Source organism: Ixodes scapularis, unplaced genomic scaffold, assembly GCF_016920785.2.
Source record: "Ixodes scapularis isolate PalLabHiFi unplaced genomic scaffold, ASM1692078v2 PGA_scaffold4__175_contigs__length_147842914, whole genome shotgun sequence".
Taxonomy (NCBI): domain Eukaryota; kingdom Metazoa; phylum Arthropoda; class Arachnida; order Ixodida; family Ixodidae; genus Ixodes; species Ixodes scapularis.
The window spans coordinates 138,617,288-138,761,466 of NW_024609879.1; the positions used below are offsets into that span (position 1 = coordinate 138,617,288).

Genomic DNA, 144,179 nt, shown 5'->3' on the forward strand with positions numbered 1-144,179 from the left:
GAGTTGGGCTAACTTTGCAATTACTTGATTTAGGAAAACCTGCTCACTGCATATGATTAATGAGAGAAATTATCTGCTTTCAAAAGGTGGGGGTCGCCTCTTGTAAAGTAAGAAGCTGTCACGGCGTTATGATCTATCGCGCCTCCAATATTTATATTATATTCCCGTCGAAGCCACCAGCAATGTACGTCTACATTGCTCAGGTTGACCGGCCACAAAAAAATACCCCTTTTCTCTGTTCACGATTCGAAGTCAAGTTCAATGCATAGAAGTTCTGCGTGAATCTCCGATGAAGACCCTCTTCAGTTTGTCCGCAATCGTCTACATGCTACCGGCTAGAACCATTTGGCTAAGTTTAAGTAGTAGCTCTCTGTCTGTCAAATATATTTTTATTCAACGGCTCATTTAATAGCTAGTCAACTAAGCTTATATTTCAACCCGAATAATACTCTAATATCGCTTTAGTTGGACGTGGTACGTAATATAAAACATAACCCGCTCGTCAAAATGTTTTCTTGATTGCTACTAAAACCTGAATCCGAATACGAGTATTAGCTGCTTAGTGGGGCGCCCGCGGGTTAACATGCTCCTTGGCTCAAGAAGCGCTTGCTTAATTTTCGTAATTTTCCTGCAGCCTGTGTTGTTGACCGAGCAGACGACTGGAAAACGCGGACACTCACAAAAGCTCGATTTCGCAGACAGATAAGTCGGATGGTCGAGGCATGCGAGTTAGCTGAAAATTACTCTCGGTAAAACAATTCTGAAGTCACCGCTGCTTTCCTTAGATTATCAAAACTGGTTAGCGTCTATTACCATCTCTCCAGAGCCCATAGTTTCGGTTTTGAGTGAAATCTCCGAAACGAAAGTTTGACATGAAAGGACAAAAGACACCGGGAAAACAAAACTATGCTCTTTAAGTTTATGTGCACCGGCTACACTTAACCGTCTCAGTTCAAATACCCATAAAATCGGGCATTAAATAAAAGAAAATCTGTTAAATTGAATGCGTCACTCTTTCAGGCGGCCCGGCCGAGCCGACGCGACCTGGACTCAGCCGCCATGTTTGTTTGGTGGTGGCGCCCCCTATAGATCGCTGGAGTCGCGAATATGTCCCACATTTTAGCTCTGTGAATCTGGTTTCGGAGGAGCAAGGAGGGGGAGAAAAAGTGGGAAGGAAGAGAGGGTATCGTAGGAGAGTGGTGAGGGGTGGGGAGAGAGAAAGAGGGGGTACGTATTAACAGAAGGTGGGGAGGCAGGGCAAATGAGGGAAGAGAGTCAGATGGTGGGACACTCTAGAGGGGGAAATGGGGAGAGAAAGGGAGGGGGAAGTGAGGTGGAGGGTTGGGGAGAGGGAACGGGTGTCTCACGTGACGTACATGTTTCCGACAAAAAGCGGAAACTGGATTGTTTATTTCAAGACAACTATCTAAATTTAGGGATGAAACTGAATTTACGTATAGGTCACGTGACTTCAATTCCTCGTGAAAATTATTGGAAATTGCACGAACGAACGGACGACCGGATGATAAAATACTAGGGTTCATAGTTCCGTTAAAAAATAATTTCATGCTTGAATATCGCGCTGTTCTGAAATTACGGCTCGCGAAGTTGTTGAATGATTATTCGCCTTTGAATGAGTCTCAGTCACATAAAATTGAAAAAATGGCTGTCGCACTAACCGGTGGGCAGATCCTATAAAAGTAGCTTGTGCTTGAGTAATGTTTTATACTCAATTCTACGCTTCATTGCATACAAAAGACATTCGACTGAAATTGGTTTCTATACGTGCACTAACTCACGCTTTTCGAAGTCTAATTTAGTGCATGGTGCTAAGTGGTGCCGCATAAATTTCAATGATGTGTAAGAACTAAGGATTCATTAAATTAACTCCTCAAGTAAGCCGTCCAGATGCACTTTATAACTATTTGTTCTGCTGCAGGCTGGCCGCCAATAAAAAATATTGGCGGCCAGCCTACAGCAGAACAAATGAAGGTCCTCTTCAGATGATCATGTCATCTAGTTGCGACTGATACAATTATCCGAATAAACCACTGCTTGGGCACACACGCTGAGCATGTTTCGGAAGCAAAAGCTGCATCAGTGTTCGACGTGAATGCAGCTCAGCTCGTGTCAAGAATTTTGCTTCAATGTGTTTGGCACAGGACTTATTGTTCCATGAATGTTTTCTTTCTTCCTTCTTAGGACTCGGGAGAAGAAAGCTTGTGTATCCACGTTTGATAGAGTCTCGAAATTATGGCAATCAGCTAACGTTGTTTATCAATGGAGACATTACTCTATCACTGGAACCAGCCGATATCTTTCCGGAGAAGTTTTTGTTCCGGTATGACGAAAACGGGAACCCGGTGAAACAATATGTGAGTGTTTTTTTTTTTTTTCATCTTGCAGCATAAAGTCTAAAGAAGCCGGAAGAACACAGAGTTGAATCAAGTTTTCTTCCCCGTTTCAGATGAATGGAACGGAGCTTAACAAAATGGTATATCATGACACGGATCAAAGGGCGGCCGTATCTGTCGAAAGAGATAATGGACTCCGCGTGGTAAGGACCAATAATTCCTTCGAATATTTTCAAAGTGCATTCGTGAAACGTCGCGACATGGAATTAAGCTGAGCGTTACCATCCTCTAAGACGAGATGCAGAAAGCGCCAAAAATGCAGAAAGTTATTTTACAAAATTGCTACTTACTTTTATAGAATAGTGAATGAAAGTAAGACAGCAAGTGTACCTAAATACATAGATATAGAAAAAAAAAACTTCTGGTATATAATCCTTGCGAACCTAAGCAATAAAAAAATGTGGTGTCCTCTTTTCTTTTGCAAATATATATATATATATATATATATATATATATATATATATATATATATATATATATATACATAACTGAGAAGAAAAGAAAACCCTTTGTGAAAATAGCACCAACGTACGGATTATTCTTCGACGTTTCGGCCGGAGTCCGGCCTTTGACATCATGCCCCGTCGTGTATATATATATATATATATATATATATATCTCGCTGCGGGAGTCTCAGTTCATAGGCTAAACGGGCAACTCCGAATTCAATTCTCCGTTCTCCACACGACCTCGTCTCCTTCTCCTTTTCTTCCTTTTACTTGTCCGTTACACTCGCCCCTCCCTGTTTAAAAGTCCGTCCTGGACGATGCTAAGATAGCCACCACGTGTGACATAAAGTTTCAGATGGCTTTAATGGGCTGTCAAAGTGCGGCGTCGCCCACGCTGAGGCAGGGTGTCAAGGTGTTCGAGACGGTATGTTACGGGTCCAAGTTGCCTCCTGATCTTAAAAGGTCCACAGTACCTCGGCAAACGCTTTTCCGAGCGCTGTGAACATCTTAGGTTCCTTCGAAGAAGCACCACATCACCTGGTGAAAACGACGGCAATGAGGTGTCTCTGTTGTGACGTTCAGCCAACTTTGATTGGTTATTTAGAATTGCCAGCCGAGCCAGTTTTCTGACTTCACTTAGTCGTTCAGCGAAGTTCTCTTCATACTCTCGCGCCCGACGGGTCCATGCAGCGCCCATCGATGATTCCTGCGGAAGCGTCGGGAGTCTTCCGCAAACAAGCTCAAATGGAGATTTGGCGGTAACTTCGTGTTGTGAAGTGTTCAAAGCGAACGCCGCTGTATCAATGAACGTGTCCCAGTTCTTGGGAGATTTATTGACGAACGCAGCTAATATGTCTCCAACGCTGCGGTTGGTACGTCCTACTAGGCCATTCGTTTGAGGATGGTAGGGTGAAGCGTCCGCATGCTCAATTCCGTAATCTCGCAAAGCACAACTGAAAGTACGGGACATAAATGACGTTCCCCTGTCAAATATTATTCGGCGGGGTGTACCATGCCTAAATACAAGGTGTTTGTTGACAAAGGCGACGAGATGCACAGCTGAAGTATCGGGGACCGCCTCCACTTCAACCCACTTCGACAGGTAGTCCGTTGCGACAATGACGTACTTGTCTCCATCATCAGATCTTGAAAACGGCCCCAAGTGATCAATTCCAACTACCTCAAACGGGCTGCCTGGAGGTGGTACTTGCTGTTGCCCGGTCTTCGCCGGGTGCGGTGGTGTTTTCCGCAGTTGGCCTGTTGCGCAAGACGCGACGCACTGTCGGACATCCGTCCTGAGGTGCGGCCACCAAAATCTCTTGGCGACTTTGTCGAGCGTCCGGTGTTGCCCGAGATGACCCGCAGTTGGAGCATCATGGCACATCTCAAGAATGTTCCGACGGATTTTGGGGGGAACTACGGGGAGCCAAGCTCCTGAGGGATGTGCTCGATGACACAGCAGACCGTCCCGAAGCTGGTAGTACGTTCGTAGACGCCATAAGTGACGTTCTGAAAGTTGCGGTCTCCCGTTCACTTCGTCAGAAAGCAACAGGATTATGTTGAATGTGTCACATTCCTCTGCTTGCGCTGACTGCAAATCTAAGAGTGCGAGTACAGGAGCAACTCTGGGGTCTTCGATGGGGTGCCATGAGAGGAAGTCGGCGTCTTGGTGCTGTTTCCCACTTCTATGAACGATCGAGAAGTCCAACTCTTGCAGTTTCATTGCCCACCGAGTCAATTTCGGATTTAGATCGTTTTTTGACTGAAGCCAACGGAGAGCAGAGTTATCTGTCACGACTGTAAAATGCTTTCCGCAGATGTATGGACGGAACTTTTCCACTGCCAAAACAACAGCAAGGCACACGAGTTCTGAAGAATGACATTGACTTTCTGGTTCGCTGAGTTTGCGGCTTGCGTATATGACGGGATGTTCTACTCCTGCATTGTCTCTCTGGAGAAGAACAGCGCCAAGCCCTTCGCCACTGGCATCACTGTGAATGAACGTCGGTGCTTCTTCTGAAAATTTAGCCGGGGTTGGTGGTTCAAGAAGTGCTCTTTTCATATCAGCAAAAGAAGCTTGTTCTTTTGCGCACCAACGCCACTTAGTGTCTTTTTTAAGAAGCTCAGTCGGTGGAGCAGCTCTGAGAGAGAAGTTTCTTACAAATCGACGAAAATAGGACGCAAAGCCTAAAAAGCTTTTCAACTTCTTCGCGGTAGTGGGCTCAGGAATAATGGCTAGCGCTGCCAGCGTGGTTGGATCCGGGCAAATACCCTCTTTGTTGACAACATGCCCTAGGTAAATGACTGTGTCGCATCCGAAGAAGCATTTCAATCGTTTCAGACGGAGATGTGCATTGGTGAGGGCATTCAGCACTAGACGCAGACGGTGCTGGTGTTCTTCAAAGGTGTCAGCGTATACGATGACATCATCAAGATAAACTAACGCCATCGTTCACTTCAGGTGTCCAAGCACCCTATCCATGAGGCGTTGGAAGGTCGCAGGTGCTTTGAAAAGTCCGAATGGAAGACGGTTAAACTGAAACAATCCGTCAGGAGTCACAAAGGCAGTTTTTTTCGGAATCTTTTGGCTCCAGCTCCACTTGCCAATATCTGGACACGAGTTCCAGAGTACTAAAGTAGCTGGCACCATGAAGGCGATCAAGGGCGTCATCAAGTCGTGGCAAAGGATACACGCCTGGTTTTGTTATGTTGTTAAGTTTCCGGTAGTCCACGCAGAATCTTGTAGAACCGTCTTTTTTCCTAACCAGGAGAACTGGTGACGACCAAGGACTGTTGGAGCTAGTTATAATGTCCCTTTGAAGCATGTCGTCTAACTGGTGGTTTATATCCTCCCGTTCTCTCATCGAAACACGTCTTGGATTGTGATGTACTGGAGCGTGATCACCAGTATTGATGGTGTGGCACACAAGTGGTGTGCACCCTAGCTCTTCTGGTGTATTAGCAATGCACTGCCGAAAGTCTAAGAGCAGCTCTTGTATCTGTGCCTTTTGTTGTTCTGTTAAGTTGTGGCCGAAATTAAATTCCGACTTCGGAAGGTCACTGGCTTTTTCAAGGCAATCTTGCGGGACAGACATCGTTGGTGCCGCACTAATTGTTGCTACAGTGGCATGTGAGAGGGCAAATGTCACAGGTCCAAAGTCTTCACCGGAGTTTAGGAGCAGGTCACCATTCGTCAGGTTTAAAACTGGAAGCATCAAACTCCCCTTCTCGCAGAAAACAATGCGGCGAGGTACAGCAAACTCCATCCCAAAACAAGATTGTAGCAGTGATTCAACTAGGATATCCCTTGACGTCACTGAACCTGGAATTATTGCTGTAGCCCAAACTGCAGATAACAAGGTACAACAATATGCGATGCTGCGACCATACGGAAGACTTTCTGTGGTTTTCGATTGACCATCGGTGCCATTATTGTAGACACAAATGTCGTAGCAGTTGCGCCGGTAGAACACACTTGGGCTGCGGCGGTCTTCGTCAGGTTTTTCAAGCTGGACCACGCTAGGACAAATCCATCGAATAAGCTCTCAAAATTCCAGGAAGTTGCTTCTTTGCTTCCCCCGCTATCTTCTTGGGGCAACTCGGTCGCAGGGCAACTGGACTGACTGCCAGTACTGAAAGTTGGTACGGCTGACAAACAATGTTCACCTCCTCGAAGCGATATAGAGAGCTGGACGTTTGAACACCAGTCACGGCCGAGTATCATTGACCATTGTAACTTCCGCACAATTACAAAAGGGAGGTTGACTGTTGTTCCTAAGGTTTCTACAGTCAACGAGATCTGTCCTTCTTGTTCGATTGTAGAACCGTCGGCTGATATAAGGCAGACGGTACCAGGAAGTGTTTTGGGCGTGGTATACTTCGCTGACTGCAGTAATGCATAATCAATTAGACTTACTGCAGCTCCGTTGTCCACGATAGTATTCACATGTTGTCCCAACTCATGAAGATGAACTGAAAGACATGGCGTTGGTGAGGTGCGCAGTGGCGTTGTCACCAGAGGAACATGATGCACTACATGAGACTCAACCTTGCCAGGCTCACTGTCATTTGAAACGTTTGGCGTTAGTATAGGTTGCGTTTTGTACGGGGCCAAGTGATTTTGGGCAGGATCGAGCTAAGTGCCCAATGTCACCACACGTGAAGCAACGACGTTCACTTAAACGTACCGGAGAAGATCGATGAGCCACCCGCGAAAGCTGGGTTTCAGATGTTGACACCATGTTCATTGCTTTGTTGGCTGCTTGAACTTCGAGTGCGCAAACCAGTGCTGCACGAGTCGTGGTTGGGTGGGCGAGTCGCACAAGAAGCTGGATGTCGGTGTCTTCGATTGCTTCAATGAAAGCAGTGGTTGCTATCTGCTCCACGTCGACTTCCGTACATCCGACGAGCGCTCTTCTCGCCATCCTCTGGATTACGTCAGCTAGCTCCTGGAGTGTGTCCATGCCTTGGCGGTGGTGCTTTAAAGCAGTCAGATGAAATTGCTGGAGATGTTCATCACCAAAGCGGGACTTTAGAGCTTCTATGAGTAGTTGATATGAGGAACGACTTGTGGCAGACATGCTCTCCAAACATTCAGCAGCGTTCTCCCTCAACTGAGCCACCATTGCACGAGCTCTGGACGTTGAGTCGAACCCGTAAACCTCTGCAACCGTTTCGAATAGGATGATGAAGGCTTGTCAAGACGACTGCCCATCGAATGTCGGCAGCTTGAGTGGCAGTCCGTGGTGCACAGGCAGTCGAATTCGAGATTCCACGGACGAAAGGCCATATTTGAGGCGTTGCCCTACATCGGCAACCTGACGTTCGACCGCAGTTTCCAGCAGAGACAGACCGGTTGCGAGGCAATCGTCGAGGGTTCCAAGCGGGTTCACAATGTCCGTAGCACTCCTTTCGGTGAGCAGATTAGCTAACCGCTCCGTGATTTGCATCGCCGCGGAAGTTGAGATGACACCACTTGCCTCCGATTGGGTTGCCATTTCGTAATCCCACCGCTGCCACCAAATGTTGTGGGAGTCTCAGTTTATGGGCTAAACGGGCAACCCAGAATTCAGTCCTCCGTTCTCCACACGACCTCGTCTTCTTCTTCTCTTTTTCTTCCTTTTTCTTGTCCGTTACAATATATATATATATATATATATATATATATATATATATATATATATATATATATATATATATATATATATATATATATATATATATATATATATATATAATGATAATGAGCATTTTATTTTTTCTCCGAGTATTTATAAAAATTGAAGCTTACTTTTTTTATATTTTTTCAATCTGCATAATATTTGCAGCGTTTTTGATGCTTCCGTTGCTTGTATATTATCTAAACAGTGGGCGAGTATGACAGAGTTTTAGTTTTGCCTATAGGAGCAAACGGATGCACTGTGTGTCTGTGAAAGTCTTGCATGCTCCACGTTCGGCAAGCGCCATACGCACGCCGTGCAGTGAGCTATGCTAGGGTGCCTCAAGGACCTTCTGTTTAGAGTGATTCCACCCTTTGTAGTACCGGATGCCGACAGCAGGCGCTCACGGGGAAAATACAAAGAAATCGACGAAAACAAAATGTCGCCACAGCACAGTCAGCGCCACAGACGCGTGCAGGGACACGCTCTTTCACGCGCTTCTGAACAAAAAATAAATGAAAAAGTGGGAACAAAATGGCCAGGTGTCTCCACCCTAAGCAAAGCGCACATGAAGGCACCCTAAGCTATGCGAACGCACGCTCGCTGTCGATTTTTGCGTGCGTACGTAGCGTCACTGTACGTGACCTTCTCGGTGGTCTCGCTGCGAGCTGGAGAGCGCTAGCCTTTCAAGTTGAAAACCGAGATACATACCCGTAAATTTATCTTTAAAAAATATACAAGAAAAAAAAAGGCTTATTTACAGCCTGGCCTCGAGAGAGAGATTTACAGCATTTAGGTAGCGAAGGAATTAGCGGCATCAGATTGGCCTGACCCCATTCTGGACTTGGATTGCTCGAAGCAGTTTTCGAGGACGCATTTAGATGGCCCTGCAACTGCAGGCTTGCGTATGCAGCATCTGCGTTTGTGCTTCGCTGTACTTAAGGTACTAGCTTAAACAGTTCTGCAAGCATTCCGCTGAGAGCTTTCGTGCATTGTATACCCAATGCTGACGCAAGGGTGATTAGGCTGTTCTAAAACTACGTATTAAAATAGTTTTGATCAGCACAATGCTGACAAGGAGACTTCGAAATTACCATAAGAAAAAATTGCAATGAAAAAGCTATGTCATTGTCATAAAATGTAACTTTACGATTTTGTAGAATAGGACTTTTTACATAAAAGTAGCATCTAAAATATTCTAATTATAATGGCACACGCACAACCAAGTAAACACTCAGCAGATATTGAGTGTTAATATTGCCGGGACATTAAATTTCACTCGTCATCTACATCGCTATTACTTTCGATAATATCAGTTGATCTCATGAAGTTCCCCGAACTTCTATAGTAATGACAAGACACCATATTAACGACACCATTATTTTCATAACAGTAAGTTTAAAAAATGTCCTCTCACCAATTACCACGGCCGCTCGATTCTCCCATGCTGTCCCGTTCTGTACCCTCGAAGCTGACAACCTCCCGAGATGCGCTATTTCAGACGCTAAAAATGGTCAAACGGTCAAATCTCGGCAGCAAAAGGCAGATCGTACCAGGCTTTAAAACACTCATGAATTAAAAAAAAAAAAACTCTAATTGCGGGGCTTGAATCTCATCATTTGCCTGAATTAAACCCTTGAAAATCCCAATGTACACAGTTTCCCACCAAAAATATATTTTACACGGTTTCGTTTTCTGCAGATATTAACTACTCATCGCAGAACCCTCATTCTCTGAACAAATATAGCGGTAGCGGTAATAAAACAAGTATTAAGTTATTTAAACAATAACTTTAATATGAAACTACCGGCCGACGGAGCCCTTAAATCCATGGAGCTGAATAGCGCCAGTTACCAAGAAGGAGCTCCACTTCCCTTTTGAAGTTTTTAGACAATCATCTCTGACTTTTGAATGAGAATTCGGTTAGTTCCGAATCTTCGGCAACTGTTTTGGACCTCTTGCGCTGCAATTGGGCGGAGGCAGATCGTTCGGCAATGCGCCGTTTATTTTTCCAGTAAAATTACTATATTTTTTGTTTCATTAGGGGGGCAGTTCTGCGCTGAAAAGTTGTAGGACATTTTGTACATTAAAACCACATCAAACCTTATCATTAAATGAAACCAAAGTTAGCAGACAACAAAACTATCCTAAAATAACGCAAATAATTTGCAGGGATTTTATTGGTGAACTCTCCCCCGGCATAACATAGCTAGAACCTGAAAATAGCTGACAACTCGACGATAAAATGTGTTACTTGGAGACGCCATGACGAAGCGACTGACAAACGCCCATCAGCGCTGCCGTACTGCTCTAAAAACTGGCATTTTTCAATTACATTCGAATTCAGAGAATTAAAATCAGCATATATGTATCCGTTTCTATTGGTTTAACATGCATCATCAAACCCTTGATATAACTGAAAAAATATGCTAATTTGCTCAAAGATACATCTCTGTGTGGATTTGATAATGAAAGATATGAGAATTAGAGAATTCTTGATTCCAAATATAAAGAAAAAATTGCTTTCGAAAGTTTCAAAACAGGCCAAAATATATAAAAAAATTATAATACGTGGTTTCAGTGCTCACGTATGGCACGCTTCATTGGAGGTACCATCCTGATATTGACGTTTTTCTGTTGAGAATATTAACGCATGTATAGGTGGTTCGCCAGGTATAAAATGTATTTAAACAATCTAGTCTGAAAGATTGCAGTGAAAATGCATTTTTTTTTTAGATAAGTACAGCGATATTAGCTGTTTTAAAACAAAAAGAAAGCGCTGCAATCCCCCGGCGGCTTCTTGAAAATATTAAAAATATTTTAACAAGCCGCGCGCCAGATGCCTGCCAATTGCCCATGCCGATAAACAAAAGCATGGTTCGAAGAAAATCGAGCTCATCTTGCATTGCAGCAAGCAGTCGTTAGGCACACGTGCTTTGTGTGAAGGTCACAGTTGAATATGATTTTAATATTTAATTTGTTAAGTTGACTCTTTTGCTCTTTAATTATTGTTTCCATTTTTCTAAACAACCGGAAATTGCTCCTAAACGTCACTCTCCTATTTCAGTTATTTTTAGCTGTGTATTAAAAATGAAAGCCGTTTACAACTCCCTGTAACGCCGAATTAGAGCGCAGCTCTTGAGGAGGAGGAGCCAAGGCCACAAAGGTGACGTGACCGCCCCTGAGGTCACGTGACCCCTCCCCAAAATCACGTGGGGGTCACGTGACCTCGGGGGGGGTGGTCACGTGACCTACGGGGGTCACGTAACACACCAGGTCAGGTGACCCCCAGGGAAATTTTTCCGCTAGATTTAGCGGGGAACTTTTTTCCGCTAGATTTTGCGGGGAAATCTTTCGTCTAGATTTAGCGGGAAAATATTTCCGCTAGATTTAGCGGTGAAATTTTTCCGCCAGATTTGGAAGGACATTTTGTCTGCTAGATTTAGCGGGGAAGTTTTCCCGCTAGACTTAGCAGGAAAATATTTTTCGCTAGAATTGGTGGGAAAATTTTTCCGCTCCATTTAACGGGAAACTTTTTCCGCTACATTTAGCGGGGAAATTTACCCAGAACGCACCGCGCGGTTACGTCGACGGCGAGGGCGATGGCGACGGCGACGGCGACGGCGACGTCGACGCCGCTCAATTCAGAAACGGGCGCCTAAGAGCTGCGCTCTATAAAAAAGAAAAACTAATTCTAATAACAAAACTTTAAAGTTTTGTCGCGAGTAGATTACATTTACGGGAAAATAATGCATTAGTGCCATTCTTTGCTGGCTCAAAAGAAAAGAATAATGACACGACGACGGGCGAGATTATTCTGCTTTTTAGTCTGCCTCTCTGAGGCAACGTCTGCTTTTTATTCTGCCTCTCTGAGGCAACGTCTTACCACTGATGGCAAGCCACATTTCAATGGAGATACACTGTATGGGATAACCAGCCTCAGTCCCGTTTAGGTGTCGTAAAAACTTTTGAAACAGGCGAAAACTAGGAGAAAATGTACCAGAGTGTTTCAGCATAAAGTCGGAGATTGTGAATCCACATTGGCAGTCGAATGACCATCGGTCGTTCTCTCGCTCTCCGCTTGGTGATTAAGCGTTGACCTGTGGAAGCCGGTTCTTGTCGAGGCTGGAGAGCAAAAAGTATTTTGCACTGGATGACAACCAGTGACCGTATTAGGCGCTGTGGGTGCCTGGAGGGCACCAAAACTTTTTATATTTGTATTTGGAAGGTTTAGTTTTAGATTCGAGGACGGAAAACAATAAATTCCTAACTCCGTAAGACCAAGCGTTTTTTTTTTATGATTGGTCTGAAGGACACACCACGGGTGATTGCTGTTTACACCAGCGAGCGGCAGATGCCGATTAGATGCATTGCGTAGATCCCGTCAAATGTTTAACCACCACCAGCACGTTTGTGCCCTAACGCTTTGTTCAAAAAACAGACATGGCGTGCACACATTTTTGCCTATATAATGCATCTTCAACCTTCTTGAATGGACTGTCATGTTTAGAGGCAAAAATATGTAGCCGATAACAAAACCCATGTCTTGGCGACGTCGTCGTCGGCGTATCTGACTATAGACACCACAGCTTGTATCGCACCAAACCGAACGTGTTACAGCACTCAATAACACTTTCTTCAAATTGTGAAAATAATCTCGTGCGAAAATATGTGCCTTATTGTCGGAGCCACCACTGATTTGTTTGTCGCTCCCAGTGCAACTGCTCCCAGTGCAATTGGCATGAAACGGGCGAAGAGCACGCCACCACCATTTCAGGCTTTGGATATTTTAAGGTGTGGGGCATAGTGCGTGTTCAATAATTGTAATTGCTCAATTTTGCAAGCATTCTACGATATACGTCACCGCTTAGGAGGAAGAAAAACGTGACCGTAGGGTCGAGGGTGCAAATTATTTAGTGGTGCGTTCGCACGCTATAAAACCTTTAGCTTCACGTTTTCACCCAGTACGAAGTACGGACATCGGGGATGTCGAGCTCCCCTTATGGTGATTGTGCTTTCTTGGTTCGAAGAACTGAAACACCCCAGGCGAATATTGCAGCATCAGCATTTTAGTGAAAAAGTTTAAAAACAAACTTCAGACAATCACAGATGAATATTTCCTGACTAGGGACAACACCGTCTCAAAACTCAGCTGAAAAGTTTTTTTTTTGTTTTTTTAGCGCGTTTCTTTTTTATAGATTACAATTACTCAACCAACGCTAACACGTGAAAATAAACTTTTGCAGCCCCTAGTCTCAAGGTATTTTTTGCTTTTTTTTATTATGACCGTTCACCAGCTCGCCTGCGCAGTAATATTGATTTTAGTCATTACAACAAGGCAGTCATATGCGTATTCTTGTCAAAGAACACGCTCTGATAAAAGACAACTCACTGATAGACATAGCGACAATATGTCACTGTGAGTAATGCACGCGAAAATCATAAATGCATGCTAGATGACGCATAGGTGCATGGCGTATCGATAGTTTACATTGTAGCAACTTATAAATAACTACCAATAATTATTTGCGTCAAAACAGGAGAGGGCTTTTTTAGGGATTCGAGTTTATGTGGCTTACTTCATCACAAGGCCCAAAATAACCAAAACGCTCAGTATAGAAACACTGCTTACTAATGTTATGTTACTACTAGTTTCACAAATTACTGCCTCTCTCTTATTCACAGCATGGAATTATCGGCGAATCACTACGAATAAAACCAGTTAATATTATGGGCCGATCTAGCGCCAGACGCATTGTACACGAAATTTTTTATGCTGAGGAGCACTTTGCAAATACACGTGGTGATTGTGAGTAAATCCTTCAAAATATTTTATGTTACCGGATATGTCCGATTTTGTTTTATGTGTTCACAATTATAGGTGCAAAAAAAAAAGAATTTGAAAATATCTCTTTTTTACCTGTTTCAGCTGAGGTATTGCAGTTTTACACCGGGTGTTTCTTCTTTTTTTTTAAGATTAACATATTTGTTTTGAAAAAGCCATGAACGCTACATTTTTATGGTTTGCGCTGGAGAGTTATGTGGAGCGCACGTTTGTCTGCTTTTGTTGCAGGTGGTTGTGGTGACGTCAGAATGCGGAGCTCTAATTGGCTCTGATTGAAGAATAGTGGGCAGGCGCACCTTGGTCTGAGGTCTACTCCCTATCCTTCAATCAAAGCCAATCAGAGCTCGGTGTTCTGACGTCACAACCACAACTTGAAAAATAATCAGACGAACTTAGGCTCCGCATATGGTCAGGGAACATAATTTAGATGGCTAATCGTAACGAGCGGTCACCTAATTAAGTGACAATTGTTAATTAAATTTTTAATTTGTGAAAATAATTATATGGTTTCAATCAGAATCTTGCTGACCGCAATCGAAAACGACTAAATCAGTATTTTAGAAACATTTTGAGTGCGTGAAAAGCGCAATAGTGCGCTAAAGTTACCAGTTGTGCAGCAGGAGCAAGACTATGGGTGCGATAACGCACCCACGCGATTTTTCCGCTTCTTATCATATAGTGCCAGCCTCCTAAGCAGCCCGTTGTGAATGGGCCATCGCTGGCAAGTGCACTATGACTAATCAGATTTTCGATGGTCAAGGTTCGTCAAAGTGCTTGGCAATAACAGTGTTTGGTCGTTGTCTGGTGACCCGCTATTTACTCTAAGCCAGTCGATGCCCATTCACTTTAGGCCAGTCAATGGGCCTTCATTTTGGCCAGTCACTGGCCATTCACTTTTGACCAACCACTGGCCATTAAATTTTGGCCAGCCACTGTCCAGTCACTTTTGGTCAGCCCGTGGCCCTTCACTTTTGACCAGTCCCTGGTCATTCACGTTTCGCCAGCCACTGGCCATATAGCTGCAGTTATAAACTCTATATATAATTTATCACAGACTGACAGGAGATTTGGGCGTTTTTCAGAAGACTCTCAAGAATTTTGGGAGTTCATGTTCAAAAACTCAACCCCAGAATCTTTTACATATTAATGACAAGTAAAGCTGCTGTAAGGTTGCTCAATATTTATCTAACTTTTTGAGTACTACGTCTTACGACGCTGGTTCCGACCACCATTTCAGTCGTCCGTGGTACCACGGATGGTTCGGGGTCCCCCCCTTAAACTCCCCCCAAACTGCAGCTGTGAAAAGAAGACAAAAGAAAACTTTAGTTCAGGGGACAGTTGAACTTTTTTTTTTTCACTTTACACAAGCTCATTGGCACTAAAGGGAAAGAGAAGCCTTGAGTACCTTCAGTACGGAGCCTGAGATTGCCGGAATGTAGTGGAAGCGGATGCATCAAAATAAAACTGAAAAAAAATAACGCGACAAATTTTTAATTTGAATATTTCCATTAGATCCTGTAAATCTTAACAGTCTGAAATAACTGCTCGTGCTCATTTTTAGATAATAGAAAGAACACCTGTACATTGACTTATTCTTGGTGCTATTCCATAAAGCAAAAAAAAGTCGGTCAAAAAAGGATTTACATTTTTCTTAACGAAATCAAAGCAACTTGATTTTATTTTTTTCACTGATAATGTTGATCTTTTTTAAGATTTAACGTAAGTGGTACAGCATGCAGCAATATGAGCTGGTACAGGGAAATGCAAGCTATTACAGTAAAGATCCCAATACGGGAACCTCTGGTGCATCAAGAAGTTAAAAAGAATATTGGAATAAACGGCTGCTTTCCCTTTCTTGAATAAAGTTTAAGCAAAACAAAAGCATGAACGTAATCATTTAAATGACTAGCGGTACATAAAGTCACTTACTTAAAGGGGCACTGACACCCCAAAGGTCGTATTTATTTTTATTGTCTAAAACGATGCAAGTTGTAGTCATAGACACGCAAAAAAAACCGCATCGCGAAAAAAAATTTTCCCGCGCGCGCGCGCGCCTTTTTATTTTTGGCGTTTGATTTTCCCGCCTCTCGCCTCCTCGCTTCTTTTGATCGGTGACGTCAAGAATCAGGAAATTTAGAAGCTTTGTAGGCGACATCTCTATAACATTTAATTACGGCAATCCTAAAACATGTTTTTTAACGCAATTGCGAACGCAGTACGGCCCTTCTTTTTGAAATACCAAAAATCGGGAGTTCGTTGTGGTGCCGTCTCCTGGATTTGTATCCTCCAACGGACAACAGGCGACACCGCTCAAAACCGGTCCGCCGGCGTTCGCTTGCGCTCGCTCCTTTCCTCCTCGCTTTGGGTCGCCATGGCAACATGGGCAACAGCAGGGAGTGGTGAAAGGAAGTGGACTCTCAGGTCTCCTCAATTTTTGACGTCAAGGCACCGGCGCCGATCGCGCGGGAACTTCGAATTCGGCATTTGGAAATTGTTTTTTTACTTCACGAATACTGAATTCCCAAATCTCAAATTTTGAGGGTAATGTCCCGGCATCGTTTTCAATCGTTTCGGATAATAAAAAAAAATATGATTTTGATGTGTCAGTGCCCCTTTAAGGTCTCGCTTAACCAGGCACAGATATCCGCAGGCGGGTGGTCATTTGAAAAAGATATGCCCGCACGCAGACACGCATACCCCTATTTCTCGAATATTGTTTGTATTCCAACTATAGCGACGACTCTAGTTTTCTTCCGCATTAGTTGGCGAAGTCCAAGGCTCTACATAAGTCCACTCGTTTCTGTAGCATTGCGATGTTCTGAAGACATCGCCTTAAGACTAGAAGTTCTTCCGCAACCCCAACAAAGTCGTCGTCAAGTCAAGGTTGGCTGGCCAACATCAGCTCTTTCTGAACAATGCAACTGAATCTATCACGCACAAGTAAATGAACACACGCGATCAAACCATAAAAGGCTGGTCTGACTCACTTGCTCTAGCAAAAGTACAGCCGCGGCGTTCCCTTCGCTGACCATTGTTTGTCGAATTGAATCGCTCTCAAGCTATTACAGCATCTGGCACCCAGGCAAATCATTCGTTAACCTTAAGTGATTATCGTCTGGAAGATTGGATATTCCAAACTCATTTAAGACGTCCCGAACTGAATTAACCTAGTTAAAACATGAAGGAAACTAGTAAAACATTTACTCGCACATGTGTTTGTAAACATGCAGGAAAACAGACACAAAATATTGTTTTCAAATCTTGTAGAAGTGTATTACACACAGCATGTTATGTAGACAAGTACAAACATGCAAGCGTTAAGCGAAATATAAAGAGGTACTATCGAGCTTTTATATAGATGAGAAGATTGCAAAGCATACAGGAACCGAGGTAATTCTAGAGTATATTGTCTATTTTCCAGGCAGCTGGAAAAATAATTTCCCCAAAATTCTACCGGCAGACACCTCTCACTGGCGGTGGGCATCAGTGAATCGAACGACGTTTCATAGACAAATTGTTTTACAGAGAAATGATTAGCTTTCTTTATTTTGTAACAACTCACCCCCGATTGTCGACGATATGGCTTGTAGGGTGGGCCATGTTGGTGAACGTTTTTGTCATGGGCCGTTACAGAATGTCGCCCTCGAAGCTGTGTGGACGGGTCTGCCGGCCAATGATACACCCGCGCAAAAATGTCCCTCCAGCGTGCGATTAGCGTAGAAAGTGTCAGGGATATGTTAGTGCATGTTCATGAAACGTGTATCCACGCAACGTTGTCTATGAAACGTGTTTGCACGAAATGCCGGGAGAAAAAGAAAGTCAGTATTTTACCTGCAGTTGTCGCATGATTTCAGACAGCTAAGGGGAGGTGTGACTGGCGACAGAATTTCGTGGAAATTGTTGTCCGGGCTGCTGGGAGAATAGACACAGCATAATTCTATAGATAATCTGGACATGTTCCCGTAGAACATCGGTAACTCGTTGCCAAGAAGTAGGTTGCAGCGCACATACTCTTAGCTGACTCGAAAGATAAATTCCAAGATATACGTCGATACGGGCAGTGCGAAATAGCCACACAAACACAAACACGAGAGGGAAGGGCTTTCTGAGGGCTGTGTAGATGTAGCAAAAACTGTACCATTTTTTAAACCATGTAATCATAAATGTCACAAAAATGTTGGCAATGCGAAAGAATGAATGTCGGTCTTCGCGCCGCGACCTCTTCTGGCCCTCTCGGTACCAAGGCCGCTTCTGAGTGTCGCACACCGACTGAGCCATATTGTTAGCGCGAAGATGAGATCGGCGCTGGCTTCGTATTTTATTATCAAAGAAGAACGACGGGCACAATACTTTCCCACTTCCGGTAATATTCCAAATGAACATATTGCACGACAGTTAAGATCTCCTTTCAAATCTAACGAAAAAAAAAACAACAATAAAACGGTGATCGCTTGCTTGCGCTAACCGTGTTCGCGCGATGCCCGTACTGCAACGTTGCCAACCACTCGCTCATGATGCTTCTCTCGCTGCCCGTCCTCATGCCAAAGTTTCATCAACGCGATAAGTTTAGATTATGGGTGTCCCTGGCGCAGAACTGAAAATCAATCCTTTTGACCAGACACTTGGTGGCCATGTTTATGTCTCTGGCGGCCAAGCTGAATATCAGCCCTGGTGGCCAGACATATTGCGACCACGTTTACATCTCTGGCGGCCAAGTTAAAGTGAGCACTTCTGACCAAACATTTGCCGGCCATGTTTATGTCCCTGGCGGCCAAGCTGAAAATCGGCACTGCTGGCCAAACACTTGCCTATCGCGTTTATGTCTCCGGCGGCCAAGCTGTAAATCAGCACTGCTGGCCAGGCACTTGCCGGCAGTGTTGATGTCTCCGGCGGCCAAGCTGAAAACAGCTAGTGTGGGGCCGGAACCTTGCCGGCCTTGTTTAAATCTCCGGTGGCCAAGAACTTGTCAGTGGCCAAACTGTCCAGATACTGGCCAACCGTCGACTGATCAAAGACAACTTTTTGGTGCTGCTTGGGCTTGTACAGGCTGCACGATTATGACCTTCAGCGCACTACTACCCTTCCCACGTACTCAAAGTATTTACACAACTTATTAATTCAATTATTTTTGACGACGCTCAGAAGTTTGTAATTGAAACCACATGTCTATTTTTACTAACTAAGAAGTTAATTAACGCATTGTAATAATTTACCGACTGATCGTCACCGGTTATCCCCCATACTATGTCCCCCTGCCCGTATAGCTCACTTGCACAAAGCGCATAAGGGTAACTTTCACGGCTTGATGGGTTGCTGTGCTTTTCTTGTGTTTTATTTATGAGGTGCGCCCGCTTTCATCTTGAGCGTCCCGCCGGCTTCGGCGACGAAGCACCCACGTTGCTGTGCTTTTGGCCAATAGTAATTTAACTGCCGTTCCTCTGCCTCAGACGGTTACAGACAACGCAAGCTTCTCTCCATTGGACAGTTAATGCTTTCGCATTGAAAGGGGGGAAGAGCGAGGCCACCAATTAGAGAGGGAACCTGAATTATCATTCAGGCATTTTATATATATATATATAGGGTGGTCCAAGTCACCAGGCTCGATCTAAAGTGGACCGTAAAAATCGACGCCTGCATGTAGTATTCTGAATTTTTCGTCGAAAGTATATTTCACAGGTCGGTTTTTTTTTTTTTTGTAAAATTCAGAAACGTAGCACTCTTTCTGTAAAAAGCAAGGCGAAGAAACTTGTCAGGGTCTACGGCGGGAAGCGACGCAGATGACAGGGGTTCAGTAGCGGGGTGTGCTTGGCGTTCGTTTTGATAGATGGCGCTACCTCCTTATCGCGACCACCGTGGTTTATTAAAATAAACATAATCTTCTTGAAATGTACCTTCGGTTAAAAAATAAATGCGTACAATAAAAGCTAAACTGAAAGTAAAGAAAAAAAGAAGAAAACGCGTCTGCATAACGGCGGCGCTTTTGCTGCCAACGGATTTCGTCTGCGTGTCGTCTGCTTTCTTTCGCTAGTCGGCTGCACCTTCGGACGCTGCTCCCGACGTCATTTATAAATTCGAACGGCAAACACACCGCGCTACTAAACCCCTGTTGTCTGCGTCGCTGCCCGCCGTAGACCCTGGCAAGTTTCTTGGTCTGATTTTTTACAGAAAGAGAACTGCCCTTTGTAATTTTACAAGAAAAAAAACGACCTACGAAAAACACCTTTGACGAAAAGTTTACATTGCTACGTGCAGGCGTCGATTTTTACGGACCATTTTAGATTTAGCCTGGTAACTTGGACCACCCTATATATATATATATATACATATGCGTTATAGTTTTACGAATTCACGAACCCACCGAAAGCCAAAAAAACGGCGAATCCAGGATTTGGCTTCTGGGCCTCCCAATGTCCGTTCGGGTGTGCACACCACTCCCTTGGCTTTCTGGTGTTTCTTATCTGTCTTAATAATGCGCAAGAAGCGAAATGTATCCAATCAGAGGTGTTCTGGAAGAACACGCCGCGGCGTGGAAGGCGGTACGATGCTTGCTGGCACATGGTACGTGCTCGTTGTGCTCCAGAAATCCTCCCACTGTATGTCTCGTCACGTATGTAATATTTCTTTTGTTTATGAGCTTTAGAAACACGCCATCATCGTCATCTGTGATATTCAGGAGCCACGTTGTTTTTGTTTTTTTGTTTTTATACATCACGGGAACTTTCCGTCATCGTACTTGTTCTCAGAGGATGAAATAAACGAACATATGCAGATAAATGAACCGTACTTAATCCAAGGAACCAAAGAATCTGTATTCTTGTATTTACGTTTTTATCACTAATTATTATAAAAACACATGATTGTTGGGTTTGGGTTGTAATTTAGTTTTCAAGATATACATTCACACATATATGTATCATCCCATCGTTTGTTTTGGGATCAACATGGCAAAAAATGGATTTAGACCATGCATTTACAAAGGACACTTTTCAGAAATGTAATTCATATAGTGTCTGATATTATAAATCATTATTGATAAACACTGCGCAGATTTTGCAGTTCCACCACTTCAGCCGGCTCAATTCATCAAGGAAAGGACTGCACAAGGTAAAGTGCATGTGGCCTCTAAGATTTGAAGCCTTACTTAAAGGGATTGTCCGGTCGAAACCGGAAGTACTTAAGTTTTTGCGCTCGTTACGTCAAGGGCGCCTTCATGTAGACAAACGCCATTTTTAGAAAACATGATTGCGCTTTGAAGACAGGGACATAGAAAGAACAGGCACCACAAAGCGCTAGCGCTCTGTGATGTCTGTTCTGTGTTCTTCCTATGTCCCTGTCTTCAAAGCGCAATCATGTTTTCTAACGTACCATACCAACTTGCCCAACAATCAGCACTTGTCATTTTTATTTTGATATATGATCTCCCGTTATTAATTAAACCTTTCATGAGCGTATGTACGAAACTGCACCCCGAATTTCGCCAGTGTCACTGGCTGATATCCGCAGCTTCTGCGTGACATCACAAAACGCAAAGGTTTGTCGGATGGTCGTGATATCAAGCATTGGTCGACGGATGGCTGGTATTTTCCTTCGAATTATATAGTCTCCTAGGCTGTGCCCTACTAAAATACGGCTCTTTTAATGCAGTTCTCAAGCGTCTGCAAAAAAAGTCACACCTTTCAGCAGGATATTACTCGAAAACAGCCATAAGCTTCGAGCAAACTTATGCCGTTTCGCGCAAACACAACTGCGACGGCCACCGATCGAACCAGGAGCGCTTGCAAAGTAAAGGATGCAGATTTCGCCTCTGAAGCGGCAGCTAGGTACACGAAGCGGCATCTGGGTACACATTTCGGCGGATCCACTGGATCAGTGATGAGGCTGCGGGTCTTTCACTCAGAAGCGATGTCCACGGGTCGAGGGCAAACGGCGAATCGTTCAAATGCATGTCGTCACCTGACTTGGACGAGCTTGGTGAATCGTAGTGGGTTTACTACGGTTGATCAAATGCCACTTCATCGAAGCACGTTTTAGAGAATGGGCACGTTTTATCGAAGCGCGGTATAGAGAAAGCAGAGCCTCAGTTTAGAGAAACGCCGTTTATCGAAAAGGGGACGCTTTTTTAAAAAAGGCTTTCTTAGTTCTCGCGTGTATCATTGGTGCACGTGTTAAGCCATGCCCCCCGCTGCGCTCCCGCCACTTCGCGGCGGCAGTGTGCGGCGGCTCATTACAAAAATGTTAACTCACCTGATTTACCCGTACACGCCACTTCGCGGCGGCCCGAATTCGCTAAAAGGAGGCTCATCTCCATTTCCTCTTAATTGGGCTCTCTATAAAGTTATTCGATTAACCGGGGTCGGTAAAACGGCGTTCGCTAAAACGAGCTTCTCTGAACCGCATGCCTCCGAATCGTAGCCACGCTCTTTTTTCACATGGAAGCCAAACATAATTTGACTGCACACGTGCTAAATACAACTTGTGGCATCGTTTCCAGGTGGTGTAGGTGTTGGTTTCGGTTTCGCTGCATAATCAACTTGACTGATCCAATTTGGGGGACAAGTGGGTAGAGGTAGTGGGATATCGTTGGCAAAGCAGCGCACCTCAGCTGACGAGCCTTCTGTCCGCATAGAGCTCAACTCGTAACTCTCTTCTGTGAGATAATTGCTGCGTAAGCGGGACCCCGATCGTGAAGGGAACCCAGTCCCTACGCACGGTGACGATCCATTTTGCTCGTTACTGCACGTCTCGCGGAAAAGTGTGGAACGTCATGTCTTCGCTCGCATGTGCTGCCCGGTGGTTGTGGCACCCAACCGCACAAAAATCATCTCACCCAACCACGAAACAAGCCGAGCACAACAACAAAAATGAAGCACGCTGAGGCGTTCACTCGCAGCTAAATGACGAGACATAAATGCTCGCATTGGGTTGTGTAACGTCAGAGCTCCAATGTTGCCTCCGAAAGCAGCGTTTACGCTAGAGTGCGATTGGAGCAATATAAATTCAAGTGCTCATGCAGAGGCGCATATAAAATTCAGATATTGCACGTACGATGCGTCTCGAGGCAATAACAACGATATTCGATTGTTTTCTCAAATACTAAATTTGACCGGACAATCCCTTTAACTGGCACTGCTCCTCAGTCAATCGTTCGCTTTTTTAGAAACATAATAAAATCGATTATTTCCAATCCGCGCCAGTTCCTACTGTAGTGAGGCCTGAATTACTGATGATAATGGACACTGACCGTTACAAGAATCTTAAAGAACCCATGAAAGCGGCACTTTACGCTGGCGTACTTCTGGCTGCTGTAAGTACTTCTGCCATGCACTCTTTACCAGCGCTACGTAGGGCGGATTGTGAATGGCGAATGTTGCAATGTTTGGTTTGCGGCCAATTATTTATGCCAAGATTGTAAAAATTCAGAACTTGAGGATAAACTTTCCACCATACGTTCGAATCTAATCGTGCAATAAGTTCACTTTAATACTGACCTTACGTGCTTCTTCATAACTTTACAAGTATGGAAAATCATTTTGGTTACCATATTTCTAACACTTATGGTGCGCTTACTTCTTTACCTTTACCTGTACAGTAATCATTCTGCTTAACACTATTAAAAGGTATAAAAGTGCCAAAAACAACAAGGACGAAGACAAAGATTACTAGCGATTATGAGATACTGAGCTTGAAACATGCAAATAACGATCTATATGCTTTATACCGCCTGCCATCAACACCAACGCCAAATCAAGAAATTGAATTGATTTATTCACTAGAGTTGCATGGGCGAAGGTGAGGCCCATGCAGCTTTATTCGAATTGTGTCAAGGTGGCATTTAAGGCATCCACCGGCTTCTTACTTGACTTCTGTGGTACACAAAATAACGAAATCGGCTACATACCCAAAAATAACCCCTGTGCGTGCATCTTGTATGGCTGTCAGTGTGGCTTTTCCACATTTCGCAAGGAAAGCTTCGCATAAATGCGCGGGGGGGGGGGGGGGGGCGGCACTTGAGGGCCGATGCAAACGCAACGTTTTTGTACTTACTCGTTATCTTGTGGGGCCACTACCGTCGCTGACAGGTAGCCCAAGCAGCACGTTGTGAATGGGCCATCGCTGGCAAGTGTACTATGGCCAACCAGATTTTCGATGGCCCAGGCTTGGCCAAAGTGCTCGGCAATAGCAGTGTTTTCGTCCTCGTCTGGTGACTTGCCATTCACTTTATGCCAGTCGGTGGCCATTCACTTTAGGCCAGTGACTGGCCATTCACTTTAGGCCAGTGACTGGTTATTCACTTTAGGCCAGTGACTGGCCATTCACCTTTGTCCAGTGGCTGGCCATTCACTTTAGGCCAGAGAATGGCCATTCAGCTTTGGCCAGTCACTTTCGGCCAGCCACTGGCCATTCACGTTTGGCCAGCCACTAGCCAATGACTTCCGGCCAGTCACTGGCCAAAAGTGGCTGTAGTTATACACTTAATACATAATTTATCACAGACTGCCAGAAAATTTGGGTGTTCCTCAGAAGACTGTCAAGAGTTTCGGGAGGTCAAGTTTGAGAACTCAACCCCAGAAACTTTTACATAGTAATGACACACGAAGCTGCTGCAAGTCTGCTCAATATTTATTGGACCTTTTTGAGTACTAAGTCTTACGACGCTGGTTGCGACCACCATTCCAGTCGTCTTGGGTTCAGGGATGGTATGTTGTCCCACCATTAAGATCCCTCGGTGGTGCAGCAGTAAAAAAAAATAAAAAAGAAGTAACTTTAGGTGAAGGGACAGTGCAACAATGGAGAGTTTTAGTAGATCGTTCCGATACCTCCGATAGCCCCGATAACGATACTATGCATGCGCAAGGGAGGCGGTGGCGGAGTATCGGGTATCGTTATCGGAGTCATGGGAGCGATCTACTAAAACTCTCTACTCTTCAGTTACAATATTTTTCAGTTTACACAAGCTTACTGGCACTAATGGGAAAGAGAAGCCTTGAGTACACAGTAAAAGTTTTTACACATTTAAGGGTGTAAATCAGTTTGTCCCTGGGCTAACACCCTTATGGCGTTCAGGCAAGCACCCTTTATAAAGGGTGCTTGGCATGAAATGGGCACCTGCTGGGGTGGCCCAGTGGATGCTGGGCCACCCCAGCCAATCTGTCGCCGGGAGAGTATCATGCGACGTTTTGGTTATGTGGAGTACAAGGTCACATGACGCTCTCCCGACGCTGGATTGGCTGGTAGCGTCCGCCGCGCTCGGACGAAGGGTGAAATGAAGTATAGACCCCAGTGAACATTTCATTGGAATGTGTCCAATACACATAACAGAACTTGTAAATTGTACAAAAATCATATATGGTATTGCATATTCTTATATTATTATTACATGATTTACAGCTTATCATGTTTACTGAACACATTTACACTTTTTTCACTTAGAGGGATTGCCACGTCACCACATACGAGGCATGTGATAAAGAAATAATGAGTCACACTAAACACAACTCACTTCATGAAGTAATACAAAAGAGCTCCTTGCAGGCCACATCATAACCCCGTGGGCAATTGGGAAGTGCTACGGCACCCCCCTTTCTCGAACTAAGTGAGGAAGCAGTGGCCCCAAGCATCGCACTGCACGGCTGAACCATTGTGAACATCATGGTCTGCCACAAACGAAGCATGTAAAGCTTTCCTGTTTGGAGATCAAGTGACATGTTTTGTTTGTCTCAGGGGATTGCAGGCAACCCACGCTTCGCTTATCACTTGTCTCCTACGCGCATCTGGCTCAACTCACAAATCGCGCATTGTACCAAACGGTCCAAGAAGACGAAAAGGAAGGACTCCCCTCATTCTCGGACCCTCGTTTGTGCAACCGGAAACAGCCATTCTCCCCCTAGAAGATTAGCCCGTCGCTTAAAACTCGAACAAAAGTTGCTTTCCCCATCCCGTTGAGCCCTAAGCTGACAGTGTTGTGGAAGCTACGTGCTCCTTGGGCCAGCCCACGTGGGCCAGCCACACGCTCGTCACGCCACGGGTACTTCGAACGGCTCGGTTGTAACGCGCTGACGCTATTGACACCACCACAACGCTGCCAGCGCCACCAAGGGCAAAGCTGATAACCACGCCTGCCTTGCTACTCCACGAACGCGGGGAATCTTTTCTTTCTGCTTTTGTTTGCGCCGGATATCCCCTGACGCATCGCGCTCTCCGTTCGCTTCTCTTCGAGCGCTTGCTGGAGTGCACCGTCTGGAACGCAAAATATAGCCAGCCGTTCAAAATACAAACGTGCGATTATCATTTACGGTTATTATCCCTCATACTTGATTCCCTTCCAAACGAAACTTGAATATTTCGATTTTTGTTTCCGTACCCCTTTAAAGAACACAACTGTGATGATGATTTAATGAATGATGATGATGAAACAATTTTGACTAAAGAGAGTGACCACAAGGGTATACTGAAAGAATCACTAACAATGATGAAACCTAGAAATATATTAGTGCCTTCCCTGTGTTTTGCCATTGAGTGGAAGAAGCTTCTTGGCCTATATTTTTGTTAGAAACAGGTGTGATGCGTCCGTCTGTTTTTTTTTTTTTAATCTTGATGTTGTGCAATTTTTTATTTCCTAGGTTGAAAGCTCAAGGCATTCCCTGTTGTTTGTTCAACCACATTTACCCAAATGTTAGTAGGTTGCTTTTTTATCTTTACTGTCCTTGGGTATGTCAGGGGTTGTGAACAGTAAAACGTTGTAAGGCCCAGGAAGGAATTCCCTTTGTAAAGTGGTGGCACGCAGAAGAGGAATTGTAAAAACTGACTTCATGTCTTCTCCTGCGTTTTCTTTTTTGGGTCGCCTATTCATTTTTTGCCCATTAATACTCAGCTGTGTTTGATACTTCTCTGCGTTTGTGTCATCCTTCAGAGAACCCGTCTTTAATAAATTATGTGTTTAGCCTGTTTAGCTAGCTTGCACCCTCCTTTTTGTTTTTGACCATTAATAAATGACTGTACGATTCAACTGCAAGCACAGTGTTAATGCATAGTAATAAATAGCAGCATACTTTTATTGACTAGTGGTGATGATTTGACTAGTTAGTAGCCAATTATTGAAAAGAAATCATGAAGAATATGGGAACAGAGGATCTGAACACAACACAGCGCTGTGTTGATCTCCTCCTTCTTGTCCGTGCCATTCACATTCCATGTTTTTAATAACACATTTATTAATAATTTTCTGCTTGGTATCATCTGTATAGGGGTTCACTGGAATCTGCTATTGCATTCACTTTAGGGCAGCTCCCCCTTCCTCATGGTGCCATCGCTCAGGAAGTGCAAGGCGGGTGTCACTCTCACTCTTGTGGTTCAGTTCCCCAGGTTCCCATAGGTTTCAAGCTGCTAGCCAAACTGAGTCAGGCCTTCCAGCCCTGCAGAAAATGTCAATTCCACTCTTTTAGACGTAGACACCCACATTTTGCGTGTACGAGAAAGAAGCTCTAACAGAGAGGAAACAAAATGATTGGCCTTTTTTTAATGCATCCTTTTCTTTCGCTGAGAACATACATAAACGTTACACGCTATTGTACATTCAGTGGTGCGGCTTAATTTAGGAAGAGCACTTTTTTCATATAACTTTTATATAAAGAAAAAACTCAATAGAATGGGTCGGACATAAATGGTTGCTATGAACTGCCCTATACATTTACACATTACCTGATATCATCAAAAGAGTAGAGTAGCGTAGGGCTGCACTGCACCAATTACGTCTTTGTAACCAATTAATAGTTGGCATTTATTTGTTTATTACTATTGGCTGTTATTCTTTGAAAGAAAGAATAACCGGGCGGGTTGGTACGGTGGTAGTCTTTGAACTCCATCAAATATTCAGGTTTGACATTAGTTAAAGCGGCCCTCCGGATCGTTATGCGAAGATCTATTTATGGCGGTTAACTCAATCTACAGGCCCTAAGGATCCTAAAAATCATAAAATTACGGTCATGCGCGGCGGATTTCTCTACTAAAATTGCTATCAAAGTCCCCGGCACGCCCCCCTTTCTGAGATGACCCCGGAAAACGGGAGGGGCATCTCTTTACGCGTCAGCCAATAGCAAGCGAAGGATTCCGGCGTCACTGCGCGTCACCAACGCGGCCGACCGCCGACCCGCGGAGGAATCTCTCGAACACGCGCGGACCGTCGTCAAGGAGCCCGGACTTTGTGCTCGGCCGTCGTCGTTCGTCGCACCGCACCGTCGCATTACTACTGCAATACGCAGTCGCATTCCACAGATGACAAGGAAAAGTTTGACTCGTTGACGTGGAAGGATCGCAAAGCTGGCTTCGGAGTCGGGATCCACGGAAAGGAGGAACATGTGTCCCGCAAACGCACGCCTGCAGACGCCCCGGGAAGCAGACGAGCCGACGCGCCGACGCATCGCCCACTAGCAACAAGCTTGCGGGGAGAAAACATAGTTCGCTGGTACTGGAGCGATAATTGCGGACTATGTTTCCGGCACCACAATCAGTTTACATTTTTCTCAAACTCTAATTTACAACAAGCTTAAAAAGTGTTGCAATAATAACGTTCGCATTCACCGCGAGATGCAGCATTTCCATTGGTCAAGTTTTAGCGATGGGCAGGGAATGGGGGATCGTCTTCCAAGAGAAAATAGTCCCGATATATTTCTTCTGCCACCTGCTTAATAAACGGTTTTGTAATCTAAAACTTTGTATACATATTAACTTGCACCTACTATGCAATATAACAACATAAACAGACGATCACAGAAAGCTCCGGAGAGCCCCTTTAATTTTTTCCGCCTTTTTTCATGTTTTTGTTTTTTTCTAGCTCCTCTGATTTTTGTAAGGGCTTTCGCCACTACTAAAAAACGTGACATCTAAACTCCTTTTATTTTTTGCATCACACAATCGTAAACTTAAAAAGTATGCCGGTTCGGTAAACGCGAAGAGACCTAATTTCCGAGGGTGAAACCTCTAAAAACAACGGACAAGTAAAAGAAACAAACAACACAGGGCGTTGTTTGTCCATTGTTTTTAGCGCTTTTACCCTCGGAATAATGACGAAGCGACCGCGCGTCTCTACGCACAGGCATTAGCTTATGCAAAAAATCGTGCTGCATGCTCGCTCGATCTTTTAACGTTTTTCTCGCTCCCGCTTTATGAAACAAATCGGTGGCGAGCGGCTGTTAGGACAAGATATCAGAACTAGCATGACCTGTGATTAACACTTTGGGACGGCGACTGAATGCTTGAACTGCCGTCAGACGGCACTTGAACGCTCCGCACAAGCGTCGTCGGACGAGCGCCGCACAACGGCGCAAAGAACATGCTCAAGGTTCCGCCGCGCGGGAATCTTTCTCACACTGCGGAGCGAGCCACAGGTTTTGAAGAAGATACGCCCTTTTCAAATAACGAAATAACACAGGGCAGAAGCATAGTTAGAATCAAGCATAGCTTAGCAAGCACACGGTACACGACAAAGTTTGAAACAGCAGCCCACTTCGCAGAAACAAAAGAAAGTTGCTAACCGGCGTTTGCACGAGTCGTGCATGGGCGGTTCTGAACTTACGGGCGTTGCCAAGACGCAGCGTCTCCCAGCTCTCAGTCATCGATTGTTATTCTTGAACACTGTATTCGTAAGGAAGATATTTAAAATATCCACTAGAACGGCTAAAACGTAAAAAAGGAGATTTCCGAAGCTTCTGGAATTTCAACACCATTCAAACGAGCCCAACGGAAGCTGATTGCGATAGCGATGGTCTTGCGCAGTCTTCAAGAGTCTCTTTTCCTTTTTATTTATTGCTATTTTTTTTTAGAACTATACTAAGCAAAATAAATTATATTAGTAACAATAAGAATTTCACTAAAATAATAATGTAAAACATTACAAAAAGGGAGTAAATCTTAGGTTTTATTTAAACTTTAGATTTTTTCTTTTTTGTGTAAACCGAAACCGAAACTAACTCAAGCAACGCTTCCTTCGTCGTAATTGTTTGCGTGTGCGTGTGTGCAGGCGCGTGCGTGTGTTTGTGCGCACGCGTGTGGATGCGTCCACGTGCATGCGCGTGTGCGTTTCCGGTTGTGCGTGCGTGTGCGTCTGCGCGCGGGCGTGGGTTTGCGCGTGTGCATGCGTGTGTAGGTGCGTGCGCGCGTGTATGTGTGCGACTGCGAGCGCGCGTGTATGTGTGCGACTGCGAGCGCGCAAGCGTCTGTTTGTTCGTTCTATTGCACTGCGCCCGCAAGAACAATTGGATGTCCCTGGACACTGTTAAAACACTAACTTATTGATTATTATTATTATTATTGTTGTCGTTGTTATTGAAACATAGCCCTGAGACTTTAGACACAGGGCCCTAAACTTTTCTATAGCTGGCTGTAGCTGTATCTATAAATTTTTAAGGCCGACCATGCGAAGCTACAGGGGGTGATAGCCTCCCATTGAATTTCCCATAGACGACCATAGGCCATTTTTTTATGGGATGTCTCGGCCTGGTTTATTATGGGATTTGCCTCTTTATGTGTGTGAGTTTTTGTGCATTTCACCATATTCTCAAATGAATATTTTACTCGGGTTGACATGGTCATGAGACAGGTTCTAGCAGCATGTCATGAATATTTGTCAAACATTTTCACAATATTTTGATTTCATGTTGCCAGATATAAACTCGAGACTAACTGATTTTCTTACTGTACACTTCCATCAATCAATATTTGTAAAAAATGCTAGTATAGAGCATTTCACCCTACTTTCCGATTTCTGAGCATGGAGTGATTTGTAAGAAAATTAAATATGAACTCATATATAAAATTTTGTTTTCAAACATAAAAATTGTATGCAAAAGAGGCACTTAATTATCAGCAATTTGCATGAATTACAACTGACATTATAAGAAACTAGACTGCTAACAACTGTTGCTTTTCAAGCAGAAATCTTACCTGTACATTATGTACAGAGCCATATATAAGCTTTCCAAAACCATTTCAAATTATTTATTTAGCACCCTCTTCTACACCCTTCTCACATTCTTCACTAAATGTAGGGTGTAACACGAAACAGCACCTTTTTCGGTAAAATTATGAGGTTGTATTCCTAGTTTTAGGTTGTTAAAAAGGTGTAGCCGAGGGTGTAAGTTGCCACAACACCCATTTTACACCCTTAAAGGTGTAAAAACTTTTACTGTGACGGCCGAGCATCACTGGCGTCAATCACCACGATAGCGTCAATAGCGTCACGGCGTTGCCCACCACCCGCCAACAATCACGTTGTTAACAACAAAACCAGCGTTCTGCACATCTAGCTCGGGATGTTCATTTTCGTTTTCTTTTACGTGTGGCTCGATTTATAACATTTCCGTTGCGGTTTTAACCGCAGCTTTTAGCTTTCCTTGGCTCAGGAAATCAGTATCCTAGCACATATATGAAACATTACTGAGACTAGTTTAAGTTTAATCAATATATGAGAGACGTCTTGTTTAGGCTCTTCCACAACACAAAGTCTGAAATATCCAATCTTATCCGATTCAAGCACAAGCTGATCGGGGAGCATGGCTAGCGTGGCGGTTTACTAAGCTGAGTGCATTGAAACACCTATAGGTTTTTAAGGTAGAGAAGGGGGCTTATGGTCGGTATACAGGTACACTGGCTGGGTAACGGAGGGTGCGTCTTCCAGGAAAGGGGAGCATCTGCGCCCGATGCACCCGACTACAACTTTTTTTTCTTCGAGTGCAGTTGGGAAGTAAATATGTGGAGCGGTAACCGAAAAATCGCTGATGTGGCATTCGCACTAAGAGTGCCGCGCGGCGACAGAGCGGTATAGTTAACGCGAAGATGACGTCGGCGCTGCTTTCGTATTTTATTTTCATAGAACAACGACGGGCACAATATTTTCCCACTTCTAGTATAATGTTCCAAATGAACATATCACACGACAGTGCTAGTTAAGACAATAGCCTTTCAAGTCTAACGAAAAAAAAAACTGAATAAAACGGTGATCGTTTGCTTGCGCTAACAGTGTTCGCGCGATGCACGCACTAATATTCTGCCAACCACTCGCTCGTGATGCTTCTCTCGCTGCCCGTCGTTATAACAAAGTTTCGTCAACGCGATGAAAGTTTAGATTATGGGTGTCCCTGCGGCGAAACTGAAAATCAGCACTTTTGGCAGAACAGTTGTCGGCCATGTTTATGTCCACGGCGTCCAAGCTGAGAATCAGCACTTCTGGCCAAACACTCGCCGGCCGTGTTTATGTTTCCGGCGGCCAAGGTGGAAATCAGCACAGGTGGCCAAACACTTGCCGGCCGTGTTTATGTCTCCGGCGGCCAAGCTGAAAATCAGCACTGCTGGCCAAACACTCGCCGGCCGTGCTTATGTTTCCGGCGGCCAAGCTGAAAACCAGCACTACTGGCCAAACACTCGCCGGCCGTGTTTATGTCTCCGGCGGCCAAGCTGAAAATCAGCACTTGTGGCCAAACACTTGCCGGGCATGTCTATGTCCCCGCTGCCAAGCTCAAAATCACCACTGCTGGCCAAACACTTGCCGACCGTGTTTATGTCGCCGGCGGCCAAGCTGAAAATCACCACTGCTGGCCGAGCACTTGCCGGCCGTGTTTATGCCTCCGGCGTCCAAGCTGAAAATGAGCACTTCTGGCCAGGCGCTTGCCGGCAGTGTTTATGTCTCCGGCGGACAAGCTAAAAACAGCTAGTTTGTGGCCGGACCCTTGCCGGCCTTGTTTATGTCTCCGGTGGCCAAGCACTTAAAATGGCCAAGCTGTCCAGACACTGGCCAACCGTCGGCCGATCGAAATTCACTTTCTGGTGCTGCTTGGGAGAATATTAGGATTTCCAAGAAGGTACCTAAGCTGATTCCTCCTGCGGAGTTTTGGAATTTGGTGAGCCTTTTTTCCTCGATGGTGGATTGGAGAACACGTATGAGGCTTGCGTGCGGAATGGAGTAATCCATGTCCTCCACATTAATAGAAAAACCAGAAGCGATGAGGTGCCCTTGATCTTGAAGGAAGGATATAACATATTTCAAGCTTGCTCTGCAGAAAGGGTCTTCGATGTGTATGTTGGAAATTCGTTGGGCCAAAAAAGCCGGAGCTAGAGCAGTTTCTCGGAACGTGCATGTATTACATGTCCATCATTGTACTACCCCGCTCGCGACCTTATTGGTCAGCATCGGTGAATGTGCCACAGATATCTCGTGTCATATGAGCAGAGTTTGCAAGGAGCAGATCAGCTTACGTTTCAACGACCAATCAGTATGTCCTTCAGAAGACAAGCTGCTCAAGGTGAGGTGCGTCATCGACCTTCTGAAGGAGAGTTTCGCCAGGATCCCTATGGACCACATGCTTTCGCTGGACGAACAGACGGTGCCCTTCAAGTGTATTTCAAGCTTGAAATAATGCCTGCCAAGCAAGCCGCACAAATGGGGCTACGCGTTTTTCGCTCTAAGTGATGTAAAGGGTATCGTTCATAATGTTAAAGCGTACACCGGAAAGATTGAAAAGGCGGAAGGTCATCCGGATCCTGGTGCGAGCTCAGACATCGTACTCCGCTTATCAGACGTCATACCAGCAGGGAAACATCACCTCCTTTATTTTGACAACTGGTTTACCTCACTGCAGCTCATTGGAGAGCTTGAAAAAAGAAATATTTATTGCCTGGGCATAGTATGCCCAAACTGACTGCAAGGCTGCCCACTTCCAACGGACAAAGACATGAAGGAACGTGGCAGAGGTTCATTTATGGAAAGAGTGCGAGGTTGATGGACAAAACTTCGAGTCATGAAATGGCACGATAACCGGCCTGTCGTGTTGGTGTCATCACTTGCATCAGCACAGCCTGTTTGAACACTGCAGTGATGGGACAAGAAGACAAAGTTTCACATACTCAGGGTAATGCGTTTATTAAAACCATAATAGAAGGGCGCAGCGCAATGCAAGCTGCGTCGTGGGTTGACAGAGTCTGCGGAGGCCCCCGCTAACAGCCGTCCGCGTGAACGAAACTTGATCCGTGCGAGCGGGTCTCGGTCGGCGGTTGTACCTCGCACCAGAGTTCCTATACGCGTAGTCGCAGTATATAGCATAGCGCGCCGCCGTATATTAGCAATATACATCACAAAGAAAGAAGTTGACGTGGAATGCCCTTCCATGGTGATGGAGTACAACAAATTTATGGGCGGCGTCGACTTGCTGGATTCCCTTATCGCACTGCATCGCATTTCTCTGCGCACAAAGAAGTACTACTTGAGGCTCTTCTTCCAATATGTGGACCTGGCAACACTCAAAGCCTGGCTGCTTAATAGGCGCAACTCTGTCCAGTTCCTTGTCCCCCAAAGAAGTCAAAAGTCTCTTCTTGGTCTCAAAATGTCCGTGGCAGAACCTCTCTGCAAGCAAGGAGAATCAGCCAGCAAAAAAAAAAAAAAAGAGACCGGAGCTTAGGTTTAGTGGAAACGGCCTGGGAGAAAAAGAAGGTGGACATGCTTCGTAGCCAATCCCCCAAGAGGCAGTCCCGAAGGATGAATTGGGATTTTGGCCACTGGTGTCTAAAATAAGAGGTTCCTGCAAGATGCGTATATGCAAGGGAAGCCCGGTAGTTGTATCCCAGAAGTGTGACGTCCATCTGTGCCTCGACAAGCACAATAATTGTTTTCTTACGTTTCACACCAAGTAGATAGAAGTTGATAATATGAATCAACTGAAAAATTGTTGACCCACCTGGTTGAAGCCTTCGACTAGACAATTTCCGAAGTAGAGTCCACGCAGATTACAACTGAAAATGCAGTTGAAAATAATTTTGAGTGTTAAGATATAAAACGTTTGTTGCATTCCTGGTATGACGAATTGGTAACATTCTCAAATATTGTTTCCCTGAAGGAATTTACTACTACAATATCTCTCCATATTTATGAAAGCCCATATCCTAACCTAACCTAACCTAACCTAACTCGTCAGGACATCATTCTACAGACAAGAGCGTGGCCTTATTCAAGTGCGGCGCTTATATGCAGATAATGGCATCGCACGGAACTCGCCGATTGGTCCGCGATACAGCACGTAGTAACTTTCAATGTCACGCCATAACATTCCTTCCCCCGGACATCAGTTTCGGAAGTCCGCTGCTTGGTATCTGTCAGGTGGACGACTTGCACGAGCACTTCGTCGCACACTTGGCTGCTCCGAGGCTGGTGCCGGTTAAGGTGCTGACGTTCTTGTAGCACCAGGCGATTGGAGCGGCCGTTCCGGCGAACTAGTGGTAGGTGCCGTCGCTGGATCGGTTGCTATCGGCACTGAGGGCGCAGTGACTGGTAGGACAGGATGTTGCAGCTCGGCGGTGGGCGGAGCCACAGCGGAAGTCTGGCCCCTTGACTTGAAAAGCGAGGCCTGATGTGGTCGGCGTGTGTGAGCCTCGCGTCCCGCGCAACGTTCACTAAATAGGTCGCATCACTGACAACTTGGGTAACAACACCTTCTTCCCAAGAAACTTCCTCCCCTCGCACAGTCTTTACCAGCACAAGATCACCCACGGCAAGAGTTCGATCTGCACCTCGTGAAATATCCCTTCGCTCTTTCACCCGGTTCTGCTGATCACGCATGATTTCAACAAAACTTGGTTTGAGCAATGAAAGTTTCACTCGCGGTTGGCGTTTTAGAAACAGTTCGACTGGAGTACGACTAGTGACACTGTTGGGCGTGTTTCGATAGCTCTTAAGAATTTATTTAAACGCTCCAGCAAGGAATGTTTCACTCCAGTGATCTCTTCATCTAGTTCCTGCTTCAGCAACACCTTTTTCGTTGTCTGGACATGACGCTCTGCGCGCGTTAGAAGCAGCGTGATAGGGTGGTGTTTTCGCACGTTTAATCTTGTTAGCATTTAAAAATCTAAAAAAAAAAAAACTTCCGAAATGAACTGTGGGCCGTTATCACTAACCAGCCCTTCCGGAAACCCGTAGGCCGCAAACACACTTTGAAGTTTATCGAATCTTATGGTAGTGGTTGTGGAAGGCATCGGCCACACTTCGATCCATTTCGAAAAAGCGTCCAACAGCACTATTCGCAACTCCAACGCCCTATAGGTGGCGGGGCGGTAGTTCCAAGATGGCGGAAGAGACGGGGATAGATTCTCCAGGATATCCAGTGCGCCTGCTCGCGCTGACGCTGTTCAGCGCGCTAAAAATTCTTTATTTGTCCACAAATGTGAAGCGGTTAGGGAGGGATCATATTACAAGTGACGGAGATGCTGATGCACGTTAGGAAAACGAGCATGTTATTATTTAAAAGTTGCAGAAACCTCAAATTGCGAAGCTTTCAGATGAGCGAGCGCGTTTTAAGCACCGGCCACGTTACTGTTTGTGGCAGAATATTCTTGAGGGTGATGAAGATATGTTTGGGCTTTGCCTGGCCATTAATGCTCTAGAAAGAGAGCCGCGAACGGTGACCGTCAAGCTTCGGAAGAGCAGCTTTAACAGTATTGGTGTCTTCGCGTCCCAGCCTCACAACTCGCTGCTCACCGTCTCGGTTTTAGTGTATTGCAACACGTAAACAAATTGCTGTATGGTTATTGATAGAAAGTTTGTTACCGCAGGCTACCGTGCGGTGTAGCATTAAAACCGCAAGCTCGCGCTGCGCCTTTGAAGCTCTATTTTCAGTGCGCTCCAGGAGCGTTGCCGTGCTCATCACTCTAAAATAAGAAAAAAAATGTTGTAGTTTTTACACCCCTTGTCACATATTCGACACCTCAAAACTTCAGGTCGCCGTGCAGCCCACTGACGTCAAGCTGACGGCCCCAACGTCTACGAGAGGCTTGACGACGGCGCGATATAAGATATTAAACAGCTAAAATACGCATCAAAAAGTACCGAAAACAAAAAAGAAACACCGAGGTTCTGCAGTAGAACCAAAAAAAAAAAACCCGATTACTTTTTTTTTTTTGCGGTCATTTACACTTACTGAAGCTATTTTAATAAGTTGCACAACTCGGCTTTCAAGCCGCTCGTGAATTTGGTAGCGCCGGTTGAACGTCAGTGCGCTGTACGTCCAACTGAAGTGTAGGGGTGTCGTACGCTATGCGAAAAGTGCCTATTAACATAATCGGCGTGTTTAGGGGTTTTATTTATTGCTCTGTCAAAAATGAATATTTTAATATACCGTACATTTTTTGTACCGCGTTATTTGCAACATTGCAGTCCCTCTGGCCAAAACTGCGCGTTCTAAGCTCTCGTCACGAACGGCTGGCTAACACAGACGCACTTAAAATGCTTCGATCATTTCTTTATTTGCTTTGTAATTACCTGAAAGCAAGTACGAGTATTCTGTCTTTTTGAAGTGTTTGGAATAAACAGTCATGTTCCCTGTAACGGCCCTAAAACGCGAACCCATTCCCGATTTGTATTGCTCGACATACCGTTGCGCGACGAGTTTTCTCCTACTTATGGCAAAGAATAGACTTTTCGTAGACCCTACTATAGAGTTCTTCATCATTAGCGGGCGCATATTCCGTCACGTTGAGCACAGATTGAGCTGGGAGCCATGCGCAAGACCAGAAATCCGCAGCGTATGCGATACACGAAAAGTCCCTAATGAAATTAGACATCCCGGTCCTTCGTGCAACGCTGTTGTAAGGCCGAGCGCGAGAATTCCGTTTTTAACGCGTTGGTAACGCGTTAACCTGGTGCACTTCGCAACCCGAGTGCACCAGGTTAACGCAGCAGTAGATATCCAGTTCAGAGTCTGCATCTGAGGAGTCTACCACGTTGGCACTCTTGGGGAACGCCTTTCCATTTGGGCAGATTTTCTGTAAATGCCCCACATTGGAACAGCTACGGCAAACGGCATTTTTGTACCAGCATTCGCTTGCCGAATGTGCTCTATCGTATCCTTCACATCTCTTGTTTTGGCCGATTTTCCTAGCTTTACTTGGTTTCTTGCCCTTATCTTTAGGCCTTGACTTTATCGCATGCAGCGACGCGCCTTTGTTGCTGACTTGCAGTAACGCTGTGTCTAGCAGCGAGTTCTCAATCCTACGCAATCTTGCACGCCTTCTCGAAGGTCGGGCTTTCTTCCGCGAACAACGCTCGCTGTGTTTCTTCACGCCTTAATCCTGCCACGAGTCTGTCACGAAGAGCCTCTTGCAAGAACGGTCCGTAATCACACTTCCTTGTCAGGTGCTTTAAGGCTACAATAAAGTCTTCGACGGTCCCTTGTTCCTCTTACACCCGTCGGTTAAATTTCCATCTTTCTGCGAGAATCGAGCTTTTCAGACTGTATTGAATTTTGAGAGGCAACTTCACTACCTCGAACGACTTATCTCCTGGCACATCCGGTACAACGAGACTCTTGAGTACTTCGCACGCTTGAGCTCCGATTACGGTTAAAAACACGGCTAGCTCCTTTTCGACTTTGACATCGTTCGCGATTACAAAATGCTCAAGTCGCACTAAATATGACTCGAAGTTTTGTGCCTCCTCATCGTACTCGTCAATCCTTCCTAACCGCGCCATTTGAATCGGAAAGTGATGGTGTACTTATCGCCTGCTGTCTTCAATCCGTGACCTGACTGTAGGCGTCAATTACATCGATGTGGTAGCTTGCTGTCCGCTTGCCTGGCTCTCGGTGCTATCTGCGAGGTGCTATACTCCGTGCATTCCGTGTGCCTGCGCGGCGTTCTTGACAGCCTCGTCGCCAATGTACTAACTTGTCAGGACAGCATTCCACAGACAAGAGCGTGGCCTTATTCAAGAAGCGGCGCTTATATAGAGATAATGGTATCACACGGCACGCGCCGATTGGTTCGCGATGCAGCAGGTAGTAACTTTCTAAGTCAGGCTATAACAAACTACAGCACAAAAAAAATATCACATATACTCTTCGTTCTGGCTGCTGTCCATAGAGGGTTAAATATAGAACAAACAGACAAAATACACACTTTCTCGACTTGCTTTTCGAGTAGACAACTATCGTATCTACACTGTAACAAAAATAAAAATATAAAAAAAATGTTTTTGTTTTTTAAAATCAATTTCCAAATCGGTACTTTTTAGTTTTAGCATAACATTAACGTTAACGTACCGCAAAGGGAATTTCATACAACTGAGCGATCTTAAAATATATATAAAGACCATGTTTTGGGTTTTTTAAAGACATAAAAAATATCGACGTAATCCAAGTAAATCGCCAGTATTTAATTGTCCAAGCTCATCGACAATTAACCGAGGGGACGTATTTGACATTTTACAGAAAAAAAGCAAAACGCCTAAAGTTCTTTCGTGGCATTAGAGCCTTTTACCTGCGCTCACAGAGTGCTTGAAAAAAGTTAATATAATGTAGACTGACAATCCACGGCGGGAGATCGAGCGAAACATCCGACCCACGACGGATGTGAAAAACACTGCTTTCCGCCGCGGCCTCTTTTAAAATGTGTAACTCGAGAACGAAAAATCCGACGAACTTGCGGTTTGTGGCGACTGTGTTTTTAGAGACGACGCCATAACATATATTTTTTCGGCGAAATAAAAAATTTGGCCCTTTTTGCCGGCACGATTTTATATGAAATCACCTATATATATATATATATATGAGTTCAACAAATTTTGCAACCAAGCAGAAACACAGAGAAAACTGGTCGTCATGCTCTATGCTTTAAATAAATATAAAGGAATACGTGCTAGTTACTATACGTGCGATATGCGAAGCGAGAAAATACAATTCAACTTTTTGATTTTTCGTCACTCTTTGGAAGGTCAACATACGGTATTCATCAATGGACAACCCAAAATTGATGGCAAGGTTATGCGCTGTCGATATGTTGTCGGTGAGTAAGGAGAGCTTTCTTCTTTATATTGTACGGTTCACGAACTTTTGCCTTATATGCACTAAAGTTACCTGTAATTGTAGTATGTCTAATGTAGCGGTTGTCTCCTTCATAAATACCAGAAACCCTTTTAGTGCAGTATCTAACTTGACAAGACTGACCATGTATTGAGCTTGTAATTTTCAATAAAAGTAAATTATGACCAGATATAAGAGACGAGTTCACAAAGTAAGTACCATTCATTCGCATACAAGTCCCATGCAAGTATTTGTTGCAAAGTCGCAGATGCGCAGTTATGTTCCTTCCCATCTTGAGATAGTCATAAAAAGCCTGACTCTATTTCTTAAGATGGTCGTCAGGTTCACTGTTCGTAATCTGCTTTAAGTCGATGTAAGCAAAATGTTCCGCAGACTGTTTGAGATAGAGGTTTTTGAGTCACAAATATCGGATCACCCGTGTGATGAATTGGCAAATCAAGTAAAGTTTATAAATTTAAATTAATGAGTGGTAATTGAAGATAAATGAACTCGTACATAATACGAAAACAATAGTGGCGTTCACAACAAAAAATGGAGAGTGATTCAAATTCTAAATCCCACAAACCAAGCCCTTGAATTGTTTTGTGATAGCATCGTTACGGAAAACTACCATAGCACAAATTCTGTTCCCCATAGATGGAAAAAAATGTGATTGAACAGATCCAAGCGAAGTGCACGTTTTTTTTGTTTTTTTTTGTTTTAATTTGAAACTTTATATTGTGGAATGGAGAAAAAGGCGATTTGGGATTTAAGTTCTATTAGGACTGGTGATGCGACATTGGTCTTCCTCATCACTCCAACACCAAAACTACAATCTCTGAAAAGGAGACACGCAGTCTCGTGTTAACAGTAGGTGAGCACGCTGGGTGTTTTCGGACAGAAGAAACGTTTTGTTGATCGAAGTCAATCCTCGATACAGAAGAAACAACGCTCCCGCTTTTTGTTTTTACGAGACCAGAGAAAGTGGCGTCATACGATTCAAAACTAAAGGATCGGCAAACTGCCCGAAAGAGTTTCTCTTGTTTATGACAAGAAAACGTCTCATCCTTCATAAGTGACTTGAAAAGGTTTCACCAACGACATATTAGTGCACGTAGTGAACAAACAATAATTATTGTTTGTTTTTGCTTTTTAAACATGTCCTTATTGGTCGGTGGTTCCTTGGCTACGCTGATCTGAATGTGAATGTCTCAGATATTTTCATATACTATTCTGCAATATGACAGATTTCTAAAATGAGAGAAGATCCAATAAAATTAGATCAGGATATGCAGTATTAATATAAAGTGCGAGTAAAATAATAATGCATTAGGTTTGTTTGTAACGCGGGTCCGAGTTTGCACCCGAACCCGCCCCGTACATAAAATGCAAGAGTGTAATACTGAAATTGAAAAGTAAACTCATGTCCCTTGATCTTTTATTTGTCATCCGTGTCGCATGGTGCGAGTTGACTAAATTGGGAGCATTTTGGCAGATTCTACGATTGAAGCTCTCACTTATGTTCTTGTAATTAATATATATATATATCGATAAGAGAGCTGATATTTACTTATTCTGTGACCTCTTAATGTTATTGTTCGCTTTTTGCAAACTCTTACTCGCCGTTAACGTAATATTTAATAGTACGAAGTTTTATTTTCACCTTAATTTTTAGTTGTTAAACCTCTAGTAACATATAAACTCTCCTAATGCACCTACTTCAACAAATCGGGAAACACTAAATAGGAATTTTATACATAGTATAAAGTTTATGATGCCGTTCTCAAGCAAGTCTTATACACAATGACATTAAGGACAGAGGATACAAAAAAATACTAGACGTTTATATGATACATTTAATGATTTGCATTTTGTATTAAATTATAATACAAAAAAATGTAGTTTTCTTTTGCATTTACACACTAAGAATAAACACATTTTACATTGTGATTCATTTACTTTTTACATTGAGGCTAAATACAATTCTGGGCACTCCTCGCAATATCACTGTTTAGCATATTGAACGTAAAAACAAAACAAAAAAGACAGAAACAGGGAACTCACAAAATGAGCAGCGTGCATATTAGCTTTTACAGGGGCTTGCCGTTTATTTTCTCTTACAACATTCAGCAAGAGCGTAATTAACGCGTCACTGACGCGACATACATCGCATTAACAGACGACATGTTTGTCAAGCTTTTCCAGCTTCCAACCAGCTCCATGAAGGCTTGCACATGATGGTGCACATACCCTTGAAATACATTTGACTGATAAATGTGTGGTATTTATGCATTTAACGCGTAAATATCATAAAATTACACATTTTTATGCATCAACCTAATGCATAAATACCCAAAGGCATTTTAACTTTTAAGTGCCTGGGTAAGGCACGCATGATAAAAATAAATTATACCCGGAAAGACATACAACGCTATATTTACTTCTTGAGACTAGTTTTGAATTAGGAAACATGCGGTTACTTTGGAATCAAGGACTTAAAATAGAATATTTTTTCGGGTCAGCTCTCAACTAAAATCATGCCTCGTAACCCAAGTGCCTTGAATTATTGTTTTGTCAGGAGCAGTTACTTTTACAAAATGCGTGTTCTATCCCTGCACTTAAATATCTTTTGGGAGGTTGAGTGTGCATTTTGACGTATAGACTGAAATCCTTGCAGCAGCAGGTGTTTTCTCTTTCTTGACCTCGTGGTCAAAATGTCGCCGATGGCAAATTATAAAAAGATGTACACCAGAAAGTGAGAGAAACGTATCAATACTTTCTTATTGGTATTTTATGCCTAACTACTTCCTGATATCAAAAGTTTGAACAGCACAAAACCTGAAAAAAAAGGGCCATAAATATCTCGTTTTTAAAGGTTTTGTTCTACTACTCCTGGGCCCACCCGCCAAACTACCGGGTAAAGTTTTGAGTCCCTAATCACGCCCCAGCTTGAGGAGGAGATGCCTGCGGCTTTGGTCACAAATCTAGCTTTGAGCAGCTCGGATCAGAGCTATAGTTTGGTACCCGGCCGGCGTCGTTAAGCTAGAGGAGCACTCTACAATAGCACCATTTTGTTTCGTTTAATAAAATGATTTCTTAATACATGCGTAAACACCCCTTAAAATTTATGTTTTGACGGATTCCAAAACGGAGATCACGACTTTATATGAAGGGGCGTTTTTTAAAATAAAAAAAAGCATTCCTTTAGATTTATAAAATTGCTCATAAGCCGTCATATGAGTACGTGTCTGCCTTCCTAGACCCCTAAATATACGTTCTCATCTGATTTCTTCTACTCTCTAGAGACCACTAAAAAGGCATTTGTATAAATACGTAACTTATCAAAACACTACCTACCTCGAAGCGAGAGCTACGCTTGCTAGCCTTAGAGTGGAAGTACAAGATGAATCATCATACGATCTATACGATGCTGTTCTTCTGTTAACAAAGTAAGTGCTGTTGTTAGTTACTTAATATTTGATTATAGAGAAATTCGTGAGACGCTGCTCTCTTGGATTCCTTTAGACGCCATGAGGGTTTACGCGTCTACCAAGCGAATGTTCATTTGCTCATGCTTGCTGCATTTTGTTCAGGGTATGCTGCTTCCTAATAACTGTCAAAAAAAAACGGAATTTTTCAAATCTAGATGATTAGAAAAAGTTATAGAAGCTTTTAAAAATAGACAAAATCGATAACTTTAGTCTTCTTCAAGTTTATCTAAAGCTAGACAACGTCCCTACATTTCTTTATTTTTTATTACTTTCAACTTTCAAATGCAATGTCATTCTTGCACCCAACCTACGGAAATATGGACAAATCACCCATCTGAGAAGCAAGAAGTAAAACAGAATATAATTGAGAAAGCTAAATAATCCACCAACAACCAACAAAAGATTACGTTTAAACTGTTCGGTTTTTAAACAATGAATATTTAGCAACTATGATTAGTGCCAAAATCAAAATACTAAAGCTCCACATTCAAGCGTTAAGCGCCTGTAGGTTCATCTCGAAAACCCAGTGAACTTTGAAGACCGGAGCACGGCTACTTGATTTTGGTTCTCGCTCCACTGGGGACGGATTTTCAAGCGGCTCGAAAGGTTGCTGACAGAGTGGCCGCAGTGAAGGGCATTGGACCTTATGGCGCTCACCAACGTGATGGGAACTCGTGGCCAACAAGGGCGAGCGGCACGAAGCTCAAATGCGCCTCGTCGCTAGCCGCTCTGCCGAGCTTCCATTGGCACACTGTGTCTATAGCTGTGTTTACATGAATTCGACTTAGTCCAATCGCCTCCAATTGTCGCATTGAATGGGGTCATGTAAACGGCATAATATGGAAGCACATCGCATTCACGACACTAGACGGAGGTGGATGAAGATTGCGAATGCGCATGTAAACGGAGGTCGCATCGACTTTCGGAGCAGGGAGGATTATGGGAAGGCGCCCGCTGCGGGGGTGAGTGAACAGCTGAGAACATGGCGGAGGCCAATCTCGCCAGCGGCGGCGATGGAGAGAGTCCCGTGTGGTGGCCCGCACGTTTCGTCCTAGAAGACACGCCATCTTTTATTACCTTGCCTTCGTAAGTGAAAGGAATATACCTGAGCTGCTCGGTGAGGGCGGCCCTGAACCAAGCTTTGCGATTCACCACTTGAGCCTTGAGGAAGTCCGTAGAGACTCCGGCGCAAGCGCAAACGACTCCGAGAGCTACGAGCACTCGCAGGTACTACAGAACGAGCAGCTCCTAGCTCGGGGCAGTTCCTGATTGGGCCGGAGCCCCTGGATCTCGGGGTCCGGTCGTAGTTGGCTCGGTATGGCGAGGCGAAACGCGGCGGCGTCCGCCGAGCGGTTGGAAGCGATTTCGCCTGCCATGGTGAGCACACCAACGTAAACTCGCTTCCAGATCGGCCCGTCCCGGTGCATAAAGCGCTTGAGTTGGAATGTTTCGCGTAATGTAATTTGCACAATATCGAAGGCAGCGGGCACGATCTTTACGCTCGTCAGAAGAGCTTCCGCGCGCGAAGAGAAAGCACCCGAAAACATTGTCAGTTGCAACGGCTGGTTCCGGGGCACGCGGCTTTAACTTTGAGATGTGACAAAGCGTGGCTCCATTTTCGCTTAGGATGTGATGCCCGTCCGTGTAAACGTTGACACGTCGACTCCACTCCACTGACGATTGGAGTCGATGCATTCACGTAAAAGCCGCTTATGCTCCTGGCGAAGCGGCAGATCGTGCCCGAGTGTGAAACAAACAAGCGGACGATGGGGTTGTACTACACTTCATCACTAAATGGATTGCACCGGACGGCACAAGTAATTAGAGCAAGTTCAATGTGGCGTAAGAGTTCATGCACAAAGCAATTAAAAAAAAGTAATGTGTCCTTTTGAGAACGGGGGAGGTGCATGTGGGGCGATGCGCTAGGCACGCTCACGTGGTGCACCTAAAATGCTGGATTGCCTACAGAATGACCCGGAACGTCCGCTGCGGTCAATCGTAAAGAAAATGAAGTATAGACGCTGCTGACTGCTTCGACCACTGACTGACCTCGTTGCCTCGTTCTTGAGTTGCTTTGGTTTTGACTGAGATTTAAGCACGCGGTGACGTGCCGGTCACGACTTCGTAGTGGCGCATCGGCACGGTGGCGCAGATGTCTATAGGCCAAAGAGTTATTCGGCACCTAAAACGTGTATTTGACCTCCAGAGACTGCGTGAGCCTGACAGTCAGGGGCTTGCAGGGTGAGCTCTGGAGCTGCTAAAATGTTCAGGTTTGATTTAGGACCAGATAAATCGGTAAAATTTGACAGCACGGACTCACAGTTAAGTGCAAATTATATCAAAGATTTGGAACACATTTTTCGCGAAGTGGGTTGTTCGTGAGCATCCACGCATGCCATAAAATAGTGTTGCACATTTGTTCTGGCAAATAATGAAACATGCGCAATCGACCATTTGGGAAACCGTGCTATCTGCGAACATATTCGAAGTATATCTTCCACTTATATGTCCCTGACTTTGTGTGTGTTTTTTTTTTCAATCGACGAACAAGCAAAATATGAATGCGAATTCTATTTTCTCGTTCATATGTTATTCTAATGGAATATTGACGTCTTAAGAACGCGCGGTCAATCGGCAGTTCGACCTCAAAGGTTACATTCAGATTTTTAGTAAATGCATTTGTTTTTTCTCGTATCTACGTTTCTAGTTTATAATATTGTAAGTGACCCCTCATGTTTCACTGATACTAAGCCTCAGGGGAGAATATGCCACAGTCGATATTGGAACACCGCGTCAAGTCCGTTACTCGTGTAAGGAACGTCCCTCCAACATTTGTAACAATACTCCGTGATGCACGTTAAGAGCCCCAGACAAGGTGTCGCACTGCACTGGCAAGATTTCTCATCTACAGCGGAGCCACTAGACCCACTGACGCTGACTGACTTCCCGTTTTTTTATATATATACGCACAACATAATTGCAATTAGTTGGTACTAAAACATGCTAAATAAAAACACTTTGTTTTTGTTACTTGTGTTTTACTTTATTCGACTACCAACATGCAGCTGGCAACGGTGGGTTCTAGGAACTGTGTGTGTAGAGGACGGGCGAAATAGAGACAACCTTTTATTCTAAACATCGATATTTGGTCCAATTCACCGGAACCCAATAAAACACTACAGTGGTGTCAGAAGAGAGCTCTAATTTACCGTAATATCCGTGAACGTCGTCTACGAAAGCATCGTTGAAATAACGCCAGCATCAAGCAAAAGGGCGCTCAAGCAGGTACAGCAGGGCCACTTATTTCAGCTATTTTTGAGCTTTAACCTTCATGCACCAGTCACCGATAATATCAGCCTGTAGGGGGCGAAATCGGTAAAAACGTTGGAGGACTTAGTTTGTGGCGTACAATATCATTAAAGACGCGCTCAAGAAGGTTCTTCTTTACTACGCGAGAAAGGAAGTCCACGACATATTCCAATCACACCCCGACAAAACCTCATCGACGCCGACTTTTGGCAGCGCCATTCAAGGCGCGCTGGGAACGTCAACGTCGTAGTACGACACGGCCAATGCAAAACTGGATGCTCTCTCGGACTTGTAATCAGCACGATATTTGCAACCTTTGGATTTCCTCATGCACTCTGCATCACGAACTTTGCAAGTTTGCTCATGCAAAGCTTAAAATCAAGAGCCATATCAACATTTCAACAACGATTTCTTGTCTGCTGAAGTATGTCCTACTTCACTCACATGTCACACACCCTGAAGCAAGAACAAATGTTGAAGGACGTAAAACAGGTTTTAGAATTCTAACGGTGCTCCGACCACAACAAATTTGTACTCGCAGTACACATACACTGTAAGAACAGCGGCAACAAGCCGGAGTGGAAAGGAAGAAGCACCCAGTAATGAGGCTTGGGAGCGGACTGAGCGACTGGAGTCATCAACTTTCTAATGAGTCTTTTGTCAGACACCTAAACCATTGCTTACTTTGAACCATTCAAGAAGAAAAGGATATCTAGGGATACAAGCCCACACTGAATCGGTGTTATGCTAGCAGAGCCAGATGACACACGTATTAAAGTGATAGCATATGCGAGCAGAGCACTTATAGCTACTGAGAAGAGCTATGCGGCATACTATAGAAGATAACTGTTTTTTTACTACAACTGAAATAGTTTGAGTCTTTGAAGACAGAACCCACTACGGCGTTAAAAGGTGTCCTCCTTCGGGAAACACGACTGATTTTTTCCAGTGGTTTCCACAAAGGTCCAGTCTAACTAGCCCGTCGGTGTAATCGTGCACCAAACCAACTCCTAAAGAAGAAGGTCTGGTTTCTGGGTATGAATAATCTCATGTAGATGCTTTAAAAAGCTGTATCAAATTAAACGGGCGACCTATTTGGTTCACATACCAAAATAAGCTAAGCGCATAAAAATAGTAAAAGTAAAAAACAAGACAAGCACTGACTGAAAACGGACCTTTAATGAACATGAAGCAGGAAGTGAACAAACAACAGTTCAACAGTAAAAGAAAATGAACGAAGAGAAAAAATAAAGTATGAATAATATTTCAGTGGTCAAAATAATATAAATGAAAGGAAAAATATCTTTTAAAAATTAACTTTAAACTAAACTCGTTGAAAAAGAGCCATGGTATCAATCAAGAGTTAAAAAAGGCTAATTTATAAAAGTAGGAGGAAAGTAGCTACTGGACTTCACTTGCCAATATGCATTGTGAGAAGCAATGACGGAATAAAGACACCACTTCATCTGAACCTTGATACGAATAGAACACAGCGCAACTTTAAGGCGAATAGTAGTGCTACTGTGAAACCCTTCTTCTCAACTCGACATAAAAAAGCACCGTCCGAAGCGCCACAAGGAGCAATTCGATACTCTGACGTAACGACTTCATTGCGCCTTGCTGACAGCACATTTCCGGAAAAAGCAGATAACCTTAGTGTGTAATATAACGTTGGGAACTCTATTTGAATTAAACTGGACGATCACTGTGTGGGTGGCTTTTTTGAACGCCATTCGATACCACCAAGGGGTTGTTTATTCCGTTTCCCGAACACATCAATTTGGACAAATTGCTAGAACCGAGGTACGTCCACAGAAACACAAAAAGAAATATACCTGGCTGTTTCTGTCTGATGTCAAACCAGTTAACGCTGGGCACTGTAGGAAATGCGACAAAGTAGTTCGTCTTCAGAGTTGTATAAGCTCCATCCTTTCAAAAAGCGACGCTTCTTGGGAAACATAAAATTTTAGAAACTCATTTTAAAGATAGATATTATGCCGAAACTGTAGAAGCATGCAATGTATTTTCTGAAGCTTTTCGTTGTCAAAAAATAAAAGAATAAGAAAACCGAGGAGCAAACCAATTTGACACAACAGATGCTCCGAGTTTTCGAAAGACGGGCTCGGCTTTTGGTCATTTACAGTGTTGTTTCCCTCGTATGACAAAGTATTCCCCTTCAACGATATGGGGATGACCGCGCCGTTGTCATCAGCGAAGACGGTAATGCGAATTGAGATATTAAATGTAGGTTCAGACAGTTGCTACCATTCAGGGTGCAATGCGGTGACCGTGCCTTAAAAAAATGAATTTCCACACTTACAAGGAGGGAGGTGTTCATAAGACGGCTAAGATTGTTATCATTGAGTGTTTTCTTCGTAATCTCGGCAAAAGTTAGACAGAACACGTATTATTGAGCACGTTTGACAAAGCCACTCACGTGCTTTTCACACCTGAACTATCAGATATCTTAAGATATGTGTACGTTTTAAAGATTCATAAGTTTTTGTGTGCCTCCTTGATTCTCGAGAACGCAGGCGTCAAGATACCAGTCGTGATTCGCTCTTATCAGAGAGTGGGTGTGATAAGAAAGGATTCGACCGAGAGGCTGCATGGGAATTTGGAAGTAATATTTGAAAACGATCGTATTGGAGCATAGATACAAATACATGAAAGGATAAATCATAGAGGACGGGAATGTAAACAAAACTTCGGTTTTCGTCCCCGTCCTCTACGTTTTATCTCTTCATGTATTCGAAATTCGGAACCAAGATTGACTGGCACCGAACTTAGAAAAAGTGGGTTTGGTTCGTTGAAGTTCTCGTCTCTCGACCCAAAAATCTGTGTAGCCCATGCAACAGATGAATGCTTGGTAATGGCATATGAACTCTACGGCGAGTTATGGGAAATCAGAAGGAAGATATGATGCAGCAGGAGCTTGGACGTTTCTATATGAAAAAGATCTGTACAAAGCGTAGAAAACTCCAGTGCTACAAAGCGGAAAATCACCGCACCTCCAGAGAATCAAACAAACGTAATGCTATTTGGAAACAACAGCTCGACAAACAACTGTCCCAGCTAAGCAACGAACGTTACGTTGGACGTCCCGACGGTTTTCAGAAGTTGAGAAAGTATCGAAAAAATTAAAAAAAGCATTAGAATTTAGAAACAATCTTAAACTGATAAGAACACAAATCGGCTGCCAAGGTAACACTCCTGCACAGTGCACTTCTGGAAGCCGAATTTACAAATGAAATTCACTTTTTTGAGTAAGCGAGAGTTTCCCTATGACAATTGCAAGAAAAGCCAGATATCGAATTGCGTTGTACCTCTGACATCTAAAAAGACACTATCTTCGTGCTGGGCAAGTGTCCGATTCACATTCGCTGAATGTGAATCGGACCTCTAAATTAATTTTCTCGGATGCGAACAAAATGATGAAGACACGGAAGTCCAACCAGATGTGAACAGCTCAACGATAGATGAACTGCGCAAAACACTTTCGCACACTGCGGAATGCCACTAGCGACTCAATATATTTACATTCATATAGTGGAATCCACCGCAAAAAAACGTCCGACATTTTTTACCGAAACAAGTGTTCGAAGATTGTATTGATTCAGCACACGTTTGACTCACCAAGCAAATGATAAGAAAGTTTAGGAGAATCTTAATTTCCTTACAGAGAAATACAGCATGCTTCTTAGAATGGAAGGCGCAGCATAGTAGAGTATTCTTTTAGGGTAATTTTCGCTGTGGGCTGCAACGTGAAGAAACGAAGAATAGGAAGGTCATTTTACAGCAATGGCTGGGGAGAAACTTAAGGACTCTAAGCCTCAGCTCTGTTCTAACCTATGGCCTCAGCTGCCCGGTGCGGCGAAAAAAGGCGAAACAGTTTTGGCCTTCTCGATGTGTGGGGTGTCAAAACTGAGAAACAGGAGATTCACAAATCTGTACAAGCAGCACAACGAAGAAATGAAATGTTTGTGGCGTGAAGAAACATTTATATCAAAGCTTATTTATATATGTTGATGTAGTGTCGTCACGAAATTTATGAGCTAAATTCTTAATTTTGTTAGGAATATTAATCTCTCCTCCTCCCCGAGTTTGGTTGTTTCCCGGGGCCCTGGAGTCTCCTTTGAGTCTCAATCGGGACCGGATGACCACGGGCTCCTGTGCTGGCTTAGAGGTCTTTGCTTTCGCAGTTAGTGATGCTCGGACTGTTTCGCCTGTGCTTCGTCCTGAGCGTTTTGTCCAACGCTAACCTCCGCCTTAAACCAGCGAAGTTACATACCTCGGCCACATTGTCGGCCAAAAAAGAGGCAAGGTTCAGCGAAATTGGCTGCGTTTGCTAACATTCTTATACCTACTTCTGTGATACAGATTAAAAACTTCCTCGTTTTCGGTTCATTATTTTCGTCGATTTGTAGCGAGCTTCCTAGTCAGGCTGCTCCTCTGAATACAGACACCAAGATGGCGATGGGGAGCAAAGGAGGTCGCGTCTTTTGCTGACATATAATGGTCACCCGTGGAACCGCCTACTCAGGCTCACTTTTTCAGGTGTTCAAGCATTTCTTCACACGGATGCAAGCGGCGAAGGACTTCGCGCTGTTCTTAAAAGAGACCATTCTGGAGTGGATCATCTGGTAACCTACGTCTGCCAAAAACTCAGTGAGCCTGAAAATTGGTATCACTATTCAAAACTTGGAAGTCTCGGTGTCGGATGGGCGATGAAGTTTCGTCCGTACGCCTACGGAAGATATTCTACTGTGACCACGGACAATTTGGTCATCAGGTTAATTCAATCCAAGAGTGACCTTACAGCAAAACTTACACGACTGACCATAAAAAAAAGAATATATAGTTTCTCAGTCGTGCACCGCAGCGGAAAGCGGCATGAAAATGCTCATGCTCAATCAAAAATCCCAAAAGGAGATACCCCCGCAATTCCACGTCTTGCACTGCAAGCCCCCCAGGCGGCTCAATCAGATGACGTGGAAAAGTCGCATATGTCATTTACTTAAGGATACCATCAAAGGGTCAACTTCACCTCTGGTACGTCAAATGCGTCGTTTGCAAGCACAGTACAAGATAAGAGATGCTCTATTTTGTCATCGGTTAGGTCTTTCTTATCATTGGATGTCGGTGGCCCCTACAACAGTACGTCAAAGGATTCTGGAAATGTGTCATCGCGCTTCTACTTCAAGTCATCTGGGGTAGTAAAAGACTTGTATCATACTTTCACAGGAGATTCTAGTGGCCACGGCTCAGAAGTGATGTTTGTAAGTCATGCCTTATCATGTCAATATAAAAGATTCAATCAAATTAAGGGAAGGCACCACTATAACAAATCCATCCTCCACAAAGACCATATGTAGTTATGATACTAGACCATTTAGGACAATTTCCAAATTCACAAGTTGGCAACAAGTATATTATCGTATTCACCAACTACCTCACAAAGTGCGTCGAAGTGGAGGCTGTTACAGATATTTCACCGGTATAGCTCATCGAGTTCATAAATCGCCAGCTTCTGCTTAGGCATAGCTCGCCATGGATAGAACAATCCAACAAGAGAACATCTTATTCTTCACAAGCTTTCTAAGGTTCCCTGCGGGAGTGCGGTATTTAACGCACCTACCGCTCAGAGACGAACGGTCTTGTTGATTGTACTAACCGGACTCTGGGGAATATTCTGAGTGATAATAGATACCAGAAACACTGGGACCAATATGTTGGCATAGAAGCCTTTGAACTAAACACCTCCCGTCATGAAACAACCGGCCAATCCCTCTTTGAACTAGTTTATGGAAGGCTTCTATTGATGCCATAAAAGTCATCGATAAACGCAGCGTGCGCTCGCCGCGTCCAAGACGACACCAACCATTTCTCAATGAGACTGAAAGATGCACGATAACGAGCCCGACAGGATCTTTTACACAAGCAGTCGTTGCTTGCAGAGTGTCCCCATACAACCGCTTTAACCCAGCCGGTTGATTTAAGTGACCTTGCTTTACTTAGAATCTATTCAAGGTGTCGACGCCAGCCGACAACGCCTGGTGGCCTTGCACTACTAAGAAGACATTTCAGGTGACGACAGCGCTCTGAAAGAACTTCTACAAAAATACTGTGGACCTTTTTTAATAAGTAGACAACTTCACCCTGCAGTATGACGCCTTAAAGAACTCTCCCTGCTTTGCCAGTGCGGAAGACAAAAAATATCTTAAAGCTCACGTCAACCAGCTTAAACTTCCTGTGTCACTTCACGACTATCTCCACCTCCTTCGAGGGGCACAGACTACCGGAAGGGGCGGGGGGGGAGGAGGTGGGGGGGAAGGGCAAGGAGCTCGAGTGCAAACGGCAGCAAGAAAGACAAAGACATAGCGAGAAGAGAAAGAAGAGTATTCTTATCCGGGACTATTTTTAGGATAGGAGCACTGAGGCGACGACTTGAGTTGACTGCAACAATATGCATTTACATCAATAAAGTTAAACTATCTTGAAGCTGTCACGCTAAAGCTGCCGCTCGAGGCATCTAGATGCCAAGAGGTAAGCCTGGGCGCCAAGTCCTTACCGCGCATGGTAGAGGGCGGCCCAATCCAAACAGCAGAACGGGTCCGGGAGCCGATCCCGTTATTTTTGTAATTTCCGCAGAAAATTATAGAACTTCCGCCGGCTGAGAAGCGTCCGAAGCACACGCCCCACAGTCTTCAGTTGGTTGTACCGGCGCGTGTGCAAGACAAGTCGAAAATACAAACTTGCGCGTTGTATGGCTATATGATGACAATTCCGTAGCGAATCTAAAGAACGGAAATTTCAGTTACGGCGCGCTGAGGAGACTCGTCGTAGAAGTACACATGAGACATGGGAGCAGAATTAAGAGCAACAGCGAAAATAACGTAAATATTCTCACGATCACGCACAGAACGTGTTGCAGAAACGACAATGGCGTCACAATGATAACGAATTACGCAAGTGCCGACCTGATGTCCCACTGACACATGCTTAGATGTAGCTTAAAGGCACCCGGATTTTGAACGACTGGCTAAATTTTGCCATGTAATGTTTGTTTGCCGAGCGAGTTCTAGCGGTTAGTCTATTGTTCATGTCGAAAAATATTTAGAAGAACATGCTCCGGTTTCAGCTTGCATCTTTTACCTATGCGCTTTTTAAGGCAGGATATTTCAAGGAGCTTTACAGCAATCGATTTATTTTCTGACCTTCGTTGCTTAACTTGCGCATTCCTATTAAACATTTCATATGTCGCGAATCAGAAATGATGAGGTAATGAGTAGGCAAAAAAAAAAAAAAAACGTTCAACGTGTCGAGATTGTGCCAGAACAAAAGGAAAGAAACCAGACAGCGTCGCAGGCGTCGATGGCGGCGCTGTAGCGGGATCGAGCACTGGAGCGAGACTGATTCCGGCTCGCCACGCGAAATCCCCTTATGTGCCATCGGGTTCGAAAAAAATGCCAAGAGTGACCGAACCATACATTATTATATTAAGCGTAATGAATGGCCACTGAAAACCTATCGCGGCCCAGCTATTAGGATTCACAACACCCGCTTGCTGGCGTAGTGGTGCCTAATTATTAACATTCGTTATATTTCTATCATTCAAAAGATTCCTTTAATTTAAATATTTCTAAAACTATCAGTAGCTTTGAGCGTTTTCAAAAATATTACGACTTAGACTGTGGCTTTGGAAAGACGCACCGCTTAACTGCCGCGCCATAACATCAGCCAAGGTGCAGGGGCTGATGCGACGTGCTGTTGCGGTCATTGTGTGGGTTTCTCGACGGTCTTTTTTTGTGACGAATTTGAGACGGCTAAAACGCAAACACCTGGAGTGTCCCAGGCGTCTTTTGAGCGTCAGCTGCGTCGCCGAAAAACTATTTTCTGATTCCCATAAAGTCACGCGAGCTGCCTTTACAAACTCGAACGTGTTCTCTTGAACGACGACTTCACTTCACGAGCGTGCGTGCTAGTTCAGGTTCGTTTGAATGTTTGAAGCATCAAACCCGCACTCGTGGCTCCTCTTTGCTCTTACGAGAAAATGGAGCACACATTCTCAAGGACGCCTGGAGAACAGTCATTTTTGTTTTGGATGTCTTTTTGGTAACGATAAATATTTGTGCATTACTAAATTATCTTGTTGGGTTGTCCCCTTCTTTAAGCTTTTAAGCGCAGCGTTTTTAATTTTATTGCATATTTTGCATTATTTGCTCTGAAATTTATGAGTTAAGCGTGCATTTAAGCAACAGATTCCTATCTAAATTTAAAATTATATTTAGTAATGGAAGACTAGTCGGCGCAAGTTACCGCATGATACGAACAGAATCAATGATATTAGTTATTCACCCATTTCACATAGCAGCCGTCTATAGATCTAGCAATGTAGTGATCGCAAGCGCCTAAACATGAAGCCGAGACAAATTTCCCAACAGCCGCTAGGTGCGGTGACAGTCGAGAGAGCCGCTGGGACCTAAGGAAGTCGCCACTCATTGTATTTACTGTATTACATCATGACGGAACTTCAAGCACTTTACCGCAGCAGCTTCCAATCTTGGGTTGTGCTTGGCGAGGTTCAAACACATCGAAATAGGACGCACACCCTCGCAGCGCCCTACTACGATGTGTCTGAACGTCGCCAAGCAGAACCCAAGCATGGAAGCTGCGATGGTAAACGCATGGGCTTCTAGAACAATCGGCGCGTAAGGTTCGGCGAACTATTCAAAATGTCGAGGAATCAAGGGCGTCCGGAGTCTTCGCTTGAGCTCGTCGAATGATCGCTGCTGTTCTTCTCTCCACTGAAAATTTACGGCGCCCTTTGTGAGGTGCGTCAACGGTGCTGACAGTTTTGCGAAATTTCGACCTAACCGTCTGTACTAGGCCAAGAGTCCGAGAAATCTTCTTACGGCGTTCTTATCGCATGGCGGCATAAATGCGGCTACGGCGCGCGTCATCTTAGGGCCAGGGCGAACAATTTTGTTTCTTACGACGTGGCCTAGGAACTTTAGTTCACCATGGGCGAACCGACAATTTGTAGGCCTGGGGGTAGCGCCGGCGGGCTCGATGGCTTCAAGCACGCCTCGAAGCCTATCAGGTGTTCCTCGAAATCCTGTGAAAATACTACGACATCGTCGAGGTGGACGAGGCATCTCTACCATTTCAAACTTACCTACATGGCGTCCATGACACGCTTGAAGGTGGGTGTGGTCTATAAAGTCCGAAGGGCATCACTTTGAACTCGTAAAGTCCGTCGGGTGTGACGAAGGCAGTTTTCTCGCGGGCGCGTTCGTCAACATCAATCTGGCAGTAGTGGCGACAGGCTGAGTGGTTTATCAAGAAAAAAAAAATCGGGAGTGGCCCAGCCGGTCTAACGTATCGTCGATGCGGGGGAGCGGATAGACGTCCTTCTTAGTCACAGCGTTCAGTTGACAATAATCTACTCAGAACTTCAGGGTTCCGCCATTCTTGTTTACAAGCACGACTGGAAACGCCCAGGAACTTCTTGAAGGTTGAGTTATGTCGTCGTCAAGCGTTCCATGACTTGATCTCGAATCGCCTCCCTTTCCTTCAAGGAGACTCGAAACGGCGAGAGTGGACTGGGAGTGGGGCTTCGTCAGTGAAAATGAGGTGCTTCGCTTCCGTTGTTTGTCGCACCCTTGACGTTGTGGCGAAACACTCGCCAAACTTGAGCAGAAGGTCAAGCAGCCGTCCTCGTTCAGTATAGCTGGAAGCTTCAGGTCGATGTCCAGTTCCAAAGACGGCGTTTTCCTGTGCTATGATGAAGTTAGCTCTTCCGAGAGTGCAGCGATCGCGGCTGTGTTCCGCAGTTCGTCAATATAGCCGAAGGCGATACCTTTCCTAAAGTATATGTTGCGGTTTCGTCGGAAATTTTTTAAATACACCATGGCACGCCCGCAATGAGGTTCTGTGACTCCTTTCAAGACAGCGATTCCTCTTTCTAAAAGCAACAGGACGCTTCTCTCAAGTAGAATTTCGGGGCAGGTTGATTCATTGGTCCTGACGGGTGCGAAACCGCTTGACCGCGGCGGTAATTTTATGTTGTCTGCGAGGACTCGAACCACGAATGACGTCGCCTTGGGCTCCTCAGGCAGTGGGACAGGTGCTCTTAGCGTCAAACGGTTTGCTCCGAGATCAATGACGGCGCCGAAGTAACATAGAAAATCTATTTCGAGAACAATGTACCTCGCGCAGTCTTGCAGAACAACGAATCTCACGGGGCAGGTCTCACCGTGGATACAACTTATGCAGTGCACATTCCAGTCGGCGTTATTGGGCGGCCTATGCCGCTTCGTGTTTGTGGTCCATCCCACGGCGGCGGCACTTCCCAAAGACGGCGCGAAAGCTTCCCACTCAAAACAGAGTAGCCTGCTCCGGTGTCCCCGGGTGTCGCCGCGTCGTGGCAGTCGATAAGAAAGTTTATCTGTTTGGGTAGTGTTGCAGAAGCGTCGTTGCGATGCGTGGCGTCGAACGAGTGAGAGCACCCCGGCCTTCTTGGAGGCTATTTACTTCGGTTGTCTTCAGCAGCGCCACCTCCAGGTATCGCCGCACCTAGTTTTCCCGTTGGAGCAGAGGAGACAGGCTCTCTCGGCGGGGTCATGGTGCTGGAGGCAATGAACGTAGTGGTGATGGAGAGCGGTATTCACGGCCGAGAGACGGCGCTGAGGATGGCGACCGTCAGAGGTACTCTTCAATGTCGAAAGGGCGTTCGCCATACTTGAGGCGTGCTTTGCGCGGGTAACCCACGCAGTCCAAGTAGTTTGTAGGGTTATACACGGTAGAGATGGTCGTCATCTCCGCAGTGGTAGCAGCGCGGGCGTCGGTCGGCCGTTCGCCGCACGTCGGTCTTTCTCGGCGCGGTTGGTTCAGGGTGGGCGTACTGGGCGCTGTCGTCTTGGCGTCGGGGTGTCCCGTCGATGCGGCGCAGCGTACTGGCCGGTCACTACTGGTGGTCTCCTGGTCATTGAGGTTTACGTTACCAACCGGCTTTCCTCAAGTGCTATTTTTGTGTTGAAGCGATGCTCTATTTGAAAGGCTCGCTGGACTTCCTCTCCTATTACTTTATCGATGGATAGTGCAGCCGTGTCATCGGCAGCAGACATCAACTGCCTGAGCTCCTCCCTAGTGACGTCGCTGACCATATCTTGAATGTCCGGAGGAAGGCCAGTGCCGACGTCGAGGCTAGCCGACGCGGGGGAAGTGACATTTTGAAGTCTCTGGCAGTCGTTACCTTGTGCTTGGAGAGCAGGCTCGATGTGTGTGACCTTCGTCACGAAAACCTCGAAGGTCGCCGGTGGGTATAGCACGAGGCCACCGAAGATGGTTTCCTTTACCCTTCGGGTGAAGTTCTTGAGCTTCTTCGCTTGCTGTACTTGGATATTTATGTTGTTGAATTGTCGAAGGGCGTCTTCGACAAAGCTAAGAGCGCTTTCGTTTGGTCCTTGAGTGCCTGCCTTGAGCAGTCCTTCAGTGCGTTCCCGACGCTGCTGGCTCGTAAAGACGACACGTAGCTGCTCTTTGCACGTTTCTCATGAGCAGAGTGAAGCTTTGTGGTTTTCGAACCAGAAACGGGTAGTTTCATCTAGTGACAAATGCATGTTCTGGACACTCTTCTCCGATGCCCACTGGTTATACCGTGTTACTTGCTCGTACGGTTTTATCCAGTCGTCCACGTTTTCGTAAGCATCGTCTTGGAAGGGCGTTGGTGTACGAGTTGCAATGGGCAGGAACAGGACGGTAAATTCAGCATTGGGAGTCTAGGTCGGCTGGCCATGAGAAAACATCTCCGGGTGCGTCGACTTCTTTCTTGGTTTTTTCACCACTGAAACAAAATCCAGCGACTTCCTTGGGCCTTGTTTGGTTCCTCAGAAGGAAGTTTTCCGTGGCTTGAAATCAACCTGGTCTGGCGGCTCTTCGGGGCTTACGAAGAAGGGCATAGATTACCTCGTACCTCCACTAGAAATGAGGCGGCAGCAGCGAACGTCGAGGTGTCCGCATGACAGCGTCACAGCTAGCTAGCATGAGAGTTTTTCATCATCGAGATAGAGAGCCACCATGGTTGCGTTGGGCTCCTGATCTACTATCCTCGGAATGTGGGGCATTCGGTATAGAATGTTCGAGCCTCACGCTAGGGCGAGACTGACTCGGCGAAGCCGAGTCGGCCTACTTATCTAATACACGTTGTGTAAGAATACATACGAATCCTCTTGAAGTACCGAGAAGCGTTCCCACTCGTTCGTGCACGCGGCAGTAGATCCGATTATTTATTCTGGTAACTATATGATCACTTCATATTCTAGTAATTTAGTTTTAGTCTTCTCCAACACAGTAATTTTGTACATTCTCCTGTCCAAAAGACGAAAGACTGTGTGATTAACTTGAAACTACAAATTCAGCCTCAGTTGTACCCTCAATGTAATATCAGCGCGTGCAAAATACTTTGTGTTATTAAATGCACTAAAAAAAGCTTATATTTTCTCTGTGAAAATATCGGCGTTTGAGCTGGGTAGCATGCAGCACACACAATGTAATAACATAAACTTTCGCCGATGGATACAAGGTATGCCTTTGCATATTCCAATTAAAATTCAAGTTTATATGATAAACAGTTCTCATTGACATACATAACTATTCCACCACCCTTTCTAACCATTCGCCAAAGAACTAGGCATGACGACCCTTCAGGGTGAACATATGATAGGTTGTTTCTTCTAAGTTTATTTTACTTAAAAGGAGCTCTGCTTGGGAAGCTATTTTTTGCACAACAGCAGCATAATTTTACCCAAAAACTTTTTAACCTTTCCACATTATCTATTCACCAGAATGATCTCCATAGGCACGTTTTTGTAGTTATACATTCTTAGAATGAGTGGAACGATACTGTCACGGGTACTTATTTTTATTTAAGTGTCTTCTGTCTTCAATGTGATTAACAGCGACCCCTTCTCTTCCGCAGTTAATATTTTATAGCAAGGTCCTATTTCTCTTTGAGTTCTCGTTAATGTATCTGTCTTCATCTCCCAGAGTCACTCGCTTCTGAATTCAGAAACTGCTTAGTCTCTTTTCTTTCAACCTCATCAACAAGGAAGCTGTATTGCCTTCCTGTACCTGAGCAGGTGTACCGCCTTAACTATTTCTTCTGTTGGTTCCGGAAGCCGCAGTCTTTTCGTTAAATTTTCCAGCTCCAGTATTTCCGCTGTAGATCACGGTAAAGCGCCGTCTAGATGCTGTGCTTCGAAACCTGCGTGTTCTTTAGAGGTCACTGTACGCAATAACGAAAGCGAGTCGAGAGACAGAAGGCGAAGGATGGTGGCGCCGCCCATGGAAGCAGCCTCTATGGGCAGGCTCATAACTGAGTTGATCCAGTGACTTTGGTTCCAGCGTACCTAGTGTATTCTGTAATCCTCTTCTACATTTGACCACACGGCCGGGGTACGGGTCAGGGAAACATGTTTTTAATTGCATCAAGAGTTTTTACACAGACCGTGTTTAGTCTTAGTGTTTAATAAAACAACTTTAAATAAGATGTTATTAAAAATATAGCGAGTAATTTGCTTCCTAAATGTATCGGAAATAATTGGGTTTTTTGTTTTTAATCATACACCAATTTAATTTCAAGTTGTTGGGGAAACGCTCCCAGTTGATGTATTAAATCTTCCAAACATTAAACTTTACAATGCCTTTAAACTCTACCTCAGTTTTATTATAAATATCAACCAACTTACCTTATTTTCTATCTCTTCGCTTTGCGCCACGTGGTGTCACCGCATTTATGCTTTTGTATGAAATGCTCCTGTGCTTTTAAAAAAAATTAAAGCTCTGATCTTTCAATCCCGACAATCGCTGAAGCAGGGTACAGTATATAGTGTCATTGAATAACACATTACAAAATGTCACTTTCCCACACAGCCAAGACTTGGCGTTGAAATACAGAAGTCACGTGGAGGTGGTAACAACAGGTAGGACACTTCTAACTATCCGCTCTAGGTACGTTTTATATAATAAACATAAAGAACGAGGAAAGTTAGGATAGTAAGAACTGGAATCAAGGATAGAGACAAGGAAAAACGAGGGTTATCCAAAAAATAAAATAAAAATTCCTTGCTGCAATAGAAAAAGGTAGCATATGTTGTATGTTTTCTGTGGCAGAGGCTCATGTAGCGAAAGCTTCTTCTCAACTAGGAACATTTACTAAGGAAGTGACATCATCCAATATGTTGCCTTTACAGTAGTGCCCAATGGCCAATTGGAAATTAATTCCACTTCTTGTAGGCTAAATCCGTGCACTTGAAGGCCAAACGTTCGGTGGTGGGAACAACGGTGGCGGGAAGGGGTCTCAGTTCAGGCTTGGTTTGGGGGCAAAGGAGTCAAATTGCTCGTTAGTTCTAGAGTTTTGTGTGCCAACTTACAAGTATGACGAAAATAATCCCTGGAGAAGGGGAACGAGAGGGACAGAGGACAAAGATCTCCAAACACAGCTAGGTGACTTATAACTTACAAGTGGCTGTCGTAACGGGGCGCAACGTTAAAGAGCAACTAGTTCAGGTTTTCATTCGTGTAACATACTTTATGAAAAATACATGATCTAGAGATACAACTTCATACTAAAAAATCAAATAAATCTGACGGTTTTTATTTTTTTTATTTTATTTGCGACACACTGGCCACGCGAGATAGTTATTCAAGAGGAAAGGAGCCTAGCGGTTCTGGGAAAATTTAAGAGAAAGGACGGATGAGCAAGCCAGTGTGAAGATCCAATACGGATCAAGCATACTGAATCTTAGAGCGCACGAGAGTATAGGGCAAAGGCAGCTTTAAATGGATCGTCGGAGATAGGGCAAAGTTACTGCGAAGAATACCAGGCATGCGGTTAGCATTGTTAACAAAATATTCAATGTGCCTTTTATGCTTTCTGTATTGGGAACAGCAGCGGCACCCACTATGCCAAATAATTTCTAGATTTTTTTCAGCTGTAACCTAGTAATTCCTCTTAGGGATTTTTTTGTATTTATGTGTTGAGTAAATTGTATGTTCTAACACACTGGAGAGACTCAACACACGCTCATGGTATTTGGTGAGCTATGAGTTATTTCTTGCTCATTCCAGTATCCGCACATTGCGTTCTTTTCAAATGCCTTCAGGTGAAAACCTGTATTTTCTCATGTGCGATTTTCGAAAAGAAACGCTTTTCGAGACACCTGGTTCGTTCTGACCCAAATAACAAAAGAAATGTTGCCATTAATATTTCACGCCACTCATGTCGTGTTATTCAACCAGTGTATAAAGAATACATAAATGAAAAATGCGAGAGCGAATGAGCAACAGAGCACTAAAAGTTTTAGCAGAACAAGCAGAGTGATGTCTTTTTTTTCCAGGTGGGGCATACACCCACTGTTTGCAAATTATCTTCCCTATCACTGTAGGTATAGTTTCGAGCAGAATATATAGTTATAACCCGGGTATGAAAGGTGTTCTCCAAACAAAGACAGTTCGGCAATTAGCTGTCATTATGTGGTTTGTGTTACTGCTAAATTCGCGAAAGACAGCACTTCAATTTGACTTTTAAAATACAAATGTTCTAGCAGATTCATTCGGGAAGTTATAATAGTGGTCGATCTTATTCTAAACCAATGAGGAAAAATGGCCATTATTACTAAACATTTAAAAAATACTATAGGCTCTGTCAACATTAAATCCTCGCCTTTGCTGCAATGTTTTTTTTTTTTTTTTGTGGTTAAGCGGAGGTGGGCGGCTTTAAATGGCTTGAAAGCGAAATTTAGGATTCAGGCGATAGTCACAACTTACGCAGTATTTCGCCGGGCTAACATGCAGTTCGCTCAACAAGGAAATGCTGCACGTTTTTTTACCACTAGAACAGAAGTTCCAAGTGGCCACAAGAAATAATTTCAGATTGTTCTTATACATGTTTCTAAAGAAAATCTCAACCTAGCCCTCTGGCGACAATTTGCCTGGATTTCATTATGATAAAGTTTGTTTCATTCAACGGCACAGAAAATTATAGAGGGGGATTTTTATTGTTGGCTTTACAGAGAGGTTTTTTGTTGTTTCTTTCAATCCATACATTTTAAATTGTTGTGGTTTGAGCAAGTGAGTTATACGGCCAGGGGGAAGCAATTTGTAACACAGTCATAATTATAAGTATAATATTTACCTGATTTTTGTTCATAAATTTTTAATTAGCGAAGATAAACATGCAGTTTTAATTGCAAACTTGCTGAGTGCATTCAAAACAATCTGTAGTGCCTGGGAAGAACGGTGGAACGCAAAACTCAGCCCTTGACTGTGGGAGCCAAAACGTTCCCGGGCGGCTAATCCACCTCTGATCATACGCGTTTTTGCGCCCCAAGCCTTGTTCCTATTTCACAACTGATAACTTAAGCGCACCATGGCGCCTCACGCGATATAAAAGCATTGAAAATATTTACTGATCTAGTTGTTTCGGAGGACGCTTACCAAGTTTGTAATTAAAACTTACGTTAATTTTTACTAATTAAAAGGTTAACGAACAAATTTTAAATAATTATCTGGCTTATCGATCGTGACATTCAGCCTCATATAATATGTAACCCTGACCGTAAAAATCAAAAGCCCAAACCGGATTATTGTAGCAAACCGGATTATTGTAGCTTACAATGCCCATGTAATATGGGTATTGTAAGTTAAAGCTCATGTAGCGAAAAACAATTTTGAATATGAGAGGAAACTCCAAAGGTACAAATATCAACATCAGTTTCTCAAAAATACATTTTTTTATACCTACTTTCGTTTTTCTTGTTTTGTACGAGTGCCCTTGGTATGGTCTAAACTATGCAATAAAAGTCACAATTTATATATTGCTCTGAAATAAAAAAAGCGGGGCATATTGAAGAGGCCATATATTTGAAGCTCTATTCCAAGGAGCATGGCTAGATCGTACCCTATTTTCTACCTAATATAAAAATAATTATTGGGAGATTGTCAGAGCATTGGTTGGCTTCGATTAAACACAAGATTCAATGGAGAATATCCGAAGCGTACGTGACAGATTATGGGTAATATATGAGGGAGCCTAATACACGTCCGATTCGCAACATCAAAACTCAGTAAAATCAAAATCTTAAGCACACTTGTGAAAAACAGAAGCTTAGAGATATTTCCTGCAAACGTCCTATTTAGGGTACTTGGCCCATTATGGCAAAAATAATTATTTTGGATGTGTTGACTTCCTTAACACAAAAGTTCCCTTTTTTTGAACTGACTCTTTTCCGTGCACACTAATCCTAGCGAGGTGGTAGACTTGTTTAAACCTTTGGTATCTTCGCTTCTATTTTCAGAAGCAAATTAAAGCTTGCATACACCGTGGGAAAGTAAACACAGTTACATAAATTATCTGGTAACACATATTCCCGAGAACGTTCATTGTGATAAAAAAAAAAGTATCTTTAGAGGAATACTGAACCGAAATTTCGAGCTGACAAAGCAGAGCTGGAGAGATAGGCGGGACTCTGCAGAATCCAAAAACACCACTCATACAGCGATATCTCTAACGGATGGTCGTATTTTCAAAAAAGAAATGCGCGACTGAACACGGCCGACGAGGCCGACGAGACATGTGACGCCACGATTTTCATTCCCTCTCTTCCTCGCTTCGTCCCGTGGATCTCGTGAATCGAACCAAGGATGATAGAGGAGATGCCGTTTCCCCCCATTCTCAAAAGTTCCAGGAGGATCCCTTTGTTATAGCCTTCGCTTGATTGTGCCCTTTTCCAAAAATACGGCCATTTGTTTGAGATACTGATGTATAAATGAGGTTGGGTAGCTCGTGGCGCCCCGTTCAACGGTTGTGCGGCCCTTTTTTCCGAAATCCAGATTTCGCAATATTAAACGGTGATACTAAACCTTTTGTTTTTTAAATGATATGTTTCTGACTCGGTGGGTTCCCTGCAGACTGGTAAATGTTTATATAGTTGAATGAAGCTTATTATTTCGCGTAGATCGAATCCACGAAACCGAAACTGGCCTTCTGGATTGAAGTCACAAGACATCTCTCGAAAGGCAACTGACTCCAACTATGAACTGCCACTTCCGGTAGAATTTAGTGATCATGAGCACGATTGACCCAGTGAGCTGTAGCAGCGCTCTGTAAAGGCGGCCATATTCGCTATAGTTGACATTGGCCATCGCATATTGCATTCCGAACGGAGACGACGACGTCGAGCTGGCAAACAAATTCGAGCTCCCGTTCAGTGACTTGACGCCTACATAATGTAGGATGCTTATACCGGTTTGATACGCTGAGATTGCGCTCTACGAGGGCACCCCAAAATTCTTACAAGCCACTGACTCGCCAACTCAATGCGACACTTTGAGTAACCCGCCATCGCTGCTTCCACAGCCTCCTAATGGCCGACTAACACTACGGACTGATTCGAGGGCAGATTGAGCAGTTGACGACACGCCTGCAGATAGTCCGGCTCTCCGAAACATTCATACCAACCTTATTGGATTAACCGATACCTATTAACGTTAATTTACACTAATGAACTTACGTGGAGGAGATAGCGAGGAGATATCGACCCAATTCGAGACCGGTCAGTGCCGCGAAACACCAACAGCGCCGTTGTCCAAGGGCCACAGAAAAAGTTTCTGCTACCACCGCGACACTATCGTTTTAGGCAAAAAATAAATCCTTGTGTGCCCCTTTTATGCACCAAGCGAGATAGAACATCATAATATGTGTACAGCGAAGCGACATTAGCTTTACTAACCCAAAGCATGGCATAAGTATAGTCCTGCTCAAGGAGGCTCAACATGGGGTCTTTTGCCGATGTCCTCATCGCCGCGCACTCGCGCTAAACTTTTGTTCACCACAACCGCAAAAAAGGTGTCGCTGTTTGAAATGTTGGATGAATGAACAGATAAGATCACGGCGCGCAAAACGAGTTTTGAAAGAAGCTTCTTGGTACAGACCCATGGGAGCACCGAAACATGCAGCGCGTCAGCCGGGAACAGTTCCTGCAGCTTCCTTCACGCGTAAAACCAATAACCCCGCAACTTAACAAATAAAACACAATAATGCACCATTTTTGCCCCGTCTTTATGAGTTTTGCTTCGCTTGTGAGAGCAATCTTGCGTTGTTGCGACGCTAAACGCTTTTCAATGCCCGTCAAAGATCCATCGAATAGCGCTTGATTATTTCAATTTGCCCCTCCACGGACAAAAATATTAATTTATTTTTGTTTCAGCGCGTATCCACGTCATATCGTACAATGCTAGTCCAGCTCATTTTTCTTTTCTGTTTATGTAAAAAATATATATGTGAAGTTCATGTTGTTAGGAGGAGCATTCTGCTATATGCGAACGCCGTCGCTAATTATCTTCTAGATATAAAAAATTTTGAATTTTGCACGTAATAATAATTTTTTCGGGTTATTTTATGATTGGTTTCCAGCATTCATTATTGAATTATAGTAAAATATTTATATGCAAAGATTCTACGTTAAACAAACAGGATAAGAAACCTAAACACGTTAAAAGATAAAATAACGAAAATATATCGAAATGATAACTATGCATTTTACGAATATATAAATGAATATGCTTACGCAACATGACTTTTGTTATTATTATAAAAACGCAGCTCATTTCTCTAAATACAGCAAACTTGCACGTCTATATTAATAAAAAAAAACTCCTCCTCGATTTGGAAAAGCAGGACGCGCGCTGAGCTTTTGAGATTGTAAAATTTCGCCTATTGTACCCATGCCGCGATTGAACACGAGCCACTATTTTAATGTTGGTCGATCTATTTATTGTCACGAGCTCAGATGGAGTCACGCAATGCTGGGGTTCATTCTATGACCCTAACTATATTGTAATTGGGGGTATGCCAACGCCGCTACCTCCAAGCAACGCAGTAAATTTACGACGGAAAGAGGGACAAAAAAAATGCTGGCTTTTGTATTTGAAATTATGTCACAACAAATAAGTTCATTGTTCACTGGCATTGCACGCGATAATACTTGTATCCCACTAGCGTGAGTGTGCTCGTGTATAGTGGAATACATTCTAACTGAATATAGTTGGCAACGTCCCTTTAATAATTCCTTTTTTTAACGCATCTTCGAGCATTTTTTTTTCTTGAATCCAATCCCACTGTCAAAAGCTGGCGAAGACAAAAAGAAAAAAAAAAAGTCGTGGAAAATGACTCCGGGATAGTGGTACCCTGGTACGAGAATAAACTATTTATAATTAAACGGTTTTTTTTATTGACTGCGTTGATCCATTCTGATTTCAGTCAACACAAAACTATTATAATAATTATAACACGGTTAGTTTTTATGCAAATCCTTCATAAGAACTCAAAGATACCGAATCCGTGGCAAGGTCGAGATACATTGTCACGTGCCTATTGCATGCAACAAGGAATCAGTGCCCTATTTTATAATATATGGCATATTATCACACTGTCTTAGGTGTTGCCTATGCTGCGGGTGTGTGCTTGAGCACTAAAGTGGGACTTTTGGAAGACGATGGCTTGTTCCACACAGGAGTTCATACCGCTGCTCACGAACTTGCTCACCTGTAAGTATAAACAAATATAATATGTTGGTGCCAAAACTCCAACAGGATATGTAATATATAATTATTGACACCTCCATGGCAAGAGGAGTGTGTGTTGAAAAAACAAAAATTATTTTAATTATTTTTCTCCTAAAGAAATGATTGCTTCAGGCGCCGAGCAGGGCATCGCAGTAGCCCGTAATTTTATGTCAAACCATTTCGTTCCTGGCAGCCTTTCTCACAGGAGACACGGCAGTGTGGGACGACGCGCAGGCAAATAGACCCCTAAAAGTATTGTCACGAGCTGAAATCAAATGCACACGCTTTGCTCGTGGTGATTTAAATGTCGTCTTAAAGACCTATACATGGCATTTAAACGTTGTCATCGCAGGAAACCCAACGCTTGGTAATGAGATCTTGGAAATCGCACTGTTTACAACGCTAATGCAATCCCCACAACGTCGTCATCAATATGTGCGAAAGAGAGAATGAAAGGCGTCCGTTTTTATCCTTGAAATTGCGTAACGACAAATACATTTTGGTCAGTGACGTTGGCTGCGTGCGAGTATAGTCTTCTTTGTTTACTTTTGTCCCCAGCCTCCTGGTGACATATCCGGTATGCGCGGCAAAAGAAGTGAATAACACTGTAAGCAGTGAGAGAGTGCAGGCGAGCTGGTAATCAATCGACATCTTGTAAACCCTGAGATGGGGAACGATAAAAAAACGGACCAACACAGCAATATCTCAAACGCAGCTGAAGTTTTATTGATGGGAGCATACCAATAAATAGACATTCACACAAAAGGAAAAAGAGAAAGGACAAAAAAACTCAAAAGCAAAAACAAGACGGCCAACGCGTTCACCCCAGACGGCCTAAGCCACTCGCCGGCTCCAAGAAGTTTCGGAAAGGGAGCCGACCACTCGAAGAACAACAACCCCACGGTCACCAGACATGCTGACCTCCATGGGGAGTGACTTAGGCCGTCTGGGGTGAACGCGTTGGTTTTTGCTTTTGAGTTTGTTTGCCCTTTCTCTTTTCCTTTTGTGGGAATGTTTATTTATTGGTATGCTCCTATCAATAAAACTTCAGCTGCGTTTGAAATTGTGTTGTGTTCGTCCGTTTTTTTATCGTTCCCCATCTCAGGGTTTACAAGATGTTGAATAACACATTTCAAACTCCAAATAATAAAAAAAAAATAGTGGTGAGGCAAAACAAAAATAGATGATGGCTGCGCTTTTATCCGGTGTGTCAATCCGGGAATTCAACTCAATATGCTTCCCGCAGAGCCGATCGTGGTCCAACAGGTCTGTTTCTTTTTTTTTTGTTTTGTTTTTCCTACACGGCTACTATACAGATCCACGTTCCCGGAAAAACCTAGCAGGCAGAAAACAGATGAAAACTTATCTTTAAACCTTTCCCGACTCTTTTGGCACGGCCCGTCCTCGGCGTTTTGACGAGAAGGCAGGCTTTAGCACGTTTCTTTTAAAAAAGCACAGGACTGCCCTTCCCGCATGGCGACTTCCACCCGAAGCGCCCGACGCGCCACCACCACGGCGTGACGCAACAGAGTTGCATTGGTGTATAATCAACGTTTCTCGACAAGGCTACGACAAAGTTTTAATTAAGGATTACGTCACACCCACAGCAACATAAGACACATTAGACCTATTACTTCAATGTTGCCTACTTAAAAACACTCACAAGTTTTTCTAATCTTAAAACCACTTCACACATAGGAATAGAAGAAAAACTTTTATTTATGTGTTTTGTATGTTTCATGGTTAGGCGGGAACTAACAGAGTGCGACACTAAAACTATTTTGCGCGAAAAATCGGTGCTTTGCAAAGCTGTTTCCGTGCAGCTTTGCAAAGGGGCGATTTTTTGCGCGTGTGATCTCTTCATCGCCTCTAAGAAGTTAGTGGTGAAGAAAAACGTAACGGTATACGGTGGCTCCTTCCTCTTCTTTTTCTTATTTTCCTACCCTAAGAAAACTGGCGCGTTTACTTTTTGGCAGAACATGATGGTGGCGAATGAGAAGCCTGGAAATACGACTATACATGAAAAAGCAATTTCCGCAGGAACAGTGAGCAAAAGACGAATTATTCGCATTTTCCCTGCGTAAATAGTTTCTTTTTATGTGTTATTGTATTTTTAGCTCCGCAAATCACCTAGATCCTACCTTGTACCCAGTAACTGGCCATTTCTGAGTTCTGCCGTGAGCAACAAACAAGCCTATTCTAGAATTCAACTCCTAAGAATACGACAGTTTCCGTTAGAACAAGTCTAATGCGTTGGACAACAAAGCCCTAAACTTCCCCTATGATATTTGAAGTTTATGCAGGAACAAATATTTATAAAGTGGGAATCATTTTCTGCACTTCATTCTCCTAAATTCGATTATCACACTACGATTAGACAGATTCAGCTGAGTAAACAATTTTGTTAAAAACAATAAGTGCAGAAATTGACGTAGCCCACCCGGAAAACCTTACTGCGGCCTGTGATCTGTATTAAGCTTAGTGACGTCATCAAGGGCATCTCCGAGTCAGCTGAAATTCCTCAAAGAATCACCTGACAGTACGATCATGAGAATTTCACTAGTTCCGCCACCCCCCCCCCCCCCCCCCCCCCCGTACTCCGCGGCCAGTAGGAGACAATGCTACGCGAAGTTATAATTAAGAATTACGTCACACCCATAACAACATAACACACTTTAGAATAATATTTCTATGTTGCCTTCTATGTGTTTCGTATGCTTACTTTCATGTTTAGGCGGGAATTAACAGAGTAATATCAGAAGCCTATAACTCAGATATACTCGTAAAGTCTGTACGCTCAACTTTAATTATTAAAAATCGGTCAATCTTTCAATACCAGTTTATGAAGGGGTACAATTTTTTTTAAATATATTGTTCGTGATTTTTGCGTATCACTATGTTTCTACGACCAGGGTAACATACGACCTACGAACGTTGTACTAATGATGAGGGTATATAGAAAATATACTTTTTTTGACCTGCAGGCTTGGTTGTCCACATGACGGGGACCCAGCGCCTCCCGCGCTGCCAAACTCTCCTGGGGCGGAATCATGTTCGGGGAGCGATGGCTTTTTAATGAGCTCAGACCTCACGGGCACGACAAACAAAAATCAGTACCATCTATCGCCATGCTGCCAAGATGTGATACGGTATGTTGCAGGGTAAGTAACATGCGACGAAGAATAATCTTTGCATTGCTCTCAACCCTTTGAAGTAGAACAGCGTTATTCTATGTCATTATATCTGCATGAATGCTATTATAACGCCGACATCGGGTAATTATATATATATTGGAAATGTATGAGGTAAGATAGCAGGTGCAAGGATTACTTGAGAAATCAGTTTGTTCCCCCAACACACCCCTCAAGTCCAACACTACGGCAACTCCACTTCTTCCATCAAGTGCGCAAAAAATGTATGCTTGTTTCACACACAACATGTATATATATATATATATACAGGGTGTCACAAAAATAAATACAGAGTTTTTACCACCGGAAAAATAAACTAGGCATTGCCGAACGCTCATTCTCCGCCCAAAGGTAGCGCTGGAGGTCACAACCAGACGCCAAAGTTTCAGCCCGATCCAATACCTTATTCAAAAGTTATAAGTGATTTTCTGAAAATTTCAAAGGGAAAATGGAGCCCATTTTCGCCCATTTTTGATTTCTGGTGCCATACAGCCCTATGTATTCGACAACTCCGTCAGTCGTTAGTTTCTCATTGAACTTTCAAGAAAACCATTTATAACTTTTGAGTAAAGTATCGGATCGGGCTGAAACTTTGGCATCTGGTTGTGACCTCTAGCGGTATACCTTTGGGCGGAGAAGGAGCGTTTCGCGATGCCTAGTTTATTTTTATGGTAAAAGGAACGTGTAAATATGTTTTGGTGTGACAACCTGTATGTATATATATATATATATATACATATATCTTTTTTTTTAAATTCTTACACCTTTTGCTTTGTGATTTGTTCCTCGGCGTGCTTATCGACCAATCCTCCATCTCATCTGTTGCAGAGCAATACTAATATGTTCAGGGCATGCCACGCCGTGTGTTTTTTTTTAGTTGGTAGTGGACACGCTTGACGGATGGCTTGACACCGATCACCCACCTTAGCGTCTTGACTTTGTATCTTCACTCTTAAAAAAAAGGGTACTGTAGTACCCTCCTTGAGGGGGGAAAATGACGAGCACACAGGGCAACCCCTTTTGGAGGTAACGTTACCGCCTGCAACGAGGGTGCAAACTTACCTCCTTGGTTAGGGTGCAACATTGCCTCCTTTTGGAGGTAACCAGTTCCTTTTGGTGTTAAAAGTGCATCCTTTCAGGGTCAGCCTTTACCTCCTTTAGGGGGTAATTTCAACCCTTCTGAGGGGTAAGACGACGTAATTGAGGGCGCTGCTTTTACCTCCTTTTGGAGGGAACTATGATCCACTTTGGGGTTAAACGTACACGACGAGGAAAACTGCTCAGAAAACGGGCACTACGAGGAACAAACACGACAGGACAGTGCTGTCCTGTCGTGTTTGTTCTTCGTAGTCCGCGATTTCCGAGCTGTTTTTCCCATCATGTGTAACAGCAACCAACTGGCCCAGTTCACCCCCTAATACAGGTTAAATGTACACTTGATGGAATCACTTTTGCCCCCTAAAACAAGGTACTATGGCCCTTCGTGGGCGTGATAGTACATGTTTCAATGGTGGGCCTTACAATAGATGAAGACGGCCTAGTTCTGAAAGTAAATGACAATGTTTTATTGTGGCTGTCACGGACAAAATGGCATAAAAATCAATGGCATGACTATACATCTTATAAAAGTTCTAAGATGAAACCACTAAGCGCAATAAAGGCATCTGGAACAACACTTTCGGGGCTCTAGTTCGCGACAGTCAATAAAATTATCACAAAAAGTACATAAACAATCGGTGTCTACCCGGAAAATAACAGTGAATGCTTGGAACACTGCTTGGAATAGCGAAGCTTCACTGGGGTGAACTCAAATGTCTGAGTTTTGTACAAACCAGAATCAAAATGAACGCACTGTCATATGAAATAGATTCTTTATCACATATATTGCAAACAGCAATACAAACCAATACACGACTAGCAATGACTAGTACGTTGCAACTCAAGGAGAGCAGTACACTATGCCCGTCCTATCCACAGTAGTGGAATGAACGCTGGAGTAGAGGAAAGCAGACTCCGGGATTTGTTCTTCCAATGTGGAAAGAAAAAAGGGCTTGTATCTCCTGCTGCTAATGAGCTGTATTTAAACCTTGCAAGCACAAATCAGTGTGAACATAGAACCACAACCCTCGAATGCTTTGAGGCACCAAGTATGAAGTACACTGAAATAAATTAAGTATGCCAATGCTGCACAAAGCAAAAAGCTGTGAGTTCGGAAATTACAAAAATGTGATTCTAAAGCAATATCATTGACCTTCTGTAACTCTCAGAATCAACCATCCTGCCTTATGTCAGACAAAAAAAAACATTAAACAAGTGACATAAAAAATTCCTAAACCTGCATAATAAGGCATTAAAAGAGAAACTACTTTTTGGCATTTTGTTTAGGTTCGAAAGCAATTCGTTGCACGTGACTCCACATTTGAGTGTTTCAGATCAATTAAGTACTCTAGTGCAATGAATCTGCGCCTGAACTGGTGATGATACGTGTAGTCAAAGATGAAGTAGAGGCAGAATGCAACCAGGACTGCCTCAGCAGGCGACGCGGCTTCGAGGTCTCCCTCCACTGCCACATCGCTGGGCGCCTCAGGATTACTTAGGCTTGAGCTGACAGCCACCGGGTAGATTGCACCGCCTGCCTGGAACCAAAAGAATGTGGAAATCATGTGATATGAAGTTGAAACATATCATCCCCAATTTAAATAAACTGTGAAGAAATATTAGATTTTTCTAAGACGCATTTTGAGCATTTGATGGGCCACTGATTCTAGCATTATAAAGCATCAACCCTACTTACCAGACGTGACTAGTTTAACTGTTGACTAACCACCACTGACTAAAATTATCACATGGCTGGTGGTAATCGTAGATTAGTAAGCACTTTGTGTTCGCCGGTCATGTTTAAATTTGTCACCCCGATTTACTTAGAAGACTAACAAATCTTAGTCAAAGGGGTACAACTACTGTAGCAGGTTAGTATATACAAGTGCTGATTGTTGGGCGACTTGGTATTGTACGTGAAAAAACATGAGTGCGCTTTAAGACAAGGACAGAGGAAGAACGTACACCACAGAGCGCTACACCACATTAGCTACTCAGCACCACAGCAGACCCACATGACCGCCAACCCTAACTGCCGAACTTCGGCAAATATGCAAATATTTTTGCCGAAGTGCTCTGCCAGATTAAAATTAAATGTATGTTTTATTTAAACATGAGAAGAACAGTACACAAGGACGAACACAAAGAAAAAGAACACACCCAAAAAGAACACACCGAAAAAGACACGCTCAAGCGCCTTGTGTGTCCTACTCTAATTTATTTACTCGAAGTATACCCTCAATTTTCTCTGGAAAATGAACGAACACCACACACACACAAAGAAAATATTAAAATCAAGAACCTCATTTCAAGTGCCCAAATGCGAACAAGAACATCAAAATAATATATCTGACTACGCTTACCTGCAGTTGCGTCCAAGGTAGCAGGCATCCAGTACCCTCGACGAAATCACCCTACAACGTTGACGCAGTAGGAAAGAAATATATTCAATCAACTTCAAATAATGCAAACTTGAGCCATCTGACTCGCCCACTGAATGATCAGCTTTTAAAAATGCCTGATCAGACGCAAAAAAGAAAAATGCCAAGACAACAATATACTTTCTAGTCTCTCTGCCGACAATAACTTAATGACCTTATTCAGTAATATACTACTATTAATGTTTGCGATGCGCACGAATAATTTCTAACTGCCGAATGTTGAACTTCGACAAATATGTAAATTTTGTTGCCGAATAACTTTGCCAGATTAAAATTTAAAATTGAATGTATGTTTTATTTAGACATGAGAAGAACAGCACACAAGGACGAAAACACAAAAAAGAACACCGAAAAAGACGCACTCAAGCGCCTTGTGTGTCTTACGCTAATTTATTTACTCGAAGCATACCCTCAATTTTCTCTCAGAAATGAAAAGAACAGCACACACACAAAATAAACATAAATATCAAGAGCCCCATTTCAAGTGCACAAATGGGAACAAGGAAATCAAAATAAAATATCGAACTACGCTTGCCTGCAGTAAGCAGTATTAAGAACTGTCACGGGATTTGTCCAAGGTAGCAGGCATCCAGTAACCTCGACGAAATCACCCTGCACTTAACGTTGCCGCAGGACGAAAGAAATATATTCAATCAACTTCAAATAATGCAAACTTGAGCCATACCTAACGCGCCTACTGAAAGATTATTACTATAGACTTTTAAAAAAGCCTAATCACACGCAAAAAAAAAAAGTCATGACGACATTATAATTTTTAGTCTCTCTGCCGGCAACAACTTAATGACCTTATTCCGTAATATACTACTTTTAATGATTGCGGAGCGCACGAATAATTTCTAATTGCCGAATGTCGAACTTCGGCAAATATGTAAATATTTTTGCCGAAGTGATTTGCCTGATTAAAATTCAATGTATGTTTTATTTAGACATGAGAAGAACAGCGCACAAGGACGAAAACACAAAAAAAAAGAACACCGAAAGAGACGCACTCAAGCGCCTTGTGTGTCTTACCCTAATTTATTTACTCCAAATACCCTCAATTTTCTCTCGGAAATAAACAAACAGCACACACAGAAAATAGACATAAAGATCAAGAGCTCCATTTCAAGTGCACAAATGGGAACATCAGAATAAAATATCGAACTGCGCTTACCTGCAGATAACAGTGTTAAGAACTGTCACGAGATGAGTCCAAGGTAGCAGGCATCCAGTACCCTCGACGAAATCACCCTACAACGTTGCCGCAGGACGAAATAAATATATTCAATCAACTTCAAATAATGCAAACTTGAGTTATATCTAACTCGCCTACTGAATGATGTTTTAGAAATGCCTGATCACACGCAAAGAAAATGCCAAGACAATATAACTGCTAGTCTCGCTGCCGGTAACACCTTCATGACCTCATTCCGTAATATACTACTATTAATGTTTGTGAAGCGCACGAATAATTAGCTCAGACATTTATATTCGGTATTTCATAACGTGACATTTTGCCAAACTATTTATTAAACCTCGTTAAATTAAAAACAAACAAAAACGTTGCTATTAAAAATCAGTGTTCAACACTGACTTTTACAAATATCAACGACGTTGAGAATTAATCGCGCCTGTTGGCCGGTGCCGCCAATGAATGCCTGATCGACTACTGCTCTGCGAAAAAAAAAAAAAAAAAGACACCAACCACCTTATGAGATTTTCAAATATTTGATCAGATCCTCAATTTAACGTCCGACGCGACACACCAACGGCCCCAAAAAGAGAAAGCCTCCTACCCCCTCACGCCTTAAACCTAGGCGACCCCCGATTCAAAAGGCGCCTTGCCTTGTCGCCCGGCCGCCCGGCCAGCCCGGCTCGCCGAACCGCCGCTCTCCCCTTCCTCCACCCGCACACACATACACCGGGAAAAACTGCTGGTTACGCCACTGGTTAGCGAATGTCAACCTTCTAAATATGCGCTAGTGCAAGCGACAGTCATTTCTGTTCTTGCTCTTTATGAATTTCGATGGTCTAAACCGTGTCTGCGTTCGCGCCACACACTAATCTTATCGAACGCTCGACGCCTTCAAACGTGCCAACATGTCCGCCAAGCCTTTGTCTAAGGAAGACGGAGGTCGCCTTCCCGGGCGGTCATAACCGACGCCAACTGCCGCCCGCGCAGAATATTTCCTTACCTGCATACGGTGCACACGACTTGGATCTTCGACTGAAGTCAATGCAGTGCTCTCAGTGACCTCGTAAGAAGAGACTGAGCCGAACAGAACAATAAGGAACGTTCCTGCGCAGGGACGCCTCCGTCGAACGTTCGAGAAGAAAGACCGTTATGCCGTTATGACCGGGAGCGTCGACGGGGAAGGCGCCGACCTGTGGCGCCGACGCTCCCGGTCGGCCGGGCGAGAGCTCTCCCACGCATGCGCGAAGAATGACGTGTCATACGAGGAGACCAATTAGCGAACTGGTTTGCGCCTTTCCACAGTCAATCGCAGCGCCCAGGCTTTGACAGTGCTCGAACACGTGCACCCTCTGGGAGGTAATATTTACCTCTTTGGTGCCCCTTCGAGGCGAACTTCACCTTGTAGCACCGCATTCCTAGTGTCCGCTGCGCCTGAGGAGGTAACAAGCGGAGCGCTTCCCCCCTGGCCGGGAGGAGGGTGGTAAAGGTGGTCTGTTACCTCCTTTTGGTCCCCTTTTTTCTAAGAGTGTTCTCCAACTTGTATATTGTGTGTTCACACACAGCCACTACTGCAACAGCGGTGCGCTATAAACTGTACTCATCCTCAAAAACGTAAAGTTCTTTAAACAAAATAGGTCAGTCACATCTTTTTAATGCGACACTGAATACAGTTAAAAGCCACCTCTTCCTGAACCACTTCCACAAAAGCCGCACAGCAGCAAACAAGAGCCCAATAAAGTGCACGGGCCCTTCGCACCTACAAGGGGGGACACGTGAAACCGCATTTTGTTTGATTCATGCCACCTAGGTTGTTTCGAAGTTATACCAACCAAGTATAGCATTGGGGTACATATCAATCTGATAAACGTTTCTCACAGCGAACAATAAATATTTGTCAACTGATCTTGGAATTACAGTAAACATTGCCGTCGCGAGAGGCACGTACCAACTGTGTTCTCCGACTCAAAACCACAACTGCAGTTAAACTGCCTGTTTATATTGCTTATACTCCAATTAGAGAAACCAAGTATGACTGCTTGAGAACAAGCATGTTCCAAAAGGATCTACAAACAAGTAGGCTACCTGGCAGTTTTACGACTCTAAACGAAACTTGTGAAATGGAACTTCAAGCCTACAATCAAGCTGGTGGATTTTATAAAGAAAAGGTAGCAACAGCATCTTATATATATAATATACATATATATTTCTTTTCATCTAGCGCTGGATAACTAGACACAAAATCGAATTTCGTAACGCTTCTTATTCGGGCGCGTCCAAAACTGAATAAACAAGGAACGAGATCTTTAGATATCCTCAAATGGTTATCTCAAATTAAGTTTGTAAATTGAGATATCACCATATCCTAAGTAAAATCGCGCCTTATAATTGGTTGCAGGTTCGTAAACTGAATATGAAAATAACATTAAAAACATCATTTCTTCATATGTAAATTCTGTGAGAATAAAATTTTAGGATAGCTAAACTTAATTAAAACGCATAATAATCTAGGTTAACAAATGACAAATCTTGTCGTTCCGCAGTATTTTGTATTACTGTTCTACACTAACATAAAATATGTATAACCAGAAAATGAACCAGGCGTACATCATATACTATTAAAGAGGTATTTATGTACTTAGAAATATATTCAAACCTTTGACTTTAGAATTGTGAACTTTTACAAATGTAACAAAAAGGGTAACCTTTAAGTTCATCCTAACGTGCAACCCCACTATCCATGCCTTTTTTTTTCTGACGGTTTATATTTTTTTTTTTTCTGTCTAAGCTACAGTCATAAAGTTAACGTGGAATTAAACAGCGGCCTATTGAGCGACTGTACTCTCTATATTACGTTTATTCTAATACTTGTTAGTTTATCGTTTAGCTTTAAATATACCACAGTCTCTAATATTGAACTTTTTTTTTCGTGAGTTACGAAGTCCCAACGTCCAGGATCATTTACGTCAACGGCCAGTTTGATATAATTTTTAAGAAAAGCAAGCAAAAAAACTGTGCCGAGAATGAATATCTTAAAACAAGAAATAAAACTTCAATTTATGTTAGTTCCACGTCAACTACTGCAAATAACGAGACAATAAATTACGATTCATATTTCAATGTAACATTTTCCAAAAACGGCCTAAAGATGGCGATGCGTGTTGAAGAACAGCTTGATTTGAATTTGCCGTCATGAGCCGCTTCGAACGCCACATGAGAGACAGAAACGGAGCTAGAGATGTAAGATACCTGGGCGCCCAGGTGAGAGAGCCAAAAAATGTTATGACAAAAGCAGCTATGGCTCACCCGCTTCCCAGCGCTTGGTTTTCTAACAAGCGCTAGGCAGCGAGTGAACCCCAGTTGCTTTAGCGCGCGCTCCACTGTGTATCAGCATGTCCAAATTAATGGACGCCATGAAAGGAATTCCGGCGCTTGCAATTGTACCAGATCTGCCGATTTAATTGTTGTTTTTTAGCAATTGCCCGTTTTTTTCTTGTTTTTTATTGTAATCAATCTAGATTATTCGAAGCGTGTGACAAGATTGTGTTTCTTAACCGTCTCGGTGACATTTAAGCGGAAATAATATATAAAAAATATCGTTGACCCTGGGGCAAAAAAAATACGGGATACCTTATTTGCCGAAGGGGGTATCCCCCTCGCATTTGAAGTTAGTCAGTGGTTACAGGAGGGAGTGTAGAATATTATCGGTCAGCTGTTTACAAAACTGGATATAATACTAAGTATGAGTTGTACCCTGAGGTTCGGGGATGTTGCCATTGTTTACAACGTAAATAACTGCGAAGTTAAGAAAAAATAACAAAGATAACACTCAACTCGGCCTGCATCAACACGAAATTGTTTATTTCTCTAATGTTGGTAGATTGACAGTTAGTCCAGAAAGGTGAGAGTGATCACCAGCGGCCCCTGAATAGGAGGTGCTATGATATTCAATTGAAATGATTTTCACTTTGTTCGAGCTTACTGGCGCTAGCGAACCGCAACTATACTCGCATACAACGCCACACATAAACGAACTTCTTTGTGGTGATTCAACAATATTGTAATACCCACTCCCCTCTCTAATCCGTCACGGCCCTCAGCGTATTGTAAATAAATAAATTATTAATAATCAATTAACAAGAATAAAGGCGGGCATTTTTTTTTTTATCTATTTTTCGCAAACTTTGATGACACAGCTTGTAGGTTGGCACAGTCCTCCGAGTGCCGATATTGCAATGTGTTTAATAAATTGGAACCCAGCATTGCGTCAAAACTTGATTTCAGTTCGTGGTTATCAATAGCTCGAGGAAGTGGTTCGTGCTCGATTTCTTCAAAATATTAGCCGTACCGTATTAGTTTCTGGAATTCGGCTCGTGTCCTGCGCCCTGCCAAACCCCGTGGCCATGATAAACAATGCTGACATGCAATCGGCCCCGGATCACGTGGCCGCTTGTCCTGGCTGCGAGTTGAGGGGGGTGAACGCTGCCCGTTGTATTTTAATTTTTTTTTTTCTGTAACTCTTTCACTATGCCGAAATAAAACCTATCGCGTGATTCAGGTTCTTTAAACTTAAGGGGGCACTCAAGTGGTTTTCGGGGAAGCTACTTTTTGCTGCGATAACGTTAAGGAAGTGTCAGTGTGTGAGTATCTTCAGTTTTAGAAGGCAGAACCGCCTATTAATCACGCAGGAATAAAATACGTGCGGACACTTTTCTGTTCCTGCGCCGACCAATAAAATTATCGTATGATTGAAAATTTTGGCGGCCTTTGTAAAGTTCCGCTAAAGAGACAATTTTCACTTTATTTAGATATGTTGTGCATGCTAATTTCACGCGACGTAAAATAGTTCTAGTTCAGAATACACGATGCTGGAATTATCGTTTCACAAACAAGGGACTACGTTTTCTCCTTGCCGTCCTCCCCCGGGGGGGGGGGGGGGGGGGGGGGGGGTGAATTTTCCGTTCCCTCGGGATGCGCGGAAGCGCGCGTATCATGAACTCTTTCCCTCCGGGTTTTCGGGAAGTGCGTTCGTGTCTCCCCGTCTTCCCGAGGCGAAAGTCAACGTGGCGACATCGTTTGACATCACGTACCAGAGGTTCCGGTTCGATGCCAAACGTTTGTTTGGTTACAAATTGCCCCAACCGCAAATCGAAGAACGCCCGAAAAGGTCTGCGTTTCGTCGTACTCCCGAAAGATGAACCTCAGAGAAGCACGTGGTTATGTCGCGCCGGCCGCCAAGACGACACACAGAACTTGCCTGCCCATGCCGCCCCGTTTTTGTCACGACCACTTCGACCAAAGTGAGTTCTGCGCGGAGGACACGGCTCGTTCACAGCTTCGAGGGAACGCGATGCCGACGCTTATGCGTCCAGCGCTGCTATCGTCCACATCGGTCGTCGGAGTGGCGTCATAGGAAATCGTGCCCAGGTCGGCTGCCCGCCGAAGAATGTCAACCTCTAACGGCGTCAGGCCCTCGAGCGTAGAGAACCTCGCCATGATCGAAGCGATCGAGGCTCGAATGAAAAAGAGGCTCGGCCGGTACGGCGGGTGCGGCTATCCCGGGATCGCTGCGCGACGGATCGTCGTCCAACGCCATTTTCCCGAGATCGTTTTGATATGCGAGCGGTGACCAATGAGAATGGTTTGGTTTTCGGATGGATGCGAGGCTTGGTGGCCTTCAATTACATTTTTATTAAAAAAATAATCACCGTATGACTATATCTTTTTTTTGTTTTTAGCGATACTTAGGGCGTCTAAATTTAGTTGTCATCATCAAAACACGAACTAAAAAACAACTTGAGTGCCCTTTTAAGGTATTCATTTTAAGCGGCATTTGCGCAAAGTACGAAAATCGCTGCACGCCACTGACAACCTCAGCATCAACTTTTTTTTTTTTTTTTGCAAAATATTTAAACTGATTTTCGGGCAGCGCCCTAAACATATTCAGCACGGAAACAGCGTATTGCCCATAAATAAGATATATTTATAAAGCGGCCGACTCGAAACTTTCGCCAAAATGTATGACGTAGATGGCGAAATTGTGCTATCCTTGCTTTTTTGGAGCACTTTAACCAAGAAGTGACGTTTAACTTTCCCACTTTCGCTTTTTATTGATCACGGCAATTACAAGCGCTCGCGTCTGCCAACCGGGAAATCAGTACCTACTTTGCTGTGCGCTTGTAGCGGGACATTTCTTCGCGTATAGAAAATGCGTCAGTTTTTAGTTTGATTTTTTTTTTTTTAGTTTTTGGATACATTTTGATTCGTGGGTCACACACGCAGTTTAGAAAAGTAAAGCGCAAAAGTGACGCGTTGCAAACTTTGGTGAGCTACGCCAAGGATAAACCAAACATTTTGTCTCTACGAAACCGAAATAAACAACTCGTCGGAGCCTTTGCCAACTTTCCCGCCTCCCTCATCCTTCTTAATGTCCTAAGCACAGACACCGAGCGCCGTCAAGGTGAAAATAAAAAGAAACAAAACCCAGGAGACGATCGATGTATCGTACTAACACTTTCCGGCTCTGAACTCTTACATTTCGAAATCAACGGCATACTGTGCCCACGCTTGTCGTAAACAACATTTGTATTATCATTTTATACAGGCATACAACAAGTAACGTCTCGAAATTTGCGAAATATACCTTCGCCAACCACAGCAAAGAAAAAAGAAGAGGAGAAAATTCGATTCATCTCACGTCTCACGGGCTGCTCTGCATGCTCAATGTGTTTTTTCCTATGCAATTGTTTTGGGTTATATTGCGCGTTTTAGTTTTTTGGAGCGCTGGAGACAATAGAAAGTTTTAGTAGATCGTACGCCGCGGAAAGCAGGCCCAGTGGGCGGCTGCTTAATTCATACTTCGAAGTGATGGCACGAGCTGCCACTTGCAAAGCGTGGCTCTAAGTTTCTGAAATACTCTAAAACAGAAGTAGATATATTAGGGTCGTCAATGGCCCTTTAACGTTCATTGCGAATAGAGATTTCACAACGCAGCGATGCACTGTGAGTTATTATACACATCAGCAAGGGTGAATATCCAGTACTACTGGGTGTTTCAAGGAGCGGCCAGGCTCTTTAAATCGACCACAAGATTAGGTTTCTTAACCTATCGCGCTACAACTTTGTGTAGCGTTGCCCACAGGTGGTGCATTTTTTGTAAAATCTGCAAAGAGCGAACTTACCTGAGGAAAAAGTAAAGAAAGAAAAAGGCTTAGCTCTTATGGAAACGCAGCGAAGCCACCGGTCTTCAAACAATACGGCGCCGTTTTGCACAGGAGACGAGAGTGGGCGCAAGCTGTCGCGACGCCAACTGCCGTTAACGAGCGAGCATACGGCGCCGAGAGCCGGCGTCTTTAGCAGACGATCTTTTCGACTCAAAAGCGGCGCGCTATCCGCAGGGGGCGACAGTTGGAGAACCAAAAACAGGCGCGGTAACAACAAGGAACTGCAAAGCAGACGACATCAGTACCCCGAAAAAAAGAACAGTCAAAATATCCCGACAAACAATTGTTTTAATCAATTAGGTGTCCATTCAGTATGTTTTATTAGTAAGCATGATAAAATAATGCATTGGCAACTGATATCAGAAAAGCTCGCGCCGCTTTTGAGTCGAAAAGATCGTCTGTTAAAGACGCCGGCTCTCGGCGCCGTATGCTCGTTCGTTGGCTGCAGTTGGCGTCGCGACCGCTTGCGCCCTCTTTTGTCTCCCGTGCGAAACGGCGCCGTATTGTTTGAAGACAGGTGGCTTCGCTGCATTTCCATAGGAGCTAAGCCTTTTTCGTTCTTTACTTTTCTTCAGGTAAATTCACGCTGCAAATTTTACGAAAAACAAATCCACCATCTTTGGGCAACACTGCACAAGGTCGTAGCGCGATAGGTTAAGAAACCGAATTTAGCGGTCGATTCAAAGAGCCTGGCCGCTCCTTGAAACAGCCAGTAGAAACATGGGTCTGCGGGGCTAGTTTTCTCGCCCTTAGTCTCCTAACTAGGTGCAGTAACAAGCTCTGTAACAAGCACTACCGGAACTACCTACTTGTGCAGCTGCGTACAAACCCGACAAATCCCTTCAGCAGAAGGGCTAGGCGAGAAATCGCCTCCCTCACAGAGAGAACGACCGACCATCTGTGGAGACTCACTTTGTTGCATCTCCGTAAGAACAGACCAAGGGAAGAACAGGCGTTGAATAACCCCGCATGCACAATAGGAGACATCCGCATACCAAACTCAGTACAGCAAGTTCTCAGTCTGGGCCCTAAGTTTGCGATGGAACCTAAGAAGACGGCACCGGAGTTACTTTCCCTTGTGAGGGAAGTCTCGAGACGAGCTCCGGAGACCGAAATGGATCGCTGCACCTCTGAAGGTGTAGACATGCTTATGCGGCACAAACGACCATCTACTCCTCCGCCCATCAAGAGAGTAGAAACGTACCTGAAAGAGAATTCATTATATCTTCTGCCCGCTGACAAAGAAGGAGGTTTTGTCCTCATGCATACGGACACGTTTGGAGAAAAAGCATTAACAGCAGTCGAATACGTTTTCAGCAAGCACTCTGAGATCTCCCTGGAAAAAGTTAAAAGGGAAGCAAAACAATTTTGTCACTTCAACGATTTAAAACAACTCTGCTCCTACATCGATCGCAGTAAAAGTCTGAGTCTAGAATTATTTTTCAGCGCCAAAACTCACAAAGCGGATTGCCCCCTCCGGGTTATCGTTTCTGAAAGGGGAACATGGCAAAAGTCTGTTGCTTTATTTCTGCAAACATGGCTAAACCTACTTAACATTGATGATCCATACCTCATTCGCAGCTCCTCTGAAGTTTTAAACTTTTTAGAAGAGCATCGTGACCAAGACCTAAAGGTGTTCTCCATCGACATTAAGGATCTGTACTATTCCTTGCCCCACGACCGCCTCCTAAGGTACATAGAGGACAGCATAGACACCTTCGGTGCTATTGCCTTTCGAAATGCGTCGGGCTTATCCCAAAGCAAGTTTTTGACCTTGATTAACATCTACCTCAGGTCGACCTTTGCTACCTGGGATTGCCAACCATACCTACAAAAGAGAGGTGTCTGCATCGGGTCCTGCATTGCCCCTGCTCATAGCGATATCTATCTAGCGCACAACGACAGGAAGCTAAAATAATCATTAGACACCTCCAAAGTTATAAGAGTGTTCCGGTACGTCGACTATTATTTAATTGTTCTAGCTTCCAACGATCGCAACTTCACCAGCATGGTTGCTGACGTCCTCGACAGTTTTAAATTGTGCATGAGTCCTTTGGAACGCACCCATGAACTTCCAAACGAGCGCTCTTTAAGATTCCTGGATATCAGACTCTTCATGTTACCCTACCATTTACGCTGGTCGTATGAGCCCAGAGGAAAAAAACCGCTCTTACCATTCAACTCGGCCAATTCAAAACTTGTTAAAAAAAGCATCGTGCGGTTATGCCTCAAAAACTCGCTCATAAAACCCTGCTCGCATTCCATTCCAGCGAGCTTTGACGGGCAAGTCTCAAGACTAAAGCGCGCAGGATACCCAAACTCGTTATTAACATCAGTGGCCAAAAAGCTCATCAACGAAAGCAGGCAAGACCTATGCACACAACAAAAGCAAAGAGACAAAGCAAAGAAGCCCATCATTGTGCCATATATTCATACTTTTTCTCACAGCTGAAGGAAATAGCTAACCGAGTAAACTTGGAAGTCATCTTCTCAGCTCCTAACAACTTCACAGCTTATGCAAGAAGGTAAATACTCCACCAATAACAACAGTTGGCTGCAAAAAGAAGCACAAGAACACCTTTGTCCCTTGTACAGAGAAGGTGGTGTACTCCTTTCCCCTCTCTTGTGGAAAGCTGCACATAGGTCAGACCGGAAGGTGTCTGAACAATCGCCTTCGTGAGCATTACAACACATTCACCAACAAAAGCTCCGGTCATCTAGGCATTCACTGTCGAGACTGTGGGTGCTCAGTGCAGCTGAGTAACTGCGGTGTGCTTGGCAAGCACCGCAACCAGCTCACAAGAGAAATTATCGAGGCAGAGAACATTGCGAAACATAACGGCACATGTGTTAGTACTCCGTGTTTAACCTTGTCACAAAAAGAATTAGACTACGTAGCCTTAAATTAATTTCAATTTAGTTCGCTATTTAGCATCATATCAAAAGAAAAGAAAAAATACCAGTTATTCTCCCTGGCCCTTGCATATAGCACAAATAGAAGAAGATAAAGTGTAAATATAGAGAGAGTTGTCAGTCAGCGCTTTGTAAGTGTCTCTTTCTTTTGTGTGTATGTTGACTTGAATGACTGTTCTCCGGGTGCGCTGTTCCCCCTGTACATCATGAGCAACCAACTCGCCCGAACCTCTGTGTTAACTCAGTAACCACTCCCCAAACAAGCTTGTGATATCCGTGATTTATACCGATATATTTGATGTTGGACACCTATTCTAGGACACGTCAAGACAAGAGTACACTATATTTCTTGCAGGATGGCATGTTGGAACAGTGTCTTCTGAATTTCGAAACGATTCCTGATCAGAATGGCGATGGTTGGAGAGTGAATGTCACAGCAGAAGATGGGACACCTTGCAGCAACGAAAAGGTGTGCTTAAACTTCACTTCTTATGACAGCAGTAAAAATAAACACCCGACAAATTAGAAATCAACATGCACTTCATGACCTTCTATGAAGACATTTTTCTCATATATGTATTATTTCAGCCCCCGAAGGTCTGCATAGCTGGAGAATGCGTTGTTTGGACATAAGAACCATGACCTGCCGGGTGACTCAAATGGAAACACTTGAGGTGAAACGCCCCACGCAAAACACGATTTGTTTCCCAAGAAAATAAAACAATAAAAGTTATTTAACTATTTGAGGTGTCAAGGCATCATAATTGTGAGCACAATAAAGCCGTTAAAAAGAGCATTGTTTCAAACTTTGTCGTTAGTAATCAGCGAAGCTCTGATAATCATTTATTCACCAAGCTTAAATCGATACTTACTGGGTATTTATGCTCGCCGAGATTTTTTATTTAAACATGACCTATAATAGCCCAACTACAAAGAACACAATTTGCGGCTCGAAATTCGTTTTCTTTCCACCCGAAAACACCCGGTCGAAGGTTGACCGCTTTCCAGTCGCGCTCACTCTCTTTTCCGCGATAAAGTGGCGTTCAAAGAGCATCAATGATATTCAAAGTCGTGGGTCATCAAAGGCACACATTCACTATAAAAACAGAAAATAATATTAACCTCATTTCTGTAGCCTCCATAAACTGCACATACGTTAATAAAAGCAATGCTGCACAGATCAGGGCAAGTACATGGAGTACGTCATCCTTAGCATGGCGATGTACCGCGGGCTTGACGACGCGATGGCAGACCTAGACGGACCAATGTTGCGACGGGCGTGGGAACTGAAATTCGTGCATTCGGCTAATCGATCTTCCAGCGCCAAACTGTGTTGCTTTTATGTTTAGACAGCCTTGAAGTTGGTGTGCCTCAACGGGTGACCTGTCTCTCAGCCGTTGACGAACAATTTAGCCAGAGCAGTACAACCGCTAACCTGGGGTTTTTAACGTGCACAATGTAGTAGAGATTACACGAACGCGTTCCGGTACGCAGCTCATTCAGATCGAACGGGCAGGGGGCGTGTCTTCAAGCACAGAACATTGAGCTCGAAGGCCTACTAGAACATCGAGCGGAAGAGATATAAGGGCGAAACAAACGTACGACAAACGGTGCACGCAACTTTGTCGTCGTCATCACCTGCTTCGCACACCGTAGAAGCGTAGAAAAAACAAAAGAAGAAAAAGATACGCGGTCGGGTGTAGCTACGTCACTTCCGGCATCTCTCTCCTCTACATTCCTCCCTCCTTCTCGGCGCACATCGTCCACATTTCGTGGCCTCGAGCTTCCGTGCTCATGTTTCGGTTTCGGCTTTGAGCGGTTGAGACGTTTTGGCTTTATTAGAAATATACGTGACTAGCAAAATATTGATCGGGTGGTCTCTTGACACCATATTAAGTCGACGTGCAAACAATTAAAACAATCTTTGTTTGGAGCGGGGGGGGGGGGGGGGGGGGGAGGGGGGGCGTCGGAGTATCTTTAAGTTCCCCTTCTATAATTGTCTCACTTTATCTCCCTTTGCATGTATTTAGGATAAGGAAACTAGCCGAGATAGCACGCCCATGAAGCTGAATATTTGGCTGGGACCGGGGGGGACTACGGCGCTTCTGGTCAAAAGATCCAACGAGTCAAAAGGTCCAATAATGGATCTTTTGACTCGTTGGATTTTTTGACTCGCCAGACACGAGTCAAAAGATCCAATGTGGGTGAAGAGGCCCAACGAGCCAAGAGATCCAACGAATCAAAAGATCCACGGCGAGTCAAGAGGTCCAACGAGTCAAAAGGTCCAACGAGTCAGAAGGTCTAATAATGCATATTTTGACGCGTTGGAACTCTTAACTCGGCAGACACGAGTCAAGAGATCTGTTGTAGATCAAGAGCTCCAATTACTGTAGAAATGCCGCTTCATATTGCGAAGGAGTCACGGAAAGTACCTCACTACTCTTCCCCTCGTCGCGGGGAGGCGTTTTACAATAAAGATCAGTAAACGAATTTTGACTAGGTACCTTAGTTTTTGTTTTAAAAAAAAAGGTGAAACAGATTTAAGTTTGATGCGCCACTCAACTACGCACCGTTTTCCGGTTTGCGGCCGGAAAACCGTCTCGAGGGGGCACCCGGAGATAATCAGTCTCGTGGATTCCGAGTCAAGAGGTCCAACGCGTCAAGAGGTCTAACGAGTCAAGAGGTCCAATATTGAACCTCCTGACGCGTTGAACCTCTTGATGCGTTGGACCTCTTGACTCGCCGTGGATCTTTTGACTCATTGGACCTCTTGACGCGTTGGACCTCTTGACCCATATTGGATCTCTTGACTCGTGCCTCGCTTTGTCAAGAGGTCCAACGCGTCAAGAGGTCCAATAGTGAATATTTTGACTCGTTTCACCTCTTGGTGTGATATTCGTACAGGCAAGAAAAGTAAATAAAGCACAAGCAATAAAAAACTTACGAGGGCATTTTTTTATGATGTGAGAATGCGTAAGCATTACCTTTGCCAGAGTTATGTTGCCGGAACGGATAGTGCGCTAGTTTCACGATCAAAAGGGCCTAGGTTCGAAACCAGGGAGGGGATGGTTTCGCGCTCACTTAACCAGAGAGATTACGTGACCAGATATATTTTTTTTTTAATTTCAGGTTGCTCACGTGACGAGAGAGGTCACATGACCACAAATATTTTTATTTTTGGGGGGAAGGGTTTGGTTACGTGACCAGATAAGTCACGTGACCAGAGATATCACGTGACCAAATAGGTCACGTAAACAGATTTTTTTTATTGTGTTGGATTATGTTGGACAGCTCACGGATTTTGACGACAGATTTTGCCGACGGCTTTTTCGCTGACTGAGCCAGGTAATGCTAACACATTAAAAAAAAAACATACAACAGAAGGAGGTGGAGAAACCAAATGTCGGAAAAAAAGCAAAAAGCTAAGCAGTGAGGACTTCCACACGGCAGGGAGGATCTCACGAACACGGCATTGATAAATCGTTTCAGGCCGGTGATGTAATCACTGTTCGTGTCTATGACCCGCAATTTGCTTGGTTTTTGTAGTGACAGATAAGGGCGAGCTGGGCTGTGGAGGTCGCATGCTAGGCACTGGATTTGTAAACACCGGAAATCATTGTTGTTATAAACTGCCAAGCTTATAGCAACATTGGTTTGTTGAGGACCTGCAGCCCTGCAGGGCTGTGTTCCTTCTAACCCTGACCACAAATTGGTAAATCTACATCTCCCGTGTTTCTCTCCCCCACGAATATCAAGCAGGTAAAAGGAAAGGTCTTAACATTCTACGGTTTGTGGTGGAGTTTTTGTTTAGGCAGTGACTACTTCGAGCGCTTCGTGTTGTCTTACTCTGTCTCTGCCTCGCGGCGCCTTCTGTAAAAAAAAAAAAAAAAAAATTGACACCTGGGTTCAAAATAATTGTAAAAGTATTTTGGACACATCTTTCGTCACATATGGAAGATATGTTTATAGCGATGTGCTATTTCGACGTCTACCATCACACTAAAGTACTATTCCGGCGTCATTCTTAAAAGTTTTATTAATTGTTTTAATTTGTTTAACGTCTTGTCAAAATAGCTTCCTTGATATTTAGAAGTCATTGGTCTTCGAAGGGCTTGAAAATACAGTTTGGCCTGGCGCAGCATGGCGTGTAAAGTTAGCCATTTCTCCGTTCACCGTGGCCTAGCACTTGACACACTAGATCTATCGGCTTCAGAGATCAACGCGCTTTCCGAAACGAACATTTCTTCAATCGACTTCGATCTCTATAATTCAATTTTCTAAAAATTATTGAGCAACTAACCCACCATCTTCCAATTCCAACTGACTAACACATCGCGTAATTTTGACTTAAAATAAATTATATCGACAGACAAGTGTTCGGTAATTCGTGTCAAGAGTGCTCAATCATGAAACGTTCCGTTTTATGGTTCATTTCACAGCATTCGCGAAAATTAAGGGCAGCAAGGGAGTTACATATCGCTAGAATAAGTATTTGTGGCTGCTCCGTGCTTTTGAGGAAGTCAACGGTCCAGAATAACCCGCTAGCTTGCCCCGATCATAAAGTTTCAAGGAAACAATGCTCGCATTCATTTGCAGCACTCTATTTGACGCTAAGTGGCGTAATTTGGTCTCGTTCAAAGACGCCCTCCAATGATTATGGAGCTCCTTTCCACGATCTGTTATTTACCTCTTTAGTGATTCGGTGAATATAGTGAATAGAAACTACAGCATAAAATAGTAGCGCATCATATTTTTAATAGGAGATACGAGAACCCAGGACTAAACAAAGTCACAAACAAGTATTTGCGATTACAAATACTGAGATACAAGAAAAGGGAAGGCTAAACGCGATATGGCTGAGGTGCATTTGTATTTAATATATCGGGAATTTTAGAGACACTTCCATAGAAAAGGCCTAAATGTGTCTGAGAGCAGAGTCTGGAACACAGATACTAAGCTCTACAAGTCCAAAATATGTCGCCAGGCACTATCCATTATTTAACACACAAATATCATATACCGGGTGCTTTTTTCTTAAACTTAGCAGATTTGTATAAAGAAAGTCGTGAAAGTTACACTTATGCGGTTTGTGCCGATAAGTTGCACGGTCAAGGGGACAGAGTATAGGGTGCTAATCGTAACGATCATTCGGCTAGTTAATTAAAATTTGTTAACTCTTCAATTAATAAAAATATAAATATGGTTCCAGTTGGACACTTGCTCAGCGTCATTGAAAAACATTAAATGAACACTTTTAACCCTTTTTAGAAGGATATGACGCAGGGGCAGCATTTTACGGCGTTCTAAAAAAGCGCTCAATTTGGACGTGTTTCTAAGTTTTCCTTTCTTATCGGAGCGCATCATTGCGTTCGCGGTCCTGCTCCTCGGTGGCCGCGGCGCGAAGCCACCCCCTCGCCTCCCACGTAGCATGGAGGGAAGTTGGGCGCAGGTGTTTTGCCCGTCTCAGCCACTGGGGAGCAGGACCGCGGGCGCAGAGATGCGCTCCGGTAAGAAATCGAAATCTAGAAACGCGTCCAAATTTAGAGCTTTTACGGAATGCCGTAATGTACTGCCCCTGCGTTATATCCTTCTATAGTCCATTGCAACTCAAGAAGGTAGGGCGAGGGTAAGACGGGCCGGGGAAGAGAAAGTAGACGGAACGCTGAAGGAGAAAGGAGGAAACCTCCGCTCCTTGGCGTTCCGTCTGCTTCCTTCTCCCCAGCCAGTCTTACCCTCGCCCTACCTTCTTGAGTTACTAAGGACTATAAAAGGAGTTGATTTAGTAGTTTTCGATGACGCTGCGCAAGTTTCTAATTAGAATCATATGCCTGTTTTTATTAATTAAAACGTTAAATTTTAATTAATTAGCCGAATGATCCTTACAATTAGCCCCCTATACTATGTCCCCCTGGCCGTATAACTCACCTGCACAAACCGCATTAGTGTAACTTTCACGGCTATAGGTTTAAACAAATCTGTTAAGTTTAAAAAGAAACCTGAATATTGTGGCAGATAGTATCTGTCTACTTGTCACCAATAGCTATGTAGCAGTTGCATTGCCCAAAGTCATTCAAATAGGTCAAACATTCAGTAACTGTCACAAGCAGCCATTAATAGCAATATAATTATAAACAGAGAAGATAAAACATAAGGCTCGATGGACCTCTTGACGCGTTGGACCTCTTGACGCGTTGGACCTCTTCACTGGTTGGACCTCTTGACGCGTTGGACCTCTTGACACAAGTTGGACCTTTTCACTCGTTGGACCTCTTGACGCGTTGGACCTCTTGACTGGAATTGGACCTTTTGACTCGTTGGACCTCTTGACTCGGCTGTCACGTGGCTATTGGACCTGTTGAGTCGTTGGACCCCTTCACTCGTTGGACCTCTTGACCATAAGCGAGTCTCGTGGATTCCGAGTCAAGAGGTCCAACGCGTCAAGAGGTCCAACGAGTCAAGAGGTCCAATATTGGACCTCTTGACGCGTTGGACCTCCTGACGCGTTGGACCTTTTGACTCGCCGTGGATCTCTTGACTCGTTGGACCTCTTGACGCGTTGGACCTCTTGACCCATATTGGATCTCTTGACTCGTGCCTCGATGTGTCAAGAGGTCCAACGCATCAAGAGGCCCAATATTGGATAGCTTGACTAGTTGCATCTCGTGGTGTGAAATATGCACAGGCAAGAAGTGTGAAAGAAGTAGAGGAAAAAAATGAGAAACAAAAATTATGAGGGCACCTGAGCTTTCTCTTACGACGTGAGAATGAGCGAGCACTAGCTTTTCCCGAGTTATGCTGCCGCAACAGATAGCGCGCTAGTTGCGCGATCAAGAGGGCCTAGGTTCGAAGCAGGCCCAAGAATGGTTTCGAACTCACGTAACCAGGGAGGTCACGTGACCAGAGTCTTTTTTTTTTGTCGAAGTGACCACAGACCTTCCTTTTGTTTTTTGTTTCCTCACATGACCAGATAGGTCACGTGATCAGAGAAATCACGTGACCAGGGAGATCACGTGACCAAAGATATCACGCAACCAGAGTTGTTTTTTTTTTTTTATTATGTTGGATTGTGTTGGAGAAGTCACGGATTTTGACGACGGATTTTGCCGACGGCTTTTTCGCTGACTGAGCCCAGGTAATGCTCACGCATTAAAAAAGCAGACAACAGAGATGCTGACAATAAAGGCGGAGAAGAAAAATGTCGGAAAGACAGCCAAACGTTGAGCTGTGAAGACTTCCACACGTCAGGGGGGATCTCACGAACACGGCTTTGATAAATCGTTTCTGGCCGGTGATGTAATCAGTGCTCGTGCGTATAACCCTTGATTTGCTTGGTTTCTAAAGCGACAGATACGCGCGCGCTGGGCTCTGGGGATCGCATGCTGGGCACTGGACTTGTAAACAACAGAAATCATTGTTGTTATAAACTGTCAAGCTTATGGCAACATTCGTTTGTCGGGAACCTGTGTGACTTCGCTCTTCTACCCCTGACCACAAAGTCGTAAATCTGCATCTCCCGTGTTACTTTCCCCCTCGAATATCGAACACGCAACCGGAAAGTTCTTAACATTTCACAATTTGAGAAGCCTTTTTTTTTTTTTTTTAAGAAGCGACTACTTCGACATTCGGGTTAGAACTAATTGTAAAACCATTTTGAACACATCTTTCGTCGCATACGAAAGATATGTCCACAGTTATTTGCTATTTCGACGTCTACCATCACATTAAAGCTCTATTACGGCGTTTGACGTCAGGATAAATGAACATTTTTTTTTTTAATTTCTGTGTCATCATTTTTAAAAGTTGTAGTCATTGATATAATTTGTTCACGTCCCGTCAAAATAGCTTCATTGATATTTTGAAGTCCTTGGTCTTCGAGGAGCTTGAAGAGACAGTTTGGCCTTACGCAGATGGCGTGTAAAGTTACTCATTTTTTCCGTTCGCCGTGGCCTATTTTAACTATAGCACTGGACACACTAGATCTACAGGTTTCAAAGATCGACGTGTTTTCCGACACGAACAATTCTTCAATCGACTTCAATCTTTATAATCCAATTTTCTCAAATATTATTGAGCAACTAACCTACCATCTTACAATTCCAACCGACTAACACATTGCGTAATTTTAACTAAAAAAAAATTATATTGACAGACAAGTGTTCGGTAATTCGTGTCAAGAATGCTTAATCATGAAATGTTCAGTTTCATGATTTATTTCACCGCATTCTCGAAAAAAAAGAGCAGTAAAGGAGTTACATATAGCTAGCATAAATATGTATGGCTGCTCCGTGCTTTTGAGTAAGCCAACGGCCCAAATTAACCCGCTATAGCTCGCACCGGTCACAACGTTTCAAGAAGACAATGCTCGCATTCATTTACAACACTCTATTGGACGCCAAGTGGCATAATCTGGGCTCGTTTAAAGACGCCCTCCATTGATATTTGAGCTTCTTTCTATGTTGTGTTATTTACCTCTTTAGTGATTCGGTGAACTCGGGGAATAAAAACTAAAGCATAAAATAGTAGTGCATCATATTTTTAATAGAACATACGAGACCCCGGGACTGGACAAAGTTACCCAAGGAAGTGTTTGCGATTGCAAATACTGAGATACATGAAAGGGAAGGCTAAACGCGAGATGCTGAGGTACATTTGTAGTTTATATCTCGGGATTTAAAGAGACACTTCCGTAGAAATGGCATAACTGAGTCCTAGAACAGAGAGACTGGAACACAGATATTAAGTTCTACAAGTCCAAAATATGTCACCAGGCACTATCCATTATTTAACACTCAAATACATATACCTTGTGGCAAATGGTATCTGTCTACGTGTATCCAATGGTTATGTGGTACTTGTACTGTCCAAAATAATTCAAATAGTTCAAACAGTCAGAAACCGTCACAAGCAGTCATTACTAGCAATATTATTATAAACAGCGAAGATAAAAATAAGGCTCGATGGACCTCTTGACGCGTTCGACCTCTTGACGCGTTGGACCTCTTGACTCGTCGGGCCTCTTGACTCGATGGACCTCTTGACGCGTTGGACCTCTTGACACAAATTGGACCTTTTGACTCGTTGGACCTCTTGACGCGTTGGACCTCTTGACTCGAATTGGACCTTTTGACTCGTTGGACCTCTTGACTCGGCTGTCACGTGGCTATTGGACCTCTTGACTCGTTGGACCTTTTTGACTCGTTGGACCTCTTGACCATAAGCGAGACTCGTGTCGCTGGCTATGGGAAGTGGGGAAAGCGTTTTTCTTCGCTTCGGGTAGATGGCGCCTCTAAAACTTCGCGCAATAAAAGTCAACAATCTCAGGCTGTTGACCTTTCTGTTCAATGTTTTCACGACAACAATTAAAAAAGTTAGCTTCAAATCGAGCAGACCCTTACCAAGCTTGCTAACTCAATAGATTTTCAACCAGTTCACACCGCGCGCTTAGTTTTCAAGGCCGACACAAACGGCTGCTGGTCGGAAAATCGTCTCCTTTCCTCTTCGCGATTTCTCCCGACACTCGCGACATTTTAAAAACTCGAACGTGTTTTTATTTTTACTTGTGCTGAGGTGAGCCAAACGAAGGTGGCACGCACCAGATTCTTTTAACATTAAAATCATTTCACGGCCCCTTTAAAGGGGTCATGAAACGTTTTCGGGTTGCAACGTCCATGAACCTTGCCGGGTCGTACAGGTACCAGCCTGGCACAAGTATGTTCGCTCAGGCCGCCACTGATTCAGAAACTTCTTTGTACGGTGAAATGGTGGAATCGCGAAGACAAAACGGGACTGTATCTTTCGGTCATGCCTTTACAAAGCTGGATGACGTGATTGTCCGCTTCTTTTCGTGCAGGTAAGATATCGAGCTTGGCCAATCGGAAGGCAATGTTTATGTTTATGTTTATGTTTATTCTTATTTTCAGTGACCCACCAACAGCTTGACGCTTCCTTAGTGGTGCACTTATTCCTTCAGAAATACAACGCTAAACAGGATAAAAGCGAAACGTTAGGAAAGAACAATAGCCTCAACACACTTTCGAAATTGACGCTTTTCATCAAATATATCAAGGCTAGCATTCGCACAAATCTGTTCTAAATGGTTATAAGTCAATTGTAGGCGTGTTATGGGTGCAGCGTGATAAAAGTCTATAGGATAAAACAAAGTATAAAGTCTACAAGACTGACGAGGAACCTGCAAATAGATGTGGCTGAGTAGCTCTGGGGAGTCAATTATACCATTTACAATCTTATACAAGTATGTCAGTTCACGAATTGTTCTCCTGTTGTGCAACGAGTCTAACTTCACGAGTTCACAAATCCTCTCATAACTATAGAAATAATTCGGTTGAAAATAAGGATCAAACAATACACGAACAAACCTACGTTGAACACTTTCAATTAAACCTGAACTTGTCACTCCAATACAGTTCCAGACAAATGAGGCATATTCAACACGACTACGCACCAGTGAAGAGAACAAACGTAAAATACAAAGTGGTTCAGAAAAATCGTGTGTCACTCGTGTAATGGCTCCCAGCACTCGAAAGGAAGCATTCGTAATTGTGGTCACGTGATGGTTGAAATTAATTGCAGGATCCATAAAAACGCCTAGATCACGAATGACCTCAACGCGAGTAATATTGGGGGAATCTAATACATAGGAAAAACTCAGAATTTCACGCTTCCTAGAAAAGGACATAACTTTCGTCTTTGACTCATTTAAGAGTAGGTCATTTGAAAAACACCACGCCGAAATAGAATCTATATCGCGCTGAAGACATTTACAATCGTCAACCGTTCTAACCGCTGTAAACAACTTAATATCATCACCAAATAACAAAAACCGCGTGTGTTTGATGCAGGAAGTTAGATCATTTACAAAAACCAAAAACAGCAGAGGACCGAGGTTACTGCCTTGAGGAACCCCAGAAGTAGATAAAAAAGGAGCAGATAATCGGCCCGATACTCGGACAAAGTTCAGCCGATGAGATAAGTAACTATCGAGGAGACGACAGTACTTAAGGGACAGACCGTAACTACAGAGTTTACTCAACAGTAATCGGTGATTAACTTTGTCAAAAGCTTTGCTCATATCAAAGTAGACTACCTACGCTTGTCCTCCGCTGTGGACAGGTGGTACAATCTGATGTAGGAAGGAACACAGGTTTGTTTCTGTGGAGCGGCCTTTCATGAAACCATGTTGCTCAGGAATAATCTTCCGACAAAAATATGCGTAAAGGCGGGTGTGCAAAACAATTTCATAAACTTTAGAAAAACTACGAAGGAGGGAGACTGGCCTATAGTTGTTAACCATGGACCGATCTCCCGATTTATGTAATGGAACAACAACAGAGCGCTTCCAAGCTGTAGGAAATGTTTCAGATGCAAGTGATAAGTTAAAGATATGAACCAAAGCTGGACAAAGGAGTGGAGCACAACCTTTTACTATGAAGCTGGGAATTCCATCTATTCCCGTAGATAACTTTGGTTTCATTTTTTTAATTGCCTCCAAGACTTCAGATTCATTAATTGGAGCAACAGTCAAAAAATCCTGGCAGTTTATATTCGAGCTAGACATTAGGCCATTATTTGTACTGAAAGAAGCACTAAAGTGGCGCGCAAAAAGATTAGCTACATCAACAAGGTCAGAGACGCAATCCTCATTATCTCGCAATGTGATCGTGGTAACATTCTCTTTGATGCTCTCTTTGACAAACTTCCACATACACTGTGGCTGTGTGCTCAATGATTGCTCGGCGATGTCAGCATGTTGTTGTTTATCTCGCTTAAATAATTGTTTCGCCTCTGCACGACATTGACTAAATCTCGTGTACCAAACGACATTGCCAGTTTTTTTGTACAGGCGATGATAGTGTAGCTTGCGCCTTAAGCAATGTCTTAGTTCCCTCGAGAACCATATGGGATAGTCACTTTTATGAGACACCCTCTTTGGTATAAAGAGTCGCATGCTTTCCTGGACAATAGTCGAAAGTGTGGAAGTTGATGATTCAACACACTGATCAGCTAGAACACTACTCCAGTCATAGTCCCGAAGATACTGATACAATGAATAGTAATCACCGTTGGAGTAGGAAAACCATGATTGTGAATGAAAAATTCGCTTGGCAAGTGGGAAGAAAAATGATACAATAAAAGGTTGATGATAGTTATCCACCCGAGATAGCGGAGCTTTGGCAAGACTGATATCAACAGCCGAAGTGACCAGGGCAAGGTCAAGTATGTTTCCACAACAGTTGCGTACAGTATTACGTTGTTCAAAACCATTGAAATTAACGAAGTCTAACAGACAAAGTAGCTTCAACCTTGTGTTCGTGTGACTGACTAAGAAGCTGCCTGACTCCCAATCGTAACCAGGAAGGTTGAAATCGCCATACATGTGTACTCGAAATTTAGAGAAGTCAATTCTTTCTTCCAGGAAGTTGATATGCTCACAGAAAATAATGTGATCAAACATCGGCGGAAAATAGTAATTGCCAATGAGAAAGTTTCTACCATCGGTAGACAGTACTTCAATTCACACGCTCTCAGGATAACACTCGAGATCGCTCCTCCGATGAACTTTCAAGCTCCTATCTGCAGCAATCAAGACACCTCCCCCCAAGCTCTTTCCCGTTTTCACATAGTCACGATCACGTCTATATACTTCATACTTGGGTGGAAAATAATTAGAACTAGAAATTCTATCTACAAGCCAAGTTTCTGTTAGGCGTATGATTGAATACGTGCTTTACATAGCCGCCGAAAAAAACTCGGTGTCCTTAGTCCTCAAACCACGTACATTCTGATAATAAATGGTACACTCATCATGCATCTTCTTCGTTTCTCCTCAACAACCCAAAAAACTGCCTAAAGAGACAGCCAATGGGCCACACACTCGCGTCATTCACCTTGTCAAAATCGTCCCACTCAACAGCGATGTGGAACGATGCATAGCTCACATGTCTAGAGGGAAGTGGGGTACAGACACATGTTTTGACGACGTTGCTGAGTATTGCTGCGATGTCGTCAACAGCGGTTGTAGGGTCAAGCCGAGACACAAAGAGCGCCCTACTCCTCAGAGGTCGAGGTACAGCCGTCAGCTTACTTGTAGAGTTCGTGCCCGTGGCGGGCTTTACTCTCCTCTTCTTTCGCACAAGGGTGTATCCGTCTAGGTCAGTAGTCGATCGACTGTTGCGGATACCGGCGGTCGAAGCTACGAAGGGGTCCCCATGCTCCAGGTTAGGTGCACGGTTCCAAACTGGTAGGGGGCGTACTTGTCTCCCTGCTTGCATGTCACCACCAGTCGTAGTGGTCCGAAGCGCGGACGCGTAACTGGTACGTCTAGCTTCGAAATTTGAGGAAGTCGAACAAGATGGCACCGTCACATTAGTTGTAGTACTCGGAATCGCTGACATATGACTTGCATATGCAGCTTCTTGATTTAACAAAGGGGAGCGAGGAGGACCAGTGCCTAAGGACTTACGAAGGAGTTCCGCATTACGGGCCAGTTGAAGGTGCAGCTGTTCATTGTCTGCTCGCAGGGCCTGTACTTCAGATGACAGAGTATCAACCTTCCGGCAAAGCTGAAGGATGATCGTTCGAAGGTCTGCGTTGTCTCCAGGTCCTTCCTCTTTGCCAGGTTGTTCTTCGCCTGCATCACCACTGGGATCCACACAACAGTGCACATCGTCGGAGCAAAGCTTAGCCGAATCGAGGCCGGGCAGTTTGGTGCACTCATGGCACTCGTAGGTGCTGACTCCGTTCTGAACGAGAAGTTCATACTCCGCAGCGGCAATATTCACGCATCTGCAGTGGAACCGGCGGTTGCAGGTCCCAGTACACGCAATATATTGCTGCCGCCCAGTGATGGTCTTGGAGCAGCGTCCACACACGTCCTGTGTCTTCGTCATCGTCGTCGTCGGAACAATATGACGAAACATAATTCAAAATAATGAATTATCTTTTTAAGGTGGGTTGATATTATGGTAAGCCTTCCCTTTCTAATAAATTTTCAGGTTTAATATAAGATATAGTGAAATTCAAATCAGCATTTGATAAGCGGTTGCTGTAATGGAACATGGAATGCAAGGTTCCACATATCATATATCGCGCAAATGTGGAAGGTACAGTGTGTGTTTTTTTTCTTCTTCTCGGCTTTATTACGTAGAAATAAAATAATTCAGTTTGGACGGAAAGAATTGACTAGGTGCCGTACATTAAAACGAGAAGTAATATATGATTTCCGCGTTTATGCAAATTTCTCTCTCTCTCTCTCCATATATATATATATATATATATGTATATATATATATATATATATATATATACAGGGTCTTCCAGAGAACGCAGGCCAAATCGCTCCTGAGAAAACTACTCATCGCAGCGAAAAAAGGATTGTGGCGTTTTTGTTCTGGGCCAGGGACCCATTTAGGAAAATTATTACAGTCCTGGATAATTAAGTTGTTTATTTTTTTGCGTAATTAACTTTTTTTAATATTGTGTTTAAGGGCATGGTTTAAATCAGAAAATTGCTCAGCATCACCAAAAAACATCAAATCAACAAATAGCAGAAGGATAGAATGCACGCGAATTATTTTACGGTTTTCTGAAACACCGCACAAAATCGACGGGTTTTTAAGTTTCGGTTTGCTATCGGAGCGCATCTCAGCCCCAGCTGAACCGCGCCTCGTGGAGAGATAGTGCAACCAAGTGTGCATGACTTTTGATCAATGCTGCTCAACCTGAACACGAGCCAGTGAAGCGTGTGCATGCGCAGCAAAACAAATGGGACTAGGGTACTTCTCCAACTTTAAAATTAAAGCGTCGCACGTGTCGAGATGGTCCTTGACGCTCTCGGCTTCTGGCATAGGCTTCGGTCTATCCTTAGGTGAAACGGAGTATAGCCTAGGGGTCTTTGGGTGCACCACGCAGTAGGAATTACACAAACCCACTCCGATGCTGGTTCTCCGTACCGCGTGGTGCCGGTCACCAGTCATACTGCACCAGCCGGCAAGATACTGCGACATGTTGACCCTCTGGGGGACTGCCAAACATTAAGCTGTCCAAATGATCCACACAACCCTTCCTCCCAGTTGAGCTCGTGCGGCGTAAAAGACCAATGCGCTGTTTTCATGCAAGCCCTCACGAGGTGTGGGCACTGGACATGCGCAGGGAGCTCGTCGATATGACCCTCTGCGCGTGCGCAATGCCGATAGCAGCACCACCGCAGGAGCAGGACGTCAGCACCGCGTGTTGGTCTATATGTGTCGTAATTCAGTCACCCATTGACTGTTCCTCGATTTTCAATTTTGAGAGACAACCTACGTCCCCGCGACCGTGCAGCGTGCACAACTCTCAGGAAATGTCTGCGTTAGTCAAGCATAGCGCACGAAGAGATGGCGTTGGTCACCAGCCAATCGAAATGGAAAACGCACAACGCCGTGACATAGTCAGCCATTCAAGATCCCAAAAATTCTATCCCCGAGGCCACTGTATCCTCTTCTCTCATCTCCCTCTTTTTTGATGCTTTGTTATTAGACGCTGAATCTCACCTCACTGTAGTGCAGCGACCGTCATGCCCCTCCTTGCCACCCAAACGCCGTCATTCATCGTAGTTTTGCGTTTCTTTCTTTTCCTGCTCTTTTTCAAAGCCCTCCCCCCTTTCTCGGTGATCGGGCAGGGAGTCAAGACATCCAACGAGTCAAAAGGTCCAATAATGGATCTTTTGACTCGTTGGATCTTTTGACTCGCCAAACGCGAGTAAAGAGATCCAATGTGAGTCAAGAGGTCCAACGAGTCAAAAGATCCAATGAGTCAAAAAATCCACGGCGAGTCAAGAGGTCAAACGAGTCAGAAGGTCCAATAATGGATCTTCTGACGCGTTGGATCTTTTGACTCGTTGGACCTCTTTACTCGGAATCGGGGGTGGGGGGACTCCTGTGGCGTCGCGTGGTGCAAACAAAACGGCTGGGTTGCCAGAACAACCTCCAGTGAAGCTGGTCCCCTCTGCTCCACCTGCGCGGAGCGTAAGTGACGGCGTGTTACGGGATCAGAAATATTTGCTTTAATTTTCATGGTAGTTTTACCTTCTTTTTATTTTTTCTTGTCTAACAGGATCGAGAAAAGTGCAGGGTGGGAATCACTGCTTTTTGCAAAGTGTGCGTCGTCGGTGCAAAAATGTGTGAGATATTTAGTCAGGACACTTGGCAAAAGTAGCTGTTTCAATGCAGTGCCGCAAAGCACGACCAAACACCTGGAAGCAGACACACCCGAGAGAATTAAGCACAAAGTGTCAAACCCTCCGGTGCTGACAGTCACACTTCACCGCCTCAAGAAGCCTACTGCATGGGTTGAAACCTCACACCTTTATCAGCTTTGTTTTCCGGAAGGCGCATACCTCCTTGACTACCACGGTTCAAGTAGGTATACGCCTTGCAGCAACACTGGAGAGTGAAAAATATTTCACTGTCCAGTGTATTGACAAGGCAGTGTAGTATGCATTCCTCAAAAAGAAGAACGCGTGCAACACTGCGGGTCTATTTGCCAGGTTGACCCGTCTCGGAGAATGACACGACGCACGGGTTCAAAAACACGTAGTCTTTCATACACTGTCATCGTCCGCGCCGCGATGCCAAGAGCCGTCGCGCATCCACTGTGACGGCTTTTTATCAGCGGCGGAGCGCCGCTTGCGTGGCCAATTGTACTTGGCCCCCTCGCGGTGAAAATGACTCTTTAAAATGTGGAATGCTGGCCACCTGGTTCAACGCTTTGGGTCCCTATGTTGTCCGCACATCTCTCCGCTCCAAAAAAAGAAAAAAACAAAAACAAATAGGAGACGCCTCAGAAGGTCTTGGGATAGCCCTCCTTCTGGTATCAGCAAGAGTCTCCACAGATGGGTGAGCGCCGGTCCAACGTCAGTACTTCGGGACGGTACCGATGCGGTTGTGGTGGTTCTGATGATATATGAGATGCATCGCCGCCGTAACGTCTCTGATACGAGGCTCTAGACATTAAAACAAAATGTGGCCATAGCATTAACGTCACGAGGATCAGCGGCACCCGGAGTGGTAGCCCGCCGCGATACCCCCCCCCCCCCCCCCCCGCCCCCCCTTCCCGCTCTCGCGTGGCCCGCCGCGAATCCCCATAAAGCCCCTGCTCTCGTGTGGCCGCTGCAACTCCCCCCCTTCCAGCCCCCGGCCTCGTGGCCCGCCGCGAAACCCCCCTGAGCGCTGCACCCGGGGAGCTCAATCCCCCAACCACCGCCCATCCCCCACCCCCTTCGGCCGTTCAGAAGAGACGCCCTGCCGTTCTTACTTTGTCAGCAGTCTTGTAACTAGGGGAGGGGCTTTTGGGGGTTGCAAGTACTGCTTTGTCCTGCCGTGTGTGTTTCTTAATCGCTGTTCACGTTTTTTTAGCTGTTTATAGTCATCATGTACGACCCTATAATATGCACATGCACCCCCCCCTTCCCAAACAACACACACAAGGAAGGCACATCCAAATCGCCTCAACCAGCCACCCCCTCCTCCTTAAAAAGAAAATAAGAAAAAAAGCTTTACTACGATTTTACTTGTTAGGGACAATAATAGTTATTATTATTTCGGGTCCATTTTCCGCTGATCACATCAGAGATTTTAAATTATTGATTTATTTTTCAGTGGGGGCGGTTCAGCTTTGATTATGCCAACGTCAGCGGGGATCTGTAGCGTGCACTTCGTGAACACCTGCAACGACGACGCTGAGCCTCATTATGCAACAAGTTGCTAGAGGGGATGCCAGCTGAGGTGACGCTAATTGAATAAAGTCTAATTTCAGGGAACCTACCAATGCTCTAATTGCTCGTGAATGGTTCTCAATTAATTTAAATTAATTTTCACTTCCTCGCTCGAATATGCAGGTGACCTTTCCTCGTCTGTTTTGCATTCTCTATATGTGCCCGGTTCTTAGGCAGTTAAACGTGTGGTTAGGTGATTGGTAACTTCTGTAATCTCTTCTGTCTTCGAGTTATACGTTTTGGATTAGTCTGTACCCCAAGATTCAGTATAGCTTGGCTAAAGGTAGATAAGCTTAGGTGATGACTGCTTTCTCACGAACTGGGGGACATCTTTCGTGAGATTTTGAATACCATGAACAGCTGACCTGCCGTGCAAGTTCCCTGAAATAGTCGGGGTTCTCGGCCGTACAATTTCTTTGACAGTCCTTGCTTCCTGATATGTGTACATCATCTGCAAGTGTCCTGCCGTGCATGTTTCGAGTCTGCGTCAATGTCACCGTGTTAAGAGCATGGAAATAATTTTTTTCTCGTCGCAAGGTTGTGTGTGTTTACCTACTCGTGGTTGTGATAGAACTCAATAAAAATCTTTTTCACAGTCAACAAAACATTTCTGAGAGCGTTGTATTATTCTTCTGTACAGTATTTTCCACACTACAGTCCACAGGAGCAAATTTGGGGTAAAAATAACAAAAATTTCCTTAGGTTGTTTCCACACGGTGCATAGTCTGCACCTGGTGCTTAATCGTCACGAATATCTTCTCATAGACGGCACACCTCGAGGAATGTCTGCTTTCTTAGCTCACAAAAGAGCCGATAACATACATAAATCATCATTAACATACTCTTTCATTCACAAAATCCGACTCGTCTTGTCATAATCAGCAATATTAAAGAACAAATATCCCGTATAGTGCGCACAGCCTAGAATTTCAACTTTTAAAACAGTATAGCCCGGAAAATACGGTACATTCCTGGAAACGCTTGAAAACATGCAACGTTTTTTTGTTTTTATTTTATGTGTCCTAGAAACCTTACGAAACAAACGTATTTCAGTGAAGCAGCTATTAAACACTGACAGGCATGAATTATTTTTCCAGAAAATAAAATTTTTTCTAGTAGTGACCACCTATCATGTGTCACTGGAGTTTTGTTTTACTACACAACATTGCCCTCCTAAACTGTCCCACACATGAAAGTGTGAATCAAGCCCCCACCCAATATTTGAAAAACTCTTGCATGTGGATTGAAAATCTTGAACCTGAAAGAGAAATGCGGTTTTTATAAATCCATCCAACTGAACATTGTCATGAAAATTCGACTAAAATTATATGCAGTCATCTGCATAGGAGACATTTATGCAGGAGATTCAGTCTAGGCTAGCCTCTTTTCGTTTTCAACTTTTTACCCCTTTTTCTGACAGAATCTCGCCACTCATTATTGTTCAAACTCGCAGAAAAAGTACCATTCATCAGAAGGACCAGGTCCCAGTAACTCCAACCTACTCCCTCGGTGAACTGGGACAAAATAACTGGAAATGAATCCACAAGGCCTTTGTTCAGGTCGTGCCCTGGCGTCTTAGTTCCCTACTGCTGAGGCAGGCTGGTGCAGGAAGCGTGTTCAGCAATACTAATTAAATTAAGATCGTGGGTTCAATGCTCGCACCGGTCCGCGGCTCCAGCCCAGCGAGGACCTGTGGTCGCAACCGTACGCGGGGTTATTACCTCATCCCAGAATTATCAGCCTATGCCCGCACGATCCTCGACACGTTAATATCTCTTCGACGTAAACGAGCCCGAAAAGCGATCCCACTCGCAGCCTCTAGTGCGAGAACGTAGTCTGCCGGTGGTTCAGCGACCGAAAAATAGTATCCCAACGTCGTCTAACAGGACTCACGAGAAAAGTGGTTCATTGTGGTTAGTAATCTTTTATTTAAGAGGACAAGGCACAATGTTATTACAGCGCAATGTTTATAAACATTGAAAATTCCATCAAGCTACGTAATTTGGGACACGGACTGCCAGTCAGCAGCGTTGGTGGAACGTGATGGACCATCAGACGTCATCTGATGGTCCATCAGATGACGTCTGACTGCCACTGCCATGGGAATTTCATCAACAAGGGCAGCATTTATATAAGAGTAAAGCTATACGCACTCATAAATATCGCCAAATGCCGCGATAAAACAAAATGTTCGAGAAAAAAAAAAAAAAAAAAAGCAGCACCACTGCGCAACGAACCTGCGACCACATGGTTACAAATCAGGCACCCTAACCGCTATGCTACGCCACCGTTAGGGACACTCGATTTGACTATTCGTTTTATACGAAATGCTTTGGCTGCATATGCAGTTACGCCGTCAGCATGTTATGCAAAGCACTCGTACATCACTCGCCGTACTTCAGTTCTACTCACCTGCCATGTAGAGTACTTTCGCGTCGTAGAACGATCCTTTTGTTCGCGCATCACCGGCCCAGTAGACCTGGTACACCCTGTCGTCTTCAACTACACCGCTAAAGTCCCTTACATCGTCGGAACTCACAACAGGCTAGGTCTTGTCGAGTAGAAATTCTACTAAAACATAAGACATTGTAGAGCCCGGGCAGGATCGACAGGTTGGAGCGAGCGGGCAAACAAAACGAGTCGAGAGCGATCGCTCATGAAAGCTCGGCGAAGCCTCTATGGGCGAAGCAAAGTGCGAAGTGTCGTGTTCGGCGCTTCGGCGGGCTTCTGATCAAGGTTGTCGGTCGGTTGCGTGTCATATCTCTAACGTCAGCGGTTTTATGCGCTCACGTCCCAAAATCGTTTTCTCGTGCATAGATTACTCTTCGTATTCATCGATTTGACGAAATAGTGGTATCCGAACGAACTTTACGTCCTTTGACCGTACGTCTGTCTGCACGTCAAAGCTTTCTGACGTACAGTCAGAGACAATCGATGTACAGTCAGAATCACCACCAAGACATCCTGATGGCATTTCGCGGCGGCCGACTGCCACCAGGAAACCATCAGAAAGCCGACAAGCGGGGTCTGACTGGAGTTTGACTGTCGGTCAGAGTAACTTGTTGGCCAATCAGACATGCTTGACGTACAGTCAGGCACAGTCAGCGGTCCACTAGAGAACATTGACTGCCAAACAGGGTTACATTGATGGATTTTTCCTTCGGGTAAGCAAGTGACGCTCACCTGTGAAATTATCTCGTAGACGCCACACGGCCGTACTTGCGAGACGGACCCGACTCGTTGGCGCAGAAATCAACCGCTTTCTCGGCGGAAGATGTGTGTTATTGAAGGTTCTCTATCGTTTCCTGACTCACCACGAGAAATAATTCTCGCACGCTTTCTATCCTTCTCTAAATCTTCACCGTACACTCGAAACACCTGCGACGCCAATGCAACGGCACGAACGCGACCGACGCTACACGACCATGTGTTCTACTGCGGCGGCGCTACCATCGCAATTTCGAAGCGCCCCCTGGTTGGGCGAATCGATTCTATGCTTGATTCGAACAATGCTTCTGGCCGATGTTATTTTGGTATTTGAAACGAGCTTACCTTCTTCAAAACGTGTGGCTCGCTCCGCAGAGTGAGAAAGATTCGCGTGCGGCGGAACCGAAAGACTGTTCTGGGCGCCGTTCGACGACGTTCGTCCGACGACGGTTTTGCGGAGCGTTCAAGTGCAGTCTAACGGCAGTTCAAACAATCACAGGTCATGCTAGTTCTGACGTGTGGTCCCAACAGCCCCTAGCCACCGATTTGTTTCATAAAGTGGGAGCAAGAACAACGTTACAAGAGCGAGCAGCACGATTTTTTGCCTATGCTGATGCCTGTGCCGTAAAAACGCGCGGTCTCTTCGCCTATGCCGAAGCGGCATGCGTTCCAAGTTTACGACAGTGTGATGTAAATGAAGGGAGTTTCGATGTGCCATTTTTTTAGTTGCGGCGAAAACTTCTACAAACAAAATAGCAGTTAGAAAAAGCAAAAAAACATGCAAAAATGCGAAAAGAACCTTAATATGCCATGGAGCTGAAAGACTACCAACGTACCAACTCGCCCAGTTATTCTTTGTTTCAAAGAATAATAGCCAATAGTAATAAATGAATGCCAACTTTTCATTGGTTACAAATTTGTAATTGATGCAGTACAACCCTACCCTGCTCTATTGCTTTGATGATATCAGGTAATGTGTAAATTCATAACATGGTTCATAGCAACCATTTATGTTCAACCTATTATATTGAATCTCTTCTATAAAAGCTCGTAGTAATATAAAAAAGGCACATCATAAATTAAGCCGCACCGCTGAATGTACAATAGTGTGTAACGTTCATGTATGTTCTCAGCAAAACAATATGCATTCAAAAAGGGCCAATTATTGCGTTTCCCCTCTGTTAGAGCTTTTTTCAAGTACACGCAAAACGTTGGTGTCTACATTAAAAAGACTGAAACTGACATTTCCCGCAGGGCTGGCAGCTCTGTCTCAGTTTGGCTGGCAGCTTTCAACCTATCAGAACCTGGGGAACTGCACCACAAGAGTAAGGGTGACGCCCGCCCTGCACTTTTTCAACGATGGCACCATGAGGAAGGGCGAAGCTGCCCCCCCCCCCCCCCCCCCCCCCCCCAAAGTGAATGCAATAGCAGGTGGGTCGGTACACTGAACCCCTATACAAATGATACCAAACAAAAAGAATCATTAAAAATGTATTAATATTAAAAACTAAGAATGGGAATCGCACACACAAGAAGGAGGAGATGAACACAGCGCTGTGTTGTGTTCGTATCCTCTGTTCCCATATTCTTCAAAATTTATTTTTAATAATTGTCTATCAACTGGTCCAATCATCAGCACTAGGAAACACAAGTATGCTGCGATTTTTTCCTCTGCATTACACTCTGCTTACAGTTTAATCCTACAGTAATGATCAAACAAAAACACTGGTGGAAGCTAGGCCCGTAGCCAAGATTTTGATTCGGCAGCGCCCATTTAGATGCGTGCCTGGTGCAAGCTAGGAAGTACAGGTTAAACAAGATTAAATTATTCAAGACGGGTTTTTGAACGATTAAAAAAAATGCAGAAAAGTGTCACACCCAGCGGAGTTTTAATGAACAAAAAATTAATGGGGGACCCAAAAGAGGAAACAGGGGAAGACACGAAGGCACACTTGAGAATTTCTGTTCTGCTTACCACCACTTCACAAAGGGAATTTCTTCCTGGACCGTACAGCGTTATACTGTTCACAACCCCTAACATACCCAAGGACAGTGAATGCGAAGGAGCAAACACCAATGTCTGGGTAGATATGAATAAACAAACAACAGGGAATGCCCTTGGGCTTTCAACCTAGGAAGTAAAAATTATCATGCACAACATCGCTTTCGAAGACAGACAGGCATCACACCGGTTTCTAAAACAAGTATCGGCCAAAAAACTGCGTCCACTCGATGGCAAAACATAGGGAAGGTATTCAACAGATTTCTAGGTTTCATCATTGTTATTGATTCTTTCAGTATACTCTTGTGGTTATTCTCTTTAGTCAAAACCATTTCAGTAGTGTTCCATAGGTGCACAACATTTTTACATCAGGTTATGTGTTATGGCACAGCTAAACACAAGTCCTTATTATTCTGCAACGTTTATGATAAGTTCAATCGGTCGTTAATGCAGGGTTTTGTCATAAACGCTTCGTAAAGATAAGAATCTACATCTATAAGTGTAAAACGTTATATGGAATAATTATGTGCCTTTATTATAGTTCTCTTCTGAAAGAGCTTTGAACGAAGGAAATGATCAAAGTTTACGCTGAAATAATGAGTAACAGTAATAAAGCATGGAAATTTGTTGAATAAGACTGCTATGTTTTGGCTCTAAGTGTAAGAAGTTACTTGATTTATCATTTTTCTGAAAAACCAGGTTTGGTGTCTGTCTGTTCTTGTAAGCTTGAGTTTTTGTGCCGTGATTTTTATTCCGTACGTTTTAAGCTGAAGGCCTGTTTTTGTATTTTAAAACTGTGTTTTTTATCACATTTACACAAAGGTTAGTAGGTTGCTTCTTTTTATCCTCGGCCCTTGGGCATGTTAGGGGTCGCCTCCAGTCGTGGATAATGAAAGCTGAAATGACTGCGTAATGACCGAAAAATACTGGTGGTTGTGCCTCGACGTGAGAAGCTAAAGCAGCAGTGACAGATGGCATGACGACGAGTGTGCCATGGCCCAGCTTTGCGACCCAGCTTGTTCGTGTTTAGCAGCACTCCAATTTCGCTAACCTTCCCGCGTTTCTTCCAGCCACCCATGATGTCGTTTCCTCAATTATATCGTCCTGTGTTCTTTTTCCCAGTCAAATAATATTGCCAGATGCCTCAACAGTCTCACATAATGGTAACTATAAACAAGCCCAGAAACAGCACGTGTGCAGCTGATGGTGCGTAGCGAACTCCAGTTTGCCTGCAGATCAGTCTGTCTGACGTATTTTTCTTCTGGGGGGGGGGGGGGGGGGGGGGAGGGATGTTTCGCAACATGACGTGCCATGTTCTGTACCCTGCGGCGGTGCTGAGGAGGGAGTTGTGCTGGGTGCTGGAATACAGATTTGCTTCCTCGTGTGGCTTGTTCATTTTGCAGTGGAAGACACTTTATTGGGATAATGGTAGTCAGCAGTCATATTCCAGCATGCCTGCTGCTCAGCATTTCTGTCAAATGTTTTTTTGTGCCCCAGCTTCTTCGTCTCGTGAGAGCCCTGCAACAGCAGGTTGTCACAGCACCCCCAGCGCACCAGGGAGGCGTATCATAACTGGTATGTTAGATGGGAATATGTCTGGATGTTTTAGGTTTTTTAATAAGTTCCCAATAGATGCTATTGAACGACTTGTGCATTTGGGAATAACAGAATGCGAATGTGCAGCATTGAGTGAATATACTCAATTACTCAATTTCTAAGTGAGAGATAAAAAAAAAGGAAAAAAACTGTTCCTCTCTACCTGCACCACCTGACGGTATAACAGGTTTGATCCAATATAATATAAAAAATGAGGGCCGTAATTGACCAAACGTTCCTTAACTCCTTAAAGCCCATTAAAAAGAAAAACAGGGAGACAGCTGAACGTTGGCATTGAAACGAACTTGGAGAATCTTGCGAGCAATTATGAGTATTTGTGTTTCGTTTTTTTTCCTTTGGTATTAAGTTATTAATTGTTGTTCCGCTTGGTCCTCCCTATTGCCTTCTGTGTTCTTGACGAGGAAGTTGTCTTCTTCTTTAAAATTTTCGTACTGGAATATATAAGAAAATGAATTGGAAACAATTTTAAAATTTAGTCTCTTTTAATGATTTTCTTTTTAAAATTAGTTATGTATTTCTACGTATCTTGGCGTTCTCATGTATGTTTTCATTTTATTTATTATTTGTCTGTCGCATTAAATTTTTTTTTTTGAGGGGGGGGGGGGTGGAGGAGGGTGAATGCCGGGCCGTGGGCTTCTCCACACTATCAGCGCCATGACGTGGTGGCCGCGGTAGCTTGTACGTCTATCACACGCTTCGCTGAGGTTAAACGCTTGGGTCAAATGCTGTTCTCAGTTCAGCTGGTACTCCGTGCAGGATGGGGGAGGAGCCATTTAGACGTCACCTGACGGGGCCTGGGGGGACTCTATGACTCGATAAACTTTCTTTAAATGTGAAATGATTTCTTTCGGCTCCTCCAAACACCAGACATGTAGCCAGGAATGTGGCCCGAAGGGTCCGGACCTCCCCTTAATCCTTTCCCCATCTATGATGTTTTGTGATATGTGACCCCACAGGGGTGCTTGGGGGACATGACAGATAGTCTGTTATCAGATTAGTGTGACTGGGAAGCAGACATGTTACTTCTGTGGAAGAAGGCAAGGAAAAAACATGTTCACATATTCCTATTTCTCACATGCAGAGTAAGCAATCTTGTCATCTGCAACTTTGAATGTATTTTAACTGCACCACTATATTCTGAAAAAAAGCCTCAAAAGTTTATTTAGTGTTCTTTTAATTGCTATTTCTTATAAGGTGTATAATCCTCTGCACTGTTTTATTGTCGCAATGCTGAGAGCAAGGTTCCTCATGGCTTACCCGAATCAGTGTCTCACCCGAGACTGAGTAAAAGAAAGCCTGTCAAGCCTGAAGCTCACGGGTGCCTGGGTCTAAACCGAGTCTTCCACTTTGCACTTGTGCTAGCCTCGGTTGTGTGCACACATTCATCCACACTCAGCTGAGACGCTTGTTTCAGCAAGCCGGCCATGATATCCCCGAAGAGAAATGAGTGTTCAAGATATATATTGTTCGAGAACCCCTGGTCTAGAAATTACCTTTTGCACCTTGTCCTATGCAGCAACTTCATAAAGTATAAATAGGTGTTGGAAGAATCATTGCCGGTTGTTTTGTGCTCATTGTAGGTTTTTTACCTGATTGGCCTGAAAGGGAATACTGTTTGTCGTCCTCATTATGGAGGCCCACGTGGTCACTTTTGGGATGTAATTTTTGGGAACATCAGTGAAACAGTGACACGAGGATGTGTAAAGAGAAGTTCCCTGATTTATTTGAATTATATTATCAGAGCAGCTTTAAGATTATTGTTTCTTTTCAGCTCACATCATGGGCAAGTTCAAGGGTGAAAATATTATAACCGTGCGGTCCTTCCTCTGGCGAAGGTGTAACAACGCAGCCTTGCAGAAGAAACGAAGCCGTGCGGAGTAAAGCTTTTTTTATTGTTTAAATGGCACTGAAATGTCCCTTTCAGTAATTTAAAATGGTTGACTTTTGTGCTATTACTGCCAGAATTGATAGTTAACACTATAGTCAGATGCAAATTAAGAGCAGGGCGAGGGGTACGAAGGCTGGTCAGGAGGAAGCCGATGGAACGTAGGGAGGAGGTGAGGTTTCCCTTTCCGGTTCTGCAGCGTCCAGACTGTTTCCTCCTTGCCAGCCTCCGTTTCCCTCGCGCTGGTTTTAAGTTGCATCTGACTATATTACAATAATTGGCATTCAACCTTACCAAAACAATCGGCACATCATGCAACTTCACGTACAAAAGAAAAAAACTTCCGCTCGCCACAAGAGCGCGAATTGTTTTACTTGTTTTTTTTTCTGTTGAATGAAGGCAACTGTTATAACAACCGCAGAGTGAGAAGAGCGTTTTATTGCAAAACACTTCGTTTATAACCAAACGACACTGAAATGTGTTTACTTAAATTTTCAGGGTCGCTTGGTCTTTTAAAAGACATTTTTTACGGAAGAAATAAAGGAGCAGGCATTCAAGTTTGTTTTTATTCTTAGCTGTTTTTTGAAGTGGCAGAGGTGAAAAGTGCAGAGTGAACACAAGCTTTTTTTTTAACCAAAAGACAACTACTACAAAGTTTGCAGTGCTGTACACCATGTCACTTGAAATTACAAAAGCCGATGTGGTGAGTGTTTTTCTTTTAACAGCATTTTTTTGGTGAAATCACACTGAGAAGTATTCCTTGTGTAAAAAATAGAGGCCTAATTTTCTCTAAGTACTCCACAAGTTGGCAGTTGTTTTACCAAAGAGCATCAATACGAGACTTACATAATAGAAAACACGGTATAAAAGTGCTTGCTACCTGTAAGGCAGGCATCATCAATAAGTATGCAGCTATACACTAACTGATAATGCCTCCATGAAAAGCAAATTCTAACTTTTTTGCCTTTTCTGATTGAAAAGGTGGCGATGAGCTTTCTTGTGACCTCTTTTTACCAGAGAATTTAGGTTTCTTAACAGTAGATGCAACCTGTTTGAGATATATAGTACACAGGCAAGTGTAAATATTTGTTTAAACCTGTAAAGGTAGGTTCAAGGCAACCTAAAACAAATTATCTATTCATGTATACAAGGTGTATATCAACTTATTTATAAAGTTTCTCTGTTGTTAAATCTTTGAGTGCAGATATTCATACTTCTCTTCGCTATCGTAGTGCAAGGGGCATTATCGTTCCACCCCAGGTTTCTGACAGTGCACAGGGAATGTACTGGTAAAGAAACTATATTAGGTGCAATACTGAAATGTAAACCTTCTGTAAAACAAATTGCCAGCATTGACATAAACCCCAATTCCCTGTGATGGAGACTAGGTTTGTGTCCACTGCTAGCAATTTCTTTTACACTCTCATTTCAGTGTACCACTTAATATAATTTTTTTGCCTTTACATTTGTTCTCGTTATCCGGTGCTTCAACTGCCATTTTAGTAGAATAAGCTTAAAGATCACTGGAATCAGACTGGGAGCTCACCCAAGGTATGCTCACTTTTTCCTAGCAGTAGGCACAGAGTGTCCTGAAAACTTTTTCGAAATAGAGGGAGTATACTCTAGATCGGCCAATTTAACACAAACTTATTACAGGGGTAGCATGCATGATGAGCACAGCAGAAGTATACTAGAATTGAGCTACTTTTCCCTAAGGCTCTGAATCTATTGCGTACAGAATTCACCAAATATTTCGTGCACGAAAAAGAACTTCATACATCCGATTGGCCCCTAGGGATGTGTACTCGCTGTTCTCCTGTACCATCGCGGGGTAGCACGCTCAAGACCAATGCAGAAGTAACAAAAAACACCGAGCAGACTTCGACAGAGCCGAGAGCAAGTAGGTTGACATCGAGAGTATCGCGTGCTTTGTCAAAGTGTTGACTCAAACTCGGTGTCGTTCTCCCGCCTTGCTCTTGCTGTCCCGACTACCCACACTCTTAGAAAAAAGGGTATGGATAGTCCTCCCTTAGGGGAGGAACGGTCTTGTAACCTATGTTCCTTTAGAAAGGGAGAAACGTTCGTCCCTGAAGCAGGGGAGCAACGTTCCTCCGTCGCTTGCATCTCAATATGGCGGCCCCGAATCGAGCAAATCGAGCCCAATAAGGCTTAACCAGGACGCTACGTCTCTTGTACGGGACGAGAGCAGCAGCAAATAAAAGCGTCACACGAGCTTTCCGCAAACTGTGTTTATTTCCGAAGCCAGATTCCCCCCACAGGTACAGAAACTGGCGTTTCGAAAGCAGTTACTCAGTCTTCTCGTCGACAGCACTGCGATGTTAAACGGAGACAACCGATACCCAGTTACTTCGCGCACTTTGAGTCTTACCTTTGGTGTTCCTCGAGTCACAATTCCATCGTCAACCGCACATCACAGAGAAGGGCAAACTCAATCCGCGAAACCAAAAGCCGCTCTCGAAAGAACAAACTCGAAGCCGCTGTTTATCGCGCAGCGTGAAAGGTTAAATCGCTAGCCACCAGATGGCGGGGTCAAGCAGAGTAATTGCAAGCAGCTAGGCTAGGTGGCGCTTGGTACCGCCCAATTCATGTTCTACAAAAAATAATTTATTCTTTTCAGGCCACTACTGCGCTTCAGAGCCGCTCTCCTCCGCTTGGGAATCCTCTACTATACACACACATTACACTTATTACAAGTATTAGGTGAACATACATTGAGCACATACACGGCACACACACAATACAACGGAACACCACACTATCCCGAACACTACACCCGCGCTCTGCGTTTCCGTCTTTTATACTGGTCGTTTTGAACGTACGGAACTTTTCGGTGACCCCCTAAGCAATAAAAAATATTCCCAGCATGTTGATTTTTCCCCAGCAATGTCATACCTCTGAACGTATTTTAAATGGCTCAAGGGATGAATCTCTTATTAAAAGTAAACGCTCGATCTGCCGTAATTATTTGAAAGCTAATAAATCAAGCCGCCCTAATGCGGTTCGAAGCCACGAGTTTGTTTCCCCACACGGCACGTCGTAGCCTGTATTTCTATTTGTGCTGTTCGCGCAAAGCTGCAATTGCCGTCTTGAATTAATCTCTGTAGAGCGGATATTCACTCAGCTGGAAGTGATGCTTCACATGCTGAGAAATCGCTTTTCGATCAACTTGAATGCAGTCAAAGCGGCGACTTGCGGCAGGTGTTCAGTGTACGGAGCTACGCCGTGGCGAGCTCAAAAACGTCTAGCGCTCATCCCAGCGCGCCACTGGGAAGGCAGTTTCTCCAGGAACCGTAGTATATTTAAACAGCAAAATAAAGGGCAGCTTTTTTTTTCGATTTTACCTTCTATTGTTTTTTTAATGCCGAAATTCCATACTGTAAATATACGTACTTTCCGTCACGATTTCGTACTGTTCAGTCCTTGCTTCAGAGCGCAATCGCTCTCGGGGACGAGACAATTCCGACAGTCATATTGGCCATTGCACGATAGCGCTAGGAGCTTCTACTGTTCAGACCAGCGTTCCAACATGACTATCCGCACGTTGATTGATTGCACGTAATCCCTCAAGTGGTATTAAACTTTTTAATGTAAAGCGGAATGTCAACCTGCGACACCCCGCCCCCTCATCACGGCCCGACCAACGGCATCAATGCCCGACAGTTTACGATCTCATCTTGTTGTTACACCACTGATACGCGAACACACGGTCACATCGGCGATAATTCCAGTCTTCTGTTCACAACCCACAACACTGCCATCACGATGTTGCAGCTATGTTGCTGACACGCACAAATACAGAACCACGTTGAACGCCGGTTGCACTCGGCATCGGAAAACAGAACCGAACTCAGCGCGGAAGGCACCCAGGCAGCCGGCAGCAAAACCTGCCTGTCTTGGACGCAGTTCCTGCGGTTTCCATAACGTCGAAAACGTCGACACAGTTCCGCGTGGTTTCGCTACTGTAGCGACTGTAGGACTGTAGCACTGCAGTTCCGTCGGTTCGCCGCGCGCGCGAGTCCCGCAATCTGGAGACGGCCATCCCCCAGTGTACGTGGCACTGCTGGCACTGCTCCGCAACTTCGCTGTTTCTAGCGGCTTCGTTTGCTCGTTTGATAAAATTAGTGATAAAAGCGTCAATGCAACCGAAATGTTCTGCACGTTTAGACTAGAAGACGGAATTACAGGCGGCCTTCACTGCCACTGAAGCTCAATCAACTCAACAGCTATTTATTAAACAACGTGCGCGACCTGCTCGAAAAACGAAACCGAAAGAAGATGAGTCGGGAGGGCGAAAGCTTTCTCCCGTCTGCCTGGAGAAGGAGGAAAACGTTTCGTTCCTCCCCTTTTCTCGTGTCCGGTTGGGGGCGCGTCAGTAGAAGGGAGGAAGACGCGCCGTTGCTACTTTTTTCCTCCATTTTTTCTTAGAGTGCAGAACACAGCCTGCAGCTGGAAACTCGTTTTGTTTCCGCCCGAAAACCGCTGATGGAGAACTAGCCGGTTTGAGTCGGTCTCATTCTTTTCTTTGTGGTCTCGTGCGTTTCACAGACACACTCACCAAAAAGAATTAGAGTTGTGGGTCATCGACGGCACACACCCAAACTTATAAATTTACCAAAGTATGAAACATATTTTTTGTGTCTTCGAAGAACCTGCTAATAGGGTGACTGAAAAGCGATAGATATAGCACGGTCACGCAATGGGGGTGGAATGGTGCCGTCACGTACTTGGGGACGGAGGTGCCACGTAGTTAAATCTCACAGCAGGCGTGTTTGGCGTGATGGATGCCAGTGGCGACCGCCACTAGTGCTCGGTGACCGGTGAAGTAAGTGGATAAGCGCGGTGGAAGTTTAAAACATCATCCAACATTGCGCCTATCAACTGGATACTGCTAAAGTGGGATTTCGTATAACGCGATGAATGTTTGCAAACAACTGCTTGAAGCAGGCAACAAAGATTCTTCCTTCGCCGCGCCGTTCTTGTCGGGACGCCGGGGCTGCCCTCTTGGCTTCTTCGAGCGGCACGGCCAGCGCGAATTCCCTACCTTCGTCCCCTCACCGCAAGAAAAGAGAGAAGAAATAGTTTTTCGGTTCTTCACGCGCGCGGCGTCGGAAGCCCAGGAGGCCGAAATCTTCACAAAGTGTCGCCTGTAAAGCTATCGCATAAAAAAAAAATTTTTTTTTTCTATTTTGGCGAAGAAGGAAGAGCGGCCGAGCTGTAGCTTCTGTTCTTGGAGGTGGATTTCCAGGCAAGCGATCTGCCCTTCTTTCGCAAGGGAATCTGAAGCGCTCGACGCAGTGGAACTTGAGGCGATAGCGGCCTCGCGGCGATTGCGAAACCATTCGATCTGCTGCGCACAACGCGGCTCTTTACACTCCCGCTGTTTTCCCTCCGAAGAAATGTTGCCGCCATCTATGAGCCACGGCAGCAACCAGTTGTCTGTTTGCCAAGGCAAGAAAGGTTGCCGCGACCTATGAGAGACGGCGGCAAGCAGACAACCGGTAAACACAGCACTCTGGACAGCTACCGCCATCTATGAGTGACGGCGGCAACCAGAGTGTCGCGTCGACCACGAGTGCCGACATTTGTTTGATACCGGACAGGATCCTGGGAAAACTAGCTTTTAACAGCTCCGCTGTAAAAAAATCGTATTTTTCGCACACAATATGCGAAGAAACGAATGGGATATTTGTAGCACGGTCGCGTAATGAGGGCGAAATGGAGCCGTCACGTACCCGTGGACGGAGGTGCGACGTGCATAGCCGTCGTGGTTGCCGTCGTGGATGCCACTGACGACCGCCCGAAGTGCACGGTGATCCGTGAAGTAAGTAGGTAGTGAGCGCTGTGGAAATTTCTAAAACTCTCCGACATTACCCATAGGAAGTGGATACTGCCTAAGTGTGATTTAGCATAACGTTAGTAATGTTTGAAAACAAGGCTTGCAATCAGACGACTTGAACATTCTCCTTTCGTCGCGCCATTCTTGGCGTCCCGCCAATCCAAGAATGTGAATCAGCTTGGTGCCGCCAGGCTGTCCGCTTTGCTCTCTTCGCGTTCCACGGCCGACAGGAAGTCCCGACTTTTCTCTCCTCGCGCAAGGAGGGGAGATAAAAATGGTTTATCCATTCTTCGCGCGCGGCGACGAACACCCACGAGGTCGTAATCTCTGCAATGTGTCGCCTGTAAAGCTATCGCTGCAAAACATGGCATAGAGCAACGGAAGCACTATGTACATTCTCTCCGTAATTCTCCACATGGAGTCGTATCGTAGGAGTCGCGGGCTGGACAGCTGGACAAAGCGGATTAAGCCAGAGCCATGAATACAGAGAGTTTGGTCAATGAGAGGCGCGGGTAGAGCCAGGGCATGCACCAGCCTCGGAAAGAGGGCTTGACATGCTCTCTTGACCAACCCAAAGCCGAAAAGAATCCCCTAGCGGTGGTAGCGAGAAACAGTTCTGTTTCAAAGGGATATGTTCGTAAATGGTTTTAATAAGCGCGTAAGAGTGAAGTGCAGTAATTCTTTGTGGTTGAAAATAGGGTGCAGGCGATGTTTCGATCAAGATCATGCAGAAAGATGTAAGAAACGAATGCGCCACTCCACTTCGTTTTGCTCGGACCGAGTGTGACCGCTCGGACGGCAGATTCCCGGCCCTCGGCGCTTGGCGTAAGGATTTTGTCGATCGTTCCGCTAGTCGCACTCTTCCACCATCATTTTGAATGAGCGTGATTGAAACATCACGTGTATCATATTTTCAGTCACCAAGAGTTACTCCGGTGCACTTATCAGGTTTGTTTCTCGCGACCACCGCTAGGGCATCATTTCCGGCTTCCGGTTGGCCACATTCGAATTTATGGAGACGCCTTGGAACACGCCCAGCACGCTTTCGGCCAATGGCGCCTCCTCATTTGTCTCCTATAGACCTTTCCAGCGGAAGTCTCGAACGAAGCGATTTACAGCGGGCGTCCCTGGTTTTGAGAGGGTACGTCAATGTTGCCGGACTGCGCTGAGCTGTGGGTTTTCTAGTCAGGGGGCTGTGGCAGCCTGCGTAGGCGCACTTCCGGGCGCTGGTGGAGGCTAAATTGCCGCGTTCTATTTTTTATTTCGTGTTCTATGGCGAATATAATTTGTCGGGGTTTTTAAGAATGCATTGTACTATTTTTTGGGAACAAAAACGAAGAAATGAAAGCTGTTTTGGTGAGTCCGTGCGCGGCAGAACAAATGCAACTGGAAAATTTGTTTCATTTTATGTTGATTTTTTTTGCGGCACCGTACACTCAGCTGTCTCAATTTACAAAAATCTTAGCCGTCGAAAATATTTGACCACACAGGACATCCGAACTGCATGGATATTCCCCGCCCACACCATGAAATTCAACGAGAATCATCAATCGAACAACATATAGATATAATATTGTACTTACCCCACGGTGCCGCGTTATCCGAACAGGACTTGAGAGAGGTCTCGAATAACACAGCATGTCCAGTATTCAGTGCCGACGATCGCCGATAGTCTCTTCACGACAATCGGACGGAATGCGGTGTGTTTTGGGGAACATCTAGAAGAGAGCTGCTTTTTCGCACAGCTTCAAAGCAAATGAACGAACGTGTCTATTTCGTCGCCACAATCCGGACCCAACCCTATCAGCTATTTTTCGCGAAGACCCGGAATATAGCCGAGAAGGCTTTTTGGAGATTATCTCAACATAAATAATCCTCCAAGAACGTCGAACTGCCTGCGTCGCGGGCAGCTTGACGTTCGCTCTCTTCGTTCGGTTCCTGCGAAGGCCGAGTCCCTGGACTATTCCCTGGTTCTCTCAGCGGAAGATAACACACAAAGGGTAAGCATCCCAAACAGGCAAATAAAGTAAAAACTTCCAAGAAAAGCCGGCGAACTCCGAATGCACAATGCAGGTGGGGAGTCACGCTGACCGGGCTTCCACAGCTCAGGCGGGTGCCAGGAATTTCTGGCTGATAGGGGTCGCTCGGTTCGCAAAATGGCGACGGCCAGAGCGCTCTTTTTGGAAAGGTCTATACTTCCCAACGAATGGCCAAACTCTCTACATATGCAGCTCTGATTGCGACGGACGACGGGCGTGGTAGCTCTACATTTTGTTTGTTTGAATCGGGCGACGTCTTGCGCCACCTGGCCCTAGCATTTCGATAGACGCCGTCGAGCCATCGCCACTTTTTTGTATTTGGCAATATTTTGTTGCATTATGTACGTATCAACCGAGAATCATTTTAAAGCTCGCAGAGGTGGCTACAGATGACGTAATATTCTTGAATTCCAAATGGCGTTGTGCGAGGTTATGGGCTTTTGTCGACTGCTGTGCTCGAGGAACACAAGAAACGCTATATTCTACAGAAATGATTTGTTCTTCAAGGCTTCTGAATTACGTCAAGTTCCTAAATAACCTATAAGGAATATTTTACCATATACACGTTTTGCATAAACCAGAAATGTCGCTAACAGTATTTATATTTGAATAATATAGTAATTTGAAAACTCGAATAGTACGAATCTGAAACTCGAATAGGTTTATTCGGTGAGTCACGATTCAAGTGAAATTCGAAACTCGAATATTCGCACAAACTTAAAATACTCGTATATGGATCTGTCATTCGAATATGAAGTAGTCATATCCTGTTTCAATTGGAAAAGAAATTCTATAAAACTGACACCGGCCTTAGTGTTTATGCCATAATACATTACCCAGGAACGAGGAATCGCCAAGCTTGTCTCAAGCTGTACGGTAGAACACATGTATTCTTCAAAATATCTCGCGTTGTGGCAGGAAGCCTGCTTTAATACCGTAAATATTATTTTTTTACGTATTTTTATATAATACTGACGTTTTGGTGAGGTTAAACTTTTGAAAAATTAAGAAATATAAAAAAGAATGAATACGTGAGGTTTTCAAATCACTTTTTTATTAGACTCAGTTTTTTATTCAATTCCTCAATATGTCGGTTTAATGGCAACCAGCAAAAAAATAAACTCCCTTATATGCGTCTGGAGAATGGAAATATTTCCCGGTGATGGCCGTTATACGGATTTTATTGGTGCAAAATGGCAACACATGTACGTTGATAAACATTATGGTGGAACCCATTGCCTCAAATATTCTCATATTCCGATTTTTATACACTAGAGTACTTATGTGTCGCTGTTAAGTTTTAGCAACATAAACCTATGGCAGAAGGCATTCAGAGGAACTCATCATAATTATATCAATACTATTTTGCACAATTCGTAAGCTTCTTCCATGGTTATGTTATTTGTCAACTATACATATCCCTGGAGGTGCTCTATTGAAAAAAAAAAAGAACGTTCAGCACTTTCCTGTTTACCGTTAGTGCTGTACGTATTTTATAGTGCTCAAGGGGTCTTCTGAACCTTCTTAACACAGCTTCCAAATCGGCACACCTGCAGAGGAAAAAACAACATTATTGGAAGCCTTGCTGCATTTTTACTGCGAACGTGTGTTGAAATTAACGATTTCTAAGCCAAGTTGCGAATACATTACGCCAGCAGTAGTATATAGTTGAACAAATACCTTTGAGTTGCCACAAGAAGTGCCATCTAGAGCCGATGTATCTGCAATCGAATATCTGCCATTTTCGTCAGATGGTGTTTTACAGTTAAGTTTGCATTGTTGCAGGCCGTTTTCCTACAGAACCAAACAAATAAAAATGCAAATTATTTTTTCTTCTTCAGTTGCTCTATTACTTCGTCTTGTGTGGCTCTTCCAGACATGCGTTAATTAGTGTTTCTTTTCTTTGACCACCATGTGCAATCTAGAAATGCGCTTCCGCTTAATTCTTATTTGACACTCTATGAGTCAATCACTGAGATCTACGTCACGAGCTGAACGAAATTTCACTCGTGAAGCTGCGTTCTCCTCGACCTTCTCCAGGTGCTCTAGAAGTCCAGAAAATTCACAAAGTAATGTAAGGCTCAGCGTCACACCCAAGCGATAAATCCTCAACGGAATAAGGAGTTCTCCGGCGGAGCGAAAATCACAGTCATTTCTAGAATGGTTGCCATTGATTTTCGGCTTTTTTCTCGAGCGTATCTGCTTCTAAAGTGAGCAATTCAGAGTCTAAATGACTCCTAACAGAGACAACATAATGTAAAAAAGAGAAATATTAATGCAGCAGCAAACAATATTTTAATTCTCCAGACAGAAACTTGGCATTGTTACGCCTAAGGCAGTATTCAAAATTGTCGGATGTCGCCTCCACCCCTTCCCGCCTTCTTATATGCATACTTCAGCATGGTACTTTCTAGGGTAAGTTTATACACGGCTACCTATCAGATTTCGCTATCCTTCTGAGACAGAGCCGTATATGTAGAGAGTTTGGTTAATGGGAGGCGCGGCCAGAGCCAGGGCGTGCACCAGACTCGGAAAGAGGGCTTGGCATGCTCTCTTGACCAACCAGAAGCCGAAAAGAATCCCCTAGCGGTGGTAGCGAGAAACAGTTCTGATCAAAAATATATGTTCGTAAATGGTCTTAATAGGCGCGTAAGAGTGAAGTCTAGGAACTCTTCGTGGTTGAAAATAGGGTGCACGTGTTGTTTTGATCATGATCACGCAGAAAGATGTAAGAAACGAATGCGCCGCTCAACTCTGTTTTGCTCGGACAGAGTGTGACCGCTCGGACGGCAGATTCCCGGCTCTCGGTGCTTGGCGTACGGATTATGTTGATCGTTCCGCTAGTCGCACTCCTCCACCATCATTTTGGATGAGCGTGATTGAAATATCACCTGTACCATATTTTCAGTCACCGAGAGTTACTCTAATGCAGTTATCAGGTTTGTTTCTCGCGACCACCGCCAGGGTATTATTTCAGGCTTCTGGTTGGTCACATTCGAATTTCTGAAGACGCCCTGGAACACGCCCAGCCCGCTTTCGGCCAATGGCGCCTCCTCGTTTCTCTCCTATACTTCCCAACGAATGGCCAAACTCTCTACATATACGGCTCTCTTCTGAGAATATTGCTCCAGTACGTTACAGTTGAGCAAATCCGGGACAATATACTGGTGACCTAGTCCATAGATTCCTTTCTCTCCTCAAGCTTATGAACACTGATTATGTGGTTTGACAACGTATTATACGAACTCATTTGAGGTGGCGAATTTCCGAGAATAATAAATTTCCCCTCACCGATCACAATGGTCAAAAAATGCCTCCAACACATTCTTCGCGTGAAGTCAAGATGTCAAATGTTTATAGTTCCAAGATTGCCTTTCTAGTCGGGGATAGGTTAAGTGTTCGGGGAAAGCTCCTGCCATCGCTCTCCACTTTAGCAGATCGAACGCCGGAGAGGAGGTCGCCTTCTCCCCAGCGTTCCCTCTGCTAAGGTGGAAAGAGGTGAGAGTAGCTTATACTGCTCTACATGGCAAAGGTGTTTAAAAATATTTACGCCGAAATACATTTCTAGAAGAGGTATGGTGATAGGTTTCAGAATACGATTTCAAGATATAAAATGTCTTCGAAGAAATAAATAGTAACACACTTTGCAGAAATACAGATAGTGAAATACATTTCGTCAAAAGGAATTTTCAGGAGTCCTTATACTCCGCAGAACTGGTTGGGTGCACCCGCTAGTGCATACGAGGAACAAAAAAAAACAGCTACGTTATTTGTGCAGTTATGTGTTGAAGAACAAACGAGTTCTAAACGCATAATTGTAATGTAAACGTGTTTGCGCACAAAAAAAAAAAAAAATCCGCACTTCAAAAATTGTCACAAGATACATCCGCCTCAGATAGTATCGCGATTTGAGGAACACCACCGAAAATATGTTTGGACACATAAAAACAAACTGCAGGTGAACAGTTTTATCGCGATGCAGTACTAAAACTGCATAATGTATTTCTAAGAACTATCTCGATACACTTGTATCACGAATTCGCCCAACATTAAAACCGAGGATACTAAAATTTATCAGACTGACAGAGACGCGGATGTCGGTCCAGAGCGTGTCTGGAGACAGGTCCTAGAAGGAATTGTTATTCAGAAATGCCGCTCTCAATTTTCATCTTTTTTAAATTTTCGCAGTTTTGTTGTCACGTTTTTAGCAATCACTCTGTCAGCAGCACCTGAGTTCCACTTGCTTCGACTGCATGCGTCACTAAACGTTTTAATATTTTAATACGTGTCCTTAACATTTTGCTGATGTCTTAGTTGGATTATCTTCATAGGTAATGAACCCTTTGTACCATTGCTCAATGAGCTTGCCGTTTACGAAGGATTGGAGCTCATGATACATAACTTTAAACTCGATCATCAATGTTTGTCATCAGTCTTTGTTTTTGCATCGTCAGCTGGTTTAACCGATGAACATCATTCGCTAGTACTGCACAGCCCCCGCTGATGAGTCATGTTTCTTACTGAAGGATTCCTTTGTTCGTATTCGCTTTACGTAGCTGTCCTCGAAATGTTTCTGTCGTATCGTTCAGCTTTTCGCTGCGTTAAGGTAGTCTTTCAAGTTTGGAGTCATGAAACGTTTTTGGACAGCTTCTTGTTCAAACAACTCTAATCTTCTCACCCATTAGAGCGAAGTTGAGTTTATAGATTGATCGTGCACATTCATAGAGACAGGATGCCGTGCTTCCGTGATCGTTAGCGTTAACATACACAAAACGTGCAGCACAGACGCGCATTTAAAAAATCAAAAACGAGAAGGGTTTCGTAATTGCTTCGCTTGTATATGAAGTGAAGCGAAATAGAGCACCCTCGTTCCATCCGCCACTATCGTGGGGGGTCGTAGACTTCTGCTGTATGACGTGGTTTTCAAAGCGCAGTCCTACCAGTTCCCTGCTCTGACATGCTGGGAGCTAGACAATGTACTTTCAGTCGCAAAGTATGACAGTTAACGCCACGATCGTTGTATGGCTATCCGAGCTATTAGATTGTTTTAGAAAACCGTTTTTGCTCGTCCTATAGACCTTTGCAGAACTCGCCTCCTGCGCGCTGCCATCTTTGTTTGCTGGGCTGTGGAACGCCTTCCAAGCATGCGCTGTTGATCTGCTGTGCGGTATATCGGACGCTGCGCATGCGTCCACAGCTCAGTGACTCAGCATATTTTGCCCGGTCGCTTCGTTCGAGACTGCCGCTGGAAAGGTCTATACGGTACGATGGACCCCCCGGTGCGAACTGCGCCTGTGCTACCTTAGAATACTCGAATATCCGCAGTTCATACCGGAGGGCCCATTGCACCGTATCAGATGTACAAAAACAGTTCACTAACACTCTGTATTGTTGATTTTGTGGCTCTCTGTCGGTTGGGCCCATTATTGCGCTAATTATTATACCCCTCTCAAACGGGCTAATTTTGTGCACTTTAACCAAGTGCACTTCGCCTTTAATGACATTTCTGTAGTGTGCCACACGGCTTTTTCCTGAGGAACAAACTTGGCATCGAGTGAGTTTGACGAACTCACTTCACTCGATCGAGTGCGTGGTATCGATAGCACTGTTTCAACAGTAAAAAAGTAAAACACAGTAACCAAAAGCGGGGCGTAAATTTTATTCTCTAACGAAGAAGATATTCGGGAAAGAGACGACAGAGAAGAGTGGCATTCCAAAATAAATAGTGTGGTGGACTTAGAGTTGCTGATCTGTACCAAGATTAGCGCCGCGGTGACTTGATAAAAGTCGACGACAAAGTCAGTAATTCCAAGGCTATCTCGGTTAGCAGACAAGGATAGAGCACACTTTTGTTTCAGCATGTAACTATTCGAGATAGCACTATACTTATGATCTAATTAGGCAGTTTCAGGGCCTCTTCGAAGACTTCCGTGGGACGAAGCGGAACGCCAACGTTGGATATGCTTCTTTGTTTATCTTGGCTTGCGATAATCGATCAGAATCATCCAATTGGCGCAAAAATCGTTCATTAATCTAACGTTGTTTTAGAGCGCAGCTCCTAGGCACCCCTTCCCGGGTTGAGCGGCGTCGGCGTAACCGCGAGTTACATTATGGGATGTTTCCCAAAATGATGTCACGTGTGTCGTCACGCGCGACGTGACGAGGGTAAATTTGTCCCGCTATATTAGGTGGGCAACTTTTTCGCTAAATTTTGGCGGGAAGATTTTATCCTTGTGACGTCACGTGTGATGTCATGTGACGTTACACTTAAACTTTCACGTGACGTGTCATGTGACGTCACACGTTAATTGAGCGGAAAAATTTCCCCGCTAAGTTCAACGGGAGATGTAGCGAAAATTTTCCGCTAAGTGGGATAGGATCATAGGAGCAGGAGAGGGGATGGGAGGGTACGGGGGGACTCCTCCTCAAGAGCTGCGCTCCAATTCGGCATTGCAGAAAATAGGAAAAGTCTAATTTGTTTAACGTGCCATGATTAAGGGGTATCGCTGGCCGAGTGGCCTAGCGCACACCAGATCGGAGTACGTGGAGAGAAAGCTCGCACTGCAGAATCCAGTGGTCCTGAGTTCAATCCCCTGCCCTGCTCGAAGAACACACTTCCGATGAAGTGAGTTTGGGGAGTAAACTACGCTAGCTCCGGTAGACCGAGTGTGAAATCTTGATAGCAGTGTTCAAGGAGTCAAAATGATAGAAGGGGCTAATGCTGCGTAAGATTAGTATTATTTCGATAGGAGTAATATCAGATGCGCGCTTGTTTCCTCTTGGCGAAAATATAGTGCAATGTATAGAAGAAAAAAAAAAGCGGCTAATCCAGTTTCCAGTCTCGGCTCCTTCACCACGGCCAGCGAGGGCCAGGAGGCACCTGCAAGACTCGACCAGGAATCTGAAGGTGGCAGGAATGACGCGAAAGGCTTGCTTGAAATGGAACTCGCGCCAACGAGGCAAGGTGTCTTCGAACCACCGTTCGTTCCTCTGGAAACTCTACCGTCCGCGACTGATCACGGGTAGGCTGTCGATCATGAGAGCGGCTATCGTGAAGGAATTGGCCTGCAGCTGCTGATCGATGTCACTCGAAATTCTTGCCTGTACGTCGGCATCCAGGTCCAACTGTCTCTCATCTGAAAGGCGTTGGGCTATCACGGAGGAAAAAAAAAGTGCCCACACCACGCGCTTCCACCGTCCAACACTGCGGATATCGCATTCCAGCTCGTCCTCCACACACTCCATGATGCTTTCTTGTGGCGAGTGGCGAGTGGCCAAGTGGGCTGGCGGCGCCTCACGCGCACCAGCTCGGAGCACTGGGAGCGGAAGCTCGCGCTGCAGGAGCGAAGGATCCTGGTTTAAATCCCCATCCCTGCCCGTTTCGAACTGGATGAGCATCGTACCGGCGTGCCGTCGTGAATCACTACTGCGTGGTGCACGTTAAAAGCCCCAGGCTTGCGGTTGTACTGCACTGGCTAAATTTCTGATCTACAGCTGGGAGACAAGTCGCCCATACACATACAAACACACCATTTCTTTTCGTTGTGGCGAATGAAACTGACTTCTAGATTTTTTATTTGCCGGCTTATAATGGCTGATCATATTCATCAAATTTGGTTTCAATTTGGATTAAAACTCGGGACTTAGCGCAACGATGTGTGGTAACGTGTTTCTAATAAGACGACGAAATTATTTATGGAAATATGCGTATGTTGCTTAATTTTTTGCGTGACAATTACTCTACCCATCGTCATTGCCATAATTTGACAGTGACACTAACTTCTCCCATATGGCACCAACACACCTGGAGTGTGTTTCGGCGGGTTGAAATGCACTCCCTTGAAGTGCACTAAACTAGCCCGTCTGACAGATGTATTGGATCAGAAACACCACGTCTGCTGAAGAACGCGAAGAATAGAAAATAATTATCTGGCCTTACATTTTAGACGGAGGATGCTGAAAAGCCTATATTATATGGCGTAATTACTCGTGCCAACAAGGGTGCCTTTATGTGCCCTTTCCTTGGGGTGATGACATGTGACCATATTGTTCCGAAAGTTTTTTTTGTTTATATACTGGACGCGTGAAACAGCGTATCCCCGCCACGAGCTCTTGGCATTGACTGCACTATGCCAGTATTTTGTTACCGGCAGTTGTTTTTTCCCATGAGCCCGTGCGATCCCTATTTAAAAGGTCCAATAACGACGTGCCTATTAGAGTGATCGTTTCCCAAGCAACGTTTATTGCAGTTGTCGTAATGCAACAAAAGTTGATTGGAAAACGATAAACCCAACGAACCGCGATACAATTCGATGTTGCAACACAACATCGATATACAATAAGACTGTATCGGTGTTCGGACACAACATCGAATACGATATCAATACGAAGTTACCGATGGTGGGATACAACATCGAACACGATACACAATATGAGGTTACCTGTGTTGGGACCCAAATCGAACGCGATATGTGACCTTGTCGGTTCGCGCGATAAAATAATGAGGGTGAATAGATTTGTCAGATCCCGTGTATGTAGTTGCTCCTTGCGCGGACATTTATCGATATTAACGCGCCTTTCTCGGTAATCTTTCGTCGTACACAAAATCCAAGACAACACGCGAGCACATTTCACCCACCATTCTACGTCCAATGTTTCGCGAGAATCACATACTCCAAAACAACGACGTGATAAATACGTGCATTTGCGCCATCAAACGATACGGTACAGCCTCGTTTTTTAAGAAGATAAATTTCCATCGCCAACCCGCGCGCGCGCCAGCTCGCGCTTCGAAGGGAGCGTGCCTGCGCAGTAACCGAGCCAGCCGAGCCGCCAAGTCTGACCGAGCATGCGCAGTGCGTAGTGGGCTCCTCGTCGCGCGATTGACGGATGACACTTCACCGCGATCTTTGCTCGTGGGCTCCGAGCGGAACCAACGCATTTTCAATCGCTTCGAAAGGTACGTTTACACGACTTTATTACTTGAGGCGTTGAGTGGTTTGGTATACACGGATCAAAGTAAGGACAGAAAGCAGACATGAAGTTCTGAAATCGCAGCTAATTTGAACGCACATGTCTCCTGTTGAAAGCTTCTAGCTGTGCTCTGTTACCGGCGTCATTTCGACTGCGTGTACTCCAACGTAACGTCGGTCACTCTTCACACCCGGCTAACTTCGCTGTCTTGTTATTTCATGTATGAAACGACGTTGACGTGGAAACCAGGCCGCCGCGTCTCTTTCAGATATTCAGCCTCCAAACCCCAGGCTTTGGGCGTGCTTGCCGCTGCCACCGTTCGACATATTAGATGCGCAGGTGGCGCGGGCTCGTTGTAAGAGGCGTTGTTTGAAGCTCACGAGTCGCCGAAGTGTTACCAGAGCTTCTTTTTACGTAAGTCGCGATCGAGGCTCGCTCTGGGATCGTACTTTTTTCCTCCGAGGTAGACCATGAGCGCCGACCACTGATCTGTGGTGCCGACTGGCGCCGAACGAAGTTGAGAAACGCTATCGGGTGAGTCAGATTTACGTGACGCCGCCCCACTGCCCTGCTATTTGCTGTGTAGAGCAGATGGTGTCAAGAAAAAAGGTATTCGTTTTCTCATCTTCCCGTCGGCCATGTTTCACCTCAGTCAACGCAAAGTAAATCGCGGCTGTACGTCGGCTGACTCCCGATTACTGTGCCTAGATTGTAGATTGTCTAACTACAACGGAGCCTCTTTGGTGTGATCTTAATCTGATGATCGTCACATCTTACTTTTTCGTCTTGGATGCAAAATTCTACACGACCTTCTGCACATTGCACTCCTTGTCGACACAACTGGTGCTTGACACAAACAAATTGGAAGTTACTGTTTGCTCACTGCTTGGTGCACATATTTCATGTTCAACATCAGGTATCTGAAGGTGGCACTATGCACCCTGGAGTCTCTTAAGAGGTACCTCAATATATTATATTTGAGTGCCGATTTGTGTGTTGTAGTTTCATACAAAACCTAATTGCACTTTGTTTGTAATATGCCCTATAACTGTTCACTAATATTAAAGTTGCAATGAAACACTGGCCACGAGAGGTGACTTGGCCATTATGGCCGAAAAACTCCTCGCTTACTTTTTTTCATGGTTTTTTTTTATGTTTACAAATTTTCTTGCGAATAGTGAGTGTTATGTACTTATGTTTTCTGTTGTTGTTGTTGGATACGTTTTATTCATATTTAGAAGGGGTACGACGCGACCGGTTTCATGCCTTGTCGTGAAGGGGAAGGGAATAAGGATGCAGGAATGGGAGAGGGGGTGCGAGGGTGGGAGGGGGAGAGGGCTTACAGAAGGCTGGCCAGACCGGCCGTCCTCACGTAAGCCAAGAGTGAGTTGAAGACGCGCCTCTTGACGTCTGTGGGGCCTGTCGGTGCCGTCCAGGCCTCGAACGTCATTCCTGGCGGTGGACCGAGCTGCGCGAGTGCTATGTCCCTTTCCTTTCGCCTTGCCGGGCACTCCCAGAGCAGGTGGCGTAGGGTGGCGAGATGCGCTGAAGACTGGGTGTTAATGGAAGTATCGGGGATTAGCCCGGCGGTTTGACTGGCTTGAGGTGGCGATGTAGAAGTCGAACTACACCGGTCGCATATTGCATACTCTGGCGAACGTAGCCCGAAGCGGGCCAGGCGATACGGTGTCCATGCACAGCCGGTTGTGATTCGGCGTAGCCGGACCTCGGCCGCCCGCGGGTATCCCCTAGGGATGGAGGTCGGGCACTCAGGCAGCCGGGTGGACAGGCGCCGCTTAGTTTCGGTGCGCGGGTGCTGTGGTGGTGAAGGGCCTGTGCTAGCGTCGGAGCCAGACGGCGCATCCAAGGGTCTCTGAAGCGGCTGACCGGCCGAGGGGAGAGACAAGAACGCCCTTGCCAGCCGGTGCGCCGCTTCATTGCCCTCTATGCCCGCGTGGCCCGGAACCCAAGCGACCCTGATGTGTGCGGCCGATTCCAGGACCAACTCGAGTCCCGCTACAGCCGCCCGGATGGAGCAGACCGTTGGAGAGCGAGGGGGGCCGAAGAAACACATGCCTTGACCGCTTCCGCAGAGTCTGTGTGCAGGATGATCTCGGTGGGAGATAGCCCTCTGGTGGCGGTGTCGCGGAGCGCCAGTTCCGCTCCCAGCAGGATCGCCCGGAGCTCAGCCTCCAGCGAGTGAAGCCCCGGTGGAAGCCGGACACCAGTGGTCGATCCCAAGGACAGGCAACAGGCTGCTGCGGCAGTAGATCCGGATTCGGAATCCGCGGCCGCGTCACAGTAATATCTGCGTACTTCGGGGCCGTCGGCGTTGACGTCACGTTCGTGCGCCGCAGCTTGGGATCGTCGGCGGCCCGGATGGCCGCCTCCAGCATGGGATGGCGTCGGCTTGCCGGAGGTCAGCCATGGCAGACTCCAAGGTGGAGGGGGTGTGGCTGGTGGTGGAACTCCCTCAACGGGTCGCAGGCCCAGCAACCCGAGAATGGATCGTCCCGGTCTGGACCCTGAAAGGCGGATGTGCTGCTTTAGGCATGCCTCGTGTAACAGGTCTCCAATGGTGTTGAGTCCAGCATGGGCCTGCAGCGTGTCAACCGGCGTGAAGTTCGGCAGGCCCGTGACGATACGCATGGCACGCCGATTAAGGACCTCTAGGTCCTCACGCTGTTTCCTGGTGATGCCTACGTGCTGTGCCCCGTAAAGCATCTTGGCTTGGATGAGGCTCCTAACAAGCATGCGTAATGTGTGGGTGTCGGCGCCCCAGTCCTTAGCTGTGGTGCGACGGATAAGGTGCAGCATATGTACTACGGAGGCTTTGGTTTTGCTCAGCCACGTCACAGGTGGGCCGTGCGCGGAAAAGTCGACACCAAGAACACGCAGCACGTTTGTGGCGGTGATGACTGAGCCCCCGAACTTGAGTTCGATGCACGGGGTCGCCTCTCGGCGTGCGTTGGTGTTTCCAAACACGGCGTACTGCGTCTTATCAGGTGACGGAGTTAGACCGCGTTCTATCAAAAATCCGGCGACGATGTCCAGTGCTTCTTGGGCGGAATCATTTTGAGGGCCAACTGGGCCACCCGTCGTCCAGATTGTGATGTCGTCTGCGTAAATTGTGTGGCGGATGCCTGGGATCTTGTCGAGGCGGTGGCTCAAATCCGCCATCACTAGGTTGTAGAGTAGCGGGGAAAGCACCGCGCCTTGTGGGACTCCTAGCTCGAGTGGAGCCGCAGGAGCTTGTGCATTTCCTACTGAGACACTGTAGGTGCGCCCGTTGAGGAACGCCCTGATATACTGGAGAGGCTTGCCGGTGAGGCCCGCCGCGGATGCGGCGGCCATCACTGTAGGATGTGGAACACTATCAAAAGCCTTCTTCACGTCTATAGCAACCGCTATTTTGATGTCGTAGCGCGGGTGCTTGCCGGCAAGATCCTCAGCGGAGAGGGCCAGCGAGTCCTGCGTGCTGAGACCCCGGCGGAAGCCAGTCTGGCACGGGTGGAGGACGTTGTTTGCTTCAATGTGCCATTCCAACCGCATCAGCGCCATCCTCTCCATAAGCTTCCCGACATGTGACGTCAGAGAGATGGGTCGCATATCTGTGAGCTGTTTTGGAGTTCGGCCTGGTTTTGGGATTGGTATAACCGAGGCGTGGCGCCAGATGGCGGGAAGTTGACCCAGCTCCCAGGACTCGTTGAAGATGTCCAGAAGTTCTTGCATCGCTGCCTCCGGAAGGTTGCGAAGGGCCGGGACAGTTATCATGTCGGGCCCCGGAGCACCATGCAACTTTGTGATTGAGAAAAGTGCGCCCTGCAGCTCTGCCATGGTAAAGGGCCGCTCCATACTTGGGTCCATGGGTTCTTGAGGTGGAGGGAATGAAAATCTAACCTTGGCTGGGTCATAACTCGCTGGACATTCCTGTGGAAAAAATACGGGGCCAGCTTTGCTCGCGAATTCTTCATTGGAGATTGCCAACCGGAGGGCCATGTCTTCTCCAGCTGTTTGTTGACGTTGGTTCTTTGTCATACCACGCATCGTCGCCCAGACCTTGGCCGGTGATGTGCGCCCGTTGAAAGACGTGCAGTGGTCGTGCCACTCTTTCCGCGAGAGCTCGAGAGAATAGCGTTTTGCTTCTGCTGATGCACGGTTAAAGCGTGTGCGGTCGGGCGGGAGTTTGCCGCCCTCTAGGTAGCAGTGTTGGGCCTTAATCCTTGATTCCCATAAATTAAGCAAGTGCTGATCAGGAGTCGGAGCTTCGGCGCTTACCTTCACTGACCGCGTCACGATCTCCTTGGCTTGAATAATACGATTGAAAAGTGGTTCGTGAGGCGGTAGTTCTGCGAGCACCTCGCGAAAGTCGTCCCATCGGGTTGTGCTTACGGTGCGTGTAGCAAGAGCGCGAGATTTCCCACCGAGGCCGATGATAATTGGGAAGTGATCGCTACCCCAGGTGTCATCTACCACCGCCCATGAACACCTAAGTCTTGGAGAATGCCATGTTACGTCTGGCGATGTAGAATCTTGCTGTTGACTATCGGCCCGACGGGTTACCGCGTCAGGCGAATTGGCGAGCACGAGGCCTGCCACAAGTGCGTTGTCTGCTACGCTTCGGCCTCGTACGGTGTTTGATTTTGACCCCCACGACGTGTGGTGCGCATTAAAGTCACCTCCGATCAGCACAGGCAAAGGGTGAATAGTGCGGGTACACAAGAGCTTGAGCCATTCTGCATCTTCGTCGTTGGTGGTACTATGCGGTCTCCAGTACACAGAGACGACTACGATATCCTTGTCTCCGAGGCGCGCAGATACCGCCGTCACTTCGCGCTGCTCGGAACTGTAACACGAGGTATCGAGCTGGGCAGCAGGGATCGATTTTTTCAGTAGCACATGGGCATGTGCCTGGGGCACAGGAATGGTTCCCTGTGCGTCTCTTTTCCGACGTGGGCCCTTCTGGGCGACGATGATGGTAGGGGTACTGAAGGCCCGGTACCCTACAATGTTGGGCTCTGGCACCCTGGCCTCTTGTAGTAGGATTATGTCGGGGGGATGGGCACTTGTGGCCAGCCGTCTCTTGAGTTCTGAACCGTGCTGTCGGTAGGAGCGGCAATTCCATTGCAGAACTGTTAATCCTGGGCCGAAAGGATCTGACGGCCGACCGGTAAGCGCACAATCAGCGCCGTCTGCGCTGCCTCCTGTTGTCGGGCACGACGTCATTGTGGGTGGCGAGAAGGGAGGTTGCAATAAGAGTGGTGAGGTTGTCGAGTTTCTCGATGGTCGCAGTCGCTAGCTTTACGAGTTGCGAAAGTGACAGCTCGATACGGGTTGCGGGTTGGTCGTCTGCAGCAAGAGTGGTTTGCGCACCTTGGGTTTTCTGAGGACGTTTTTGAGAACGTGTAGTGTCAGCTCTTGCCCTCGCGATGGATTCTGACGATGGCGGTGGTGGTCTGGGCGGAGGGATACGTCTGGGCATGACTTGGACACTTCGTGAGACTGGTGGCCGCGACCATGCTTGGGCGCGCGGGAGGGTTGTAGTCTCGTGTGTCTGCTTTGTTGGCGTCAATGGTCTTAGTGGTGGCCATATAGTCTCCAAATCCCCGTGATCTTTGGCAAAGGGAGGCGGAGGGGGCTTGGCTTGCAGCGTTTTCCGTTGTCGCTTTTTGCGTTGCGGCGGAGGAGCCCACCGCTTGCGGCGTTGCGCTGTAGCCTGTTTCACCTTAGGACAGGTACCGTCAGTCGCAAGGTGAGAGCCTCCACATAACACACATTGATGGGGCTCGTGACACCCATCTATCTCGTGGCGGTGTGGTGGTCTTCCGCAGGCACAAACGGCCTGCGCTGCTGGACACACATCATGCTGGTGGCCCAGTTGGTGGCAGCGAGTGCATAGGATGGCCCTCACTTGGAAGGGGAACACTTTTTTAAGGTGGAGGCGATAGGGCACTTCCTTGGGAAGTGTGGAACCATCAACGGTGATCATGACTGTCCTCCCTTCGCCATCCATGTGTCTGGCTGCCAGGATTTTGTGCGTGGAGCATGATAGTTCTGCCAAGAGGTCCTCGGGCGAGTCTGATGGGTCTGCTCCATGGAAGACGCCACGACACATTCCCTCGCGCAGGGGTTCGTATGGTCGGAAATGGACCATCTTGTTAGTGCCAAAAGTTATCTGTGTAATTCCCAGTAACTTGGGAATGATTTCCGGTTCCCGGGTGTCGACCGCGATAAGATTGGCCCGAGTCTGTATCCGTATTCGGCATTTGTGCGACAAAGATCCTGCCGCTTCTACGACGCATTTTTGGATGGGCGAGTGTGGGAGTGACGCCACGCTGATCCCATGCGATGGGCGCAGAATCACGGTACGTCGTTCCCCACGGGGGACTGCAGAGGGGGTCTGCCGAACTCTTTGGTAGGAGGCGACGAAGGCTGAGGTAGTTGTCCCCGAAGGTGCCTGACGTCGGCGTTTACGAGACGTCGAGAGCCACGGATTTCCCGCGTCATCGGCTGCGGCCGCAAGATGGGTGCTCCAGTCAGTGCTTGCAACTGAAGGCGGGCTAGCAGCTGTGGCTGTGGTCGCGGGACTGGTGCCGGGCACTGTGTGTGCTGAGGTGCTAGGGAATTCGAGCGCGGGCAGGCCATGTTCCGGGTTAGTAGCGCTGACGTCCATGGCTACCACAGTGCCCGCGGCGACGTGGTTAAAAAGGCCCAGGTCATCTCTGCTTTCCACTGAATGATGTGATGGCAGCGCCTTTGCCGGAGGGCTAGAAGATGGCTGCTGAGAGGCCATCTTGACCGTGCACTTTAGGCTTAACGACACCCCGCCCCGCGGTTAACCGAAAGACGAGGCTGTGGGCAACTAAAGGTTGTCCGGCTCACCAGAGGTGGTTCTGAATGACTTTCAGAAATTGTCAGGAGAGCTGGAGGTCGCAGGGCTGATGATAACCGGTCGCAGCCAGTCGAAAAGAAACAGAGCGACGCGGGAGACGCGCCGCTCTGTTTCTTCTTCTTCCTCCTCCTGTCTTATGTTTTCTGGTACTTTTCGTACAGGTACTTCCGTTAGATAAACCCCAGCAAAGGCAGCAAGACAGTTTCATTGGGTAACACCAAGGATAACGGCATTTCTGCTTGAGTCCCGAGTCTTGTCAATGAACTTCAGTGAACATAATAGTACATTCCCTTCCCTTAACTTTTCTTTCTAAAATGTTTTTGTTTTTGTAAAATCGGTACTACAACGTTTAAACTTGTGATGGATTGAATCTGCCAAATATCAAATTCAGAAGAGCTTGGCAAATGCCGAACTTTTGAACGAAAGTTCGGCAATGGTTCAACAAAAATTCGGCAAGTGTCTGCGCACGCGCGAGAACGCGACGGCGCCATGGATTGCAAATGGACGCTGTGCAGTCGTGCGGTTACCATCGTGAGTTTAGTACAACAAGCGGTAACAGCGAGGTGTGGAATAGGCAACACGGTAACTGTGCGTTTGTGAGCGAGTGTGGTTCTCTTCAATAGTTTCTGCCTCAAAAATAGAGCATCGACCAGTAATTTACGCAGTCCACTGCGAAAGTGACAAATGATGTGGTACGTTCTGGATAAGTGTTTTGTATTTGACACTTCTACTAATGCAACGAGGTAGTTGAACAACTGGATGACAATTACTTTAAAGCGTTCCCGGCATAAATAACAATCCTGTTTCCGGCTCAGAGGTAGCGTGTGCCAAAAAAAGATAACATTGAGGCTTTCTCAATCAGCATTTTATCGCGATTTTTATGCTGCATAAAACTAAACACAGAACTATTTTGCTCGACGTTGCACACCCAACATTCCTAAATTTCCCAAACTTCCTAAATGTTTGTATGTGTCCTAACACCAGAACAGGCATTTTAAAGGCTAAAAACGAGACGTTGCGAATATGGGACGCACACGTTTATGCAAAGCTGACTTTTCCGTTTTAGTCAAGTGACTCAAATCGAAAAAAAAAAACCCCGCATATTTAAAATAATATGGTTTTCTCTTCTGGTGAAGGCTCACCAACCGTTGCATTCGTTTTCGCACACGAAACGGTGGCTCCTAGACAAAGCAAGAACGCAGGTTATTGCCTTCATTTCAAGAATGTACACAGACTTTGCAGGCTTGCGCTGATGATGCCTCAAAACCGAAACTTTCGTAGCGTGATTTTGACTGCGCCACGCTCGCTACTACCCAATCTCGTTGTCACGCCACTTCTAGAAGCAGTCACTAAAATTGCCAGTAAACACACAAAAACGACGCCGATGCAATTATCTTATAGAGTATCACCTTATTTAGTAATAACTGTGTCAATATGCATTACATGTTCCATTTAAGTTAAGAAAAAAAAAACCTTCTGTCACCAGACAAATCAACGTTAAGTCTGGTAACAATGTATTTTTTCGAATCTTTAGAAAAGTTAGGCAAAAGTCCGGCTTTGCCGAATCCCAATAAATATTGAGATTCGGCAAACTTTAGTTCGTTTTAAACTGAACTATGCAGCCTTTATCTGGGATCCCGGTATCACCGTTGCATCCCCTCTTGAGCCCATTGTGATGACGTGAACCAGACATAGAAGAAAATGAACACAACATCGCAGAGGTGACGGCACAAGCAAGTTGGCGCAGTGCGGGTTTGGGGTTGGAAGCAGAAGGAACGGACGCAGCTCAACGTCGTGGGCCCCAGCAGCCAAGGTATGTCCCGGACGGACGTCTAAGGCCCTTGGGGGCACCAACCAGGCTTGCCGGGGAACCACCGCCGGCACCGAACATTCAGCCCTCGCCATCCGGAAAACGCCTGGAGCATCCGAGGCGCCGACAACATCAGAAGTGCGGCGGGTAGTGAGCAGAACGCCCCAGACTTTAATTTGTGTATATAGTTTTCGTGTCACAATAACATCATTGTTCCCATTATTTCCCAATAATATATTTCCACACATCCACCGTGTCAACATCGCGAGTTCATCTTTCCTACCATCACATCCATTCAGAATCGTTCCGCTCGTTTTATTATTTCAAAATATCATCGCACAGTCACCGTCACCTCTATGAAAGCATCTCTTTCCTTACCTAACCGCTCTTTACGTTGAAAATTATATCGTTTATGTATAACGCGGTAGCGTTTTCAGCTCGTATCACAGAAAATCCGGCGCCGGCGTCAGCGGGACCAAAATACCCATAATGCAACGCGCCGGCAGGTGTGACGCCACGTGTGACATCACATGTGGCTGTGACGTCTTGACCGTATCGACCCGCAAATTTCGCAGTAAAATGTTCCAGTAAATTTAGAGGTAAATTTTCCCCCAAAAGTTAGTGGAAATATTTTCCGCCAAATCTAGCGAAACATTTTCCCACCGAATTCAGCGGAATGTTTTGTGCCATATTTAAGGACACTTTTCCCGCCAAATTTAGTGAAAAATTTTCCGGCTAAAGTTGTCAAAAAATGTTCCCCCGATGTCTTGGTATAGAAAGGACTATCTTCTGTACCGTGCCTAGCCTTTTGGATAAAGGGGTTTTACGGCTTTTACAAGCCAGACACTTAACAATGCTAAACTGCCAGAAATGCAAGCTGTGAAATAAATTTGTTAATGTATACAAAAGGCAAAAGTTACTTATTAAATTTGTAATTTGTTTCCTTTGCAACTTATCAAATTCTTAAATTTAGGGTTGTGTCATTCCTTAGATGGTTCAAGTGTCTAAAACCTTACAAAACTAGTCATTAGCTGTTTAGACAGAGGGCGTTTAGTCTGCCAGAGTTTGGAGACATTGTTACCTACTGTAGATAAGAGCTTTAGCCGGTGAAGTACGTCAGCTAGACTGGTGTCGTCAAAGGGATACTGAACCGAAATTTGGAGCTCACAAAAAAGGCCGGAGCGATAGGTGGGCCGCTGCAAAACCCCCCAAAAAATCACTCATACAGTGATATATCTAGCCGATGGCTCTACTTTTGGAAAATAATTGCGCAATGAACAAGGCCGACGAGTCTGACGCGACACGTGACGTCAAGATTCTCATTCCCTCTGCTTTTCCCTTCGTGCCCTCGAGCTGATGAACCGAAGCGAGAAGGAGAGAAGCGAGGCCGCTTCCCCTCATTCTCAACTGTTACAGGAGGATCGTGACTTCATGGTCCTCGCTTGATCACGCCCTTCTTTTTCAGAAATACGCCCATCCGTTTGAAACATTGGCGTACGAGTGATGCTTTGGAGTTAATGCGTCCCGTTCAACTGTTCTGCAGCCTTATTTTGTGAAATGCAAATTTCGGTTCAGCATCGTTCTAACGTGTTCCACGCATTAGCGATACACGACTGCACACTTTACGATGCTCATCCAGATCGAAACGGGCAGGGCTGAGGAATGAACCCACGATCCCCGAGTTCTCCAGCGCAAGTTAATACCGGACAATTACATATCCAACATGTACCATCGCTAAATATACGTGCACCGTGTGCGTAGAGAAAGAAAAATATATGTTGACCGCACCAAGTCCAGAGCTACTAAGAAATGAAAGAAAAATATAGCTTTTAGATATGTGAGCGCAGAACCAAACATCGGGCGGTCTTGTGTAAATCCACAGTACAGTGATAGATATAGCTGGGACAGGTCACGGCGACGTCGCTGGGCTTTGAAGTCGCGTTCACGAACCCTCGGGGGGGAAGGGGGGGGGGGGGGGGGGGGGGGGAATGAAAGCGTTCGGAACAAAGTATACATCTGACCATTTTGATTCGAACGCTTTTGTTTCTTTTTTGTTACGAATAGCCTAAAAGCACGTCTCCCTACACGAGCACTTGAAATTGACAGTGTTATAACGGCATTTTTTTATCGGCTATTTTTTTTTTATTTAAGAGAGCGTGCGCAGCGGGCGTCAGGTATTACGAAACCCCTAAGTATATAGCGGGTTGTTATAGCTGTAATGTAGCTTTACGGTAAAAAAAAAAACTAAAATAAAGCACTGGCGTGGTTCAGTGGTAACGCCTCCACTTCACACGCAGCGTACCCAGGTTTGATTCCCGCGGGCGACGGGAGATCTTTTCTAAGGATTCAGCAATGCATCGACGACGGACTCCTTGCATCCACATCTACAGCAACGAAAGCCACCAGTAGTACTACAACTAGTACATGAACAACAACTACTATAACTTCAACATCAACAACGGACGTCATTTCTAGTGGTTGGAAGAGCCCATAACAGCTATCGCTGTAAAATTACGTTATGTCGACAAACTGCGCTCTGACCCAGAGAGATTCTCCGACCTCTTTCTAACTCGACAACAGTGAGTTAATTTTTTTCGCTTTTGTCTGATCGCACGTTTCTCTACAACAAACCCTAAAATTAATTTGGCAAGAGACGTTTGAAAAAATAACGTTCCACAAACACCCCCACCCCCCAAACAGGTCGCCAGAAACCTGCTACGTAATGAGAACGGAAGAAAACAATATTTTAGGAAGTTACCTCTTTGTCATAATATCCATTTCTCAAGTTAAATTGTTGAAGTAATTGTTCGCATGATTCGTCCGGAGTGATAACAGAACCTGGCAGTTGTTTCGTTGTTACGTACTTTTGGTGACTGGTCTTTGTCAAACATTCACTTTCCGAAAGTCTGGTAGTCGTATATGTTCAACATGAAAAACAAATACAAGTCAAATCTCAATTATAATAAAATAAAATATTTAAAGCTTTATCGTGATGCATTAAAATTATCGTACACAAAATTAATACCCTTGTTACACTAGCCCGCTTAACTGTCATTACACCAGTCTCGTGAATTATTGTCGCTACTCAGCGGAAACAATGCTTTTATTGTGCCACACCATCATCCGTCTGGAAATGTAAGCATTTTCTTTTTTTCAGTTTTTGATAATTTACTTAGCCAACGACATTTGACTCCTATTCATAGTAACCCTGGGACGTAGGAAAAATTAAAAAAAAAAAAACGGACTGTCGTTGTACTGTTTTTTTTTTTTTTTTTTTTTTTTTCTACGTCTTTGGGTTACTATGGATATCATTCACCAGCTCGCCTGTGTTTTTAACCTTTCTTCACGACATTTGACTCAATCGCAATCGGCCGGAGTTATATGGCGGCAGCAGCTGTCATTGAGACGCTAACGATCATTTAGTTAAGCTGAGCTGGCCTACCTCATTTAACTGACGGGGCTCGCCGCAACAGAGCTAAGGATGGCGGCGTCGGCCGCGTTCCCGCCGATGGCCAGCGCCAGCGAAGTACTTACTATTGCGGAAAATTAGGGGAGGTATCTAGGAAGTATCGTAGCAGCAGATATTGTCGGAAGACGTATGTTTCGGGCCCAGAGCTGCCGTTAGAACGATTACGGCACGTCGCGGAAGCCAAAGCCCGGCGACGACGGCCATTGTGATGTCGGTGCCGATAAGGCTTTTATATTTATCTTGCTCGAATTCGTGTGAAACGTTCTGATATGGCATGGTTTCTTTACTCTAAAAATAAAAGATAATTTTATTTGATTTTGTTTTAAATGTTTATAATGAATGAAAAGTGCGCACATGATTTATTTGCGTCACTTAAAAAAAAACACAAACGCAGAAGGTAATGTGACATCAGTTTTGGTTTCGTTTCGGTTTCGACTCTGGCTTTTGTCGCGCATCTCAACCGAGGTTGTTAGGCTTAAGTACAGTGTCAAACAGGGAACACATGAGCCATAAAAACGGGCGTCGCGCGGCAGTTTCCATGGCAACTTTCGCGCACGCTGTGACGTAGCGGTTTGTAATAGGTTTTGTACGTCACAGCGTCCTGGGCTGTTGCTATGGGAATCAGCGAGCGGCGCCTGTTTTTACCGCTCATGTGTTGCCTGCTTAAAACCGGATAAATTAGTTGAGCTCAATGGCAGTTGGGAGATGCCAACGATGATTGCCCATAATGACAGTTGAGAGAACTAGTGTAATTGGAGTACAAGAGCCCTTTACTTCAGAAATATCAATAATAGGTTTTGGTAAAAAAGGCCGATACGAGCACTGCAGCGCTCTAATACGTTTCTATAACTTATGTGGTGTTCTTACTTACCCAAGAACGTGCAGAATACACTCTTCGCAGCAGGATGATAGTCTGTATTTTCGTTTGTCTTCATCATTTCTATATAAGTCTCCCATGAGATATCCGTCACTAAATCGGCAGCTCGTTGCGCCTGGAGAGTCTGGGACGCCTATTGGGGGTTCGTCTCCATCATGAGGACAACCGAGCCTGTGGTTTAATAAGTGTTTTTTTAAATCTCGTGCACACTTTTTTACAATTGTAATCAAAAAGGCAATAACCGCATTTAGAATACAGATGAGTTCAAATGTAGTAGATGAGGTAACTTAGGTACTGTCATATTTGTGACAAAATGGCATTTTGTTCAACACAAAGTAGGTTTTATGGGTTGTTTTCCGAGAGAAAATCCTCGTGAACGAACGATGTGATTGGTCGAGTACGCGAAGTTGGGAATATATGTATATAGAGAGAGAAAGAAAGAGAGCGAGAAATAAAATATAGCGTATGATGCCGAATAGTATAAAGATATAAAGTCGCACTTCGAAGCGTTTTTTTTAAAGCATTTTGTGAGTCGACATTTTGGCCTTAGACTTTCTTTGAAGGGGCCATGAAACGAATTTTGGGTTGGGATGAATGTTTTTAAATTGGGAGTTTACTAATCGCATATCGTTTAGTTGGCCAAAAGGAAGAGGCTAGAAAGTCAAAAGCCAGCTTTTCGGTACGAACATTTGAAAATATAGCGGAATATTTTGTACCTTCTTGCCTTCGAAAGCTCTCCGCCTTTTCATTATGATACATCCGCGGTTCCAAAAGCGCGTCACCGGCGCCAAACTGACGTCAGCAGAGCCCAGCTCACGCATTGGACACGAGAACTGCGTCACTCGGACGTAAGCGCTCGTCAACAATCAATCCGTCGACGAATATTTGGATTCGCGATCGTGGCCAATGAGTGCCCTGACGGAACTTATTGTCACTGGGGAATGACAAGTTCTATGGTGTGCATAAAAAGCACGGTGGAAGCTAGGAGTCATTCCACCGGTGCCGAAGGAATGTCACGACCACGTGATTTCACAATTCGCATTTGAGTTTAGGATTAAAGCTAAGGAGGAAGAAGTAGGAAAATCGTTTCATGACCCCTTTAAGCCTGATAGCCGAAATTGGTTACAGAGTTGTTTTCGGTTTACACACCTAGGTCACGCGCGTGTCACATCACGTGTCAAACTGCCTAAGTCCATAACAATGTTATTTATACTCCGCCCCACACCATTGCCCGGCCGCAGGTGATGCCATGAGCCAAACGAAGGCCGCATCAGTTTCCCGTGACCTTTCAAAGGAAGGGCCGTAACGTGCGGAAAGCGCAAAACGGAGCACAGTCGACGAGAAGCCATTATGCTCGCTCAACGCTCAATAAGAAACTCCCTTCTTAAAAAAAGCGGGGAAGAAAGAGCTCACAGTAAGCCATGTAAAAGCTCGGCCTAGGCGCATAGATAATCCCCCTGTTAAAAATAATAATAAACGCCCATAGTCAACAATGCTAGCGACAGTCCCAGAACATTCAAAAAGGAGCAACAGTGGGAAATTGCTGTCGAATGTCATGGCACGTTGATTTGTCGACACTAAGCCATCGACGGGTAATACGGAACGCTACACAGAACAAGTCAAGGGCTGAACTAATATGATCTAATTGTCTACAGTCATTCCGTTACAGGTGGATTGAGGGTGATTATTCCATGCATATATGGGCTTTACACAGGCATCTTCATTGACCTCGGCTTGATCGAACTAAATTTGTTGATAAGATAGTATTCTCTGTACGCGATCAGGGCTGCTTTTGCAATTAAATTGCAAGAATGTAACGTCCAGTTTGTCAAATGTGTGTTTCGGTAAAGCCATATGTTTTAAAAGGCGGAGTTTGGGAAATGATTTTAGATGCGCGAAAAGTCACGTGCGGCAATAAGCAGCTCTTCGTGTAACGTTATTTTCGAATTCGCTTAACTAGATAGACGCCAGCCACTTGCTCAGTTAAGGCCCATGCTAGTCTCGAGTAGCAGCACGTCATTTCAGCTGGAAAATATGGGAAAGGGCCCGTTTTCCAACGTGTATAAAGGGATTGTCCCGTCGAAATTGGAAGTACTTAAGTTTTTGGGGTCGTTACGTCGAGGGAGCCTTCATATAAACAAACATCATTTTTATTTTGATATATAACCCTACAATGTATAGTGTATTTTCGTAAAAAGCAATCCCAGAGAATTCAGAGCACAAAGTCAACGCAAATACATGCTGTTTCGTATCCGATACATGTTTTCTGCCGCCTGTCTAAAACGCAGTCCGCTAGAGGGAGCCACTTCCTCGGTCGGTGCTCAGATGCTGCACTTCCTGACATCGGCAATACGCACGTGGAAACACGAACATTATTGTAACGATTATTACTGTTCCAGGTAAGAAATACCTTATTCAAAATTATGCTGCGACTTCTAATACTTTCTTGTGTCGTGACAAGCTGTAACTCTGAGCACTTTGATTCTGGAAAGATTTGGCGTGAAAACAACCATGTGTATCTGATATGATACACTATGCATTTGAAGCTTGATTTGGACTCCTCAAAAGCCTTCTTGCACAGCATATTTTCGGAAGCTTT

General features: G+C 44.8%; 1 protein-coding gene across 2 annotated transcripts; it reads left to right on the forward strand.

Moving 5' to 3' along the window:
* Positions 1-2,481: 2,481 nt before the first annotated feature.
* On the forward strand, positions 2,482-85,955 carry LOC121837615 (venom metalloproteinase antarease TserMP_A-like). 2 transcript variants are annotated; one of them, XM_042293288.1, is made up of 6 exons: positions 2,482-2,557; positions 60,432-60,481; positions 66,998-67,106; positions 70,109-70,285; positions 85,538-85,651; positions 85,771-85,955. In XM_042293288.1, the coding sequence occupies exons 1-5, from the start codon at positions 2,502-2,504 to the stop codon at positions 85,563-85,565; spliced, it is 420 nt and encodes a 139-aa protein (XP_042149222.1). In that variant the 5' UTR covers positions 2,482-2,501; the 3' UTR covers positions 85,566-85,651; positions 85,771-85,955. The 2 variants fall into 2 exon arrangements, 1 of the variants encoding a protein (XP_042149222.1); XR_006078260.1 differs by lacking the exons at positions 2,482-2,557; positions 60,432-60,481 and adding an exon at positions 39,618-39,679.
* Positions 85,956-144,179: the final 58,224 nt, after the last annotated feature.

What these genes read in the sequence shown, in the direction of transcription:
- LOC121837615 (XM_042293288.1), top strand. Translation starts at nt 2,502, where the DNA reads ATGACACGGATCAAAGGGCGGCCGTATCTGTCGAAAGAGATAATGGAC. An exon ending in GCTCACGAACTTGCTCACCT is followed by an intron (nt 67,107 to 70,108) that starts GTAAGTATAAAC and finishes TTTGACCTGCAG; the next exon opens with GCTTGGTTGTCCACATGACG. An exon ending in GTGATACGGTATGTTGCAGG is followed by an intron (nt 70,286 to 85,537) that starts GTAAGTAACATG and finishes TATTTCTTGCAG; the next exon opens with GATGGCATGTTGGAACAGTG.